This window comes from Haliotis rufescens, unplaced genomic scaffold (genome assembly GCF_023055435.1).
Source record: "Haliotis rufescens isolate VD_foot unplaced genomic scaffold, xgHalRufe1.0.p SCAF_15, whole genome shotgun sequence".
Classification (NCBI taxonomy): domain Eukaryota; kingdom Metazoa; phylum Mollusca; class Gastropoda; order Lepetellida; family Haliotidae; genus Haliotis; species Haliotis rufescens.
This window is the reverse complement of record NW_025963835.1, coordinates 20,933,832-21,078,010: the sequence shown is the minus strand read 5'-3', so window position 1 is coordinate 21,078,010 and position 144,179 is coordinate 20,933,832. Positions and strand designations below refer to the sequence as shown.

General features: G+C 39.9%; 5 protein-coding genes across 11 annotated transcripts in view; 2 read left to right on the top strand and 3 right to left on the bottom strand.

The window, feature by feature from the left end:
- Positions 1-12,467: 12,467 nt before the first annotated feature.
- Positions 12,468-13,373, bottom strand: LOC125379943 (proline-rich protein HaeIII subfamily 1-like). Its single transcript, XM_048395847.1, has one exon. It carries the CDS (start codon positions 13,371-13,373, stop codon positions 12,468-12,470), a length of 906 nt encoding a protein of 301 aa, XP_048251804.1.
- A 415-nt stretch (positions 13,374-13,788) lies between these two features.
- Positions 13,789-19,012, top strand: LOC124135265 (E3 ubiquitin-protein ligase TRIM71-like). Its single transcript, XM_046500533.2, has 3 exons — positions 13,789-14,956; positions 16,252-16,296; positions 16,988-19,012. Exons 1-3 carry the CDS (start codon positions 13,789-13,791, stop codon positions 17,626-17,628), a joined length of 1,854 nt encoding a protein of 617 aa, XP_046356489.2. The 3' UTR covers positions 17,629-19,012.
- A 7,784-nt stretch (positions 19,013-26,796) lies between these two features.
- Positions 26,797-123,365, top strand: LOC124135183 (TNF receptor-associated factor 4-like). 7 transcript variants are annotated; one of them, XM_048396290.1, is made up of 7 exons: positions 26,797-27,863; positions 112,777-112,828; positions 113,797-113,901; positions 115,588-115,752; positions 116,425-116,586; positions 117,470-117,625; positions 118,762-123,365. In XM_048396290.1, the coding sequence occupies exons 1-7, from the start codon at positions 27,667-27,669 to the stop codon at positions 119,389-119,391; spliced, it is 1,467 nt and encodes a 488-aa protein (XP_048252247.1). In that variant the 5' UTR covers positions 26,797-27,666; the 3' UTR covers positions 119,392-123,365. The 7 variants fall into 7 exon arrangements, with proteins under 7 accessions (XP_048252247.1, XP_046356374.1, XP_048252253.1 ...); XM_046500418.2 differs by having other exon boundaries at positions 26,806-27,863; positions 118,777-123,365; XM_048396296.1 differs by lacking the exon at positions 26,797-27,863 and adding an exon at positions 75,171-75,565.
- A 10,749-nt stretch (positions 123,366-134,114) lies between these two features.
- On the bottom strand, positions 134,115-140,470 carry LOC124135264 (procathepsin L-like). Its single transcript, XM_046500532.2, has 5 exons — positions 140,012-140,470; positions 139,554-139,731; positions 138,180-138,376; positions 136,250-136,481; positions 134,115-134,650 (listed from the first exon to the last, which is right to left on the bottom strand). The coding sequence occupies exons 1-5, from the start codon at positions 140,246-140,248 to the stop codon at positions 134,562-134,564; spliced, it is 933 nt and encodes a 310-aa protein (XP_046356488.1). The 5' UTR covers positions 140,249-140,470; the 3' UTR covers positions 134,115-134,561.
- Positions 140,471-142,638: 2,168 nt separating this feature from the next.
- The window catches only part of LOC124135263 (procathepsin L-like), a 4,409-nt gene continuing 2,868 nt past the window's right edge, over positions 142,639-144,179 (bottom strand). Inside the window, exons 4-5 of the mRNA XM_046500531.2 lie at positions 143,742-143,973; positions 142,639-143,010 (exon numbers count right to left, since the gene is read on the bottom strand). Of these exons, the coding sequence (XP_046356487.1) occupies positions 142,922-143,010; positions 143,742-143,973 (321 nt within the window). The 3' untranslated portion in view covers positions 142,639-142,921. The remainder of the gene's footprint in view (positions 143,011-143,741; positions 143,974-144,179) is intronic.

Genomic DNA, 144,179 nt, shown 5'->3' with positions numbered 1-144,179 from the left:
AAATATTATATCTGTGAATGTACACGTCTGAGTTGCACGGATGTTGAGATACTGGTGTGTGAACATCAGACGCCTCCAATACAGGGATGTGCCGCCCTCAACAGAGTTGGTCATTCAGGTGCCCGCCTCCGATGTAGAAAATCCAACATAATTTCTCAATAAAGTGGTCATGGAACTATGTAGAAAGGTGCATATTGTGCTCAAAGTTAGCGAATATAAGTTCGACGTGCAATAAACTCATTAAGGTCTTACTCTTTTTATTTTTATTTGAAATGTGAATAAAGATTTAAATTTTAATGTTTTAAAAAAATTCTTACTCTTTTGCCCTATGTGGCACTCAGGGAAAGTTGGAAGCATATCAGTTTCAAAGCTCAGGGGACATATTAGGGGGTGCAGTGTTGTGTCCACGCCCCAGCACGGGCCTGCCAGAAACTTCTGTCCAACATTTGACCCGTTTATTATCCCTTCCGAGTTCGTTACAGGTATGGTGTCCGCCCGTCAGACATTGGTGACAAGGATAGTTCGTTACAGGTATGGTGTCCGCCCGTCAAACATTGGTGACAAGGATAGTTCGTTACAGGTATGGTGTCCGCCCGTCAGACATTCGGGACAAGGATAGTTCGTTACAGGTATGGTCTCCGCCCTTCAGACATTGGGGACAAGGCTAGTTCGTTACTGGTATGGTTTCCGCCCGTCAGACATTGGGGACAAGGCGAGTTCCTTATAGGTATGGTCTCCGCCCGTCAGACATTGGGGACAAGGATAGTTCGTTACAGGTATGGTGTCCGCCCGTCAGACATTGGGGACAAGGCGAGTTCGTTACAGGTATGGTGTCCGCCCGTCAGACATTGGGGACAAGGCGAGTTCGTTACACGTATGGTGTCCGCCCGTCAGACATTGGGGACAAGGCGAGTTCGTTACAGGTATGGTGTCCGCCCGTCAGACATTGGGGACAAGGATACTTCGTTACAGGTATGGTCTCCGCCCTTCAGACATTTGGGACAAGGCGAGTTCGTTACAGGTATTGTGTCCGCCCGTCAGACATTTGGGACAAGGCGAGTTCGTTACAGGTATGGTGTCCGCCCGTCAGACATTGGTGACAAGGATACTTCGTTACACGTATGGTGTCCGCCCGCCAGACATTGGGGACAAGGCTAGTTCGTTACACGTATTGTCTCCGCCCTTCAGACATTGGGGACAAGGCTAGTTCGTTACAGGTATTGTCTCCGCCCGTCAGACATTGGGGACAAGGATAGTTCGTTACAGGTATGGTGTCCGCCCGTCAGACATTGGGGACAAGGATAGTTCGTTACACGTATGGTTTCCGCCCGTCAGACATTGGGGACAAGGCGAGTTCATTACTGGTATGGTCTCCGCCCTTCAGACATTGGGGACAAGGCGATTTCGTTACAGGTGTGGTGTCCGCCCTTCAGACATTGGGGACAAGGATAGTTCGTTACAGGCATGGTGTCCGCCCGTCAGACATTCGGGACAAGGATAGTTCGTTACAGGTATGGTCTCCGCCCTTCAGACATTGGGGACAAGGCGAGTTCGTTACACGTATGGTGTCCGCCCGTCAGACATTGGGGACAAGGCGAGTTCGTTACAGGTATAGTGTCCGCCCGTCAGACATTCGGGACAAGGCTAGTTCGTTACAGGTATGGTGTCCGCCCGTCAGACATTGGGGACAAGGCGAGTTCGTTACAGGTATTGTGTCCGCCCGTCAGACATTGGGGACAAGGATAGTTCGTTACAGGTATGGTGTCCGCCCGTCAGACATTGGGGACAAGGATACTTCGTTACAGGTATGGTCTCCGCCCTTCAGACATTGGGGACAAGGCGAGTTCGTTACAGGTATGGTGTCCGCCCCTCAGACATTGGGGACAAGGCTAGTTCGTTACACGTATGGTGTCCGCCCGTCAGACATTGGGGACAAGGCTAGTTCGTTACACGTATTGTCACCGCCCTTCAGACATTTGGGACAAGGCTAGTTCGTTACAGGTATGGTGTCCGCCCGTCAGACATTGGGGACAAGGCTAGTTCGTTACAGGTATGGTCTCCGCCCTTCAGACATTGGGGACAAGGCGAGTTCGTTACAGGTATGGTGTCCGCCCGTCAGACATTGGGGACAAGGATAGTTCGTTACAGGAATGGTGTCCGCCCGTCAGACATTGGGGACAAGGCGAGTTCGTTACAGGTATGGTGTCCGCCCGTCAGACATTGGGGACAAGGCGAGTTCGTTACAGGTATGGTCTCCGCCCGTCAGACATTGGGGACAAGGATAGTTCGTTACAGGTATGGTGTCCGCCCGTCAGACATTGGGGACAAGGCGAGTTCGTTACAGGGGGGGGGGGGGGGGTGGGGGGGGAAGAGATATTTTCACGAGACACATGGAATATCCTATTTATTATATACTTTTTGTGTATCGCTAAACAAAGATCTGAGAGTCTGAGAGCCCAGTCGTCTAAAGCGCCGCAATTCGCTGTGCAGAGTTGCGTCCCTTGGGCACGCCAGAAACCTATGGTTGTGGGTTCGAATCCCGGTTCGCCCCGATTATGTTTCTAGGTTTGTCAGCACCATACCCGTGCTCGTTGGTTTCACCGAGGTGGTAAACGTCTGAGACCTGCATCACTTCGGGCTTTTCTCCCACATTAAGCTGACACGCCGCGATATAACTGGAATAATATTGAAAGCGGCGTTAAACCCAACTCACTCACTTACTCATAATATATGGGGCGGTCGGGTAGCCTAGTGGTTAAAGCGTTCGCTCGTCACGCCGAAGACCCGGGTTCGATTTCCGACATGGGTACAATGTGTGAAGCCCATTTTTGGTGTCCACCCCCGTGATATTGCTGGAATATTGCTAAAAGCGGCGTAAAACCATACTCACTCACTCATAATATATAATTAGATGAGCCGTCCTCACTTCTTTTCCTGTTTAGACTTGATGATATCGCAGTTTTTTTTATCAGACCTATATGCAGATACACTTTGGATGGGTATAGATGACTGTTATTTTAAGTTTGTCAGCACTATCTTACAGAGGTATGTACGGAAGCATTTTAGGGCCATTTGTTTTTTCCCGGGTTTTTTCGATACTATCTTGAAATTTCAAGATACTAAGTTGAAATTTCAAGAAACTGGCGCACTGGCGGGAATGGCGCACACTACAACCAGTGTTGTTAGAGTTTCTCGAACCGCCATAGATGGCATCTCGAATAGAACCATATGGATGACTGTTATTTTAAGTTTGTCAGCACTATACAAGTGCTTGCGTCCTCTCGCCCTTGCCTCTCTCAAGAAGCTGACGCAACAAGATATGACTGGAAAACAATTCTCAGTGTGGTCTTTGATTGGCATTTACAAGTTGGAAGAACACAAAAACATGACACTTTTTCACCTAATGAAGGAGCCAGAAGTAGCTCTGAAACGTCAAACGAAACAAAGAATAAAAGAAGTTGTTATCCATACAAAGTGTCATGTATTCATATGCTCAGTGACTTTAAACACAAAACCCACACATGCACCCTTTGCCTATGTCTGTTTTGATTACCTCGCAGTTTGTTTCTGAGCTCAGTCGTATTGTTTCTCCTTTTTATAATTAAATTCTAACAATATTTCTACTCATGTTGCAAATCCCAGGGTCTTCTTCTGAAATGAGATTCCACACCACTGCTTAAGTCATGTAGAGAGTGTCTAGTTTCATGTAGAAACTCCCGACTTTTGTCACAAAGAAAATCAATAAAATCTGTATTAATTTCTATTTTTCACGTATATCAACTCCTGAACAAAAGAAATTATTCACCCATGTATGAGTGAATGAGTGAGTTGGGTTTAACGCCGCTTTTAACAGTATTCCAGTCATATCGCGGCCTGTCATGGTAAACTGCGGCATGGTATCTCAGTGGGAAATCACTATAAATCGGCTTCAGTCCGGTCTAGTACAAGATGTAATACACACACGTACATGCACGTCGCTATATAAGTGCAATAATCTTGGACGCGACGTTAAACCCCATTTCACCTCACCTCACACATTCATTATGAAAAAGTGGAGCTATACATTTTACTTACATTTGCAGATATTGATAAAGGAATTGACACAACAATGACATTGTATCGCCCTTTACAGTTCTGTAACAGATGGTGCTATTTATGATAACGAACTCACCACATCAGAATATCTTTATTAATTTTAAATCTCCTTACTGCACTGTACTGTATCATATTCATACACTCGGTCCTTTGCGTCCTGCCTACATCGGGGCAGTCAGGTAGCCAAGTGGATAAAGCGTTCGCTCGTCACGCCGAAGGCCCGGGTTCGATTCCGGACATGGGTACACTGTGTGAAGCCCATTTTTGGTGTCCCCCTGCTGTGATATTGCTGGAAAAAAGCGGCGTAAAACCACTCACTCACTCACTCTTACCTACATCAATTACATGTCGTATATGAGGCAAATGAGATATAAATATAGTTGTTTTTTAAATAACTCCATCTAGGAAGGGGACACTAAGGATACTTGTAAGTATCTTTTTCATTTTAATCACTGAAATTCATCTTAAAGACTACTTTCAACTACTACACCGATTTTCAGTGATCCATTCATAATTATAATTTTCACCGCGAGTTCGCCTTATTTAGAATCTGTTTCGGAGACTGGTTATTCTCGCATTTTTAAAATCTGTTTCGGAATTGAATTGAATGAAAAAATGACAAGTGAACGAGTGGGAAGGGGGTCGCCTTAATTTATCACAACTAATTTGGGGGGGGGGGGGGGGGGGGGGGGGGGGCCATGAAAGATTGACACGGTTCTATGGTTCTATTTCTTTGTCGGGGCATCAAAATATGATAAAGTCCGAAGACCAATCTCACAGCCTCCCCCACCCCCCCCACCCCCCCCACCCCACCCCCACCCGTGTAGTAAATATCTAATCCCTAAATATATATGTTTTACCATGGAAGATAAGAGCTCCTGTAAAATAAAAATATGAAGATTCAGTTAAATGCGATTTCCACGAAGAAAATAGTTCCTATGCAACACGCCATGTCCTGAAACCAACACACATTTAAAACGCAACCTAGATGGGATATCACAGCTCACTCAGCGTCCTGTTCGTGGTAGCAGAAGCCCGCTGTGGGGCGAAAGCTTTCACGTCAAATGAAGGCCCGTGGCGCCCAAATGGCCATTGGAAAGGGTTACCTTGCTTGGACGAAAATATCCTGCCTTCCATTTTCCAATTTTCTCCTGGGGTGTGGAGAGTGTCTCTTCCATTATAACATTATCCGTCCTCATACTAGTAATGGAGGGACCACTCCCCTAACAACTTATGTCACGAGGATGGGGAGTACCAGATGTCGGCAAGCGTTTAGTTCACCTCACAGGCGCCGTCGGAGATGTTGCGAAGGGGGCAGTTGATGGGGCCGCTGAGGAGCGGACATCAGACTTACGCTTAGTCTCTAAAAATGAATAATTTTGCTATAAACAAAACACACCATTTAAATTGAAAAGGAGCCCCAGTGAGGTGGAAAATTCAGACCCTGAATCAAGACTTGCTTCATTTAGGGTAAGGTGAGGTGAGGGGAAATTGGGTTTAACGTCGCGTCCAAGATTATTGCGCTTATATAGGGACGTGCATGTACGTGTATGTGTGTGTGTGTGTAGCTGCTTGTACTAGTCCGGACTGATGCCGATTTATAGTGCTAGCACACTGGGATATCATGCCGCAGTTTAACATGGATACCCCACTCAGCCGACCAGTCCTTGTTTTAGCCCCTTAATGCCGAGCTCCAGACAGGGTTACAACAAGTACCATCTTTGAACGTCTTTTGGTGTGACGCGGCCGGGTATCGAACCCCGGACCTTCCGCTCTCCGGACGGACGCTCTACCACTAGACCACGGAGGCGGTCATTACAGTAAGGGAGGGGAAAGCGGAAATCATATGGTTGAGGGAGTGTGAGACAGACTAAGTGGGCATATGCTGTGTCTTTTGTTGAGATACAGATATCTGTAATAAAGATGGTGGTCGTGCCGATAAACCAGGCGCTGGAGCCATGCATCAGCTGCAGATGATCCACCAAGCTTCGTTGTACCCATCTTCCCGAGGCAAGGGCGTTAACTGACTGTAAAAGTCCACTTTCTACCCTTGACGAACTTGGCTGGAATTTCGGAGTTATGTAATGGCTGGACCAAAGAGTATCTATAGTAGTCTATCTGTATAGTCTCCCTGTCTGCAACGAGTCAGTGCAAAGTCCAATCAAAATAGCGCAACGAAATTGACATCCGGTTCGTAAACTGCAGTGCAGATTTCTGTCTGTTGCAAGATTTACAAAGCATGTGTACCGTCAACTGGGCGTTGGCAGATACTTTCCACATGTTTTCATGTTTTTAATCAGGGAACCCAAGCAATTTGATGCACTTCGCAGGGTAAGACCCGTTTTATTACAATATAGAACTTGAAAATGGATCAGATCGTCTTGATGGAGCGCCGCCATTTTGTTTGAATGAGTGAATGAGTTCGGTTTTACACCGCTGTTAGCAATATTCCAGCGATATCACGGCAGGGGACGCCAGAAATGGGCTTCACACATTGTACCCATGTCGGGAATCGAGCCCGGGTCTTGGGCGAACGCTTTAACCACTAGGCTACCCGACCGCCCTTATTTTGTTTGAAGCAGATGCAAGTAATATGACAGGTGGAATCTGATTGGTCAGTAGGAGGGACGTAGAAGGGACATAATAGCCACTGGTGGCGCCACGATCGAGCCATGAAATTCCAGCCTCGTTCGGCAAGGGAACCTGGACTTTTATAGTCAGTTAACTCCCTCGGGAAGATGCGTGGCACTGTTTCATGACGAGATCTTGGCACTACGACTGTTTATGGTATATATATTTGAGATACGACAGTCGTTATGCTACGGTTGCTTTGTAAAAACCATGGGTTGCTAAACCAGGACGACCAATAATTGTTGATTAGTACAGGCTCCGTCCTTAAAGCAACGGAAATAACGATCGTCTTAGCGCTAAGATTGCTTTGTGGGACAGGGCCCTTCCATTACATAGCGGCGACTTCCCTGTACAGTAGAGTTTCTATAGAGTCCATGCTGTTCTACGGGCAAGGGCCCGGGTTCGATTCCCCACATGGGTATAACTTGTGGAGGCCAGGTCTGGTGTCCCCCGCCGTGATAGTGCTGGAATATGTCTAAAAGCGGTGTAAAACCATAGTTTCTCACTTAAGGGAGCTGATGTAACACTAGTATTGTTCCCGTAAGGACGGCATAACGAATGGTTTATCCGTGGGTAGGTATCAACGAACGAAAGGTCATATAGTAGTGTTACAGAGATGTGACTTCGTAGCTTTCATCTGCTATGCGTGATTATTTTAAAACAATGTAATATAATATATTCGTACCACAAGCATGTGGGGTTTAACAAGCTCGTACCACAAGCATTTGGGGTAAAATATGCTCACGCAAAAAAAACATTTGGGGTTAAACATGCTCACACAAAAAGCATTTGGGGTTTAACATGCTGGCACTACAGGCATTGGGGGTTAAACATGCTCTCACTACAAGCATTTGGGGTTTAACATGCTGGCACTACAATCATTTGGGGTTTAACATGCTAGCACTACACGCATTTGGGCTTTAACATGCTGGCACTACAAGCATTTGGAGTTTAATATACTGGCACTATAAGCATGTGGGGTTTAACATGCTCTCACTACAAGCATTTGGGGTTTAACAAACTCGTACCACAGGCATTTGGGGTTTAACAGGCTGACACTACACGCATTTGGAGTTTAACATGCTCGCACTACAAGCATTTTCGGTTTATCAAACTCGTACCACAGGCATTTAGGCTTTCACATGCTGGCACTACAAGCATTTGGAGTTTAATATGCTCTCACTACAAGCATTTGGGGTTTAATAAACTCGTACCACAGGCATTTGGGGTTTAACAGACTGGCACTATAAGCATTTGAAGTTTAACATGCTGGCACTACAAGCATTTGGGGTTTAACATGCTCACACCACAAGCATTTGGAGTTTAACATGCTCACACCACAAGCATTTGGGGTTTAATAAACTCGTACCATGGCATTTGGAGTTTACTATGCTGGTACCACACGAATCCGAGGTTGAACATGGCCTTACCACAAGCATTTGGAGTTTAACATGCCCGTACAACAGACCATTGGGGTTTAACATGCATACACCACAAGCATTTGGAGTTTAACATGCCCGTGCAACAGGCATTTGGGGTTTAACATGCTGGCACTACAAGCATTTGGGGTTTAACATGCTGGCACTACAAGCATTTGGAGTTTAACATGCCCGTACAACAGACATTTGGGGTTTAACATGCTCACACCACAAGCATTTGGAGTTAAACATGCCCGTACAACATACATTTGGGGTTTAACATGCTGGCACCACAAGCATTTGGAGTTTAACATGCCCGTGCAACAGACATTTGGGGTTTAACATGCTGGCACTACAAGCATTTGGGGTTTAACATGCTGGCACTACAAGCATTTGGAGTTTAACATGCCCGTACAACAGACATTTGGGGTTTAACATGCTCACACCACAAGCATTTGGAGTTAAACATGCCCGTACAACATACATTTGGGGTTTAACATGCTGGCACCACAAGCATTTGGAGTTTAACATGCCCGTGCAACAGACATTTGGGGTTCAACATGCTGACACTATAAGCATTTGGGGTTTAACATGCTGGCACTATAAGCATTTGGGGTTTAACATGCTTGCACTATAAGCATTTGGGGTTTAACATGCTGGCACTATAAGCATTTGGGGTTTAACATGCTGGCACTACAATCATTTGGGGTTTAACATGCTCTCACTACAAGCATTTGGGGTTTAACAAACTCGTACCACAGGCATTTGGGGTTTAACATGCTGGCACTACAAGCATTTGGAGTTTAACATGCCCGTACAACAGACATTTGGGGTTTAACATGCTTACACCACAAGCATTTGGAGTTTAACATGCCCGTACAACAGACATTTGGGGTTTAACATGCCCGTACAACAGACATTTGGGGTTTAATATGCCCGTACAACAGACAATTGGGGTTTAACATGCTCACACCATAAGCATTTAGAGTTTAACATGCTGGTACCACAAGCTTTTCGTGTTTAACATGTTCGCACCACAAGCTTTTCGTGTTTTACATGTTCGCACCACAAGCATTTGGGGTTTAACATGAGTTGGAGACATGGTAAGACAGTCACTGTGTTAGAGCAAGCGATATGTGAGGCATCATCCTTTTGGAACATCATACTTCTCCCCTCTCTCCTCATACTGAACGCGCCGCGAGAATTCCGGGGTAGAACTTGACCCTAGCGCCCTATACTTGTAGTACGCGCAATGACATGGATCAGGTGATGAGACTCGGTAACTTGGAACTATTTCTTTGAACCCGACTGTGGGACGTTGCTCCTCAGAGTATCAGTGATTGTCTGCCTGGTCCAACTCTATTATCTACAGGCTGTCGTAATATAGCTGAAATATTGGTGACTGAAAAACAAACAAACACATTTACGGCGTTTAACAACAAACACAAACAAATAAACATGCCAAACGTTGTCAACGAGGTCGTGAGTTTCAGAAGCGCACGTAAAATACGCATAGCATTGTCAGTCGGTGTTACCGTGTCGACAGCTGATGTGTCGACCGACATGCGCGTTTCCCAGCATGATGCTTGTGAACTCACGAGGTTACACGAGACTGACTGGTTAACGTCGTCATCTGTGTGTGAGTGAGTGAGTGAGTGAGTGGTGGGGGTGGCGAGAGAGAGAGAGAGAGAGAGAGAGAGAGAGAGAGAGAGAGAGAGAGAGAGAGAGAGAGAGAGAGAGAGAGAGAGAGAGAGAGAGAGAATAGGATGGTCCTTAACAGAGTGTAGTAGGGGCCATGACAGAATAACGGGCCGGGAGGGGGTGGGGGGTGGGGGTGGAGGTGGTGGAGATACACAGAGAGAAAGGGAGAGAGAGTGAATGAGAGAGGGAGAAAGAGAGGTGAGACAGAGAGAATGAGAGAGGGAGAGAGAGGGAGAGAATGAGAGATAGGTAGGGAGAGTGGGACAAAGAGAGGAGAAAGGGAGAGAGAGAGAGAGAAAGAGAGGGAGGGAGAATCGGATGGTCCTTAACATATTATAGTAGGGGCCATGTCAGATTAACTTCGTCATATGAAAGAGTCGGGTGGTCTTTAACTTCTTTTGAGTAGTATATGTGCCAGACATAGATACTCCAGTTGGTAAATACTTACATCGATTACGTCACATAAATAGGAACCATGTAGCAGAACGGGTTCGACATGAGAACAGTACAGTGTATGAAACCAATTCTCGGCCTCTACTTTTATTATATTGCTTGGGGACACGGATGTGATATAATATAACTGGAATATTGTCAAAAGCGCCATGAAACCAAACTCATTCACTCACTATTTTGCTGGAATAATGCTGAAAGCGTCGTAAAAATAATACTCACTTATCAACAGCTCTCACATCTGATGTCAAAATCTTTCATGTAAAACTGTTCCAATCTCTGATGTCAAACAGATCACACCTCTGATGTCAAACAAATCTCACCTCTGATGTCCTCAAATACCCACATGCGCTTTGTACACAAACATACATCACACACAAACATACATCACACACACACACACACACACACACACACACACACACACACACACACACACACACACACACACACACACACACATCGCTCAATTCATTCACCTCTCCGGATATCCCTTCAGTACAGTCCCTGTCACAACACAGCTTCTCTATAGCATCACCTGGGGCGAACGGGTAGCCTAGTGGTTACAGCGTTCGAAGACCCGAGTTCGATTCCCGACATGGGTACAATGTGTGAAGCCCATTTCTGGTGTCCCCCGCCGTGATATTGCTGGAGTATTTCTTAAAGCGGCGTAAAACCATACTCACTCACTTACTCACTATAGCATCACCAGCCCACAGTACCTACAGACCGACTCCGTGGTATGTAACTACTAGAAGTGGTATAAACCATCTAAATAATTCTAAGTGTCGCATGCAACTATGTAATCGACAAACAGTTAATAAAGCAAAGCCAGCTGCACTATTTGTGTTGTTTAGTTTAACTCTAAGTGTGCCAAGGCAATGCCACGGAGTCGACGTCCGCCATAGTAGCTAAATACAACAGCGTGCAAGTGCAATAACCTTGAACGTAGGGGGCACGGGTGGCCCAATCGTCTAAGGCGCCGCGATTCGTTGTGCAGAGTTGTGTCCCTTGGCTATGATTGTGGTTCGAATCCCGGTTCGCCCCGATTATGTTTCTAGGTTTGTCAGCATACGGGTTTCACCGAAGTGGTAAACGTCTGAGACCTGCATCACTTCGGGCTTCCCTCCCTCATTAAGCTGACACGCCGTGATATAACTGGAATGCTGTTAAAAGCGGCGTTAAACCCAACTCTCTCACTCACTCACTTGAACGTAACATTAAACACCGTTTAACCTCACCTAACAGTACCCAAGTACCCTGACATCACAAAGCCCAGGAGGATAGACAACTAAATAGTTAATAATGACACTTTGCAGATGAAAAGTGTATTGATCGTGACTGGACACTTAACGATGCCGGAATCCCGCCTACCGCACAGGTGGCTACACTCGGTTGAACGTGCCACAGGTCACGGCGTGGGTGCGTCTGATGGCGTACCCGTTAGTCGGAGACATTGTATACCTATCTAGTCAAATATGGATGGTTCGATTTTAATCTGCGGTGAAGCGGTTCGTGTCACGTTTACGGGAACAGGTGTCGCAAACCACAAGCCATTACTGCTTTGAATATTTGAAGAACTGCATCGGTGAAGTCAGATCAAGATAGGTATTTGTGTGCATAAATACTGTTATTGTAGTACCCGATACCTCTGCTGTATGTAAATATTGTACACAAATATCAGGAATAAAGGATAGAATGCCAAATGTTGCATCATTTATTTACGGGATTTTATGGAGAGAAAAATCAAATGTCCCCGAAAATTCTGGGGAAAAAAAAGAAATTGCCTGCCACAAAAATCACATTGTTGCAAGATGTCTTACTTAAAATAATTCAGGCTCATAGTCTTAAATAAAAAGAACATGTCTGGTTTTGCAGCTGTAGCTAAACAAATATCTCATCTCGATACCAAATCCCAGGTCAAATTATCAATAAAATGAAACTAAAACAGTTCTAGTCTGATAAGTTCAGAAATGTATATACACATGCTGCAATAAGTGCGTTAAACAGCCTTGAACAGTTATATCGCGGCGTGTCAGCTTACAAAATGTGTGAGGAAAGCCGGAATTGATGCAGGTCTTAGACATTTACCACTTTGGTGAAACCAACGAGCACGGGCATGGTGCTGACAAACCCAGAAACATAGGGCGGATCTGGGACTCGAACCCACGATCACGCGTACGGGTTTCTGGTACAGCGAATTGTGGCGCCTTGGACTGGTCCATTTGTGTCCTCCATTTGTAATGGAGCGCCTTGGACTGGTCCATTTGTGTCCTCCATTTGTAATGGAGCGCCTTGGACTGGTCCACTTGTGTCCTCCATTTGTAATGGAGCGCCTTGGACTGGTCCATTTGTGTCCTTCATTTGTAATGGAGCGCCTTGGACTGGTCCATTTGTGTCCTCCATTTGTAATGGGGCGCCTTGGACTGGTCCATTTGTGTCCTCCATTTGTAATGGAGCGCCTTGGACTGGTCCATTTGTGTCCTCCATTTGTAATGGGGCGCCTTGGACTGGTCCATTTGTGTCCTCTATTTGTAATGGAGCGCCCTGGACTGGTCCATTTGTGTCCTCCATTTGTAATGGAGCGCCCTGGACTGGTCCATTTGTGTCCTCCATTTGTAATGGAGCGCCTTGGACTGGTCCATTTGTGTCCTCCATTTGTAATGGAGCGCCTTGGACTGGTCCATTTGTGTCCTCCATTTGTAATGGAGCGCCCTGGACTGGTCCATTTGTGTCCTCCATTTGTAATGGAGCGCCTTGGACTGGTCCATTTGTGTCCTCCATTTGTAATGGGGCGCTTTGGACTGGTCCATTTGTGTCCTCCATTTGTAATGGAGCGCCCTGGACTGGTCCATTTGTGTCCTCCATTTGTAATGGAGCGCCTTGGACTGGTCCATTTGTGTCCTCCATTTGTAATGGGGCGCTTTGGACTGGTCCATTTGTGTCCTCCATTTGTAATGGAGCGCCTTGGACTGGTCCATTTGTGTCCTCCATTTGTAATGGGGCGCCTTGGACTGGTCCATTTGTGTCCTCCATTTGTAATGGAGCGCCCTGGACTGGTCCATTTGTGTCCTCCATTTGTAATGGAAATGGTACATGACACTATTAACGTCACGTGACTACAGCTGAGCACAGCCTCACTCTTGGTCATTATATTCAGCGTTCTGCTTCAGAAAGTATTCTACTGCCTTTACGCTCATCCTAACACTTTATCCCAAGGGACCAACAGAAATAAAACAGTCTGCTATTCATTCCCACTAATCCATGTACGTGCACTTTATATTTAATTAATTAAGAAGTATTTGTGATGACATCCAATGTGTATCATATTACTTTATACATTAAAGAAGCTAAACTGCATTTTCAACATTGATGACATCAATTGAAGGCCCATTGTTCGACTAAGTTGCGGGTATCAAATATCTGCTTTGTCGTTGAACGTTGGTCTCGTACAGTATACTCAGAAACATATGTCTGTGGTACACACAAGACCATGACGGACGTCTTAAACTCGTTGACACTCAGAAGTATTCTAATCAAGTGCCCTGTATGTTTCCGGCTGTTTGGCGAGTCCAGGGTTCCACATCGCCTGACGTGCTGTCTCCAGTCTGTGTGCGGACTGTGTCTCCTGGACAACTACGCTGAAAGGACGTTGCAGTGTCCCGTGTGCCGTCAACGACATCATCTACCCCACGGCGTGACCTCCCTACCCCCGGATACTCTCATACACAAGCTCATGGAGCAAGAGAAGATCAGGACCGGAAGTCGTCTGCCGTGCATGGACTGCCCTGACAACCAGTACGCCGTGTTCAGGTGTGAGGAATGTTGTGTGTGTCTGTGCAAGGAATGTCATAGCGCCCATGCCAGAAATAAATATTTCCTCAAACACAAGGTTATGACGTTAGAGGAGCTGAAAGGAAGCACTCTGGACGGATTCCGGGTCCGACATGAATGCAGTGAGCATCATCTCTCCCAAAACTTCTTCTGTAAGACCTGCGACGTAGTCATCTGTGTGTCCTGTACTGTTGAAGATCACGACAAAGAAAAAGGACACACCGTAGTCCCTGTAGCGGACGCTCATAAAGACAAGGCCCTGGTCACAGAAGAAAATATGACTCAGCTTGAGGACAAGGCTTGGAGTCTGGAGAAGAAAGTTGGAATGTTGGAGAAAACTGCTGACAGAATCGTCACGGCTAGACAAGAAGCAAGGCGGGAGATCTTGACCACATTTGATAAACTATTCGAAGAGCTGAAACTGCGGAGAGCTGTGATTCTTTCCGATGTCGAAGATAAGTCAAACGCGAATCTGGTGCTGACTGAAGACGCTTTGGAATCGAATAGGATACTTCTGAACCGGGTCACGTTATCTTCACAGAACATTAAACAACTCAGAGGACAAGCCGACAAGACGGAGGACCTGCAGCTGATGGCGTCCTCGGTCGCCTCGCTCACCGCCGTGTTGGAAGAGACGCCACTTGACGTCGACTTTGCAAGTTCGGGTGTTAGCTTTGTACCGGCCAACTCAAGCCACCTGACTTCTACTATCCAGATGACAGGGCTTGTGAGATCGGTTGTCTTTTCCCCTACAAAGAAGCCCAGGCATGTGCAGGAGGCAGACATGTATAATGCCATCTCACTGACACCAGTGGAGATACCACAAGGTAGGTGATACATGGAGTGGGAAAACACTAGAGTTGAGTTGAGTTTAGTTTAAGGTGAGGTGAGGTGAAATGGTGTTTAACGTCGCGTCCAAGATTATTGAACTTATAGAGCGACTGCATGTACGTGTGTGTGTTTGTGTCGCTGTTTGTACTAGTCCTGACTGATGCCGATTTATAGTCCTAGCTCACTGAGATACCATGCCGCAGTTTAACATGAATACCCCACTCAGACACAGAATACTGACTCCGAACCGACCAGTCCGTGTTTAGCCCCTTAATGCCGAGCGCCAGACAGGGTAATAACAAGTACCATCTTTTAACGTTTTTTGGTATGACACGGCCGGGGATCGAACCCCGGACCTTCCGCTCTCCGGGCGGACGCTCTACCACTAGACCACGGAGGCGGTCAGTTTAGTTTAAGGCCGCTTTGAACAGTTATGTGGGAGGAAAGCCCCATGTAATGCAGGTCTTAGTGGTTAAACCTGTTTGAATTAGTGTCATTTAATGTGCGTAAGTAAACAAGCGACTGGGCCTGCAAGAAGGGCACAGTTGACATGTTTTATAAACCCATGAGGATTGTGATGGTGCTGCAAATCTGAGATTCAAGCCACGATCATTTGTTTTGGGGATTTGATAAGGGACGCAACTCTACACACGAGCCTGGCCACCTGGACTTCATTTTTATACATAGAAGATCATCTCCATGGACATGTGGTGAAGACCGCCTATGTGGTCAAGTGGTAGAGTGGTAGAGTGGGTTCGATCCCCGGCCGCGTCATTCCAAAAGACGTTAAAAAATGGTACTTGTTGTTAACCTGGCTGGCGTTGGGCATAAAGGGGCTAAAATAAAGACCGGTCGGCTCGGAGTCAATATATTGTGTCTGAGTGAGGTATTCATGTCAAACTGCGGTATGATATCTCAGTGGGCTTGCACTACAAAATCGGCATTAGTCCGGACTAGTAGACGCAGCCACACTCCAACGTGCATGCACGTCGCTATATAAGTGCAACAATTTTGAATGCGATGTTAAACCCCATTTCACCTTCACCCTCACATGTGGGGAACGTTAACAGTACGAGATTCATCATATATTACTTGCTGGCCATAATGTACACCTGTCCATTCTAAGTTTCATCGCGAAACGCTCCAGCCGAAAGAAACATCACAGAAAACCTTATTTTATCCAGAAATTGACAAGGTTGTGAAACTTGCCTGAAATAGCATTTACATATATGAGTTGTATCAATTTTTATCCAATAGATTTATTGTATGAAGTGTATTGTTTGTTTTCCAGTCAGCTTCGAGGATGCATACATCGGGGGGAAAGCAGGAGTCTTCTGTGAGTATTCGATCCAGAAGCTGTAATCACATTGTTACCTACTCGCTAAAGATTTACCTACATAGACAGCTGATGTCGGTAAATTAACCATGTGCCCTCGTTCTGTCACCGTGTGCACTATATATATATCCCGTATCAGCGATTGGCTCATATATACATAGAAACTGCCCGGAAAAGGAAAGTATACACCCATGTATGAAGGTAGCAAAATATAAAACAAAATAGAAATGGTTATTCGATGGCGATGTATATATATTTCAAGCGGTATCATAGTTGTGTTTTGGACCTTAAGTGTGCAGTGTTCCGGCAACTGTTTTCAGCCTAGTTTGTTTGTTTGTTTGTTTGTTTTTTAACGCCGCACTCAGCAATATTCCAGCTGTATGACGGCGGGCTGTAAATAATCGAGTCTTGACCAGACAATCCAGTGATTTACAACATGAGCATCGATCCACGCAATTGGGATCGATGACATGCATCAACCAAGGCAGCGAGCCTGACTACCTGATCCCTTTAGTCGACTCTAACGACAAGCATAGTAACGTTGTGATAACGTCAGTAACTTTTCCATCAAATCCAATTTTCAAATGTATGCTTTCTTATGCCCGTCAGTTAATTTATTATTGTTCAACGTGGTTTTGAAGTCAGTCACTGTCTAACTTTACCAGTGATTATAAACTCAATGTCTGCGCAGCCCCGTTTTTGGAGTGGGATCCAACCACGGCAAGCAGTGACGTCACGGTATCTGGAACCATGGTTACTAACGTCCTACCAGAACCCCCTCTCCGAGACACCGGAAGTCGTCTTAAGGCGCGTCGACACGTGATGACCTCTAAACCTGTGACCCTTGAACCCTGCCAGTGCGCGCTGTACCAGCTGAAGGTGAGATTCTCCATCACTGAGGCTCCGAAGGAGAATAGTATGATATTTGAGACTGCTCTGACTAGTACCCCTGTCGATGCCGACTGGTTCAAATCAAATGGACTGAGCGTCTGCGTAGTAGCATGCGAAAACCACGAGGATCAACTCTGTCTCAAGGTCATCTATGACGGCAAAATTCTAACAGATGAGCCCCTCCTCGAAAACGAGGCTGGGGAATCACGTGATCTTCAGCTATGTGTCGTACTGGACAACGACAAGAAGAAAATGCATATGGTCGATGTCGCTGACGCCAGGATAGTGCGGTCTATTACTGATCTGGACCTGGACAAGCCGATGTGGGTCATGATGGCGCTGGCGTCCCCACAGTGGTCGGACGTCAGAGGTCAACTCATGTCAGGCCATAACGCCAGACTGACGCCTGACGTCACCAACCTTCTGTCCTCCCTGTGTTGAAGTACACCGGGGTAGGGCAAGTCCTTCACGTTCATGAGCCCTGAACATGGATCATTACGTTCACTCTCCACTATCAGTGTTGCAGTATGTAGTGAGTGAGTGAGCATGGTTTTACGCCGCTTTTAGCAATATTTCAGCAATATTGTACACATTGTACCCGTATCGGGAATCGAACCCGGGTCGTCGACGTGACGAGCGAACGCTTTACCCACTAGGCTTACCGACCGCCCCTTTGTAGTATGTAGATATGTAGAGTAGACACATATAGTATCTATACGGCAATTTTCGACCTTATGAAAGTTTAAAGTAGTCCAATTTATACACATTTTTGGGCATAAATGAGGATTAAACTCCACTAAAAAGTACAGTATAAAAAATTATTAATTTCAAAACTTTGAAACCACAGATTAATCCCACCAGACCCCTTGATATGCAGTATTTACAAAAATACTCAAAAGATACTCAGTATTTTTGTACAAATGTATTCGTCAAATATTGTTAAAAACGCAACAGTGCACGAAATTGAAAAATACGTTCAAGGAACAAATTTCTCCTGTAGATAGATTATTTATGACAGCATACTTTTCAGATGCACTGCTGATACAAAACCAATATGGTTGCAATACAAAAATGTATATTTTGGTCCCACAAATGATAGATAATGTATCATAATTATGTAGTCAGCACTACATGTAGCCTTTCCGACACAGACACAGAGACGATGGACCATGGAATTGCTGCAAAGTTAATCAGGTCTGGACTGGTCACATGCCAGCGCTCAAATGAGAGTAAATATCATCAGACAACTAATACCAATGTTATGAATATCAAAATAGACAAAAAACGATCATTTGTAATCTCCTGGTTATCATTTTCCAAAATGATACCTGTCGAGCACTATAATGTACACCCCCTTCTTTGGTGGTGGCTAAACATGAAACAAACAAGAATGGTAATTCGAAGGTGATGTAATTTATACGGGTGTCATAGTTGTGTTTTGGCCCTTCCGCGACTACAGTAAACTATGGTTATAACGAACACGCTTATGACGAAAATGTACTTTTTTGTTCCGACTATTTGCTGTAGTTATGCTGTATATATGCATATAACGAACCGTGGCTACAACGAACTAAAATTAGTGGTCCCTTTGAGTTCGTTACAACCGTAGTTTACTGTATGTTCAGCCTTATAACGTTTTGATATGGTTTATCATTTATGGTCAATTCCTATTTTCAATTTCTTTCAGATCTCCCTTAAAGAACTTATACAATATTATTTCATCTCCAAATGTTTAACCCTTATAAGCTGCAATCTAGAAGTGTAGGCTTCCATGTTTTGTTCTCTATCGGTAATTGTAAATTAATTCATCTAACACTTATACATAGTAAAGCATGTTAGTTTGAGTGTTGTTGTTGTTGTTGTTGTTGTTGTTGTTGTTGTTGTTGTTGTTGTTGTAACAAGTATTTGAACCTCTGAAGAAGTATAACCTATTTGCAGTGTCAAGACACACTGGTTCATCATGTGTTCGAATCCCTGATGTTGATATATACTATCGGAAAAATGCTGTGCTTCATACAAAGTGGCGTAAATGTTATTTTATTGAAACTAACAACACAATATGCCGTCATTCGTCTGATCAATGTTTCACTTCATTGACAAATCCCAATAGCAAGTCATGAGTGTTGCCCTGGCACAGATGCGTCTCCATATATAGAGACAATATTGTGTTTCGATGAACGCTTCGGCAACTTCGGCAACAGTCTGGCAACTTCGTTTTGCGCCATTTCCGGTTGAAGCATACCCACATCTCGTACACCTTAACTTTTTAGCTAGCCGTGTCATTGTTGACGGTTAAACAAAAGTGTTTTTATGAGCACCTGAAAGCTAAACAATCAGCTGTTCACTTTTTTTAAAAACACGTGTGTGAATATCATGCTCCCAACAAACACGCAATCATCGAAATTGTGCGCCGTGCGTGAACATGCACGTGTTAATTGTGAAACATGACCTTACAGTCGAAATGTCTTCATGAATATGTTACTTTTCCCGTTAGTGTATTAAGCATTGCCTCAATATGAAGACAGTAGCACATTATTCTGTCACGCGTTCAGGGTAGGTTCTTTTACTAGTGCTTCGTTTATATGTACTGCATGATGAAGCGCACGTAAAAGGTCCATACATTGCTATATTGGGCATTTGCCTGTCCTGCTGGAGTGAGTGAGTGAATATGGTTTTACCGAAGGCCCGGGTTTGATTTCCGGGTACGTGAGTACAATGCACTCACTCACTCACTCACTGAAAATAAAACGACAGACAACGGCCCCTGTAAAAGCGATCACTAAATGCACCCCTTTTCTTAATTGTTGTATCCGCGCTTGGATATGATAGACTTCAGTCAACTAAAAGAAATTCATAGCAATAGATTTTTCTTTGTGTTTCTATTTTCTGTGCCCTATCAAACCGCTGGTTAATTTTAATTATTACTTCAGACGACACAGGCCAGTCTTTTGGGCATTAGATACAGGACACCACCTCAAAGTACTGATCCGGAGTGAGGAACTACTTTCTTACTGATATCTCTCTACGCCTGATGCATGTGCTTAAATATGATGGTGAGATCTTAAATCAGTAGGGGACGGAGTAGACTTGCACAAGTCTCTAAGACAATGATTCCTAATTCCTCGTTCCTAGATTACATAAATAATAAGAACAAGTTGTCAGCCCGGAGAACGGAAGGTTCGTGGTTCGATTCCCGGCCGCGTCATACCAAAAGACGTTAAAAGATGGTACTTATTGTTACCCTGTCTGGCGCTCGGCACTAAGGGGCTAAAACAAGGACTGGTGGGCTCGGAGTCAGTATACTGTGTCTGTGTGGAGTATTCATGTTAACCTGCGGCATGGTATCTTAGTGGGTTGTGCACTATAAAATCGGCAACAGACCGGATAAGCAAAGCTAGTACAAGCAAACACACACACACGCACGCACGCACGCACGCACACACGTTGACTGGATAAACGGGTGGTGGTCGTACCAGTGGAGAATTCCCGTGAAGATCCGGGTCAGAATAGGTCTTCAGCAACCTTGATGTAAGAGACGACCAACGGGATCGGGTGGTCAGGATCGCTGACTTGATTGATCGTAGATCGATGCTCACGATGTCAATCACTGGATTGTCTGGTCCAGATTCGATTATTTTCAGACCGCCGTCAAACACTTGGAATGTTGTTGACTGGCGTTTAACAACTTCACACTATCCAGCTGTGAGTGCGAATGTTGCACTACGGCGGCTGGTATATATATATATATATATAAATATATCAGTTGGTGGCTGAGAGAACAAAGATCTGCGTCATAACGACACGATGACACACAATCTGTCAGGTGACAGGTCTTGTGCCAAACATGAGGTACTGGGGGACCTATTCTGACACGGAATCCCCACGGGAGAATTTAACTGTGTCTACTCTGTGGGTGTGGCATCAAGACATTTAGGTGTTATTTTCTGGCGTGTCTTCACTAAAGAAATGAATTGGCAGTAAGGAACCATTACAAGAGGGAATAATGTTTTTTAAGCCACAGTACAAACATTCAAGGTTTTTGGGAGGTAATGGTGATAATCTTTATGTATACGTGCTGTTTTACATGGGGTCACCTATATTAGCAGATAAGACAAAACATATGCTCGCTTCCTCGTCGACGTGCCACAGTTGAAGCAGTGACCCCCTCTTCCTTCATCCATCGCACACAGAATTCGAAAATAGCCAACAAACTGTAAGCAATTGCAGATTATCTTTCCCGAGCGAATATTGGTTTGTTTGTTGTTTAACGCCACACTGAGCAATTTCCTAGCTATATGACGGCGGTCTGTAAATAATCGAGTCTGGACCAGACAATCCAGTGATTGACATCATGAGTATCAATCCTCGCAATTGGGATCGATGACATGCTTCAACCGATCCCGTTAGTCGCCTTTTACGACAACCATAGTCGCCTTTTACAGCAAGCATGAGTTGCTGAAGACCTATTCGATCCCGGATCTTCACGGTTCCCATGTGGTCAGTGAGGGCAGGGATGGCCTGTGAGTTGCGTCCATTCTACAAGGGAACCACGAGTTTATAAAAGGAACACAAATCTCAAGGACTAGAAGGTCTAGAAGGCACTAATTTAGAGAAATGTCCCAACATTTGTGCGCGCCATTACTAATTACTGTTAACGTGCTGCTGTTCTGTTTCTAGGGCGCCGCGATTCGCTGTGCAGAGTTGCGTCCCTTAGGCACATCATAAACCTATGACAGTGGGTTCGAATCCTGGTTCGCCCCGATTACGTTTCTAGGTGCTCGTGGGTTTTACCAAAGTGGTAAACGTCTGAGACCTGCATCACTGCAGGCGTTCCTCCCACATTAAGCTGACACGCCATGATATAACTGGAATACTGTATAAAGCGGCGTTAAACACAACTCACTCTTTCCCCCTAGCCCTTGTCTTCCAGACCCTAGAGAATAAATAATTATTACAAAATGAGTCCAACTCAAGTCTAGAATGATTGGGCAAGTCTAGACTGCCTCAGCTCTCGAAATTAAGCATTGTTCTGGGCTCCATTTGGATTTTTATTTTATTTTGTAGATACAGTAAAGTACGTTTATAACGAACACGCTTATAACGAACTGACGGATATAACGAACTGATTTTTTTGTCCCGACTATTTGCTATAGTTATGCTGTATATATGCGTATAACGAACTACGGTTATAACAAACTAAAGTTAGTGGTCCCTTCGAGTTCGTTATAACCGTAGTTTACTGTATATATGTTTTTAAATAAGAGAACTTTATTTCTGGGATTAAATGTTAGTCTCCCTGCCGCAGGGCGGCTTCACGTACCAGCTGTGTCAAATGTCATGGGAATGTATACCAACAGACCTGCTCGATGGCCACCCACAGCCCCACCCCCTACGCCATCGTGATGGGGGTGTCCCGGGGACGGTGCTGCACGTTCGTGGAGTGTTGGTGGCTTAAACCTTAACATGGTCCCCCGACACCCATCAGCCAAGATCAAAGCGTTCTGCTTGAACCATCGGGGCCTACTTGCACAAACCGACGTTAGTGCGTATCGTAAGACTGCTGTGTGTCTCTGTTGAAGTGTTGGAGTATCACAAAGTCTTAGCACTAAGATTGCTTTGCGCAGATGGGCCCCGATCCACAGTTTGTAGACTTGTGTCCAGCGTGATGGAGGTCTTGAGCTTCTTAAGGTGCTATTGGGTTAGGCTATGATAAATTAATGGTTAGATTTTCATCCTTGTCCACCTCATTACTAAATATCAGAGTGAGTGAGTGAGTATGCCAGGTTCAGCAAATAGCCAGCAATATCACGGCGTGGGACACCAGAAAAGGTCTTCACACATTGTACCATGTTGGAAATCGAACCCAGGTCTTCTCCGTGACGAGCGTACGTCTCAACCACTAGGGGGGTGGTCAGATAGCCTAGTGGTTAAAGCGTTCGCTCGACATGCCAAAGACCCGGGTTCGATTTCCGACATGGGGACAATGTTTGAAGCCCATCGCTGGTGTCCCCCGCCGTGATATTGCTGGAATATTTTTAAAGCGGCGTAAAACCATACTCACTCACTCAACCACACACCTGAAACACACGCGCGCGCACGCACGCACGCACGCACACACAGCATAGGGTCGTAATAAAAGCTTTTTGTGTTCCCTTTGAGAGCTTTAACACTTGAAAAACACCACACACGTTGTCTAACCGAACACTAATTCTTCACATAATCATATCAGTTGATATATAACATACATGGATACCATGAAAAGTATGTCTCACGTGTTGTAAAACATTGAATGAAACTCTGAGACAAGTAAATAATGCACGGTGTCCTTGAGTATTCAACGCAAACGATAACAGTGAAGAAAGTGTTTTAGTCGAACATAAAATATTACAAAACTGGTATTTCTAGTTTGTTCAGTGATTATTATTCAATATTAACCAACTTGTGTCGCGTGATTTTGTGTTTAATGGAAAATAATTTTAAAAAACGGGTTCTAATATGTTTGTTGACGGACTACAGGTGAGTTGTGCGTCGCTGTCTGTGAGTGTCGAGTGTCGAGTGTCGAGTGTAGTATGGCATCTTTTCAGGGGCTACTGATGACACCACCGTGGCGCACTTCACATGTGTGTATGTTGATGAACGCCGCACTCAGCAATATTACAGTTGTATGCATGCAGGCGGTCAGCGTACATAATCGAGTCTGGACCAGACAATCCTGTGATTGACACAATGAGCATCGATCTACGTTATTGGGATACAATGACAAGCATCAACCAAGTCAGCGAGCCTGACCACCCGATCCCGTTAGTTGCCTCTAACGATAAGCATGGGTTGCTGCTGAAAATTCTACCCGGATATTCACGGAGGTTCTCCACATGTACGACCACCAGCTGTTAATGCTCCGTTCGGCGTTTGTCGGCAGATTATCTTGAATGCATACTGTATAATCGCTTTATCAAAACTGAACATGGTGGGTAGATAATAAATAATTGTTAAATCATAAGTAGATTATTACATAAGTATTAAATGATTTTTGTAATTTATTTATGTGACCTAAGATCCCTCAAAGCAAACTGTAGGTAACAAAGACGGGAATTAAGGTTTTATTCCTAGATGAATGTTTACCTGTTGTGGCGCTTAACCCGCGACTTGTTGCCTCATTGTGAGCTGACTGACTGATCAGCTGAGCCTGAACCGTATGGTCGGAACACGTCCTCACAAAACAGTTTAACTGTTGATATCGTTTGTTTGTTTGTTGTTTAACGCCGCACTCAGCAATACCCCAGCTATATTATGATGGCGGTCTGCAAATAAGAATTTGTACATACATTGTACAATAAGAATTTGTACATAGCATCTGTTTAACACACGTCTGGACCATCCTTTAAAATATTTTGTTTGTTTGTTGTCTAACCCTGTACTCCAGGGTACATGACAGCAATATTCCAGCTACATGACAGCGGTTTGAAAACAGTTGAGTCTGGACCAGACAATCCAGTGAATTACATCATGAGCATCGATCTCCACAAGTGAGATACGATGACATGCATCAAACAAGTCAGCGAGCCTGACCACCCGATTCCCATTAAGCCTTTTACGGCAAGCATGGGTTGCTGAAGACCAATTGTATAACCCGGATCTTCACGGGTCTTACCTGTTAATAAAATCAGGTTCGTCTTCACACTGATAAGACGCATTTTCAATTTACAGACATAAAGGCTTTCGGTATCATTGACCATTATTTGGATAAATAATTACGGTAATATTTCCAAATCTCGATGATTAAATCTGACTAACACGATCGCCGATAGACAAAGGCGACGCCATGTTTGTTTGTAAACACTGGAAGTAGTACCTACTTGACCTAGTTAATTTGCATATTTATCGGTAAATGACTCAACGAATACCATCTTTATCCGTTGTCGTTATCCTGCATGTCAAGAATTCTACCATTGTACAAACCTATTTATCTGAGATATTTTAACCCAGCTCCTTTCCCAGGTGGCTATTTCCATGGTATTATGATTTCACTGACTGAATGTTGTTTTACGCTAGAGTCAGAAACTCAGTTGTATGGCAACAGCTTGCAATGTAATCGAGCCCGGGACAGGAAAGAACGGTGACAGCATGATCACCGATCAATGCTATCTGGGTACGATAACACAGCTAGATTTGGTTGGTTGGTTTGTCAGCAATATTCCAGCTATATGACGGCGGTCTGTAAATAATCGATTCTGGACCAGACAATCCAGTGATTGATATCATCAGCATCGATCCACGCAATTGGGATCGATGACATGCATCAACCAAGTCAGCGAGCCTGACCACCCGATCCCGTTAGTCGCCTTTTACGACAAGCATGGGTTGCTGGAGACCTGTTCTACCCCGGAATATTCACGGGTGTCACAGCGTTAGAAATTGGCACTAGTCCTGTAGTCCTTGCCAAACTGCCCAATAGTGAAAGTATCATAAGGACTAGTAGAAATTTGCCATTTTTATGTGTGTTTTTTTTATGTGTTATCATTATAAGGACTAGTGGACTAAACTGTTAGTTTCTATCGCTGTAACACACAAGCAATTACACAAGTACCAACCGACCCATGAAGATTCGGGTTAGAAATGGTCTCCATATTCAGAAACCCATGCTTGTCGTAAAAAGCGACTGACGGGATCGGGTGGTCAGGCTTCCTGACTTGTTTGGTGCATACCATCGTATCCCAAATGCGTAAACCGATGTTCATATTGCCAATCACTGGATTGTCTGCTCCAGACTCGATTATTTATAGACCGCCGAAATATTTACGGCGTTAAACAACCAAGTACCAAGCACCCAAGCGGAGGTAGCCGTATCTCTGTGCTGCCCCATATAAACGATTGATATTGACTAGTGAGACGCTCCTTAATTTCTTTTTTTATGTCGCTTGTCACAAATCAATACCAAAATCGATTATAGGGAACCGCACCCAGATACGGTTACTGCTACTACAACCACCCGATTGTCGAGTGCGGCGTTAAACAACAAACAAACAAACAAACAAACAAACAAAATCAACCACCCAAGGTCCGTGGGGGATTAAGGGTTAGAATTGGACCCCACCAATCTGTATGTCATGGACGTAAGAGGCGACTTAATGGATCGGTGACTGAGTTGAGTTGAGTTGACGTTGCTCATGATATCAGTCACCTGTTTGTTTGACCCATCTATTATGTAGAGACTGCTATCATATAGGTTATTACCTAACCACCCAATCATTAGTTAAGTTTTTATTAACACAAGCAATGGATGCTTGTCAATGCTTGTGAATGCTATTCTGCCTCTGATCAACACTTGATGTCTTTATGCTACAGGTTTTTGTCCTGAAATAGATAAAGATGACTGTAAACATGTCAATAAAAAGTTCATTGTCCTATTTAGAAACGATAAAAAGGCTCAGGTATGAGATCGTGCCAGGCTTCCTTTCTCCAAACTTCTTGACGTTGTTTTTGTGACAACGCATACACACTCCTCACGTGAAGTCATTATCCAACATTCCGTCTTGTACATGCAGAACAGATTATCCTTTCTCCAGGTAACGCTATTCACTCCAACTCACGTTTGTATTTTTTCCTGCGGTTAATGATTACTAAAGCAAGATGCGGTACGTGCTGAGCGGAGATCGGCGTACGCGGTGAACGACATTGAACTTATCTCTTGAGCTCATTGAAACTATACTCTCAACTCTACGCACGCTGCATAGTCGCATAACTGCTTTCGAGGTGGGCGGGTGGCGAATTCGAAGGTGTGTGTGTATACATAGATCTGTGACTATAGTTACTGATTGTAATACAACGGTGTTGTATGTTTTTCGGTATGTCTTTCCTTGTAGATAGTTAACTTGTAATCGTGTCCAGCGTGTGTTTTCTGTCACGATCGGTTTGATAAATGCCCGAGGTTTAATCAAGGAAATGTTCACGTGACGAGGAAATAGTACAACGGGACCTGTGCGCGGTGAAAGTCAGCGAAGAAAACAGTCCACGACAATCACTAGGGTCTGATTCATGCAGCTTTGCGGAAGACAGGATGGGTCTTTTGAAGTAACAGAATCGGGGATAATTTGAAGAGGTGGGTGATACCTGTCCCGACGATTATGATCGAATCGTCAGTCGTGTGACGGACGGCATGGCGATTTAAGGGACTTCTATGGCGTTGCTATGTCCAAAACGTTAATTGCAACCCAAGCTTATATTCTAATTGTAAAGGAAGTGCTGTTATAATCTTCCATGGACTTTACGGTCCAGTGCACGCGCCGATGTTTGTCACGTGATACAATCTTACAACCGCCGTTCATAAACTCGTCTGCTCAATCAATACGCAGACGATATCCAAGCCAGCTGTGATCCACGCGGTGTAGCAGACGACAAATATACAATGTCATATTCAGTGGATATTAGCCCGTTTTGATGTCGGTCGACAGCGATTAGTGGCAAGTGAATTTCTTTTACATGAAACGTGTGAGCTGTTGTTGGACTGCCCCCCAGCGTGGATACTGTCAAGCGATGACTGGGTTTACTGAGATGTTTGCTGACAAATTACACAGACGATGCTTCTGTCCACTGTGTCGTCTGCCCATGAGAGACCCAGTCTTCATTAGCTCCTGTGGACACCGATTTTGTGATGTTTGCCTTCAAAGCTTTATAAGGTAAGTCACGCTCATTTATTGAACCAGCCAGTTCCCCAGTAACCTGTGACACAGATAAAGTGTGTTCAACCTAGTGATAGCACTGCTGTATACAGCTGTGTGCAGTAGAATTTGTTCACAGATGACAGGCCGCATTGGTTCACTGTTTCACTTACAGTTACCAATTATAACACCAAGTACGAGCTGTTAAAACTAATATGGTTGATTTGATTTGAGTTCTGTCCAGAAACATCCAACTCTTTCCAGGATATATTGGTCATGTTATAACTACTTTATACCATGACTAGGGATAGGTAATGTTTACATGTTGGCAACTCTGTAGATATACTCTTTAGTTTGTGGGTAAATATTGTTCTCCATACCACAAGAACTATGAACCACTCAGTAGTTTTCTGCTTATTCAGCACTTTCGATGCCAGAATACTATCCATGCCAATGGAGGTTATGCTTTGTTTTGTTTGTTTGTTTGTTGTTTAATGCTGCACTCAGCAATATTCCAGCTATATGACGGCGGTCTGTAAATGATTGATTCTGGACCAGACAATCCAGTGATTGACATCATGAGCATAAATCCAGGCAAATGGGATACGATGACATGCATCAACTAAGTCAGCGAGCCTGACCACCCGATCCTGTTAGTCGCCTCTTACGACAAGCATAGTTGCCTGCATTGTAAATATTAACTATGCTATACTGTTAAAGAACATAATAAATAAAAAATTATTATTATCTCAATCTGTGACTTCAGTCCTCAGCCTGAGCCAAGTTTCTGTCTGTCTTATCTAACTGATCATCCTAATAATAATCCATATTCTTAGACAGAATTACACTTCAAATGCAGTGCTCAGATTGAAAATGTTTAAGTCACAAATTCATAAGGAGTCTGTTTGGTTTGTTCCATGCCCAAAATAAAACCTGGCCATCAGATATACAGGTAGCTGTATGCGGAATAAAACGCATGCACTCTCACTCTGTCATAATCTAGATGTAGTTACACAGGAATTGATCTGGGATGTTAAACAAAATGTTAAAAAAACATCAGCCAAATTTGAAACATATTAGAGTACTTAATTTCGTAAAATTTGAAAGCGTAATGCATACTATTAAGACTCTTTTCTCTTCATCATTCTTTCATCATCACCTCCTGAAACATCTCTTTGCAAAGCTGCTAAGACATCATTATGAATATTATATCCTTTTTAGATTCCAATTTTGGAATTATTACCATCATTTAGTGTAGGCCTGGTGCTGAATGTTGCCTATCAGAGCACAAAGATGTGCCAAAGTATATCTGTCCAGTGCCTCAACTTCAGAACTCATAGTTTTGATAACTGGAACTACCCTACCCATTATTTCATTTGTTAAATGTCCTGAGGTGGTTGTGGTAGATAAAACAATGGAGTAAGCCTACACACTTGCTAACAACCTGACCATGTTGTAGGTAGGAACAGCAGTCATTTGTTATTCCACAGTCCGAATGTCATAATCAATAATTGATAAATATGCATTAATTCAAGGTGTTGATATCCAACATTGGCTGATTACAATCCAGTATTGATGGAATACTCTATTGGATTAAGCCCATTTATAGTGATTGATTTGGCTATGATCATTAAAGGGTGTGCCCTGTATTATTCTTATCATTAAGCGACAGTTGTGTGGTTATAACAGGGATATTCAGCAAGTTCGACACAGGTGGATGACAAACAATGACACAGTTGCCAATACAGCATGTCACCATGTGTCACCATGTGGCGCCCAGCTGAATTAAAGGTGTAAGGTCATTTCTTTCAGTTTACAGTTTAATATCAGTTACATGTAGTCTTGATAACGCCATTGCATGGATTTAACTGTAACGAATTATTAGTCTCTGTAAATATACATTTTTGATAGAAACAAGAAATTCCATTGAAATTGAAAAGGAGGCCCATTGAGATGGGTGATTACAGTGGAAAATCTAGTGTCAAATACTTACCTCTACTCAGTGTGAAAGCATAACCATTAAACTATCATTAAAAGCTGTAACTTAAAGGTCTGACCGTCATGATAATTGTAGCTGTGACCAGATTCCCTGGGGGGCAAGGGAGCACTCCTGTGAGGTGAGCAGTTCATCCCCTACCCTCAGGCCCTGCCTAGACTGATGCTTCGTCCCCGAAAATATACAACTCCATTTGAATTGAAAAGGAGACTTGTGAAATGGGAGATTACTGTGGAAAATCTAGTTTCCTTGATTTAGAGATGCGGTGTTATAATAAGGGCTCGGTGGAAGGGAAAATAATATGGTCCAGGGATCCATTAAATCACTTGTTCAAGACAAGCATTTTTCCTCTAACTTTGCAACACATCAAGGTGGCCCAGTTATCTAAGTATCTGCAATTGCTCTGCTGAGTTGCATCCCTTAGGTATGCCAGGATCTGAAGTTGTGTGTTTGATTATCAGATTTGCCCTAATTATGATCATTGGGCCGTAAGCACAATGCTTTTGCTGATTGGTTTTATCAAAGTCATTAATGTCTCCGCCCTGCATCAGTTTTGGCTTTGCTCTAATATTCATCTGACAAGCTGCAATAACATAGTACCCGCCCATGGGGATTCCGAATTATAGAGGGGCGGTCGGGTAGCCTAGTGGTTAAAGTGTTCGCTAGTCACGCCGAAGACCCAGGTTTGATTCCCGACAAGGGTACAATGAGTGAAGCCCATTTCTGGTGTCCCCCGCCGTGATATTGCTGGAATATTGCTAAAAACGGCGTAAAACCATACTCACTCACTCCGGATTATAGATGATCCCTACCAACCTGTGCTGGTTGTAACAGGCAGCTCAATGGATCGGGTGGTCAGACTTGGTCACTTGGTTGATGACATGTTATCACAGCGTTCCCGTTGACCGGTAATTACCATATTTTTTAACGGTAAAATTAGGCTTGGACCGGTAATTCATGTGACTGCCAGTCCCTGTGGACTGCCAAATAAAGTACCTTATAAATCTTTGTTGTTGAACAAAACATCGGTGATATTCAATTAAGTACATTTTTCGAACAAAGTCAGCTTGTCTGTTACCATCAGGGTTTCCACTTGTCTATTTCTAGGTTAAATATCCAAGTTTGTGTGAAAGACGTAAACAATGTAAGTTACTTCAGAGATGACAGCTTTGCACTGAACATGATGTTGAAAGAATTAAAACCAAATAATTTTCATACATTATTTTATATGGTGAAAAATTTGGGACTGGCAAAAATTAGCGGGGACTGATAATTTTTAGAGTCGCCAGTCCACCAGGACTGCCAGTTTCAAAAGCCAGTGGGAACACTCCATCATACCCAGATGGTTCATGTGCTTGCTCATAATATCAATCACTGGATTGTCTAGTCCAGACTGGATTACATACAGATTGCCTTCATATAGCTAGAATATTGTTAAGTGTTGACTTTAACAATAACACAGACAGACACAATACAATGGAAGTACTTTTCAGCATGTTCACAATAGCATTATAACCCAAACCTCACCCACCCACTCACTCACTTGAACTTGCAGTGCAATAAATGGCTCATGGGTAAAAGATGTACATGGTTAATAAATATCACTCTTTGTTATTCTTGCATGCTGGTTCGACTGAAACAGTCTATTATAATGCATATCCTGGTTATGTGAAAAATGTGCAACCTTGCAAAAATCATGTCTTCAACACATCACTTAATCCCTAGCACTATTTGGTCTTTAACGATTCAATAACTCTGTTCCCATTACCAGCTTAGGGTACCCTCCCCAACCCTTGACATGGCCCCCTTCCCCACCAAAACAATAGTGAGAATGTTTAGTGACAATGGCAGTTAGTCAAGCTAGGTGAATGACAGAGCATTATCTGTTGAGGACATGGGGCAGGGATCAGCTGGTTCTATATATACCACAGCTAGGCTGTATTGTATATATACTGCTGATGTAAGGCTTTCTCTTGTAATGTTGAATGATATTATTGCACTAAGTTTAGTGTTGTATAACATATGTAGTATGAATTGTTTAAAGTCACTATTGCATCAAAAGCTGTTTCTATTTATAACTGAATGTAATATGGGCTTATTGCCAGCAGTGTTTGTACACTGTGGGTTCGAATCCCGGACGGGACTCAACCCAAAAAAGTATGAGAATCTGTACTTTACTAAGAAAGTGTTATCCCAAATAAAACATTTGTTACATAATGTTTGTACAGTAATTAAGCAGGGTCCAGGGGTCTTTGAGGTTTTCTGGTGACAGAATTCTAATCTAGGAAGCTCCTAAATGTTTTATTCTTAACATCAGCATGATCAGCAGTACAACAAAAGAAAACTTACATTATGTCCGCAAACAATGATTTTGCTGTTAACATTGAACTTTACAGTTTTGAAATTTGAAGTTAAACTGATTGATTTACTGACAACCCAACACAGAGCAAAAATGTGTTATAATATGGCGTTTGTAAGAAATTGTGACAAATGTTCACGAAAGAATGTGGGTTGTATACAGGAAACAAAGGGGAGTAAATATCAACTTGCTAAACTTGATCTGTAGTCCTGATCCACATTTAAACATTGCTGTCATGGAAACTTGCTCACAGACATCCAATCCAATCTTAAATGCCTATGTCAATGTCATGACAGTGGTCCTATTTAGAATGTTATTGTTGCTTCCAGTCACTTGGACTTTTATAAATGTTTGGGGGAGTGATTTGGCACTTTAAAGAGGAGTATAAGTGTGAACTTGTGTATCACATTGGTTTTAACCCTGTTGTGACCTCTCAGTTTAATCTCTGCCACTTACCATACAGAACCAATATTTGATAAGTGTTTAGAAGTAGTGCACATAGGAACCAGGCTTATGCCAATGTCAGTGTCTTCATTGTGGATAGGCAAACAAACTTTGGGAGTTCTTATTCCTTAAGGGTTGTGAGATGGCCTAGTGGTTAAAGCATTCGTGACCCGGGTAGAAATATAGGTCTTCAGGAACCCATACTTGCCGTGAAAGGCAACTAAGGCGACTAACAGGATCGGGTGGTCAGGCTCACTGACTTGGTTGATGCATGTCATCGATCCCAATTGCGTGGATTGATGCTCATGATGTCAATCACTGGATTGTCTGACTCAGACTCGATTATTTACAGACCGCCGTCATATAGCTGGAATATATTGATGAGTGCGGCATTAAACAAAAAAAACAACCAAAAACTAAAGCATTCGCTCGTCACACTGTAGACCCGTGTTCAATGGGTACAGTGCGTGAGCCCATTTTTGGTGTCCTTTCACTCTGATATTGGTGGAAAATTGCTAGAAGCAGCGTAAAACTATACTGATTCCTACTGCTGAAGACTGCCTCTGTGGTCTGTCCGAGCATCTGTCTGGAGAGTGGAAGGTTGGTTGTTCGGTCCCCAATCGTGTCATACTTGAAGACATTAAAATCTGGTACTTGTTGTTACCCTGCCTAGCGTTTAAAGGGGATTAACGCATTAAGGTGATAAAACAAGGACTGGTCACCCCAGTGTCAGTATATTGTGTCTGAGTGGGGTACCCATGTTAAACTGAAACATGGTATCACCATAAAACTGACATAAGTCCGAACTAGTACAAGCAGCCACACACAAGTTCATGCATGTCACTATATATGTGCAATAAACCCGTATTCACCTCCCCTCTCACTCCTTGATTATTGATATTGGTGAAGTATGAACACTTATTGAACCCTTACATTCTGAACGAGCCAATCTCACAGTAGTTGTGCACATATTCTTTACATCACCCATGCAATCCTAACTCTTGTGAAAGATCATAGGTATGAATGATTCCTCTTAAAAAGACTTGAATTTAAGTAATCTTTAATTTAATCATAAACTGTAGATATCTCTTTAATGTTGTAACATGTGAGGATGGAGTGTGAATTATGTATACTGTCTTCAGACTTTGTGTGTATTCTTTATGATTTTTGTATGAACATTATTCTCTCTGATCATGCTGATAAAGTTAAAAAGTATAAAAGTATAAAATTCAAAATCAGGATACGCCTTAAGTATTTTATAGTTTGTATTCTACATTTGCTAATAAATTGTGCATTGGTATTTATTTTGAAAAATAAATAATGCTGTTTCCTGTGGATGCAGTAAGCTGGGTAACGCAACTTGTTTCCTCCAGAAGGATGTAGAGCCATTAAGCTTATGGCATTCTTGCATTTGACATCAAACATGACCCGTAACTGATCGGAGTAGATTATTTTTCACAAAAGCAGGCAATATTTTTCCAATTGACATAGTTTGTTGCCAGGTGAATTCACATGTAAACAGACAGGTGAGTCATCAGTTGAAAGTAGTGCATGATGAGGTCGTTAACACAGGTAGAGGGGAAACCCAACCTCCCTGACCATTGTAGGAGGACTGCCCTGCTGAGTCCACACAATACACAGATTAAGCAGCACATAAAGTTACTGTTATATTGCTGATGTCTCTGGGCTATAATTGCCAGTTTTACCCTTCAGGCCATGTGGATATTGACAATAACACATGTTTGAGCTGTTTAAGTGCTGATGGATATGTATCAGCATTATTTCACAGTGTAAATAACAAGAAAGGAACCTAACAAGAGGATAATGGGATCGAGGTGGAACACTTTAATATAGATCTACTTACAAACTATTCCAACTATGTACAAATAGCCACAAAATAAACAACTCTACTTCATTTTTAGATTGGAATAGCTATTGACTGTGAGTAAATATTTGGAAAATGTGTTATTTATGTTAAGTTTCCAAGACAGCGATTACTAAATAGGAATATTTGGCAGTTATGATAGATAATGTTTTTTTATTACTTGTGTGTTGTTTCTTTAATGTTTTGTGTCAGATTTAGGGCTTGACACCCCACTGTAAATCACATGTAGTTTGGCAGTCAAACTGATGCGGGATCTTCAGAAGGTGTGCTGTTTGTTGTTAATTATGGGGCCAAACATCCAGATGGAACAGCATTGGTCATTGCTAATTTGTTTTGACTTAGGGTGGGTTTAAGTAACGTCATGAATCACCCAGGTTCTCTTCATTCAACTCACGAAGTGTCGACACAGGAGTTGAGATGTATGGTCGTCTAGTTGTTGGTCAGTGAGGTGACCGTCACCTTTGTGTGGTAGGCAAATATGGAGAAGGAAGACGTCAGGTATAGTTGTCACTACTCATCATTAGCTGTAGAAGTGAGGCGAAATGGGTTTAAACGTTGTTTTCAAGATTATTGCACTTAAAAAGCGACGTGTATGCATGTGTGTATGTGTTGTGTTTGTATGTGCACGTGCGTGCGTGCTTGTGCGTTTGTGGGTGTGTGCGTGCGTGCATGTGTCCAAACTAATGCTGGTTTTATAGTGCTAGCCCATTGAGATACCATGTCACAGTTTAACATGGCTACCCCACTCACAGTATTGTGACTCTGAGCCAACCAGTCCTTGTTTTATTCCCATGATGCTGAGTGCCAGGCAGGGAAAGAACAACTACCATCTTTTAAAGTCTGTTGGTATGACATGGCCGGGGGGGATCAAACCACTCACCTTCCAAACTCCAGGCAGATGTTTTATCAACTAAACCATGGAGGCGGTCCTTTAGATGCAGAAATGATGGTATGAACTTCGCAATTCTATTTTTTAGAATTTGTGTCTGGAATATGCTCTATGTTTTTTTATTTTATGTATGATATGCATACTTTTGAAATGGATCCTGTCTTGGCACAAGTTCAAATGAAGTTTTTGGTTGTACTATTTTTCATAATTGTACATCACAAAATACTACAAAAAACTTTCACATGCATGCATGCACGCACGCACAGAGAGTTTTTTCTCTTTCTGCCCACACGTGGGTTCATCCAGACAGGTGTGTTCACTATTCTGTTTCAGTTGAAGCATTACGTGAAACACTAAGTATATATTAATGGCTTCTACCTGTATGCGATAAGCAGCAGCCACTAAAAGAAGCACAAAGTAGGAAAGATATGATTTACAAAAAACAGCTAACACAAGACGGCAATATGCCAGAAGGGTTGTGTGTTCCATAGCAACGTCTCTGTTGTATGCTTTAGAAGCTGTTGTGCGTTGTTTTCGATGTCTTTATCATGTTTACCATTATTTAACACTAGGTTAATGTACCTCTTGTGACCTTTAACCTGCTGGCAAAGGTCAAGGTTGATTAGGGTCTACAAATGCCCCATGGTATTTCAGTTATCTAACAGCGTAAATACTGATGGGTGTCCCAGCCTGATGTAAGGTTACGTAAATCAGTAGGTTTTGTTCTTTAACATTTCAGTGGAGGGTAGTCATTAAGACAGAAATATGTTCCCTTAGTTCTGAGACCATGGACCGGATGGAGCAGAGACCATATATATATATATCGGCATGTGGTATTACTCAGCTTAGATCATGTAGATGATTTGTCCAATGCCAAGAATATATTTTTTCTCTCATGCAACAAATATTTCATGATTAGAATTAAATCAATTACACAAATAATGATAGATGAGAGAGCTGTTGAAATTGATATGAATATTTTTAATGAATCACTGGCACAATGACCCTCTCAAGTCGAGAATTCACGAACTCAAAATGTTTGATGTAAAATTCATTGACTGCTACTCAGTCCAGTTTGCATGTACCCCTGTGTGTATATTTATGTATGTCTGGAAGCATGGTAAGACCAAACAAATAAATACTTCTCACATCATTCACCTGTATCACTTCAAGTATGCACATGAGGATGTATGCATGGTTGTTTGTTTGTTTGACACCGCACTCAGCAATATTCCAGCTAATTGACGGCGGTCTCTAAACAATCGAGTCTGGACCTGACAATCCAGTGATTGACATCATGAGCATCGATCCACGCGATTGGGATGCGATGACATGCATCAACTAAGTCAGTGAAAGAAATTTTCTTATTACAACCATCTTTGAATGATGGTGATTGTAATTTCAGATTTTGCCATAGTTGGTTGGTTTGTTGCTTAATGTTGCACTCAGCAATATTCCAGCTATATGACGGCTGTCTGTAAACAACCTAGTCTGGACCTGACAATCCAGTGATTGATATCATGAGCATCAATCCATGCAATTAGGATCGATGACATCCATCTGACCACCCGATCCCGTTAGTCGCCTCTTACGACAAGCATAGTTGCCGTTTGCAGCAAGCATGGTTTGCTGAAGACCTATTCTACCCCAGATCTTCATGGGTCTTTTACCATAGTAATGCTGACAAAATATATGCTGTTGTAAAAACACCTTAATGGTATCACGTTTGATTGAGCTGAGCAGATTTTAAGGTAAACATGGTAAAGAGCATGTTATTGATATTGTAAATATTATCTAAATCCTGTGTATTTTGATATCTTTAAGCCTCACTTTAATTAATTCAAGCTTCTTGTTTTCTCAAATTCTTGTCGTTGCCAGACTGGTTGGTATATTTGGAACTAGATTCAAGTTTAATATAAAAAAAATATTGAAAAACAGTGACAAACTGTCTGTTATTTACTCAATTTTTTATGCAAAAATAGTGTTCCAGATGATTGCATGATTGAGGCTTTTTGTACAGAGTTTAAGTTTGTTTTCATGTGTGTGTAAGTGCTGTTGGTTTATGGTTGTAAACAAACGTTTTGTGATTGTTGTAAAAACAGAGGGGATCTCCACACCAGCACGATGCGTTGAAACAGGAAGATAAAGTTCCGTGATCGGGGCAATGTGATGATTTCAGCAGACGTAAAAACTGTACCCCAGTGCATTGGGTAACAGAATGTTGAAGTGCTTAGATGCAGATCTATTCTGGGATTTGTCTGGGAAGTGATGGGAACTAGGATCCTGACAGCGAGGATGATACTGACATGCAATGACATGCTAGTGAATAGGGACATGTGTGCATGCATGTGTGAGCATGTCTGTATGTGCGTGCATGTGAGCACGTCTGTATGTGCGTGGGTGTGTGAGTGCATGTAGAAGCGCAGCTCTCTGTGCGTGTGTGCGTGCGTACAATTATTCTTACAATTTGAATCAATAGGCATAAAAAAAATCCATGATGATTCAGGTTAGAACTCTTCAGCAACACTGGTGCTTGTAAGAGGCGACTATGCTTGTTGTAAGAGGCGACTATGCTTGTCGTAAGTGGCGACTATGCTTGTCGTAAGAGGCGACTTACAGGATCGGGTGTTCAGGTTGCTGACTTGGTTGATCCATGTCATCATATCCAAACTGCATGGATCAATGCTCATGATGTCAATCACTGAATTGTCTGGTCCAGATGAAACTACTTACAGACTGCTGTCATATAGCTGGAACAAATTGCTGAGTGCAGCATTAAACAACAAAGAAACAAAATATTGAAAACATAATAACAGGTCTGAAAATAACAGGTCATGATTCAGTTCTGCAAATTTTGAAAAATAAATTTAATCATACTATTGTTTTCACCTTCCTTGTTAATTTGCCAGGGGGGAGGAGGTTTAAATAGATATTGCCTGAGCTAATTGAAATAACAGTTTTAACAAAATAAAAAACAGAAAAATGTTCAAAATAGCATTTATTCAATCAGCAGAATTTTTAATTTAATTATTCTTCAAGATTAACATGATTAAGTGAATGCTTGTCCAAATAACAATTGCTCCTTAAGCTGGCATGTGAGTTGATCCACCTTGATCTTTAATACCCTGATAATCCAAGAGTCCAATAACAGATCGTGACTTTACGGAGGAACTCGAGGTGTAGTCAATTGTGAAGTAACGTGGGAATACGAAGGAGTAATCTCATTACCAGCGGAAGGAAAGGTCATGCTTTAGAGAGTGATGTAAGTCATAGATGTTTTCACTTTGGTGAAACCCTCAAAAACGAGGGTAACACGTGCACCAAGGATCAATGTGAGGATATATATGGGATTAGGACCCACAATCAGCAGAGCCTTGTTGACAGAGAGAACATGCTTGAATCTCAGAAAGTAGGCATGCACAGTCTCGTTATCAGTGTTCAGACAGAATTCAGTTCAAATCCATTGTCATACAAAATATTTCCTATTGGTTTCTTTACAGTGTTCGACCCGTAAAGATTCCGAGGTAGAACAGGTCTTCAGCAACCCATACTTGATGGAAAAGGCGACTATGCTTGTCATAAAAGGCGACTAACAGGATCGGGTGGTTAGGCTAGCTGACTTGGATTGATACAGGTCATCTATCCCAATTGCATGGATCGATGCTCAGGATGTCAATCACTGGATTGGATGGTCCAGACTTGATTATTTTACAGACCGCCATCATATAGCTGGAATATTGCTGAGTGTGGCGTTAAACAACAAACAAACAAAAATACTTTACAGTGTTCAATGCAACTTCACAAACAGAAGATACACTAAACTATGGTTATAACGAACTGAAATGGACCTCTAATTTTAGCTTGTTATAACTGTAGTTCATTGGAAGCATAAATACAACATCTATACAACAAATGTCCGGGACCAAACATTAAGTTTGTAATATCAGTCAGTTCGTTGTAAACCTGTTCGTTATAAACATATGTTACTGTATGTGAAATGTGTCCATGATATTCAGAACATCGGTTGCAATCAGATAAGGAAACATATTCGTTCAGTTTAAATGTTACTGAATCTATAATGACACTGTAAATGGTTGTTATTCTGTCACATACATGATGCAACTTATGAAGTATCTTAATAAGGTAACAAAGATAATAATTTATCATTATATATCTGCCAGTGTCATTGTGACCTGTGTATCATTTCTAGTAGTATTTCAACAACTTTTATACTACAGTTGTATTACTTAATACATGTACCTAGTTTGAAAACATGACACCTCCCATAACATATCTAAAAGTCGCTGTGAAAATCTGGATTAGAACTGTCTTCAGCAGCCAATGCTTGTCAAGTCCTGCGCCATGACCGTGGAATATATTTATTTTATGAAAAAATAATAATCTAGAAATGCATACAAAAGCAAGTCTAGACAGCTCAAGCTAACTCTATTCTGAAATCAGCATAGGGAAATTTTTTTAATTTTTAGAGTCAAGAAGGATATTGTGTAATATAAGATTTCAGAGACCAAATGTTAGTCTAATGCTTGTCGTAAAGGGCGACTAAGGGGATCGGGTAGTCAGGCTCACTGACTTGGTTGATGCATGTCCTTTTATCCCAATGGCATAGATTGATGCTCATGATGTCAAAGGGATTGTCTGGTCCAGATTATTTCCTGTTCACCATCATATAGCTGGAATATTGTTGGGTACGACATTAAATAAAGAAAGAAAGAAACAACCAAACAACCTGATGGATTAATATTATAAGTCAACATGGCTAAACACATATGGAGTTGTAGCTAATAGTAAAACTATGTACTGCATTTAGAAACCTTCTTATTTAATTTGTTTGTTGGAATGATTCAAGATCTCATGACCTTTAGGATATACAATCATTTTTTTATGAAGTCAGCTTCAAGGTTTAAAATGTCAGCTTCAAGGTTTAAAATGTCAGCTTGTGGCAGTAAATACCGACAGCATCTATCTTGACCTGATCAAGACTTTATTGCTTTTGTGAATATATCTAGAAGTCATGTTCATGAATGATTAATTGTAGTTCATATTTAACCTTGTGAATGCTTGATGTATGACTTGTGTTGAAGCATTAGTACCTGTGATGAACATACCCCCAGGCAGATGCTAGACACTTCTGTAAACATTTACTGGTACAAAGGAAAACATTTTTACGATCACTGCAGCCTATTATCATTGTGTCTGTCAACTATGTATAGATGATAATACCCAACGTGTTCAGTCATGTTAGACAGGTACCCTTACAAGTACATTACAATACGTTTCTGTACAAATGTAGAGTTTTCAGAAAATACAATAATAATTGTAGAAATGGACAGATGACTAGTGAAGTATTTCTTAAAGATATTACAATAAACCATGTGTATGCTTATAACAAAACTGATAGATATAACATTCTGTTTTTTTTTGTCTTGGGCATTTGCTGAGTATATGCTGTATATATATGCGTATAATGAACTACGGTTATAACGAACTAAAATTAGTTGAGTTGTTTACTGTACCACTGAAATAATTGAAAGGCAACCGTATGCTATAAGTTTTGTTGACCAAATATCACATTTTGCCCATAACCTAGATGAACGCTACATTATTTTGGTAAAAACAAGCAACAAGATTGAAATTGAAAAGGGGCTGTATTGGAATGGGAGATTCTGAACCTGTGGAACATCTAGACTTGCTTCTATCTATCTATCTATCTATCTATCTATCTATCTATCGCAATACAGTAAGGACTTGCTTCATTTAGATCTATCTATCTAATCTATCTATCTATCTATCTATCTATCTATCACAATACAGTAAGGACTTGCTTCATTTAGATCTGTCTGTCTGTCTGTCTATCTATCTATCTATCTATCTATCTATCTATCTATCTATCACAATACCGTAAGGACTTGCTTCATTTAGATCTATCTATCTATCTATCGCAATACAGTAAGGACTTGCTTCATTTAGATCTGTCTGTCTGTCTGTCTGTCTATACAGTGAGGGCTGGGTGGAAGGGAAAATGATATGGTTCAGGGATGTCAGGGACTGTGAGACAGACCACCCCATAGTCAATAAACTCACCTGTAGCACACACAGCTATCTGTAGGATACCTTTGAAATATTAATGTACTCTACTGGATCAAATGTCAGTGTGTCAGTGGACAAGATATTTTCAACATGGCTCACTCATCTTAATTAAGAATGTTTAATTTGTGAGGATGCTGGCAGGTTTCTGTGTTCACTGCTTCATTCATGAATCGACATATTGTTGGTCAGTCTATCACCAATAGGATGTGGTGCAGTAGACTAACATCTAGTCTCTGAAATGAACATATCGTACAGAAAAAACAGTTGTTCAGTTATCTTCATAAGAATATATTAAAAGGGAGCCCAGTGACTCTCTTCATTTTCAGATACTGCAGTAATCTAGACTTGCCAAACATTATAGACTTGCATGGGCTATATTTGATATATATTTGTATCAGGGTCTGTAAGACAGACTAGGAACTAAGCTAAGAAACAGGCTAGACATAAAGTCATCTCAGATAAGGTATCATGTTTCTAAACAAGAAGTGGTTTAATTCCTATTTTATAAGAGGTTGAATATTTGCTTACGGCTAAAGTAATAGTGAGCAGCCTCCAATGTTCTGAAGACGATAATATCAGTGCATTGTAACCTCCTTGTGTAAACTCATAGAACTGTTTGATGTCATCACTGAAAGGTGCTGCATGTACAAGGTGCTGCATGTACAAGGTGCAGGAAATACAGAAATATGCATGTTTTGATCCAAATTAATTCCTGTTTATGTTAAGAATACATATATTCGGAAAGGTTTAACACTCTCAATGCAGACCAACAACCATTTTGAAAGCTGACCTTATATTATTTCATAAACGACCTTTGTATAAGTCTGTGGAAGAGTTGGAAGGTCATGAAAACAGGAAAGTTTTTCAGGTGAATGAAGGGGAAAGAAATAGCACTGACACTTTGTTGCAAATGTAAAAAAAATTATCCATTAAAATGTCAAATGTTCATTCCTTTGTATGGTTGTCATAAACAATGTCATCAGTCTTGAAGAAGCATAAACTCGTCAACTCACAAACAAAGCCATTCATTTTTTCTTCAAAAGTCATGGTTGGTAGATGACAGACTATGTAGTGCATGGACTAAGACAGGGGCCTGAGCTGTCTATCAAACAGTCCCTTAACCATTATATTTCCCCTACAATCCAGCCTGTACCATGCATACTGTAATGCTATAGCCCTAAGTCAAGCAAGTCTAGATTTGCTACAGTTTCAGGCTGAAACTCCCATCTCACTGGAGCTCTTTTTCAATATAAATGAGGCTGCTTCTTTCTATCAAAAGTATATATTTTCGGAGACTAAGTGTAAGTCTAGGGCCTGAGGGTAGAGGATGAACTGCTCACCTCACAGGAGTGCTGCCTTGCCCCCCAGGGGATCTGGTCACAGCTACAATTATCATGATGGTCAGACCTTTAAGTTACAGCTTTTAATGATAGTTTAATGGTTATGCTTTCACACTGAGTAGAGGTCAGTATTTGAAACTGACCGAAGGAATAATGTTGGTATGAACTTTCAATAATTTGACTTTCACATTAAGAGGTTCTTGAAGGGCTAATTGGCTGGATTGATGTCCATGTTCTTCATCTTTGAAGAGATGTTTCAAATACGAATGTATATAAGTGATAACAGTTATGCTTGACCAAAGTTTCTGGTTAACAACTGTATAAATAGGGGAATTTTTTTATCAGGGTTTAAAATTGGTTCATTTTATAGGACATTGACAGATTGCTGTCCAAAATTTTCTAATAATATTTTCCAGATTTGTAATGTTATAGAAATATTGTTGATTAATACATGGAAACGTTCTAATGGCACTTGTCTCCAAGAGAATCATCACTGCATATTATTTTGATTGTACTGTTGAATAGTTGTCACAAGTATCATGACCTTGATATATAATCATGTTTGATAAAGTGCATGTATTTATATGCGTGTATTCAATTCCATTTCATGAAAACTAATTCTGGTGAGTTTTTCTGAAATTGGTCTTGACTCTGATTGACATTACATGCACAGCTAAGCAGACACCCAAGATGCAATCTTCAAAACACTTGAATGCACAGAACCATACAAACTCAGCTTTTCTCAGCTAATAGTTATATGATTCAAATTCTTACATTCCCAGCATGTGTTTTGGGAAGTGGCCAGCAAACATGATTTATCCTGATTTTTCTAATAGTAAATTACACCTCCATGCTTATATATCACTCAGGCTGGAAGTGCATCCCCACTCATCCATGTAACTACTAATGTTGGTTAATACCAGTACAAGCTTGATCAGGTTTGTTGCAATGGCAGTTACTGGGGTGTATTAGCATTACAGTTGAACTTAATTAGCTTAGTTTGAATAAAACCTCAATTCATCACCGGTAATGAGTTAGGGTTCAGTTATCACAGGGTACCTGCCTGGTGATTATAGCTTGTATATCAGTCTAGATTTCTTAAGTTAAACAACAGTTTGTTGTACAATATAATGGGGTCTGTATTTGATATTATTTTTCTCATGTTTTGAGTTAATGACTAATGTGATGTCATATTTAATATGTTAATATGGGTTGATATGTTTAAAAGATTTACATGATTTAATTTGGGAATTATCTAGGTGTGATTTTACATGAGCAGTTATGTGAAAATCTCTTGATTTTTATCTTTGTTGCCACTCTGATATGGCCCAGGGCAGTCCCTTGTCAATTTCAGATTTATTGAGAAATATCTGTCCCCATTAAGAGCTTACAGATAACAACTTGCTATGACAACATGATTGAGCACTCTGCACAAAGTACCTGTTTTGAGTTTGGAGAAGATGGTTGTACTTAAAGCAAAGCAAATATTTATTGTGAAGGAAAAAGTTGAACTTGCGACACATGATCATATGAGGTTGGATATTTTTTTTCACTGAAATTAGATGTGAGGTGAGGTGAAATTGGGTTTAACGTCGCGTCCAAGATTATTACTGAAATTAGAGATATATTGATTTATTCTTATTCACATATTGTGGGGTTTACTCGTGTATTGCAAAAGGTGAAGGTGAAAAGAGTTGTGTTGACTTCAACATGTTCAAAGCAAAGTACATTTTATTTTTGCCTCCATTCCTTGGAACTACCCGGACCCGTGGTTAGTCATGTGATTTATTGTTTAATAGCAAAAATTATCTAGAACTTCCACGGTTGCACTATAAGCAAATGATAAGTGACTAATGGTCGCATTTCTTTCTGACTATGCATGCATTCCTTCTGACTTTATATGTTTGAATAGAGATAAAACTTCAGTTTATTTGAGTATGTAAATACATTTTGCCAGGGCTACGGTCAAACTATTCCTTAAATTGGACATTTGTACGTATCGCTTGAGACCATCAGCGGGTACTCGGGTAGGGTCGGGTAATAGTGGGGTGGGTATCCGGGTACCCCAGCCCTAGTATGTAGGCCTCTGATTGGCATGGACAGCCTGCCACTGACCTATATGTACAATGTTTATATACATACAGCCATATGAGTTGTTCAAACAATAAGCATATTGCTGTCTCAGCCTGTTTAACTTACACAGCTGAGAGGCAACAGCTGACCATTAATCCATCTTTGTCTAATGGTGGGATAACGGGGTCAAGATATAAAGATGATTAATTCAACAATGTAATGCAAGTCTGTTTTTTCTTGGGAAGAATAAACAAAGTAGGAAACATATTCCTAAAGTATCACAATGTTGTGCTGATACACCATTACCTATGTATATCAAGTTTGTTTGTGGTTGGTCTGTGCCTGTCTGAAGACACAATTACTAACATTGTTGTAATGGGATATGTTTGAGGAGGGTGTTATGTTAATTTAACCACCTGTGGTATAAACAGATAATCATCAAGATAACAGTGATATGTTTGTTGGGATTAAGGGATTATAAATACAATCTTTTCAGAATATAAGGATCAGTAATTCCTGAAAATGTTTTTGAATTGATAGATAATTGCCTTAGTTTGAATATCAACTTGATCAGCGATAAAGAAGTCAATTCATCATGGTTCCTTTAGAATGCCACATGATTGCTTCTTTTAGGTGGCTGGGCAATTGTGTCTTTAGTCTCCATGGGGATTGTGATCCAGAATAGGCCTCCACTAAATCAAAAGAGCTGCATGACTAACATGGTGCCTGAGTGGTCAGAATGTGTGGTCTGATTGTGTGTCATAGTGCCATGAAATTGTGGGTTGTTGCTCATGCAATCAACCACTAGATTACAGAGATTACCCTACAAGCATGTCTGTATCATACTGGTTTTATGTAACGAGTGTCACAATTCTTGTATTTCTTGACCGAGAGTGAGGGTAATACATAAATTCTTACACGTGTTTTGTCAAATCAGTACGACACACATGTGAGTGTAATATTTTCTTTATTACCCATTATATTTTAATTGTTTTGAGCAAACCCCGACAAAATATGCCCTGATCACCACCGCTGTCCAAGAAAACAACAATTTGTCGAATGATATCAACAATCTTCAGCTATGTCATCGTTTCTAGTTTAACGTCATTCCGTCCATGCATCACAATGCGAATTGAATGAAGTCACCAATGCCATCCGGATGACGGAAGTGATATTTGCACTAGTGTTCATTCGATTCTTATGAACTCGGTTATTTCTAACCCTGTGGGTAATAATGGCTGTTATGTCATCATGCTGACTGGTGTAAAACAGCAACATAAAATAGTAGTGAGTGAGTGAGTGAGTATGCTTTTACACTGCTTTTAGTAATAATCCGGCAATATCACGGTGGGGGACACCAGAAATGGGCTAAATAGTACTAAATGAGTTATGGTCTTATTGAGTTAAGGAGGAATATGCATCTTCCAAACGAGCGATCACAATTAGGTTCAGACAAACTGTTTTGCGAATTTGTATGACATGGAGAACTGTGCTAATTCATGCAGGGTAGAGCTGATCTAAAAGACGTTGAAGTATCATCGACAGCCTAAGGTATATAGAATCAGATTATCTTGGTATTTAATTGCTAGATGATACCATTGTGGGCAATGTAAGCAAACATGGACAGACACTAATCAGAGTATCATGGTGCCAACAAGTGGCACTTGTGGATCACAACTCGGTGATGCTGTAAATCAGATGTATAATTAACCTACATATGTATGCTTATTTCGGAAACCTTTGTTTGGGCCTCTCAACAGCAGAACTGATAGTTCAGTCTCTGTGCCGATATTTACATATTGACATAGGGTATATCATGTATATGGAATGGCATTCTCTGTACATATATTGCTATATTTCATTGATTTGTTGTCTAAAGTTACATTAAGGGTAAACTGAAATTGGACATTGGCTATAGGTCTAGTATCATGTTATGCACTATATTAATTACTGTGCCTGAATTAGATTGTTATTGGACATGTGCTTGGTCAAGTGTCATGTCATGCTCTATATTCCCTAGCTGAATTATACAGTTGTTGTGATGGAGAGTAACATCCGAACATAACACATCAGTTTTATAGCTATCCTGAAAGTCTTGTGCATCCCATGGTATGAAGCTACATGTGAGTTATTACACGACCCATGAAGATCCGGGGTAGAATAGGTCTTCAGCAACCCATGCTTGTCGTAAGAGGGGACTAACAGGATCGGGTGGTCAGATTCGCTGACTTGGTTCATGCATGTCATTGTATCCAAATTACGTGGATCAATGCTCATGATATCAATCACTGGATTGTCTGGCCGAGACTTGATTATTTAAAGACCGCTGCATATAGTTGGAATATTTGTGTGTGCGGCGTTAAACAACAAACAAACTACATATTTTCCACTACTGTTACAACCATATAGTTTTATCAGTACCATACTTGAAATATTTTTGAAACTGAAACACGACAAATCAATCATCTTGTGGAAACTCAAGACTGATGTGAACCTCTGTCTTTCAGGGCAAGGGGAGAGAACTGTCTTCAACAATCAATGGATAAATTGTTGCCATTTAAATAGGGATGGGTATTGGAAGTTTAAAGTGTATCAGAATATTGTGCAATGCACTAGGCCGTATTGCAGTACGTATCACGATATATTGTATAATTCTTAACTTTTAATTCAGAAGCAATCTGATACATTAAGGTATGAACTGAAGTTTATAAATGGAACAAAACAAGATGCTGGTACAACATAATGTTTACTCATTCAATAGAAACGCCATCATCTTGGCTCCTAGTGGCCCAGTCATTTATGTCGCAGCAATACGCTATGCAGCGGTGCTTCCCTTGGGCGCACCGGAAAGCTTATATCCTGGGTTTGAATCACGGTTTGCCCCAATTATGTTTCTAGGTTTGTCAGCACCATAACCGTGTTCATGGGTTTTACCAAACTGGTAAATGTCTAAGACCTGTATCACTTCGGGATTTCCTCACACACGTTGTAAGCTGAAAAGCTGTGATATAACTGTTCAAAGCTGTTCAACTCACTTAATTACAGCATGTGTATATACATTTCTGAACATATCAGAGTACACCAGTTTTAGTTAGTTTCATTTTATTTAATTATCATTAAATATAAAAAAAATTTTTTATGAATGTTAGGATCTTCTGACACAAACATTATGAGGAACCGTTGGATTGATAATAGGATTCCCCTGATCTTACCTCCAACCAATGTGTAATTACTGTTGATCTTTAATCTTTCCCACAAAGTCGGCTTTCATAGATTATTTTGTGGAGGTTATCTTGATGTTGCATAATTGTTCTTTGAATTCACTTGACAAAGTTATTTCACTTCCCCTCAAGGAAATAATGAGCTAACCTGCACATGAAATTATCCTCCTATCAGTTAATATACCGGTAACAAACAAAGATGTAAGGGATTGTTCTTGATAATAGGCATTGTGATGTAAATCTCTTTGTTTTGTGCCATCACACAATGCAGCCTCTAGTTATTCATGGTAAGCCATACACGTTCGTGTTACAAAAGCACCAGTGTTTTAATTTTTTTAAAGGTACAGCTAGGCTACCACAGCACTTTTACTATGTTGACGCATGTTCTTAAATCTGTTGCAAGTTTATGTATTTTTACTTAACTTGTAATTAACCAAACTTGTATGTGATTAATTTGTAATCTTTGTGCTAATCAACTCAAATAAGAGTGAGTGAGTATGGTTTATGTAGATCTTGGTCCTGTACCTTGGCAAGACATGACTTGCATATAATATAATAAACTGGACATTTTGCTATTTATTCTGTATTTTATAGTGAGTGAGTGAGTATTGTTTTAATGTGCTATTAGCAATATTCTGGCGTGGGACACCAGAAATGGGCTTCACACCTTGTACCCATGTGGGGAATCAAACCCGTGACAAACGAATGCTTTAACCTCTAGGCTACCCCTACGCCCCATGTATTTTACATCAGTAGTCATCTCATGATATAGTGTATATGATTCCTTGCTATCAAAATGCAAGAATACTTTTATCTTAAAATTTGTGATATAAGTCAATCATTCTTGATATTTTGAATCAAAAGTATTTTTTGATATCCTAAAATCAAATGCATAATGTTGATACATGTAATTCATTTCATGATATCTCGAAACTATTAATGATCCAAAAATTCATTAGTGATATCTAATACACACACAGCATTACACAGTGTTTTAAACCCCTCATGTTCCAATATTTTAAGGCAGAAAATATATTTAAAGGTGTTGTTATTATATGTTATTTAAATCTTCAGAAGTCTGATAAGATGGTCAGAATTGTTCACGTATATAGCTGCACAGGCCAGATTATTTTTAATATCATTTTGTGGTCGAAAATTTCAGTTTGGTAGGTCGGGGAAAAAATAATCCAGTTTAAAATATTTGTTTAGATTCCCCTAACAATTAATAATAATTCTGTTGTGTTTTGAATTTTTGAAGATACATTATAGCTTTTAATTATAGTATTTTATGTGATTGATTTATTTTGATAGCAACAGTGAATCAGGATGCATTTTTAACATTTATACATATTTCTGGTATTTGGAAAAAAATACAATGCTATTATTTTTTTTTAAATTTCACATTTCAATTTGGGGGATTTGGAGGATTTGTAAACCAAGTTTTACAAAATGTCTGGCATCATCACAGTGTGCACCTGACTTGGACTCACTGGAAGTAAGAAATTGCCATGTTGGGTTAAGAGTTTGTTGGCAATCAGTGGGCTGTAAGAGGACACATGCATTATTAAACATAATGAGGGTGTATGGGACTTGCGGTCACTGTTGACACAAGAGTGGTACTGACAGGGCCTTTGGGAGATGGGACTGACTCCTTTGAGGGAACCGCATTATCTGATTGTTGACCCTGTTAATATGATACTGGGGTCATTAAGGGGGACTGGGGAAGGCAAAATCTGATTGAAATCTTGTAAGTTTAAGTGGGATTTTTCTCAAAACTAATCTGTCTTGTAATGTGGATCACAGATTTTTAGGTTTCAAAGATAAGTGCCCTTGACAAGCAAATTGGGAAGTTGTTATTTTGTACAAAATTAGGATTTTTTAAAATTTCTTCTTTTGAGAGATATATTAACATAGTATCATTATATTTCCTTCAATTAATTAACAATTATAGCCTTTTCATCGTTTTCACGTTTATTGGTCCTGTTTTCAGTGTAATACAAGACACCTTGACCAAGCTGTCACAATAGTTATAACAATATTGATGTAAAATGGGATGTTTATTTTTGTGAATTTTGGATTTGGGGATGAATATCAGCAGTTCCAGATAAATTCCAAGGATGCAGGAAATTTTATTATTTTGCTCCATGTTTGATATAAAATGAATTAAAATGATGAAACTACACTTGTGGTTTGATAGTTTGAAAGATGTTTGTACATCCTTGATAGGTGCAATAGTCCATGTTATCTTTAACTTAAACAGACCATAGATGAGACCTCGGGACATATTAATCGATTTTAAAAAATAATTTGTTTATCTTTCTGGAGCATTTAAATGGTTTTGCATAACAATTTTTCATACAAATAAAATATTGCGCCTGAATTGTATTGGAATAATCTCTATGACAATCGATGGTTGATGTATTCTTTGTTAACTTATTAAATTCAGTGAGTACTTTTTGTATGAGACCTGGTGGTGGAGCATCTACCTGGAGATCCAGCCCAAGGTCAGAACAGTGTCATACCAAAAGTCGTTACTTGTTGCTACCCTGCCTGGCACTGATTAAGGGGCTAAAACAAGGACTGGTTGACTTGGAGTCAGTATACTGTGTCTGAGTAGGGTAGTCATATTAAACTGGGGCATGGTATCTCAGTGGGCTACGTACCGGTACTATTAAATTGGCATTCGTCAGGACTAGTACATTTTTGCACCACACGCATGAATGCACGCACACACACACACACACACACACACACACACACACACACACACACACACACACACACACACACACACACACACACACACACTGTAACATGATTAAGGTAAACCAATATAATGATGTATGATTACAGACAAACCCTAATAGTTATCATGTGGCTATATAAGAACAATAATCTTGAACGCGTTGTTAAACTCCTTTTCACCTCACTTCACAAGTCAATATCAAATCATTTAGAGGGAGCAGCACAGAGATACAGCTAGCCTGTCTCACAGTCCCTGAACCACATTATTTTCCCTTCCGCCAAGCACTTTCTGTAATGCAAAAGCCCTAAATGAAGCAAGTCTAGATTTGCCTCGGGTCCATCTCACATCTCACTGGGGCTCATTTTTAGTTTAAATGGAGTTATTTGTTTCTGTAAAAATTATATATTTTCATAGACTACCGCATTCGACGTAATAAGCGCCCCGCTCTAATAAGCGCCCACGGCGACATTTGCTAAGATATTGGCTAGTGAACAATCCCAATTAGCACCCCTTCCGATTGATCAATGTACACAAGTTCTATTTATTCGCGTATAATACGCACTCGTGTGTTATATGCAGCCTTAATTATGGGCATTTAATTCTGGAAAAATATATTTGTCGTACATAAACATTTCAGGCTGTCAGCATAAACCACGAAATTTATCTTTCAACTCTGTTTTTTTTCACCAAAATAACATTCTAATAAGAGCCCCCTATTTCTAATTTTGAGAGCGCCTTGGGCGCTTATTACATCGAATACGGTAAGTGTTAGTCTGAGATAGGTTACAACAGCTATGAAGAATTCATGTTTGTTGGTTTTAGCATGCATGTTTAGAGATGGTACAAAGAGTGATCAATCTTCAATTTCACTGATTTTGTTATTTTTTGTCCTTATTGTGAACATTGCCAGATTCAGGATGAAATAGTGAAAGGAATCTCTGTAATCTTTTGCATCAGCAACGTTTTTATGAAAGCACATCCTCTTTCAAGTGTGTTCATCAAAGTTCACCTCTAAAACATCTGCTGAGCATTTACCTAGCCTGCTGCCTACAGAGCATTGATATGCAAATCACTCTCAGCTAAACAAACAGGTCAAAGCGTGGCACAGTTTTGCATTGTTATACACTTTACCACAGTATTGGCACATTGATCCTAATACAATAAATTGATACAAAACACAGCAACAGCTGGTACCGTAATATTAATATGCATAATTGTTTGCAACATCTTGCTTTATTGAATTTTGTGTTGGGTGTTTTGTCAAGGTTCTGTTTTGCTTTCAAGGCTTTCCGGCCCATGAGCTTCGGATGTAAATATTGCGTTGCTTGTTCCTCCTTCCCTTGGGGGTTCAGGGTTGGAGGATCTGACAATCATTTCTGAATTGTATGTCAAATACTTTCCCCCAAAAATATGAAATGAGCACAATTTCACTTTGTTAATATATATATGCTTCTGACCCAGAATATATGCAACAATTCATTATGAATATTTTCATAACACACACTGCAGCTGCATAAAGCATGTTTTTCTCGGCCTTGATGCCTATATGATATAGATTATCATCTCATCTCGGAAATGAAAATATTTTACAGAAGAAATGTTTGTTAATCATTTAAAAAAATATAATGAATCATTTCGGAAACTACAGTAATCTAGACTTGCCAACTACATGTATTATAGACTTGCATGGGCTGTATTGGATATATTTGTTTCAGGGTTTGTATGACAGTAATCTAGACTTGCCAACTATTATAGACTTGCATGGGCTCTATTGGATATATTTGTTTCAGGGTCTGTATGACAGACTAACTATATGAGCTGCACTTGCTCTATCGTTAAGGAATTGGCTGAATTTGGGAAGGTTTGTTGTGTATCTGTCAATAAATCTGTAAGGACTAGTGTGTTATGTATGAGTTTCTTCCACTGCTTAATGTCAATGAGTTACGAAGTTGGTTTGTATTACATTGATATTCCATCTTATCTAGGTCATCATATATATAAAACATCAATGCCCGAGAAGAATCAGTCTCGGTCTCGATTATCTGAGGAAACAGGTTTCATAGGAGGGCTTTTTTCATCAGTGAAATTCTCCTCATTCTTGTCATTATTAATGTCAAGATCTTATACACATACTCACACTAACACAGACAGGCTTCTCTTTTATACTTGTGTATGCTATACTTTTTATACTAAACTGTTTGTTTAAGAGATGGCAATTTCTGATGAATACTTTATCAAAAAGTGGAGACCTTAACTACGACTAAAAGCCACATTACACCTCTAACTGTTACTGTATTAGTGTCTAAGTGAAATTGCAGATATTCCCACCAAACCTAATTGTGGTTTATGAATAGCCCTGTGCATGATTGGGAGCATTCATTGAGCAGCAGGTCAGTCCTAATGATGTGTGATGGCTTTGATCACTGTAGTGTTGAACATGGACCAGACAGCCCCCGGGGTGGGGGAGAGCTGCTCCTGGGGTGGGGTTTTGTCTGAGGTGCGGCTGGTCACTTTAGAGTCCTAACTGACCACTGGGCTCATCAAACATTCCCTGTACTTTTAATACAGGCAGACTGTAACTATGGGCAACTGGCCACAATAAAACAATTTCAGGACCTGGGGTGTTGCAATGAATGGTCCTTAGGGGTTCTGCTTGTTGATGGGATGCTGGCAAGGGTAAGTTTCTGTCAAGTGTGTTGGCAATTAGTGTGTGGGTGCTGAAATGGTAATATGCCACTTTGATGTTTCACTTGAAGTATTTCCACAAGGTTTAATGATTTCACCTCTGTTAAGTTCTTAAGTTCACAGCTTCCCATTACAATTCGATCTTTGACAACTGCAAGATTTAAGACACTGCTTTATTTGCTAGGATGTGAACATTAGCAAGATCTTGCTTCTTTGGAGTTATTTATTGCTATAATGAATTAACTAAATAATAGGTAAACCAAACCTGGGACCAGGTAATATATTTAGTAAATCTGTGTGTTTAGCCTATGTGGTCAAATTGGGGTGCTGTTGCAACAAATCTGTCTTCATCTTATTTCATTTCTTTATCCAGAATCTGATTACATTGGCATATATCTCATAATCATATAATTGTGTTCTTGTCTATAAACCTAGGAATGTAGTATCATATATTTACTACAACTGTTGTGACTTATCAATAACTATTGTTACTTATCAATACAGTATCTACATTAAGTTTTCACTGCTAGCCACCCCATGATATATAAATGTTTAAATACGGTGATTGAAAATAATATGTATATCTCTATGTAATGTACATTATGTATATCTACCTCTCATGTTTATAGTTATATTTATTCCCATATGTAGATAGTTTGTACCCTGCCCTATGTGGGTGTTCTGTACAATAAACATTGATTCTTGATATACCCTAGTTGTTAACAATTATGATCTATTTCATACCCATCGCTGGTAAACATATCTTCCATGCCCCAATGTTTAATGTCATAGATGTTATGTCATATACTCATGGTGTTAGTTATTACGATCCATTCCATATCCTGTCATAAAGATATTATTATTACTTATTGATAATATTAGGGAAGTCATTTGGAGGAAATTTTAACCTAAATAATATGTCACTAAAGGCTCCTTAATATGGAGCAGAATAGGCATGTATGATGCCATTTATCATCATTCTCATGAATAATGGTCTGTAATGTCTTTGAAGGGATAATTCCAAATGTCTGTGAAGCCATACTGTATGGTAATGGACTCCCTGGCCCTCCCATTATCTGCAGAGAGCATAATCAGGACCATATTCCTCACTGAAATAGGAAACTGTCAGACACGTTAGACAAATACTTGTGTTATTTCATAGAAGATGTTATGGTCAGTGCTATGTTATTATTCTAAACACCACCCAGACAAACAGATGGGAAGATACAAAGTAGCCTGTGATGCTGGTAGACACTGGGTGCATGATGAACACTCAATTAGTGTGGAAGAACAGTGGACAGATGGATCGAAATCAACTTATGAGGAGAAGGTACCGCATCTGACCAGTAGATAAGCCAAATTTTGAGGACCAGAAACAAGATTCTGTAGAAAGGGGTCAGCTTATGTAAATTTCTCTGTTGGTAAAAGTAAAACTACATTGTATCGCTTCAGGTGAATGAACAACGGTAGAATAACATAAAAAAAATAACAGTTGCTGAAACAAATGTGGCATTAAATATTGTTTCAAATCCCTGTGTAATACTAGTACATTGGAACGCCAGTAACATTAAAATTATGCACTCCTTGTTTCAATACTGTTTTTTTGCACACATTTTTTTGTACCGGTACATATATGGCATTTAACGTTACATATTGTTTCAAAGCGATATCAAGCACCAGTATATTGGCGCCCTAGTAACATTGCCCCTAGCTCCCCTTGTATTGATACCGTTTTTGGCTGCATACATACCTTGATGGTTACAGTGTGAGGACACCATTCACAACATGAGTCCTGAAAACCTGACATTGAATGATCCAAATTTGGTACGCTTCAGTGAGTGGAATTAACATTGGTTTGAGAACTTGTTTTAGAGAAGGTCATATTTTACCATTCATTTCAGTTTAGTTTCATATGAAGTTCACATGCCTTTCACATTTTGACATGACCTCGTGATGTGATCATAGTACATGTTTTATCACTAATTTGATGAATCTGTACAGCTCTAGGGAATGTTTAAAGAACTGATCTGAAGAACTTTAATTTTTATGTCAACCTAGGCAGAAGAATAGCTACTTTAACCTTTGTTGACGAACTGCCTTCAATATGCTTTTTGCATATATTGTTTTGTTTGTTTGTTTGTTTGTTTAACGCTGCAATCAGCAATATTCCAACTATATGACGGCGGTCTGTAAATAATCAAGTCAGGACCAGACAATCCTGTGATTGACATCATGAGCATCGATCCGCGCAATTGGGATCGATGACATGCATCAACCAAGTCAGTGAGCCTGACCACCGGATTCAGTTAGTCGCCTTTTACGACAAGCATGGGTTCCTGAAGACCTATTCTACCCTGAAATCTTCACGGGTCTTTTTTGCATGTATGGGGATATAAATGTGACAACCAGTGTGCACAGATCCGTGTTAGGATTCGTCTTCAGCAGCCCATGCTTGTCATAAGAGGTGACCCAACGGGATTGGGTGGTCAGGCTTGCTGTCTTGGTTGATGCATGTCATCATATCCCAATTGTGTATATCGATGCTCATGATGTCATTCACTGGATTGTCTGGTCCAGACTCAACTGTTATCAAACCGCAGTCATGTAGCTGGAATATTGCTGAGTACAGGGTTAGACAACAAACAAACAAAATATTTTAAAGGATTGTCCAGATGTGTATTAAACAGATGCTATGTACAAATTCCTTATGATATCTCACTTTGGTTACAAATAGGAATACTGCTAAATGCATTGAAGTTGTTTGGTTTTTTTCTGAAATGCACTCTGCATCTATTTCTGACAGATTATTGCCACTGTGGGCAATCCCACATAGCAGAATGTTAATGAACTGTATCTTGCTAGCTCCTAGCATCCAACACATTCACAAAATCAACAGATTTCCAAACAAACTTGATGTGGTGTTTGTTGTGGTTAGCAGTATGGTGCACTGAGGAGCAGAGTTTGGTATGTTGATGTTCCCAAGGCGCTGTCAGTGGTGTAGTGTACCACTGTTCACACATCTCACTGTCATACAGACCTAAATTGACATTTAGTCCTGGAAATTGTTTTGTTTTTTAAATATATACCTCCAAAATACCCCCACCCCACCCCCCATTAAATCCAAAAGGAGCCCAGGACAACCCTTAATTTCAGGCTGAGGCAATCTAGACTTGCCAAATCAATCTAGACTTGACTCTTTTAATTTATGCTCTATTTCTCTGGGTGACAGACTAATACAGACTCTGAAACAAATATATCCAACACAGCCCATGCAAATCTATGATATTTGGCAAGTCTAGATTACTGCTGTTTCTGAAAATGAAAAAAGTCTCTTGGCTCTTTTTATTTTATTTTAATATAATTTAAGACCTGTTTTTTCTGTAAAATATGTTTATTTCAGAAACTAGATGTTAGTCTAGCTTCTCAAGCTGTAGTTCTGACTCCTATCTTTGTAAGTGGGATTTTCCCCAAAACCTAATTTGTCTTGTAAGGTGGATCATGGATTTTTTGGGGGTTAATTTTTACTGACATTTGCTGAAGATTTATAGCTGAACATCTGCCTCTGACAGGTTTCACATAATCCCAGGGTATATGGGAAATGTAAAGGTCATTTTGCTCCATGTTTGATCTAAGAATGAATTAAAGTGATGAAATAGATTTGTGGTTTGATCTGTAGCGTGGAGTGTACATGTACTTTCTTCTGCTGGCCATGACCAGCATTGCAGAGAACAAGCAGGGAAGTAACTACCGGTCTGTGGCCGTTGACTTCGCACTGGATCACAGTAGTCATTATACTGACAGTCAGGATGTTTGAAAAAACAGTGACTTGTTATGATTGTTGTAGTGCTAATATTGTTTTATGCTTACAGACACAGGAGGTAGTAAATCATGGTTGCAGGTCTCCAGCAGAACATTGTGGACACCTGGTGTCATCCCTGTCATACACCGTAGTTTGTAGGGTTGTGCATTCATTGCTTCCTCATTTGTTTCCGGGACAACACACACACACCCCCCATTGTGAACACCTGGTGTCATCCCTGTCATACACCGTAGTTTGTAGGGTTGTGCATTCATTGCTTCCTGGACAACACCCCCCTCCCCCCTACACCAGGAAGTCCAGGGCAGAGCAAGTGCCCTGTACCACGTGCTTACATTTACTCACTCACATAAGAAACACTTCGGAAAAACCCTACGACACTGATATTAATTAACAGTAAAGTTCAGTGGGGTTATTAAAATAAGCAGCATTAGTAGAGGTCTTTGAAAGGCATTTAGAAGTGATACACATAAGGAAGAGAATATGATGAAGGAGTAAGCATATACTCCGCAACGTTATGTTCCTCATAATAAAGTATTAGTAGAGTGTAGTGTAATCTGTCTTCCAGATCCTAGAGAATAAATTTAAAAAAAATAATTCAACTAAGTACAGAATGATTTGGCAAGTCTAGATTGTTCAGCTCTGTAATTGAGTATTGTTCTGGTCTCCATTTGGATATTATTTTATGTTTGCAGATATATGTTTTTTTAAAATAAGAGAACTTTTTTCATGGACTAGATGTTAGTCTATGTGTAGTGGTGTTTGTAATGTTCAAGTTATATCCTGTGAAATCTGAGTGTAAAAGATTCTTAAAACAGATTTGATACAATCTGTGCAATGGTTTGTAGAAGTTCATACTCTTTTGGATGTAGATTTTATCACTACTTGGTCTAGTTCATTGGTATGTTAATTTCCTTCACTGAGAATGATCATAGGGTTGGAACTGAGTAGAAATATATAAAAATGGAGACTTAAACTGTTGAAAACTTTTGGAAATATACTACTCAAAAGAAGTTAAGGATCACCCGATTCTTTCATATTGGTAATGTTAATCTGTCATGGCATGAGAGATTAACTATTGTAATATGAAAGAATCAGGTGATCCATAACTTCTTTTGAGTAGAATATATTGTAGCTAAATATTACAACCTTTCATAGTTTATTTCCAGTGTAGGATCATATTGACTGATGGATGTCAAAGTATGATAGTTGTAGGTGTGTGTACAAGAAAGACATTGTACAAAGTTGTAGAAGGAAACACATTCTTTTAGAAGACAAGATTATCATTGAGAAGGAAGTGGTGACAGTACTTGTACAGGACAATCAGGAGGGTTTGATTACAACTGTTATTGCGCCCCCAGATGTGTGATACAGGATGATAGTGTCCTCACTCGATAGGGGCATTATCTTGGCATATCACTTCCTCTCAATGGGGAATATTGGGCTCATTTGACAGCCAGTGATGACAGGATAGGTATCAAATTCTCATTTCCAATTTTACATGTTGGAGTTTAGAGTGAGAACCAGACTATGTCCTTGTATGCTGGAGTGCAAAAATATTGTTGTCAGCTAGGGTTCGATTCAGCTTCCATCTTTATCAGAAGTACTCCATGGATCAGAACATGTGACCAGTATTATATATCCCTGCCTGTCATAAAGCCAGCCAATGAGGATTCAGTGGTCACACCATGCTGATTGTATGTCATTGAGCCCTCAGGTTTAGGGCCAGTGCTTACATTTTCCACTGGTTTTCCTGCTCTAGACTTGATTATTTAAAGGCGACAATGGTTCAGCTGGGGTACTGCTGACTATGGCAAAAAACACCATTCACTCACTTAATCTGATGTGTGATGACAAGGAACGACAGATACAGTATTTTACTAAATATTTTCACAGAACTGAATACAGTAATTAAATTGTCCTCTTTTATTTCATGCTATTTCAATTTTATTAAATTCACAGAAAGAGTGAGTGAGTATGGTTTTACGCCGCTTTTAGCAATATTCCAGCAATGTCACAGCGGGGGACACCAGAAATGGGCTTCACACATTGTACCAATGTCGGGAATCGAACCCAGGTCTTCGGCGTGACGAGCGAACGCTTTAACCACTGGGCTACCCGACCGCCCCTTCACGGAAAGAAAAAATATATTGAAACTACCTTGTTTATCATTTCTTATAATGATAGGTTCATATCTTGGCTGCTGGTATTGTATAAAAATGCAATATACTGGTAATCTAATCATGATATGAATGATACCGGGTAGATATTGGTAGTTTTCACAATTTGATTTCAGTGTACATGTATTGATAGATGGTATATATCAACAATGCACTTACATTTTCTGAGCCAGGATGGTGACAGCTGTATTTGGAATGACCTTGAGAAATCATATTTCATCTGGCAGGCATATTATATTTATGTTTCCTTGGTATATCTATAGTGCCTCTTCCTGTGTTTCTGATAAGGTGAAAAGTGTGATTATAAATGGTGATGTCCTCTGCTGGGTTGTGTTTGTTGATGTTGGGGATGATTTGTGAGGACTTGAGAATAAACATTGGGGTCCACAGATAAAATAATCTGTCAGATGGTTTACATCCTCCTTTGTGTTTGCTACCTAATATCTTCAAAAAGTTCCAGATGGTTTTGAAAGAACTTCAATTTCAAAATATATTTAGTCATGGTCTGTAAGGAACTCAGCTTGTCTGTATGTTCGACTGGCATGTCTACACTCCATTGTATTTAATCAATTAAATTGTGCTTAATAGGTTATGGCAACAATTTGATTGTTTGTAACATTGATTATTAGCATACTGTAATTGCCATAAAAAGTGACTCAGATGTTTAGAAATTGAGAAAGGGGGTGCTTACTAAAACAAGTTAATTTATTTTAGTGAGTATGGTTTTACACCGCTTTTAGCAATATTCCAGCAATATCACAGCGGGGGGACACCACAAATGGATTTATTTTAGAGATCAAGTGGTAGTGAACAAGGCATCTTAGTAAGGGATGCTCAAATGATTATTTATAGATAGATCAGTCTAGAAGTTGATCAGGAGGGCTAATTGAAGCAGGGTGCTTAATACAGTGAATACGGTAGCTGTAGATACTATTGGTGTACTTACACAGTGGTGCATAGCAGTATGGGGCTACCAGTATGATTCAATCAAACATATCACACTTAGATTAATGTAAAGAAGAAGTGAAATGTGTGTATCAGATTATGTTTGTAAGTCTACAAGAGAAGCATGGACTCAGTAGTTAGTTTGAAATATATGTACATTAAGCTTGTGATAAAGGGAGATCCTGGGACCATTCAGTAAAGTAATTTAATTACACCCTAAATCTATCATTTTAAGCACCAACATCCTTCATTTCCAAACATCTCTAGAAAAATGATTCTGTAGCCTGTACAGAATAAATGAAGGACATTTATGATATTTCTCTCTTAATATACATCAAGGGGCGGTCAGGTAGCCTAGTGGTTAAAGTGTTTGCTCGTCACGCCGAAGACCCGGGTTCGATTCCCGACATGGGTACAATGTGTGAAGCCCATTTCCTGTGTTCCCGCCGTCATATTGCTGGAATATTGCTAAAAGTGGTGTAAACCCATACTCACTCACTCACTCACTTAATATACCGTATTCGACGTAGTTAGCGCCCCGCTCTAATAAGCACCCACGGCGATATTTGCTAATATATTGGCTAGTGAACAATCCCAATTGGCACCCCTTCCGATTGATCAATGTACACAAGACTTATTTTTTCGCGAATAATACGCACTCGTGTGTTATATGCACCCTTAATTATGGGCAATTAAATTCTGGAAAAATATATCTGTCGTACATAAACATTTCAGGCTGTCAGCATAAACCACGAAATTTATCTCTCAACTCTGTTTTTTTCCACCAAAATAATATTCTAATAGGAGCCCCCTATTTCTAATTTTGAGAGCGCCCTGGGCGCTTATTACGTCGAATACGGTTCATTAAATTCATATGATAAGAAGAAGAAGAACTGTTGGATAATTTAGAGATGCCCTTGATAGACAGTAAAAACTTCATGATTATTAATGCAAGTGTTAAGCATAAGGATTTTTAAATCTTGCAATAGAAGAGATTGAAATTGTAGCCTGTCCTTTTAGGTTGTTTACTGGTCTTAGACTCAACCAAGATGATTTTGTCCACTTCCCTGTATATCAAGAAGAATAATGAATTGTTATTGCACAAAAACTCCCACTTGGGACCTAGTACAAAATAGAGTATTTATATGGTGTAGAGATGAGAACATGATATATATACATGACATTAATGCATGAAAATGTGATGGAAATGGAAAAACAGGTGATAGAACCCTTTCCAAATGTATCATTTTTACAAGTTTTAAAGTTATTGGCAACGTTTGTCGGTATATATTTGGAAGATAAAGATATATGATTATGATTTTTTGTACAGATATCCAATTTGGGCTCCTATGTTGGTCTTAGCTGAATATGTATTGACTGGTGTTTGAACCCAGAATCTTGTACTTCAAGGCAAAGTTTAATTGCAAATGGCCGTGGTCTGATTAGTAAAGACCGATGTCAGATAGGAGGAGTCTTGGGCAGCCTGTGTCAAGATAAGATAGGGAGAATTAGCATGGGGACCGGGTGTTCACAGCTCCTGGTGTAAGGGAGGATAAGAAAATCTATGGGGGATTTGGGGATCTCCAGGGCTTAGTTCATTTCCCCTTCGGTTCTGTGAGGTTCTTCACATCAAAGGTAAACGGTTTAACTTTTGTTGAAGTGTCTTGCTAGTGTGGGTAGGAATCAGGTGTTATGACAGGAAGGCTTTAACCATGATCTATACTTAATGGAGACCACATTTCCTGATGTATGTTATCACCAATGTTGATGAAGCTGCTGTCATATCTCTGTATCACTATGGTTGATGTACCAAAATGGTGGGTATGATGAGTACAAAAGTGGGACTTTATGCATGTGTGAACACATAAATGATATTAAATATTGTTCCTCTTTCTGTAGATTTTTAGTAGTTACTTATAGTATTACTTATAGTATTACTTATATTATACATGTACCATATATATTCAAAGCTTTTTGTGTGTTTCTGTCTGTCTGTCTGCCTGGATGGATAGATGGATGGATGGATGGATGGATTATAAACAAACTTGACATACCTATTCGCAGACACTTACACTATGATTGTACATTGTGCTATTTCTTTATGTGTGCAACTTGCTATCATTACTGGGCTGTTATCATGTACATATGTATGTAGTTTATACTATAGTTATCTCGATGGAACGTTTGTACAATAAAATATCTGTCTGTCTAGCTTGGTGGCTGTTGTCCATGTCTATCTGTCTGTCTGTCCATCACTGTTTCTCTGTCTATCTGCCCATCACTGTCTGTCTGTCTATCTGTCTGCCCATCACTGTCTGTCTGTCTATCTGTCTGTCAATCACTGTCTGTCTGTCTATCTATCTGTCTGTCCATCACTGTCTGTCTGTCCATCACTGTCTGTCTGTTCATCACTGTCTGTCTGTTCATCACTGTCTGTCTGTCTATCTGTCTGTCTGTCCATCACTGTCTGTCTGTCTATCTCTGTCTGTATCAACCATGCCTGCTACAGTGTTGTTTGTGTTGCAAGAGACAAAGTGTTTTAAATTTGACCCTGGTATATGCTTCCTACCTGCCAGACCATATTTCTCAAGGTGTCTAAATACCTGCAACATAAGTACTACCTATTTGGCCTGATTATATGGATACTGAACACATAAATTCCTGAGGGGAAGTTATTGATTAGGACACATGCAATGCATCTTTCAGCATGAATAATGTAACCAGTATTATAAGGTCAACATGTTTTATTATTTGAGTCATGGAATATTGCATAGTCGAGTGTTTTTTTAATGTGGGGAAAACATGAGAAATATATCAGAATTTATGTGTTTCTATTCATTTGATAAGTATTTATTTTCAAAAATAAATGCCAGGTGTGTCACTGTCAGGTCATTGGACATGTTGAAACAGTGTCTAGTTGAGGGACACGAGACTGGGATAAGAAAGAGTACTGTTTTCATTTCATCATGATTTGTCCAAGTCAATAAACAATGTTTGACAGTTGATGTTTCAATGCTAATCTAGAGGCAGCCGGGTAGCCAAGAGGTTAAAGCATTGGCTCACTGTAACTAAGGTCTGGGTTCAATTCCTCATATGGGCAAATGTGTAAATCCCGTTTTTAGAGTCCCTGGCTGTGTTATTGCTGAAATAGTGCTAATTCAACTCACTCAATGCCTCACTCACTCTTTCACTCACTCTCTCACTCGACCATCTATGTGGTCTAGTGGATAGAGCATCTGCCCTGACAGAGCGGAAGGTTGGTGGTTCGATCCCCTGGCCACATCATACCAATAGATGTTAAAAGATACTTCTTGTTACCCTGCCTGGCATTCTGCATTAAGGGGATAAAACTAGGACTGGTTAACTCGGAGTCATTAAACTGTGTCAGGCCATTTCACCATCACTCACTCACTCACTCACACTCACTCATCACAATTCTGTTGCAATGCCTTTTGTTTCTTTGTCTTCAAATTGCTTCTTTGTATGATACATGGGTCAATTTAAAACAGAAATAATTTACAGTTACGTATTCCTGTGATTAAGCTTGCTCCAAGTAATGAGAAAAGGTTACGCCAGAATCAGTAAGGCCATGCTTTATTAATTAATGTTTCACGGTTTTATTCCAGCTGAAAGTCATTTTGCCAGGGAGTTAAAACTGCAGGTGGCCTCTTGAATCACTAATAGTGATGTAGACACAGAATTTATATTTTGTATTGTATAAGAGGGTCTATGTTACTAGCAGGACACATAATAAATTAAGTATTTGCTCAGTAGGGGCGGCAGGCCCTTGAAACGAAAAATGAAAAATATATGGCCTTACAGAATTTGTTTTTATTATCATATGCACCAATTTCGCGAATGTTATCAAAGAGTCAGCTGGAGGAAGGTGCATTATGGGTTATCAGTGTCGCTACCAAGTCAATTAACTTCTCCTGTGTTTTATCTGGACAAGAGGCAGAACACTATGGACCTATGGTGGTATCACTGCTTGAGATTTGTAAACTCAATTATTGAGGAAGCACTTGATAAGCTGAACTTGACACTATCACAGCACAAGACCAGGAGTGGGTGCAAAGTGAGACCTTATCTGAAGGGGAAGATACAGTCATTTGTCAATGAATAGACAAAAGATAATGACAATTTTCCATAAATGTCCATCAGGGTTATCTCAGATTGGATACAGTTTCGCAGATAATAGGTGTTGATGTGTTTTCAATAACTGCAAGCTCACGTGCAGATGAGGATAATTCAAAGTTCATGTTAATTATGAAGTTCAGTAGATTATTATTGCACTCTGAACAACTTTTTGAGACATGTACATATTTTGTAGAAAATGCCCAAATCTGTAAACATTTTTGACCTTCATGCCTTGATTAGAGTACACAAAAAGTGTTTCGTGTCTGTCTGGCTGGCTGGCTGGCTGGCTGGCTGGCTGTATGTCTGTCTGTCTGTCTGTCTGGCTGGCTGGCTGGCTGTATGTATGTCTGGCTGGCTGTATGTCTGGCTGGCTGTATGTCTGGCTGGCTGTATGTCTGGCTGGCTGTATGTATGTCTGGCTGGCTGTATGTCTGGCTGGCTGTATGTCTGGCTGGCTGGCTGTATGTATGTCTGTCTGTATGTCTGTCTGTCTGTCTGTCTGGCTGGCTGTATGTCTGGCTGGCTGTATGTATGTCTGTCTGGCTGTATGTCTGGCTGGCTGTATGTATGTCTGGCTGGCTGTATGTATGTCTGTCTGGCTGTATGTCTGGCTGGCTGTATGTATGTCTGTCTGGCTGGCTGGCTGGCTGGCTGTATGTCTGGCTGGCTGGCTGGCTGTATGTCTGTCTGGCTGGCTGGCTGGCTGTATGTCTGGCTGGCTGGCTGGCTGGCTGTATGTATGTCTGTCTGGCTGGCTGGCTGGCTGTATGTCTGGCTGGCTGGCTGGCTGGCTGTATGTATGTCTGTCTGGCTGGCTGGCTGTATGTCTGGCTGGCTGGCTGGCTGGCTGGCTGTATGTCTGTCTGTCTGTCTGGCTGTATGTGTGTATGTCTGTCTGGCTGGCTGTATGTATGTCTGGCTGGCTGTCTGTCTGGCTGTATGTGTGTATGTCTGTCTGTCTGTCTGTCTGTCTGGCTGGCTGTATGTCTGGCTGGCTGGCTGGCTGGCTGTATGTATGTATGTCTGGCTGGCTGGCTGGCTGGCTGGCTGTATGTATGTATGTCTGTCTGGCTGGCTGGCTGGCTGTATGTATGTCTGGCTGGCTGGCTGGCTGTATGTCTGGCTGGCTGTATGTATGTCTGTCTGTCTGGCTGGCTGGCTGTATGTCTGTCTGGCTGGCTGGCTGGCTGGCTGTATGTTTGTATGTATGTCTGGCTGGCTGTATGTTTGTATGTATGGCTGGCTGGCTGGCTGGCTGGCTGTATGTATGTCTGGCTGGCTGGCTGGCTGGCTGTATTGCAGCTGTATGTCTGGCTGTCTGTATTACAGCTGTATGTCTGGCTGTCTGTATTGCAGCTGTATGTCTGGCTGTCTGTATTGCAGCTGTATGTCTGGCTGGCTGGCTGTATGTATGGCTGGCTGTCTGTATTGCAGCTGTATGTCTGGCTGTCTGTATTGCAGCTGTATGTCTGGCTGTCTGTATTGCAGCTGTATGTCTGGCTGGCTGGCTGGCTGTATGTCTTGCTGTCTGTATTGCAGCTGTATGTCTGGCTGTCTGTATTGCAGCTGTATGTCTGGCTGTCTGTATTGCAGCTGTATGTCTGTCTGCTGTCTGTATTGCAGCTGTATGTATGGCTGTCTGTATTGCAGCTGTATGTCTGGCTGTCTGTATTGCAGCTGTATGTCTGGCTGGCTGTCTGTTGGGTGAAGAAAGTGACTGTTGACTACTGCTGTTACATCACCAGCATGTAAATAATCAAATCTGGACTAGGGAAATCATTTCTTCCTGATCTGCTCTCACGACATACATGAGACACTGGGTACATTTTCTTGTGTGGTATCCTGACAGTGTTGAGTCCTTGTGTATTGAGAACTATGCTTTATTCTGGGAGTTTGCTGATGACATATGCTGTTTCATGTTGTTAACTGACAATATTTGTGAATGTAGCTATACACATTGTCAACATAATGTAAACGGTTATCACCCATTAATATTGCTTCACTAAAAATACAACAGATTGCATGTATGTCATGTGGACAATGTCTTAAAGTCTAATGTAAGCCATATATTGTAGGTTAAAGACCTTCATATCAAAGATATGTGTTTATATATTCGGTCAAGTTTATGTCATACAGATGTGAAATATCCCACATGTGCTTTGAATTTTATCTCTATTATTAGTCACCTTTGCCTAAAATAGTTCACCTTTTACCCGGCAGTAAAACGATTAAACCGTCCTACAATCTATCCACACATCAAAGAGGAAGGACAATATTCAGGCATCATTTATTTAATAGTCCTATAACTGAGGTGGATTATTGCCTGTTATTACATAGTTCAGGCATGCATACAGTCGGCCCATCTCCACATTCCCAATGTGATAAATGTTTTATTGATGGGATTGTACATCTGTTGGACTGTGAGGTGCCTAAGTGTTGGGACCATGTGCTCAGTGTGGGGTGTGGAGGTGGGCTTCTATGCCTGAACAAACTGGGATAAGCCTGGTGAATCCTATGGTGTATATGGGATGTTATCTTCAACTAGGATCATCATTATGTGCAGTGGTCTGAATGTGGGGATAAATGATATATTACATGCAACAAGTATTCCATGGTTGTTTGCTTAAACAAGCATCAAAACCTGTTCGGTTCCTTGTAATGTCTTTCATATACAGAACAAAAGTAGTTAGGGATCATGATATTTTGGGAGATTATTTTATCATGTTTATGAAATGGTATGAAAAAGAATGCCCCAAAATATTCATGGTTCATAACTTGTTTTGTTCAGTTTATATAAAAGCGACAAAAACCCTTCAGTAGACTAACATCTAGTCTCTGAAATGAACATTTCATACAAAAAAAAAACAGTTGTTAAATTATCTTAATAAAAATATTATAAAAAAGAGCCCAGAGACTTTCTTCATTTTCAGATATACAGATACTGCAGTAAATCTAGACTTGCCAAACATTATAGACTTGCATGGGCTCTATTTGATATATTTGTATCAGGGTCTGTTAGGCAAAGTAATCTTTCAGTTCCTTGTATGATTGGCTGACAGTGACAATGTATTATATTAATATTATCGTCAGTGGTAGAAACTAACATTATTAGTCCACTTGAGTCCATATAATGGTAACATATTGCAAATTCCTTAAAAATGGCATATTTCTACAAGTCCTTTTAATACCTTAACTCTTGGGCAGTTTGGCAACTACTTCAGGACCCAGTGCCAATTTCTAGCACTGATTGTGCTTGTGACTGAAATATTTCATGGATGTATTCTTTCCTGTAATGTGATGTATGAATTAGAATTGAAGAATTGTAGAAAAAACACAAATTGTTGTATCTGTCAGGCATCAGTAAGACATTAAATACCAGCAAGAATAACATATTTCAAATACATGTTCCTGAATGAAAACATCAAATCTTGTGCTTGTAGAACTATATTTTCTAAAGCCAACCTCTTTGATATAAAGGATTTTTTTCAGTCATTTCAGTAAATAGAACCTAACATTTAGTTTGTGTTAATGCCAATTTTATTTTCAGGGGCATTCAACAGTGTCCTACTTTAATAAGCCTGAAATCCCAATGCTAAAGAAAAAAAGTTTAGTTTCCGTTAATGATGTGTTGATATTTTATCTGAAATTAAGTAATATTTTGCATGAACTTCATATTGTCTTTGCTGTATTTCCCCATGAATTCATTTTTTTGGTTAGCTCGTCATATAACTGTGAGGCAGGATGTTCTTACCCTTTTTGCCAACACCTTGTGTCATCTCTGACTTTCACTGATCCATTCATATAATGTTCACCGCTATTTTGCCTTTTGCACCCAATGGATTTGTTTTGGCAGATAATCAAGGCTGGTTTTTCTCTGGCTTTGAGGGGCGGTCGGGTAGCCTTGTGGTTAAAAGCGTTCGCTCGTCACACCGAAGACCGGGGTTCGATTCCCGACATGGGTACAATGTGTGAAGCCCATTTCTGGTGCCCTTAGCCGTTATATTGCTGGAAAATTGCTAAACGTGGCGTAAAACCATAGTCACTCACTCACTCACTCTGGCGTTGACGTTTTATATTTACGTGGCATTTTTCGGGAAGAAGTATGTATTGAGATAATGATAATGATGATAATAGTACAATCTGCTGTGATAGATATTTCATGAAGTGCAAAGCGTGTACCATTGTTTCATGACCCCATGATGGGGACGAGATAATGTCCCTTATTTATTAATTTACAAAGTTCTTTCAGACCATTTCCTCTGACAGTGTAGGAAGCAAATGACTATTGTGTAGCTACAAACTTGGATTGGATCGATATGTATCATTTGTATCACGGTGTGTTGACGTCAGTCATGCACGTCGAGGTAACCAAGTGTCAGAATCTGCCACTGATCAACCACGGGGCGTTGTGTCCCTTGCTCTTTGTCCTGATTTCATTGTCAGCAGATCGATCGGCCAGTCACGACATAGATACTCCTTTAATTATACACTTTCAACATGTTCAGATACAGGCTTGTTCTTGTGACATATAATCATGATTGATCTTGTACAGGTGTCGAAACAACCTTGGATTCGTTCTTTTGTTTCTGCCTTCCCAAAATACAAAACCATCTGAGCTGTATTGGAAATATGCCATTGGTTTGAGTCATTTAGGTTTTCTTTTTATCTGAGAGTGATATACCAGTGATATGGTATGTAAATGTTACAGTTTTAACAGTTGCGATGCTACTTGGAAAAATTGTATTTTTGTGAATTTTCTTTGTAAAGCTACTTGTTAACCCTAAACATGCTAAAGAAGCTGCCGAACAAGCAGAAATATTTGTTGTACAGCATTCTGATCATGTGTAAATTTTCCTTACATTATTTAGTAGAATAACATTGTTTGAATGGGTTTCATGCATGCATGACATGAATGTTTCCCACGAAAGATATTGTATGTAATGAACATATATATGAAAATATTTGTTTTTACAAAGGTAGCTTTCATACATGAAACATGTGACAGCAATGTTTCCCAGGTAACACGTTCACCAATCGATCCTACAAGGAATGGTGTCGTAATTGTTGTTGCATTATTTCATTGGGATAGTTGTGGTATATGCTACTATGGTTTTTCAATCACAATATTTTCATGAGAGAAACAGAATATTTGTGTCCCGTTGGAATTGTTCCGTCTTGTGGCTTGACATGATAATGACATCTAAGACAAGAACTAAATATTCTATTTATGTAAATTTATAAAAAAATTATGAAACCAACAAAAAACCTTCTTCAACTGTTCGATGTAAAATATTTCCACTGAATCATGATAAATATCCTGGACCTCTCCAAAATGCCAATACCAGAGTATAATCTGATTATATTCCGACACTGATTCCATAGGTGCATAGAAATTGAAAATTATATGAATGGGTCCCTGAACATCAGTGATGACACCTGGTATTCGTGTAGAGGCCATAAAATTTCCGAGTCCCATGATGGGATTCGAACCATGGACCTTCTGATCCGAGGTCGGAAGCCTTGTCCACATGACCAAAGAGGTAAACCCTGTCAACAAGCTGACAAGGTAAGGATGTCATCTGTGGGATGACTCCACGCCCTGCTACATTCGCGAAAAGGGTAAGCATATCCTGCTCTACCGGTAGCACCCACTAATACTTTTATAAACAAAGCGAGTGATTATTTGTCGCTTAAACAAGCATTACTATTTCCATGTGATAGCGGCCTGCAAAGAATCGAGTCTCAACCAGACAATCCAGTGATTTGGCAAGCGACATAGCCTTCTCCATCTGTTCTATCTTGTGAAGAATATATACCTTCCCACAGAATGTCTCTTGCACCTGATTGTGATTTGATTGGACACCTATTATTATTTAGTGTCATATGAAGCTATATGGAAGCTATATGAAATTGAATGGCTCTTGGAATGGAGATATGTACAACTGATAATTGAGAATGCTAGATAGACAAACACTTAGTCAATAAAAACATGTCTTTAAAATATTTTTGCAAGAACCTTTCCTCTTCTGCTATATGGAATCAAGCAAACTAGACTTGCCGAGGCTTTTAGTAAAAAAAAAAATGCCTAAAAAATATAAATTCCAGTCATGGTGCAGGACTAAATGCTAGAAAACATGTTACATACTCTCCTAAGTGATTATGTCTGTTGCCTAATGACACTATGGTGCCATCATTTAACATGTGTAGTTGTTATTTCTTGTTTCCCTTGTGAAAACAACATTGATATTCAATAAAAATCTCCTTATTCTCTCCTAAGAAAGTTTTGTTGTGTGAACACATGAAGCTGAATTAAGACAGTTGGTGACACTTCTAGTAGATCGGAGTGGAATGTCAGACACAAATGAGTTAGTGACACGTCTAGCAGATTGGTGTTGTATGTCAGACAGGAGTGTCGGACTATGTCATATAAACAAAACAAACAACAGGCATTGTTATTGATAATATTCATGTACTTAGTGTCTAGCCCAAGCATGCTCTCTCACATATCAACATGGAGATCTGATATCCAGTGGAACTCACCTCCAGATTGTCCCCACAGCTAGGTCTGACATATAGCCACCCCCCATTCATGGAAGCATGAAGTGTCAGTTTTCAGAACCCCAACATCATCATAGAACTTGGTAGGACCGTTAACACATAATATGTCCGTCTCTTTGACTGAAGAGTTCCTATTGTAAGGGTGGATAACTCCTCTGATATCGGATGTCACAGTTCAGAAGTCACGAGTTTGATGTTTCTACTTGACGGGACAGGTAGAAGTCTGTATAAGGCAGGTGAGATAGTCCGGGATTAGATCCATCAGGGAGAAAGAGGTATCGGAACAGATTGATAGCAGATTAGATTATTTGAAGGATTAGATGAGGGTAAGTGTCAAAAGTAGATAGATGGATATAGTCCTGAGTACTATTGGTATCAAACGGTTAACATATTTATTGCACATTGTTTGTCATGTGTGTAAATTACTGGTAACTTCATAACATATGAGGGGGCACGGGGGTCCCAGTCGTCAAAGTCGCTGCGATTCGCTGTGCAGAGTTGCCTCCCTTGGGCACGCCAGAAACCTATGATTGTGGGTTCGAATCACCATTTGCCCCGATTATGTTTCTAGGTTTGTCAGCACCATACCCGTGCTCGTGGGTTTCACCGAAGTGGTAAACGTCTGAGACCTACATCACTTTGGGCTTTCCTCCCACATTAAGCTAACACGCTGCAATATAACTGGAATACTGTTAAAAGTGGCGTTAAACCCAACTCACTCACTCACTCATAACATATGATTGCTCTTTATGAAGTCCAGGAGAAGTCGTTATAATTGTTTTGTGTCCATGTGAGACACGTCACAGAGACCCTTGCCCTATGCACAGCACCCATCATGTACAGCCACCCATCGTGAGTGTTTTCAGTGTCCTTTCTTGTGCAATCTAAAACTAAAATACAAACTTTCAAATTTATAAAAATGGATGTTTCCAGTTTCTGATTTAAGATTAGTGCAACTCACTTAATCCAGAATTTTGTTCTAGGCCTGTTGACATAGCCCCCTTTGGATATGGTAGTTTCAGTAATCCTGCTAAAGAGTCTGTGTGTATCAGTTTCACTCGAACACTCTGAGTTCTTGACAATGTATTACGTTAGTCCGCGACATGACTATGGACTATCTGCATGGACAGCATCTGTTGAACCTGTAGGCTGGAGGTCCAAATGGCTTTTTGTCATGTCAGCACTTTCCTGTTCTTTGTGAAACACCTGATAGACATCAAGATCGGTTAATTGCACTATCTATCTATCTATCTATCTATCTATCAAAAAAGCGCAAAATACAATCAAGAGAATATATTCATATTTGTGTTTTTAAAAAAAATGTAAATACATTGGACATTCCACTTGAATTGCAAGTATTTTCATTTTTAAATAACCCGTATATATCTTGTTTTGTTTTGGGTCAGTGATGAGTGACGAATATCTGCCCTAATTTGGAGCAAGGGTTTAGAATTTTGGACAAGTGTCACTTAACAACTAATGGAGTTCTTTTTCAGTTGTACTAAGCATGCTTAATGTAGGTTTAGTCTGTTTTATGTTGTGATGTTCAGGTGATTGATCATTTTCGATGTTTTTTATGTTGAGTGCTGTATTAAGAAGCATGAATGAAATAACATAAAATGGCAGGTGGAGCATACTGCTGTCATTATTGGTTATCTTTCATAAATGCATTATTCACACTTTGCCTTTCTGTTCAGCTAAGTATTTGCTTAATGTGTTATGTACTGAAGCCTTTGTTTAAGGGTCAATTGGAAATGACATTACGTGGTTAAAGTTTCCACTACCTTCAATTAATGTTAGTGAGTTGAGGCGTAATGGGGAACGCTGTGTTCAAGATTATTGACTTATATAGCAATACGTAATTAATGGACATAAGTAGCATACATTTTGTACAAACTTGATAGCATATGGTTTTCAGAAGTCTTATTGTGTTTTTATAGAAAGCTGCACCATATGGTTACTAAACGTAGCCAAGGCTAATGGTTTTATTTCAGATCCATAAGGCCTTCAACAAAACTACTGTATTCGACGTAATAAGCGCCCAGGGCGCTTTCAAAATTTTTTTAGAAATAGGGGGCTCTTATTAGAATATTATTTTGTCGAAAAAAAACCTGAGTTTCCGTGGTTTATGCTGATAGCCTGAAATGTTTATATAAGACAGATATATTTTTCCAGAATTTAAATGCCCATAATTAAGGGTGCATATAACACACAAGTGCGTATTATACGCGAATAAATGAGTCTTGTGTACATTGATCAATCTGAAGGGTGCTAATTGGGATTGTGCACGAGCCAATATATTAGCAAATATCGCCGTGGGCGCTTATCAGAGCGGGGTGCTTATTACGTCGAATACGGTATGTCTGTTTGTGACAATAAAAAATAGAAGGTTGGGGAGGAACACAGGGATTATTTTTTCTCTCCTCACCCATATGACTCCTATCAAATTCATAAATGACCATCATATTTGGTGCATTTATATGTATACTAGGGCTGTTATGATTCACTCGTATAAATAAATAAATAAATAAATAAATAAATAAATAAATAAATAAATAAATAAATAAATAAATAAATAAATAAATAAATAAATAAATAAATAAATAAATAAATAAATAAATAAATAAATAAATAAATAAGGCTTGTGAATATATATTTTTAGTCAAACCCATTTTGCCAGGTTTACAGGTTGCCCTAAAGTAATCCCATTTTTGCATCATACTTATGATGACAGCTTTGTACATGGCATTTAACAGGCATCTAAAACTGGGCACAATTGTCCATGATAACATAAGACATCAGTAAGGAGGCAGGTTGGTAAGAGTAATGGGGCAGATCAAACCTGCGTAACATGGCACAGTTGAGATTATATATGCTACTCCACAAATCACGCCTACAACTGTCTGGCATATCACCTGCAGTTATCTCACCTGCAGAGAGATGAGGACAGTGGTCATAAACCCTCTCTTTCCACCTCACCACAAAGCGGGGATATTTAGGGTTGCAACAATCGTTGGATCCCACAAAAGGGTGCACCAGGGCGTGTTTGGTTTACCACCTTTGATCATAGACTGTTAACTTGTTAAAAGGTAGATATGTGGTAGTAATGTACTCATGAACAGCCCTGTAAATAACACTCAACTAGGATAGTTTACGACAAATGTCATTTTATAGATATGAACAGTCATAAGTTGGAGGGGCATGGTGCATGACCCTGTTTGTACATATGTCAATCTACTGCTCACCATTGTGGGGCTGTTTTATTTGAGTGGCAAGTGTTTGTATGATTTTACACACAGGATATTGACGTTACCTTACAAGTGTATGGTGACTCGAGTGTGGGATGAAAAGGTAAGGTCACATGACATTTTGTCCTAATTGTGATGTTATAGGGTAGTCGTGATTCACGAGGTAATGATGCATACAGTACTGTACACCTGACGATACACTACACCTACCAATGTATCAATTTGGGGACCCGTGAAGATCCGGGGTAGAATAGGTCTTCAGCATTCCATGCTTGCCACCAAAGGCCACTATGCTTAATTGTGTAAGAGGTGACTAACAGGATTGGGTGGTCAGGCTCGCTGAATTGGTATCCCAATTTTGTGGATCGATGCTCATGATGTCAATCACTGGATTATGTGGCCCAGACACGATTTTTTACAGACCTCGTCATATAGCTGAAATATTGCTGAGTATGGCGTTAAACAACAAATAAAGAAAAAAAAACAAAAACAAATAAAATCAATTTGTGACTTAATTCTGTATTGATTTTTTATAACTTTATGCATTTCTGGTGTCCCCTGCCATGATATTGCTGGAATATTGCTAAAAGCGGCATAAAACCATACTCACTCACTCACTCATATTAAACAATTTATTTACAAACTGTATTCAATAGAGTACTCAAATTATTTTTTGTTGTTAGTTTATGACTGATAATAGACCACATGTGCAGAGTTGTTACTAAACATTACAGGGACAGTTTATAGGTAATATTACACACAGGACGTGATGGTGGAAATATCTGCCCTGACATGATTAATATCCTTGTGTCGTACTACCAGACAGGCCTGGAGGCAGGGAACTGGTTTAACAGGAGTTGTACAGGCTGTTGATGCCAGGCCATTGGTGGAAACACAGGAAAAAGCAGTCAGCTGGTGGACAGTGGTTGTTATCACTACTTATGCCTGTGTGATATTACTCAATAACACACAGCTTGTTCTGCATGTGGATTGTATACTGAATAATTGTAATGTGATTGGGACAGTGTGAATTAAGAAGACAGGCAGAAGGTTCAGGGATCACACACAGGGGTTTAAGATATGCAGATTGTAGGTACTGTATATGTGTATTATCTCTACCTGCCTCTTGAAAAAATTTAAAATACTGACATTTTTAATCTATAATAGTTTGAACTGATGAAATGTTATGACTTATTTCACCTACTTGGATCTCATTCCATTGAAAGGTAATTAATGGCTATGTATGAATGGATGGATGGATGGATAGAAAAAGTTATCTTGACATAGATGTTTGCTACAGATGTCAGTATATCACCGATTGCACTCGCTATGTCTTATGTTGTGTCAGATTATTTAATTACTCCAGTACAGCTGTGTTTTACATTATAAAACTGACAAACATCTGCTAAAACAGTTATTAGTACTCCAGATTTTGATAAATGAGTTTTCCATTTGGGTCAGTTCACACCAAAATTGAAACATCACTCCGGTTGCCACACACCTTGAACATGGGTGGCACTTGACTTGTCATATATTTGTTGCCTAGATACATACTGATAATCCTGACAACAATACAAAGACAGTTTGTCACAACATTTCTGAGAGCAGTCCAGTTGATGAGTCAACCTGATGATGAACATGGTTGATGAATATTATATCTGCTGTAGATCAAAGGAAATGAGACTTATTTTTGGTACAGATGCTTATACATAGACTTTGGTACTAAAAATATTACGGACATATTGTAAAAAAATGTCATCTAGGGTCACTGACTTCCCCATACTTAAATTTTCATTTGAAGTTCTAAAAATCGATTCTTTTCACTCACTTTAGCAACATTTGTTTAGTCCAAAATGTGAAAGTGTAGGAGGAAGATAATGCTAGCTGTTAACCATTTGAACATTTCTGAAATGTTCATACAAATATATCAATCCTACCCCTCCCCACCCAAGTGGATTGAAAAGGGCCCTTAATTTCCATCCTTCCTCTTTCTAGCTTACAGTCAAGAGACTTGTCGTCAGACTACACTTCAAACCCAGGACAGTATGAAACACAAAACTCAAAACTGAAGCCATAACTTGGGTGACATACTTGTTCCCAGTAATTTGATCAGGCAACTTCACATGTGTGTTTATGTTTACACGGCCACAAAGATTTCAATTTCCTGTTCCTTTCCACTTCCCATCAATATTTAAGGTGTCTTGTTACACACATGGAAACTATCAGTGGTCATGTTATTCCACTATGGCCATATGAGAAATCATTTTCAAAATTTCTCAGGTACAGGTATTATTCTTCAGACATCATTCTTGAAAAATATATGAATTTTGAGAAACGTTATTGTCTTCATTGTGTCACTATGGATTAGATTGAGAGAATCAAGAATAAAAAAAATAATTTTATATTGTTCAGAACACCCTCGTGGGACATGGTACAAAGTATCTACTTATGGGAATAAATATGACTATATACATGAGAGGTACATAATGTATATATATATACAGATATCACGTATCATTTTCATTCATAGTGAATAAACATTTATATATATCATGAGGTGGCTGGCAGCATAAACTTTAATACTGTAGATACTGTATTGATAAATCAAGTGTAGAGACTGTATTCATAAGTCACAATAGTTGTAGTAAAGATTTACCATGATGTCTAAACTTTGTCTACAAGACCATATTTTGCTTTTTCAGGGCAGGGGTTCAGGAAACTTGCTAAGATTTTATTATCATTTTGGCTGTTAAATAGATCTAGTGTTTGAAGAAGTAACTGTCTTTCGTAACGATAATTCGTTTTTTGAGAGATGTTTTGAGAATGCATTACAAATTAAATAAGATGTTTAGAGTCAAACTGAGATTGTTTACCATTAGATGACAGAATGTCTTTTCCAATGTCAATCAATCAATCAATCAATCAATCAATCTTTCTTCACACGCTTAAGAGGCCACCTGGCCTTAATTACATACATGTATGACAGAGGTGTTGTGCACAATTTTAACTATTATTTCCAAATTTGGTTCTATGTTACAGTGCGTGGGATATATACATGGAAATGTTTTGGTTAATTTATGTATCTGGGGGCACTGGTAGCCCAGTCGTCTTAGACGACTTGCTGTGCAGAGTTGCATGCCTTGGGCATGCCAGAAACCTATGATTGTGGATTCGAATCCCGGTTCGCCCCGATTATGCTTCTAGGATTGTCAGCACCATACCTCTGTCAACGATTGGTAAACGTCTCAGACCTGCATCACTTCGGGCTTTCCTCCCACATTAAGCTGATACGCCGTGATATAACTGTAATACTGTTAAAAGCGGCATTAAACCCAACTCACTCACTATCAATGTATTTCGACTGTTACCAGAAGTCGAAATTGCACAACTTTTCTAATAAATTGAGGTTAAAGGGAGGGTAATCAATGATACCAATGTGGGTCAGAGGTAAAAATAAGACCATTAACAAGTGTAGAAGGTTACAATATTTGTTTGATTTGCTCTCTGCATTGTTGTATTTTCTGTTAGACCCTTGTAGCTGCCCTAGATACAGAGGAAATGATGAGTTACAAGTTTGAAAGGAGAAAGGGAGTGTGTTATTTTTTCATTTTGTAGGAGTGCCTCCTTTGTCAAACAGTAGTTGTGGCCCCCACAGGAAATAGAAACTTGGATTGGAGTATCAGATGATATATGAGAAAATAAAGAGCTTCGAGTGTGAGATTAACTGATCATATCGGTTACCCTAACTGGTCATTCTGAGTTAAACTGGATGTCTTCGTCAGTAAACACAAATGTTCAATATCCTCTAAAATATATTTGCTTTAACTGTTGGAGTTCAAATTATAAGATTACTACTGATCACCATCCCTGCCCACTTCCAGTGAGATAACGTTCACCTGACAACTTAATCACATAACAGTTTATTGTAGAGGAAATTAGGCACTGTCGGATCAGCCAAGTTTGATCCATTGATTTACCTGTTCACATGAGTCAGATGCTGTGTGTGGTAAATGTGAAATACGTCGATAGACCAGCACACAGATGGTGGGTAGCAAGGTGAAGGATCGACAAAGGTGAAGGTCGAAGGTGTTTAAACATGTTAAATGATGAAGAGGGTACAGATTTACAGGTACGTGTTCAACATTAGAAAATTGAAGTACATGAATGGGAGACCGATTTGGTTCCTGTTTATTCAGATGGTTTATTTTTTGTTTGTAAAATGGGTGATGTATTTCAATAAGATGTAAAGGATCAGATGTATATTGATTCACATTTCTCTGGGATGGACACACCTTGAAGTATATGTTTATTAACCCTACGGTGAATAAAGCATTTTTATTTCACAAGGTGACCTATAAAGGTATGTTAGAATTTACAAGTATACTACACAAGAAAGTTAAAGAACACCCAATTCATGCCATGACAGATTAACTCTAGTAATTTGACAGAATCTGATGTCCTTAACTTCTTCTGAGTAGTATATTTTAAGGCAATTGAATTATTTCTCTTATAAATCCCTGGTGAACATCGCTGGAGCTAGTTAATTTGCTGCATAATAAATGACAAATATCCTGGGGATATTGAGTGTGTTTTTAGTTGTTGTGCTATAAATAATGTATTGTGTGGTGATGCTGGATGAAATGTAAGCACACTGCATCTGTCGGCGATGATTGATAACCAGCTTTCCCCTCAGTAATGATGGCTTGTTCAGTGTCCAAGCCATAAGACCAACATACAGTCATTGAAAGATGGTTATGCAACAACTTACTTAAACATCATTCTACAAGGTAACCTATGAGTATTAAAGGACACCTACAGATCAGAATGTGATGAGAATATAATGGGGTGATTGTTTTTATAATATATGTTACTATTAAATATATACTGTGGAGAATATACTATAACAGAGACTATAAATCCCATCATAGGGTAATCAGTATTATAGTTCTTACTACTTCCTCCCACGAGTGTTCCTTAGAAAATTCAAATTTTCGATTGTACTAGCAAGACAATGAAAATAATAACATATAACCCCAATCAGCTATAATATTGATTCATTATTTTCCTGACGATATTGCTAGGTAACCATGAACAATCATGATCAGCCGTATACAGCACAACTAATTACAATCTATGTGACACTGCAGCTGACATTTTCTCAATTAAAGGATGTTCTTTTGGCTGCTATTCCCCAGACAACTTTCACTACTAATAATGCACACTTCTGAGAAATTACAACATATAATCTCACTTGCAGGCCATTGATTGCTTAAGAAACAACTGAATCATGAAATAGGTTATTTCATAGGTTAACAATGGATTCACGAGGCATGGTAGAGCTGCACGTTTAGTTATTTGTCTAATCAATCCAAGCATGGATGTTTACATTTCTTCTTATGAGTCTTATCAGAACTGTTGCGTTGCATGCATCATGCGCCATTATTCAAAGCCAGAAAGAAAAATTGAGCGAAACATAGCTTCGCGATTACTAATAACACCGTTTGAAAGAGATCGATATCCTATTGAATGGTGATTGATTCAGCCACCTGAAGAAGGTGTAATCAATTTCGCTGACCCATATTCCCTTTCATGGTTAATTGCTGGTAATATGATATCCATGCTTAGTCAGACTGTGCACTCAGTGGAGGCGTTTGATTGGTGTCGTTCATTAGCTGCAATAGTCCATCACAATGAGGTATTTTTATCCATACTTTTTTCTTTCCCCCTCCATGTGTATTGGAAAACTTTTTATCATTCCTGAATTGGTTGGAGTGGAAACTGATTGTTTTGTTGACTGATAAGATTGCTAGTTACAATTAATGATTGATGAAAGTTTACAAATTGATTTAAACACGATGAACTCTTTTAAATGGTCTTTGTATTGATTTCCTTGTATGTGGGGGAACTGCTTGTGATGTTTAAATGACAGTTTTATGTTTAGTTCTAAAACAGAATAAGATAGTTTGCCAATTTCATTATTAAAAAGCTCAATACTTCACACCAGGAATACATATTTTTACAGCAAGTTTCAGCATATTCATTCTGTTGAACAGACTGACATTTCAAAGTTTCAAGTTGCCAGTAGGACAGCCTTCATTACTGTTCCTGATGAATATTTCTTGACGATTATCCAGTAGACCAGCGAAGTTGTCGAACCCTGATCTTAATGTTGTGATCGGCTTCTGGAATATCAACAGTGCGTGTGTTTGATATTGTTTAACACGGCACTCAGCAAAATTCCAACTGTATGACCGAGGTCTGTAAATAATCAAGTCTGGACCAGACAATCCAGTGGTTGACATCATGAGCATTGATCCATGCAATTGGGGTATGATGACGTGCATCAACCAAGTCAGCGAGCCTGACCACCTGATCCTGTTAGTCGCCTCTTACGACAAGCATGGCTGACTTTTTCGGCAAGCATTGGTTGCTGAAGACCTAGTCTACCCCGTGTTATTTAGTTGACAATTTCGGACAGAGAACTAAATTTTATTAGCAACAAATCTTTGCAACAATCATATATCTGACAGCGGTTAAAGTGGAGATGATGTAAGACCTCAGTGCCGATGTTAATTCTGCAGAGAACAAAAGGATGTCTTGAGGCAGAATAGCTAGATGGTGCAAGTTTGTGGTATCAAGTTTTTGTCAATTTATTTTTTACGGAATGTTTTTTGTCACCTATTCATCAAAGATACAGGTGAAGAAGTTTGTTTGATGTAAATATCAAAATAACCTCTTATTCGTTCAGTCAACTCTTTGATCTGACACAATCCAGGAATAGTCATGAAACCTGCCTATACCTGCATGTAAATGTGAATCGTTTGAGATTAGAGTATAAACATATGCCTGATAAGTGTATTTTTGACATTGTCATCGATGTACAGATGGATTGTAAACACACCCTGGTATTGTGGCCTCTAATGTGTTGACAGGAATCTTACCAGGGTGTGTACTTCCTCCCAGCACTCATACCTGATCATACCTTCCTGGTCTGACATGATCGATGGAGCAATCTGGGGTGGACAGGAATGTACACATACTGGAAGGAGTGCAAATATTGTGCCCAAATGCAAGGACATGTGGTCATTAAGGGTGTAGCGATATCTTCTATCTGGCCATGTGGTTATTAAAGGTATAATGATATGATGTGTGTGATACGATTCACATCGCAATTCAAGGGAGTCCCCACAAATATATATTATGGCCAAATACAAGACCATGTCAAAATTAAAGGTATAATGATATGATGTGTGTGATACGAATCATATATCGCAATACAATGTCATGGCAAGATAGAGGACCATGTGTTCCTTAAAGATATATCAGTGTGGTGTGCGTGATACAAGGCATATGACAATAATAGAATTTATACATACACAAAAAATTTAATATGTGACACATGGTAATTCCACTTTTCACTTTGAAAACATCAGTATTGCTTTTTGAGAGCCATGTTTTGTTTTAATCTTCCAATGTAGTAGTCTCAATGTCATCCATCTTAGATGCAGATTTGTGTTCAGACTCAAACAATCTTAGAGTATTCATTGTGGACTTTTCAACTAAAGGGATCGTATTCCTTGTATTGAAATGCAGTCTTTGCTAACTGGACAATAATACTTGAGGGTTCCTTTATCAAATTATTTGTATTAACCCTGATATAGAACGTTATTTTGGGGACAATGTTTGTCTAACATTAGAAACAGACCGCAGAATTTGAAAAATGTTTGACTTTAAGAAAATCAAGCATGTCCAAAGAGTGGAATCCCATTCCCTGCCTGTCAGGCTCCTGCAACAACAGCCTGAAGAAGGGAGGTATGTGGAGGCAGGACTTGCTTCAGCATGTGGACATGTAACTGTGTTACATCAGCTGTCTGTGTGTTGAGGGGGGTGCTGGGGGAGTTGGGGTATGGCAAGGTGTGCTGTTGGTCAGGCTACACAAATAACCATGCACAGGGCCAGGTAGTCTTTCACCATGACCGTGGAATATATTTATGTTATGAAAAAATAATAATCTAGAAATGCATACAAAAGCAAGTCTAGCCAGCTCAAGCTAGCTCTATTCCTCTATTCTGAATACAGCATAGGGATTTTTTTTATATTTTTAGAATCAAGAAGGATATTGTGTGATATAACATTTCAGAGCCTAAATGTTAGTCTAAGGGCCAGGGAAGTGTCAAGTTCAATACATTACAGAGATCATTTTTAAATTTTTCATTAAATGTTTTGTGTTTAATATGTGTATATTTGTGTTTAAAATGACCCCAAGTACATGTTTTAAATCATGTAACTCACAATGACATAATGTTTTGGGAATAATAATTCACCCTAAGTTTGAGAATACAATGGCAGGTGTGGGCTGCAGCCAAACATTTGCTTGTTTAGATCTCCATGGTTATTACCGACAACCCACAACAGGCTACCATTTACCTGTACCTGGAATGTTGGGTTCATTTAGCATGTTCAGATATATCTGATTTTAAGTTACTTTTTTCACATTATATAGCAATATTAGAATCTGAAGAGGTTTCCTGTAGATTCTTCTAGTTTCCAATACAGACCCTGAAAAAAACATCATAATGAACCCATGCAAGTCTATATTAGTGTGGCAAGTCTAGATTTCATCAGTATCTGAAAATGAAGAGATTGTCACCCTTCTTTTCATTATATTTTTTTTATAAGCCTAGATTTCATCAGAAAATGAAGAGATTGTCATCCTTCTTTTCATTATATTTTATAATACAATTTACAAATTAAGATAGTTTTCTTTTCAGATACTTATTGTTAGTCCATGTTCCTTGATATAAATGAATATTGTTTTAGCCAACACCTATAGTCAGACAGTCATATAGATTTAACATCCGCTTTGGATCCAGTTAATTTTGTGGATGACCAATACAAAGACGGTATGTGGTCTGTGGCCAATAATATTGAGGCCTTTAGTGTTTAATATCTTTGCCAGGTAATACATGAGTTTATGGCAGCTCACAAGACCTTAGTAAGTACTAAATACCACATATCACCTATTACCACTATACAATAGAAAGGGGGACTGATACGTAATTAGTATATTTAGGGGGCGGGACCTCATCCTACTTGATTGACAAGTCAGTGCTCAGTTAAGTTTGTCCCATTCATGACATAATGAGCCCTGTTTGTATGAAGGCACATCTCCCTGCCAGATAATTAGCCAGCTATGGATCTAAGCCAACAATCAGGTGTCACTGGACAATCCAACTAGGGGGTCACAATGACCCTCAGGGATCCTTCACAGTCTATATCATTATCAGGCAGTAATAATGATGTAATTACATCTAAATAAACATGGCTATCGGACCTAATGTCAAACATGCCAGTTTTAAACAGCTTGCTTGAATTCAACTTTCGCTATTTCCCTTGTTGGGGCAGTGTTGTGTGTTAGAGGGGGAACTATGTCGCCCCCAGGGAGGTGATAACAAGTGACAAGGAAGACAATAAGACGGGGTGTGTTTCATCCACCACACACTGTTTCTTTGGGTATAGGTATGCCCCGAGTGTGAAATTGGATCCCCAAGAAGAGCTTATTAGATCATCCATCCATCCATCCATCCATCCATCCATCCATATTTCTCATTACAACAATGGAATTATGTTCTCCTTGATTCCTTGTTCAAATGTTTTATTTCTTGTGTATCGCCGCACTCAGCTATTTTCCAGCTTTATTATGGCATGTAAACAATCTATGACTGATGTAATACACTTGCATTTGACCCAACTCACACAACAATGAGGAAGATAATTTATGGATGTCAACTTCTCTATTATGAGGAACACAACGTTTCGGAGTATATGCTTACTCCTTCATCAGGTGATCTTCAACAATCTTCCGAATTAATAGAAAAGATATTGTAACTGTCTACCATTATATTTTTTAATCATGCCATTTGCTTTGATGATGATGATGATGATGATGATGATGATGTCGAAGATGACAATGACGATGATGCACTTCAAGCACTTCCGATGGATCGGGTTCGCACTCGGGGTAAAAAAGGGTAAATCCTGGTATGCACACAAACACGTCCACACACCCGTAACATGATTTAGGTAAACCAATATAATGAAGTATGAACTAAGCTTGTAGATAGTTGTCATATCCATGTGCCACGAGGCCAGCGGTATGTCGCTTGGCACTGGATTATTCCCGATCAACTGCCTCTGTTGACTCATAATTTAATGAGTCGAGAGCAGGAATGATCAGGCTCTGTGTTTACCTAATGAGGGGTAAAGTACCCTCGTGTAAGTCCACCAAGAATCTGAGTGTCAGACAGCAAATTGGAGACTTGGAACATGTTGGGTCCATTTCTTTATCCCCATTGAGTGACAATTATTCAATATTTACTCCATTCCAAAAAGATTAGGGATTAAACTCTTGTCATAGGTGTCAAACAATTGTGATTTCTGTAAGGTGATTAGCTGAATCAGGGACAAATGCTGTAAGGTCATGACCCGTGACCCTCTCTAGGGACACTATAAGGACAGCGCAGGTGTGCGGAGCTTGTCAGTCTTTGGAATACACTGTTATAAGAAGTATTTTATCTGTGACATCAAGTATTTGGGGTTGATTTGGTGATTTTGTTTGTAGTCATGATGGCATTCATCTGTCAAAGGTATGTTTGAGTCATGTTTAACTAACTTTTGTTAGTTAGTTAGTTACCTAACGGTGGTGGGTAATGCTTCATGATAAGATTATTATTATAATTTTAATTATTGTTATTCTTCTTCTTATTATTATTAATGCACAAGAATCCATTCACCACGTGTTCGCTCATGGTGCCACAATATTATTACCTCAGGATGAGTGGGCATTCAGATTTCAGATGCCTGTGAGGCACCAGAGGGTTAGCAGTCACATACCATGTCATCCTACGGGGTACCCATTTACTGCTGCGTGAACAGAGGCATAACCTCAAATGTATAAAAACACAATGCGTAAATATCCAATGAAGCTTTTTCAGCATGCATACAATGGAGCTAATTTTCGAAACACAATTATGAGCTAATTTTCTTTCCAAGTCAAGCCTTTAGTTAGTAACCTTATATACATCTAAAACATAAAAAAAAAAATTCAATATCAAAATGTTAGCTCATTTTGGGGAAAAAACAATAAAGTGATGAATAGATGAGTGAAAAAATATTGGTTACCCAAAGAAAAATGTAATAACCCAATTAAAATAGAGACCTTCTAGTAAAATCTCAAGTGATTAAAAAGTTATCTGGAGCTCTGCAACCAATAAAGTGCTGGGGACATGCTAAAACATGTAGCCCTACCTACAGTGGGCATAAATACCACGACTGGTATTTTAGATTTAGACTTCTTATTTTGAAATTTAAATTTTCTTCGTTCATATTAAACTGCTGATGGTTTGCCTCTGCAGTTAATAACCGTATTCGACATAAGAGCCCAGGGAACTCTCAAAATTAGAAATAGGGGACTCTTATTGGAATATTATTTTGGTGAAAAACAACAGACTTGAAAGATTGTAAATTTCGTGGTTTATGCTGACAGGCTGAAATGTTTTTGTATAAGACAGATATATTTTTCCAGAATTTAATTTTCCATAATTACGGATGCATATAACACACGTATTATACAAGAATAAATAAGTCTTGTGTACATTGATCAATCGGAAGCGGTTCTAATTGGGATTGTTCACTAGCCAATATATTAGCAAATATCGCCGTGGGCGCTTATTAGAGCGGCGCGCTTATTATGTCGAATACAGTATCTACTTTCTTAAAGTCTTGTTAACTTCTGGGGGCCATTGGAAATAGCTAGTGTATCTGTAGAGACAAGTGGCGCCCTGCTGTTGGACCATGTTGTAGAGATTCTACATGTCTTCATTAATATATGAGGTTAACATGGCTATTGGAGTTTGAGTTTTTGAGGTTCTATGTCTCGAAGTATGCTCAGCCAAGTTCAGACATCTAAGATATGTGGCATTAAGAGGAATGCTATATCAATTTAATAAAAATGGTTCGTACAGTTTAGATAGTATGCATAATGATGATGCATATTTAAATACCAGGAGATCTTTGACAAGGTAGATAAGAAACATTAAAATTTAATATTTCCTTTCATTTTTTTGCTGGTCTATTAGACTGGCATGAAATCGGTATGACACACGGGAACTTCTAAGTCCGATACATGACTTGCCCAATTTCTAACTTCATATATTTTGTAATAGGAGCTCCTGTTCCAAAAATAGAATGTTGATACATTTTTTTTATATAAGAGCAACAAATCCCCCTGGCACTGATGGTAGTTTGATACTTGTTACAATTACCCAGTGATGATCATAGCAGACAAATGCACCCATGACACCACAGTTAGGGAGGTGGCTTTGTTTACTGAAACACTTTTGATTCTCACGATGATGTGTTTATGGAACTCCTATCTTTGTGTAATATGAAGAACATTGTGTGGTGTGTCCTTTTCCAACAAATCAACTCGATTCAGCATTTTGTTCAAATGCACTGGTTATCTCAAACAAAGAGACTTATTTCCAGAAATTATTAAATAATGATATCTGCAATAGAGATTTCTGGAAACAAGTCGGGTAAATGGTAAATATTTTCATTGAAATATTTTTTAATGGATAATTATGAAACGACGATGTGATTTTCTTTCTGCGGAGGAAGTATATCTCAAAACTAAGACATAATTTATCAAACATTTAGCACTAGATAATGACATGCTTCAGTTTTGCCTTACATTTCCAACTCTGTAATTGCCTAGTATTAGTGTGGTATTTAAATATTTAGTTTGAGCTGTTTTGTTTTATGGAGAGAGGCATAAAGTTTAATGGAGGTAGTTTGTATATCTCAAAACTAAGAAGTGATTTATCAAATATTTAGTTGCTAGATAATGACTTAATGTTTGTGTAATGGTTAGTGTACCTTCATGGCAGAATGATTTGAATCATGTTGAAAAAACAACCCACCAGAAATAAGCACTTCAGCAGCAATTTTCTCTATTTCCTTTGCTCATTGATGATATCTTCTTGTCTTGTTTGCATCATCTAGTTTTGTCAGGATGTAATCAAATGCTAAGTAAAAGTAGAACCTGAATTGTTTTTCTGTTTCCATGGAAACAGTCAAATTAAATGTTATTGTCGGCAGACATCTTGTGTCCTCCCAGTGATTGGACTAGAACAGTGTAATAGCTGATGGTACATGTTCCCCAGATAATTATGATGATCAGGAAATATTGATCATTTGATTAAGGGTTGATTGAAAAATATTACGAGATTACAAATATATATATATATCACTTTTGTAAAGTTGTGCCATATCATGAAGAATTTATATGAAGTCATCAGATCATGGATTAAAGAAAAGATCCTGTTTGCCTTTTGCTAATACACACAATATAATATGCGAGTGTGTAATGCTAGATTCATTGTTCATGAAATCACGATCTGTTGCTATGGTCACAGTGCTCTCTTACAATCATTTATTCATTCTTCAAACAAGCCAAAAAAAAGCGATTAATTTGTTAGATGTCCTGCTAGGAGTACCTGTGTCTCAAATGTCCATATATCATGAAACCCTGCATTGCATGAAGCCCCGTACGTTTTGTATCAGGCACTGTGTAGCATGAAGGCACCATAAGGCATTGCAGCAGCAGCCAGCACCAGTCTAGCCTGAGCTGTAGGTGATAACGCAGCTCTCAGACACACTGTCGCAGTCGGTGTAGGTGTGTGTGAGCCTCAGGCATAGACTGCTCAGAATCAGTACCATCTATATACAGCACTGGTACCCCCCAGGAACAGGGAGAGGTTAAAACCCTCTAGAAGTGTCAACCTTCTTTGAGGCTCTGTGTGGAATTTACCAGAATTACCTGTTTCTGAAAGAAAGTGACTATATCATTTTGAAATCTGTGTCACTATAGTTACCTTGGATCCATATTAATGAGAACTGGATATGAATCTGTCTGAAGCATCTGTTGCTTTTTGATTTCCAAAGCTGAAGGTTGTGTTGGGTGTGAAATATCACTGAAGGAAGAATTCTGGTGAGTAATTTATTAACCGAGTCTCTCAAGTATTACGGGTGAATTATTTATCATTAACAAGATAGGTACTACAAGTGTATGATAACTGCTTTATAGCATGCCAGGCTTGTAGCACACACTTTACATGGGAATATAACCTAGCTGGCATTGTATGACTGATAGGTGCTTGCTGTGGAGAATAGTCATGAATATTTCAACTTTCTCTCCTATCTTTATACAACAATGACTCCTTATTTTTTGTGCGAAGTTCGTCAGTGGGAAATAAATTGCTCCTTTATGTTAGGTAGAATTATAAAATGAAGACGACACATTTGAAATGAATTATGAATTTTGACTTATTTCTTGTCACTTCCGACCTTGTAATGTATTTCCTGTTGTCTGAATGTACATATTCCCACGCCCCCTCCAGTTTGCCATCACATTTGGAACAGTTTATGGGCAATAACACAGAGGTGGGAAAGCAACAATTACCTGAAAAAGTAAGTTCACTGAATCTGTTTAAAAATAGACAACAGAACACTTTGAACACTTTGAAAAGTGTAGCTGTGTGTTACATTGCATCTGAACTTTAAGGACATGTATTGCAGTAAATATTTTATCATCCAAAACTGGCTCCCACAGGAGATATCGCTTGGGTGAGATCAAGCGATATCTATACTGTAGATATCGCTGCAATGAAATTGCATCACAATGCTTTGCAGACCATTGTGACGTCATTGGTTACCATGACGTCACAATCAAATGACATCACTAATGGCTCTGCTACTAAAGCTGTTAGTAGTGCTTTTTACACTTAAGACACTGCTTATAACTTTCTACAAACTGAAAAAGTTGTAAGAATGATGTTGGATGATAAATAAAATCTCACCCTCGTGTCTTTTGATATCAAATATATCAACACTTGTTGATAAAAGTGGAAAAATCCTCGGCAAGCCTCGGAGTTTTCCCACTTTTATCAACTCGTGTTGATATATTTGATATAAAAAAACACTCGGGTGAGATTCTCTATATCCCATCTTATCAGTTGCTATTTACATGCAAGTTTATGGCCCTATTTACAAATTATTATTCCCACCATTACAGTCATTACAATTGTCATCAGTCAAATTCCTCCATGTGGTAATCCCTACTAAGTGCTACCCCAACAATATGTTAATTACAAGCACCTGTAGTATTTACACATTGCAACTTGACCCTGTGAGTGGGTGCATGTAATCAGCCCTAATGAATGGAAGGTGTGAATACGTTAATCATTGGTTATGTGAAAGCCTATAATGTGTTGAAAGGAAATAGTCTATAACTAGAGGAAGATGCACATGGCTGGTTGTATAACACAACATGGGGACACTTGTGATGTATGGAACACGTGAGAGGGAACTTCCCACATGCCTGTCGAATTGCCATTGCAGAAGGGGATTTCCAAAGCATTATACAGGTCCCATATACAATAACCTCACATTGTCATCAGACTATTGTAGAGAGGTGAGTTTACTTAAGTAGACTATCTTCTGATGCTCCTTTGTAGCAGATGTTGGGATTAGTTGTATTTTTGAGAATTTTATGATACAGCTAGTCAACAATTAGTATTGAAATAATGCTTTATTAGATATTCGTTCATAAAGGTGCTATGAACAGGGTTTGTATATGTCATTAAACCCTGAAAAGTAATGGAATTATGTTTTTAGTTTTCTGGGCCTGTAATATTTTAGGAAAATAGAAAATTGTTTTAAAGTCATAGAAAATTAATATTTTATACCAGTATTCTTTTCTGGTGATATATCAGTGAAAAGACTCAGATTTTCCATGTGTTTCTGAGTTAACACCACCCAAAGTGTGTTATTGTGTTGAGACTCTTATTGATATGAAATCATAGAAAACTGGCATAATGCCTTTTGCAAAGACATGGAAAAGTCAGGAAATATGTTGGTCATAGTGTATGAACCCTACACAGTTCCACAGAGAGGAGGCTGGCATATTGTAGCCTGTCTCCATGAATCAGGCCAGATTGCATTATTATCAGGGAAAGAAAGATAAGAAAAGAAACCGCTAATTCCTTTGATAGAACAACAGACCAAGTTGTCATCAGCATGTCTTGATAGCAAGCTATCTGGTTAGTTGGGTGCCCAACACATTAAAGTCATTTTGAGAAGCTGACAGTGAAAGTAAGATGTATGTAAAGAAAACCTACTTGTCATGGAAGCAGCTAATATGTAGGAGTGTGTGTGGATGTACTGCTGGCAGGCTGGCTGTGGGACTACTTCACAAACAGGCAAGGAGGGGATTGATGTCTACATTAGACATATTGAGGTTTAGAAGGGCTTGAGTTCATGGGTTTTAGTGGAAAGTGCTTATTTGTGGGTTTTGTGAGTAAAGTGCTTGGAATCTGTGAGATCTATTAACAGCACGGCTCTCTCTTATGCTCCTCAATTTAGTTAAAGAAACCTCCATGTGTAAAACAGGTGAATAGTAGCAAAAATGAATGCTTCCAAAAGGTGTTTCTAGTGTCTGCCATTTTCTGATCCTTGTGTATGAAATGTGTTTAAGTAATTAAGGAGTCTTTGAAATTTATTGAAACTTCTGAATAGGTTGTTCAAGATCTGAACATGTTGTATGCATGTTGTGTTCAGTCACCATTCCATCCCTCGTCTGCCATGTCATGAATAGTGAGGACATTGTTAGATATTCTCTCTGGCAGACTTCTAAGCATATTTAAGATTTCTCACTCAATTCTCATCTACTTCGCAGCTCTGGGAAAAGAGATAATAGGGTTCTTTATTGACTGACATATGGTCTATGAAATCTTTTATTACACAATTCACTTCTCCCCTCTCTCCCTTAAAACGTGGTGGCACGTGGTCCTGTGCACAGCGCACAGTTCACTAATCAGGTAAAGTTAAGCAACGTCGATCTCGGAGAGTAGTTGGATAGGTGACCACGTTGAGCTTGACTCCTGAGAGTTTCTAGGGCTTTGGTCCTGCCCCACACTGAAGCACATGTAACACACGTGGTGTCTCCTTAGGCAAGTGACTTTGTTCGAAATGTGCCTCTGTTCACCCAGCAGTAAGTGGGTACCCGGTAGGATGAGATGGTAATGTGGCTGTTAACCTTCTAGCGCCTCACAGGCAGCTTGGGTTGTATACTCCCCAGGGAGCTGAGAATGAAAATCGAGTGCTCACTGATCCATTAACCGGGGTAATAATAGTGTAGCGCTATGAGCATCCACTTGGTGAATGGAATCTGGCGCATTATAAATGCACTTATCATAAAACAGTTTTCATTTTGCTGATGATGATTATATAGAGCTTGCAAACTTACTTCTTCTTTTTTATCTAGGTTGGTTTTGCTTACCTAAATTACATATGTAAGTAACATAGTCATGGTGCAGGACTAGGTTCCTTAACACTCAAGAGTTCCTTTTGAGAATTTATTTTTAGTCAACTTTACACATAACCTTATTTTGGTTACTATATTTTCTTGAGTATAATGCACACACTCCTTAGAGGATTCAGTATTTTGTAAAAACATTTTTCCAAATATTATGTGCAGAAATCTTTTTACACTGTACCCCTTTAGCGAATTCCGGTAAATGTATAAGAAACTTGGTCAATACAAATTTGAGAAAATTTGAGAAATCTTTAGCAAAAAAGTGTGCACTATACTCAAAAAGATTCGGTATATATGTATCCATTTGTTTTGAAGCAGGGTCAGAAAGTTTTATAGCTAGTCAATATAACTTGCTTGTGTTGACTGATATTGTTCAGGATGGCCCAAGATGACAATCTGTCTTTCTCCTCCCCCCCCCCCCCCCCCCCCCCGGCGGTACATAATACAATCAGTGCCAAGCAGTGAAACGTTTGAGATAGCATCAAACCGAATTGTGCTTGTACCTATGAATTTTAGGCATCCCAGATAGGATACCAGAGCTGTTGCACATTATTTCAAGGTTGGCGACACTGAATGCTATGTGTAGACCATTACAGCAGCTGTCAGTTCCTTCACTGGCTACGTTTGGCCCACTGAACGCTACAGACAGAACTGTCTGGTGCTGACTGAGAGACAAGTTGACATAACATTATCTCCTGATGTTTCTGATGGTCAGATAAGTTCTTGAAGAAGATTGCTGCATCTTTAATGACGGTAGCATGTTGGAGAAGAGCAACATAGCTGATCAGTTAAGCCAGATGTTTGGAGAATATTTGCGTTGTAGCTCTGAATTGTAAGAACACTTGGGCAAATTGGCTGTCCCAACAAGTCCACTGCACCCCCCTTCCCCCCTAACGCACACACATCCCCTCTTAGGAATGATGCAAGTGTATTATCATGAGGATTTTGTTTGTTTTGATAGAGGTTCATGTCAGTTTTGAGTTTCCAAAAGATGATTGATTTGTCGTGTTTCAGTTTCAAACATATTTCAAGTATGGTACTGATAAAACTATATGGTTGTAACAGTAGTCGAAAATATGTAGTTTGTTGTTTAACGCTGCACTCAGCAATATTCCAGCTATATGACGGCTGTCTTTAAATAATCAAATCTGGACCAGACAAGCCGGTGAATGACATCATGAGCATCGATCCACGCAATTGGGGTACGATGATATGCATCAACCAAGTGAGCGAGCCTGACCACTCAATCCCGTTTGTCGCCTCTTATGACAAGCATTGGTTGCTGAAGACCTATTCTAACCTGGATCTTCACGGGTTGTTTAGGAATATGAAATTTAGTGTTTTAGTGATTACTTTTGCCTTTTACACCAAGGATACAACTTTTGAACTGGTATGACCATCAGGCTTGTGACAGTGTATGGTAGACATCAGAACAGATGCTTCAAGTGCCATTCCACATATCAATGGCAAGAATATGTCTGTTTCCTGCAATCAATTATTTACCTTGAGACTTGTCTAGATAGGATCCTATATTGATTGTTATTTCCAAACCCTGAAGTTTATCCCATCTTAGGCTTAACAAAATAAAAGAATTGGTTTTCAGGCAATGACTTTTGAAAATGTTGTGCGAGTGGGCGGAGTTTTTTCTTTTCTTTGCTTGTTGAAACTAGCATGTAACCAAATAAACAGCTGTGAACCATTAACCTGGGAAAGGGCCTCCCTACATAATAAAGCATACAAACTCCTATTGCTGCCGTGACCATAACACGAGATGCGCAGTAAAGCAGTGCGCATGTAGAGGGAAGTGACTGTATGCTATATTGGATCGCATTTTTAAGTATTAGGATTAATGTATTTTTTGGAAAAAGGAAATAAAAAAATGAATGGTGCAATGGACTTTATGATGATGCTGGCGGTGCCTGAGAACCAAGACTATTGTTGTTTAACCTTAGAAACAGGTATTCACCAATTATATTTTTACATTAACAAAACAAAGCAAATTGAATCATGACAAGGAACAAGGAAGAGGCTGTTGTGTCTATTGAACCTGAACAGGAGGAAAGATTAGTACAGGTTCTGTCCAGTTTTATATCGTGATCTCACTTGTATACCCGAAGAAGGCTTTCCTGTTTATACCGATAGTGATACTGAGCTGAGCAATTAACAAGGTGTGTTTGTCAAGAAGGCAGATACTCAGGTGAGGGAAAGTTAAACAGTTACGACAGGTATGGACATAATAATTGCACTGCTGAGTAACATAATGAACCCGGCCATCATCACTGGGTATATTTTGAGGGACAAGAATGGACATCAAATGTTGTATTCATTTGAGGTACATAAGCCCTTAAACTCTACAAATATATTATTTTGATAAAAACAGGCATCTTCATTGGAATTGAAAAGGAACCCAAGTGAGATGGGAGATTCAGAACCTGTGGAAAATTTACGCTTCATTTAAGTTTATAGCATTACAGTAAGGGCTTTGCCGAAGGAAAAATATAACATTAGTTCAGGGACTGTGCGACAGACTACCTTTCGGGGAATTGAACATTTTTAGCATGTCAAGAGAATGCTTTAACTAAGCGGGCATACCGCCCCGTTTCATTGAGAAAGGGTGAAGGTAAATAGTGTCTTTATGTCAGGTGTTAAATATTTGTGAGTGTAGGTCAGTTACAGTTCTTCACCTTCATCACTATTGAAGGTGTTGAGAAAGGGGGAGGTGAACAAAGCCATCAGTTAACTTGTTAATGTTGCAGTGCGCTGATGGATCGAGGGGCGGTCGGGTAGCCTTGTGGTTAAAGCGTTCGCTCATCACGCCGAAGACCCAGGTTCGATTCCCGACATGGGTACAATGTGTGAAGCCCATTTCTGGTGTCCCCCGCCCTGATATTGCTGGAATATTGCTAAAAGCAGCGTTAAACCTCACTCACTCACTCGATGGATCGAGAGTGGTGTAGCCAGCAATATATTTACTTCATGTATCAAATTTAGTCAATCCGCTTATTTGGAGATCAGGTTATATTGAACTGTTGACAGGCATGTTACAACATTGATATCACTCATGCTGTTAAAATACTATAGTGATGCTCAATCATGATTTGATAAGTGATGCCTTAACACTGGAGACCGCCTCCGTGGTCTTGTGGTAGAGCGTCCGCCCGGAGAGCGGAAGGTCCAGGGTTCGATCCCGGGCCGCGTCATACAAAAAGACGTTAAAAGATTGTACTTGTTGTTACCCTGTCTGGCGCTCGGCATTAAGGGGCTAAAACAAGGACTGGTCGGCTCGGAGTCAGTATACTGTGTCTGAGTGGGGTATTCATGTTAAACTGCGGCATGGTATCTCAGTGAGCTAGCACTATAAATCGGCATCAGTCCGGACTAGTACAAGCAGCCACACACACACATACACGTGCATGCACGTCGCTATATAAGTGCAATAATCTTGGACGCGAGGTTAAACCCAATTTCACCTCACCTCACCTTAACACTGGATGAAAGTTCAATGCTTGTATAACTGATGTGATCTGCTCAAATTCACTGATAAACCCTTACTCTTCTACCCCATGAAGATCCGGGTCTTCAGCAACCCAAGTTTGTTGTAAGAGGCGACTAAGGGGATTGAGTGGTCAGGCTTGCTGACTTGGTTGATACATGTCACGGTATCCCAATTGCATAAATCATGCTCATAATGACAATCACTGGATTGTTTGATCCAGACTGAGATATTATTGACTGCCCTCTTATAGCTGGAATATTATAGACTAACATCTAGTCTCTGAAAGGAACATATCGTACATAAAAAAACAGTTGTTCAGTTATCTTAATAAAAATATAATAAAAAGGAGCCCAGTGACTCTCTTCATTTTCAGAGACCCTGATACTGCAGTGATCTAGACTTGCCAAACATTATAGACTTGCATGAGCTGTATTTGATATATATTTGTATCAGGGTCTGTAAGACAGACTAGGAATATTACTGAGTGTGGTCAAACAACAAACAAACTTTACACTCTTTAATATAAACTACATATTTTGTAACCCATCACTTAACCTTTTAGAAAATAATGCCAATCTAAGTCGTTAATGTGTAACACCAGTTAAACAGAACCATGCATCTTTTAGACCCTAAACATGTAGTATGACTACACAGAGCATTTAACATGTTTAATGGAGGGGACTGGACTGTGTTACTTATCTCGACAGAGGCCCACATGGTAATGACAGACTCCTGCATCCAGCAGATGAAAGGAGGCCTGGCCTGTCTCACGTCTCGTAAAAAAGATGGATTCACATGTGCATTGCCGTAATGAAACCCATGCCTGTGACTTGACAGCACATGGTCAGGATGGTGTTGAACTGGTCATAGAATCAGGCTTGTGACACAACCGTAGCATACACCTGTATTTATTGGGGGTCAAATAGCTTTGCTCCAAGGTGGTACTGAAAGATAAGTCCATGGATGTGTAGTAACATTCTTTCCTCCTAATAGGCAAGTCTAGATATTTGTACTATCTAAGGACTGCAGTCTCTTATAGGGACAGCTTCTTCTTTTTATTTACATAATCTAGATATTATGATTTAAACTAATAACTATTGCCTAAGAGACTTTTGCAAGTCAAGGGGTCAAAAGTCTGGCAAATTGACAGTTTGATTCAAGTAGACCCTTATATATTGGCTGAATTAAGTGTCACAGTGAACATCAGCCTAACAGGCACCTGCTTACCTAGACTGACATTTAGTTCAAGAAATCTTCAAGTTATCTTAATTAAAATACAAAAATAAAGTCTAAATGGAGCCCAGAATAATCCCTTATATCCTAGAATTGAGGCAATCTAGCCAAATCATTCTAGAATTGGGTTGGACTCATTTTTTAATAAATTCTTTAGGGTCTGGCAGACAGACACCTGATTACCCTATTTACAGGGAGTGAGTGAGTGAGTAAGTATGGTTTTACGCCGCTGTTAGCAATATTCCAGCAATATCACAGTAGGGGACACCAGAAATGGGCTTCACACATTGTACCCATGTCGGGAATCGAACCCGGGTCTTCGGCGTGACGAGCGAACGCTTTAACAACTAGGCTACCCGACAGCCTCTCTAATTACAAGGAACCTGTGTCTGAAATTCATACTACCTCCATCTAACCTTGAGTTTGAAGGCTGCAGCATCCTGTGGAGCAGGCTCCCTTTATGCTAACTTAGGGATACCATTAATATCATGTGGTAAACAGATACAGCCTCAAGGTTGTAATATCATTAATAATGCATACTATTCAGCTGTTGTATTTCAAAGTAGATGTTCTAGATTATCAATATTACAATATTTTCATCTATTGCGCCCAACAGCTAAGGTTGTTTATTGCTGGTGCTTCAGTAATATTCCATCAGGTGAGAGATACTATCACTTTGGCTGTATACAACCTGAATGTATACAAATGACCCAGGTGATTATGAATGCTACAGGTGTTGGTGCATCTTTGCTTATCACAGGTCACAATGTCCCCCCAAGGGAGACAGACCATCAGATGGTTTCTGTGCCAGAGTTGTTTAATAATTGAATTTTACTGGAAACTAGGCTGGGACGAGTCCAAATTTACTACCCGGGTACCCACACCCCTATTACCTGACCCTACCTGGGTACCCGCTGTTGGTGTCAAGAGATAGGTACAATGTCCAATTTGGAATAGTTTGACAGTAGCCCTGACAGAATGTATTTAGATACACGTATAAAACGATGTGGTCATGCATACACTGAAGTTGACTGAAGTTTTAGCTTTGTTCAAACATACATAAGTCAGAAGAAACGTGTTCATAGTCAAGAAGAAATGCGAACATTAGAGACTTAAAATTGTCATGTAACCATGTAGTTATATAGTGAATTTTTGTCATGAAACAATATATCACGTGACTAACCAGGGGTCCGGGTAGTCCTTTGGGCACCTGGGTCCTACTCAGTACCCACTCAACCCGAGTACCCGAGTTACCCATCCCAGCCCTACTGGAAACCATAGAAACTTGTCATAATTCATATTAATAGTTGCAGCTTGAATCTAAAACAGCAGGGTCAGGACATAGAATTCATAATGTTCTTGGGTGTTGTCAGATTTGAAACATATGTCACCTGACATCTGCAAACTAACTTTAGAATTTCATATGAGGAAGTCAATACATTATAATTATTTTTTTTATTTATAGTCTGTCATCTGATCAGATTATTAATTCAAGTGTCATATTTTCGGAATATTAGAGGTAATATATATTCCTTTATTTGATAAAAACTATCTAAATTCTATAAATTGATCCAAACTACACATTTACTTGAGTACTTCAGTTACTCGTCTATTCTGGTTAAAGGACAATATCTGGTTTGGGTTGTCAACAATGTTTTTACTAGTGTTTCACAAAGAGGGGTATTTGATGTGGGGGAAGCAGCTCTTGACCCTAAAAGCATGGTTAGTAGGTCCATGTGGCAGTGTTTACACACATGGAGGAGATAGGCAGGGTTCACTTCTGGGTCCCTGTAGCTTTAGGCAGTACACGGACAGATTGCAGGTAAAACATGGTAAACATGCTGGTGGCGGCATGAACAGAAGGGTAATATTTGGGTACAAGTAGTCGTGGATTTCCCATTAAATTCAACATTGAATGCTGGCTGTCGTACTGTAGGTGTAGTTGTGATTTATGTCGATGATGCAGTTTGGAATTTATTGTAGTGATGCTTTAAGTTTGTTTTGTGTTTTTGTTGTTTAATGCCGCACTCAGCAATATTCCAGCTATAGGATGACAGTCTGTAAAATAATCACGTCTAGACCAGACAGTCCAGTGATTGACATCATGAGCATCAATCTATGCAACTGGGATACAATGACATGCATCAACCAAGTCAGCGAGTCTGACCACCTGATCCCGTTAATTGCCTCTTACGACAAGCATAGTCACATTTTACAGCAAGCATGGGTTGTTGAAACCTATTCTACCCTGGGCCTTCACGGGTCTGCTTAAGTGTAAAGATATGTATGTGTATATATTTGTGGAGTTTTGCCTTACATTCTAGACCATTGTGGATGCATGAATAATATCTCATTAAAGTTTTATTGTATGAGAAGGAGAAATAGAAGTTATTGTAAAAGCAACCTCACAATGCAGGTACAAAGTGTCTTCAAACATCTACAAGATGACATTGTACATGAAAAGAGGTGTGTAAACATTATGTAATATAGAGTATATGAAGTAACAAACAACATTGAAGTAAATGATAATGTATACAGGAAGGAGGGTAGGATTGCCGTTTGTTAAACATTTGAGATATAGTTTTGGAGATGATAGGAGCAGATTTGGCATTACGATTAACTATAATCTTTACATTGTCTTCTGGACGGTTGTTACTTTTGAGGGAAGGTTTTGTATTTTGATTAAAAAATATGTTTTAAAATAAAAACTCTTTTTATTGAAGTAAGAATTGCCATGACCATTCTTTTGAATACGTAAAACTACTACTAAGTATAACCAACAGGAATCCATCTGTTACTCTGGTTAGCAATTGCATGTAAACAGATTTTAAAAAAGTGAGCCAACGGCATCATTTCTAAATAATGAGCTCTTTCCAAAAAACGTAGAGCTGCCGCATAAACATTTTTTTACCCTCACTTCTCATTTCAAAGTTCATCTAAATAGTTAATGATAGCTCACAACTGGCATATGGCTTGAGTTTTCTAGAGGGGTGAAACTAGATAAATTGGGGCTCAGTGGATCCTCGCTGAGCGGGCTCCAGGTATCTCGTATCTCCGACTGCCAGAGGGCAGCCAGTCTGACAGCTCCACATGATCACTTCATATTTCTGCAGAGAAAACTGTAGAAAAAAAGGATGTAAAAATGTAATTTTAGGTTTTTAGTGCTTTCAGTACTGACTGGATCATTAAGCATCTGGTTGGTTGTTTTGTAGTGTTTGTTTAGAAAAGAAACATTTTGTTTGTGGATGTAAGTGCTTCATGGTGATGAATGTGATGAGAAAGATTGTTGTATGGATGGTCCCAGACCTATAACTGCTTCCTGTTTTTTTATTGCTTAATGCTGAATCAGCAATATTCCAGACTGGACCAAACAAACCAGTGATTGATATAAGCAATGATCCTTGCTGTCAGGGTACACTGATACGCTATTAACCAGGGCACCAAGTCTGATCCACATCATACGACCACCATCGTTCCTGAGTATCATATCTTACCTGAAATCGCTATGAAGGTAAACTATATTACTAACTTGATTCTCAGGGTATCCTCAGGTGAGTCATGCCACTGTTCTGAGATGTCATTCTCTACAAAAACCTGACAGGTATCTTCCTTGTATGTTACACAGGTGTTCATGTAGTACAGGTACCCTGGTGTGTCAGTGGGGTATTCTTTTGTTACATGCAGGTATCCTTGTATGACATCATAAAGATACATGGATTCTGGGTATGCCATGCACTGATGCCAGATATACCATCCCGGCATGTCTCCTGGCTATACCATGCATTGATGCCAGATATACCATGCATTGATGCCAGTTATACCATGCATTGATGCCAGATATACCATGCATTGATGCCAGTTAGACCATGCATTGATGCCAGTTATACCATGCATTTATGCCAGGTACACCATGCATTGATGCCAGACATACCATGCATTGATTCCAGATATACCATGCATTTATGCCAGATATACCATGCATTTATGCCAGATATACCATGCATTTATGCCAGATATACCATGCATTGATGCCAGTAATACCATGCATTGATGTCAGATACACCATGCATTGATGCCAGATATACCATGCATTGATGCCAGATATGCCATGCATTGATGCCAGTTATACCATGCATTGATGCCAGGTACACCATGCATTGATGCCAGATATACCATGCATCTATGCCAGATATACCATGCATTGATGCCAGATATACCATGCATTGATGCCAGTTATACCATGCATTGATGCCAGATATACCATGCATTGATGCCAGATATACCATGCATTGATGCCAGATATACCATCCCGACATGTCTCCTGGGTATGCCATCCAGGATCACAGATATCTGATATGACGTGAAAATGATTGAATTCCTGATATCCATCCGTGGGTCCAGGTAGGATGTCATTATCAACAGTAACAAATGTAAGTGTTACATCTCTACTTGTGCACTATTCAGTGAAGCAGTCTTTTGAAATATTACCCAACCATAATTCAACACTGGCCAACCACATGACAGCTGTTATTCCTTTGTAGCAACAGTAGGCAGATGGCTGGTGGGTGTGCTCAGATCAAGGTTACCCAGGTCCTATACATTCAAGCAACCCTGGTAGTAACACATTGTAATATGATAGGGTTTGCTGCTCACCCAACCCAGAATCACTTCTAAAGCTATTGTTTGAGTACAGGAAAATATGTGATCAGTGATCTGAAATACTTTTGTTATGAATTTTGATAAGAATTTCAGTTGAGGCATGGTATATCTGTCAGTGTTATTTGGTGCATGTTCAGCATTTAGTTACCTAGATGAAATAAGGATCTTATCAAATGTAAATGAAATGAAGAAATTTTGTTTTACATTTGTTTTTCTTCGTAGATGTTAGCTTCAAATAGCTTTCTGTAACAGTAAATATGAGTGAGTGATTTGGGTTTTACGTCACTTTACACAGTATTCCAGCAGTATCATGGCAGGGGACACCCGACACCTGGTTTCACACATTGTAACCATGTGGAGAATTGAACCTGGATCTCCGGCGTGACGGGCAAACGCTTTCACCACTAGGCTACCCCAACACCCCCAGTAAACATGAACTTCATCTTGTTTGGATAACCTGGAACATCAATAATTTTGCTGGAGACAAATGTCATTTGGACATTCTTTTATGATTTTAATAAATTTCTAATGGTTTTTAACTATTCCATCACCCAAATTGAAAAATATCTTCCAGACATTTTGGATAACAAGTAGTCAGATTCCAAGAAAATGAACCAATCTAAAAACCCTGAATATTTTACTTCATTTTGTTTCATTTTTTGTAAGGGCTTTGTATATTACCACATTCTCCATGTTGAGTTCACAACATAGCAAATTGCATTGACTGTCGTGTGCACTCAAGTACAACACACAGACCACTCTAGGGGATGCAGTATGTTGAGAAACACCACACAGCTTCTAAATAGCCTTCTTGATAACAAGTAGTGTATTGTGAGGCAAGCCCAATCATGTGAATATCTACAGGTAGTAGTATTGATTTCAGCTGAATGTTGAGAATGGACAATTCTTTTCCTTATCACCGGATACATTAGACATCTAAAAAAAACACTTGAAGAAGCAAATGTGTAGATTTTTCATTGATTGCATTGATATCAGTACTTTGATCTCTAACTGATACACATTTCTGGCTATCTTTATTTATACTTGTCAAATGCATTAAATATGTATTTAGATGTATGCTATATATTTACCACTGAAGAATCTTTAAGAGTAGAAAGCTATTTTCATCAACATATTGATAATGTGTACTTTTGTCCACTTGTAATTCAGTCATTAGTTCAGGAACCGTGTTCTCAACAAGGCCGCGCATGTTGTGAGACAACTGTGGAATTATAGGTAGTGAGTGTGCATATTGAACAGTGCTGGTAAGTTGTCATGGTAACACTTTATTATTGAATCGCGTTACGGTCATAAATAACTAGATCATGTTGCAATGTCAACTTTTGTCCCAGATAAAAGTTTCAGGCTGACAGAAAATCAATCAGCATTGTGGATTATGGGTGTGCCCGGTAAAAAGATTCATTACAAACAATAATACAGTCATTGATGATTACAAAAGTAACTCTTACATTGTTCTACTCAAGGTATATACATGATGAATAGGAAATCTGTGTTCAGAACATGACTCGTCAGCTGGAACTTGTGTATTCTATTTTAGAATATTATCGACTTAATAGGCTGAATTTTTTTTTACATTAACTCTGACTAACAAAGTTATGATAAAGTATTGGTTGTTTTTATTGTTATTATTTTTTATTGTTGATGTCGAATATAATCAGTTTTGGGCATGAGACATATGCAAATTTGATACACTTTTTACTGTTTCCAGTAATAAATCAGTTTGTTTTCTATTTTTATTTCGTTTATGACAGTGATGGGAGGAAAATTTAATTAAAATCACATTGTTCATTGGTTTCATAGTTTAGCTCTATGTGTTATTTATTGAAATGGGCAGGTGAAATAGTAATGCTTGCAAATAAATTAGAAGTTAATTATTTGTGGGACGTTTTACTACTGGTCACAAATGAGCTCTCAGTAGGAAAGGGTTAGGTATGGGGGCGCTATTGTTACAGACAGCTGTAGGGGGATAGTATTCCTTGACCCTCATTAAAACATGACCTTTCAGCAGTTAAAAAGTCGCCAGGAGCAATAATAAGAGCGGCACGTGTCCTCGGTCAGAGTGTGGAAAAACAACAAAAGGGTGGCTTGTGTGTGGAAACTCTACCTAGAGCTGCTGCCCTCTCAGCTTTGTTGTGAGAGCCCTCGTAAATGAGGGGATCCTGTGTAAACAAGCATTGGGTTCGAAAGTGACCAGGCAGGGTTCAGCCATCTCTCTGGAGATAGCCTAGGACTGGCCATCTGAAGTAGTTCAACAATGCAATTGTATTGTGATATCATCAAAACCTCACTACCATGACAGCAAGAGGATCACAATCTACTAAATGCATCTCAAAGATGTAAATACACCCCTTTTGATTTCAACAGACCTTGTCGCCATTACCTCAATCCTCTCCTGCTCATTGTGGCTTTGAAATTGTAAACACCTAATACGATGCCCCATCTTGTTTCCCATCAACCTCATTTGCAACGACAACAAAGAATATTCAGATAAAATCCCGTTTGAACGTGTGGAGCCTGATGGTAAAGATGTTTTTCACGGTGGACACTGACGGAGGTGTTTTGTTCCGTGGCCTGCTTGTCTGGTAGCAGTGCATAAGCAGATGTAGAGGGGGCATTAAACAGGGGGGCAGATGGCCTTACCTGGCGGCCTTACCTGATGCCTCGTTTACATACAGGTGGAGTGTAATGGGGAAAATACCGCAACATAAACCAATTAATCATTTAAATGCTGGTTCCGCCGTGATTTATAATTTGAATACACCATCTGCAGGTTTAATTTCATAATTTGTAGAGATGAAAAAGACACTCGTATTGTGGAATTTGGAGAGAAGTTAATAGAATTTTTTAGACCTGAACATCAGCTGGATTTATGAACCAAATTGCAGCATTATCTCAAGATAATGATTACCCTGAAATGTTATAGCTTCACATCAAGAATAGAACATATAGTTTTTAACATGTGAAACCGATTTAATGAGAGACATGTTTCTCTTCTTATTGAATCAAGGAAAATGAATCCTTGTACTAGGAGGACATGATTTGTTAATGTTTTCTGGATAACATATCATTATGCTGGAGAAAAACTTGATATGTGATCTTGAAACATGGCTGATACGAGTTCAATGAGGTTGCTCTGTATTAAATGTGTATCAGTTTACTGATGAAAAGACAATCACTTTGATAAGCATGGCACTTGACTCATCTTTATCAATGATTGATATGGAAATATGTTTTAGCTTGTTAATGGTTAATATGAAATGTAAGCTTTTGCAGTATTATATACCCATGTGCATCAAGACATTTAATGAAAAAAGATGTTTCCAATTTTATTTCTTTGCATTGGGAAAAACCCCATCAAAAACTGTGTGTCACAGCTGTGAATTTTTGGGGAAAGTGTGCACTATACTCAGGAAAAAATGGTAATTTACCTGATACCATTAATGCAATTTGTATGCACTTTTGAGTGTAATCAAAATGTAAGTAAACTGGCTTACAAACTGATGTTTACTGGCTCAGAAAGTGCAAACAAATTGATCCTATGGACAACAGCTGGTTTAGGAAGTGCAACTATAAACCATTTTGATCAGAACATTGTAACACAATCCTTCAGTTCGTTGGCAAGTTGATGTTGGCTGCAGAGCTATATCTATGTAATCCAAGTGTTATATTGCCTGACTGGAGGATATTGCCTAGGGCAGGTGGGTTATGCTACAGAATACATCCTGGTGCCAGATTTCGGTGTTAAAACACAGGTTGTATTTCATGTGTTGAATGTTAACTTATAACTCATGTATATGTTGCTCACAACAAAGGCATTTTAATATATTTATAATGTCATTAACACATGAATGCATGTCAGGATTCTCATGTGAAATGGTAATGATTATTAGTTAAGTACCATATGTTTGTTTCAGTGAAGGTAACCGGTATTCATTTTAATATTCATCCTATTTAAAACACCCCAATTAAGGTGAATTTCTAATACACTTATCAATACTGCATGACAGTTCATGATTTCCCACAACTTTAAGTGTTTAAAGATTGTGCATTAGTTATGCACAATTAAACTTCAGGTATTGCAATATTTAAAATATTTATACAGATCTGGTAAAATTTCAGCTTTTCATTTAGAATCATTAAGCACCTGTTTTTATTACATGGTCTGACGATTTTCCTTGTTATATGATTTTCTGGTTTTGAATGTAAACAGTATTTTCAGTCCTCTCCATAGTATTAATGATGATTTCATGTTTAAATAGTATAAATATTTCATAAGAAAAACTTTATAAAATGGCTAATGTTACTATTCTAGGGGGCCAATGCATTAGCTGTATTTATTCTCCCAGTATGAAAGCTTTCTGTGGTGCTGAGTGCTTCTTTGTTTTGGTGAAACTTATTAATATGTTCATTTTTCCTACCTTAACCCCTTGTGAGATAGAAGTGTGTGAGGGTGGTGGGCGCGTGGCGGGGAGTGTGCCCCTGCTGCCTGGTAACAATACCTTGCCACCTTTGTCTCTTGACTCAAGGGGTTGTTGTATGGCCAAGAGGGGGAAACTTCAAACATAAATCTTTTATATCCCTTGGGACGGCACTGGGGTTGTGGTCTTGTTGATCATGCGTGAAACTCTCCATTTGACATGGATCAAAGATGAGAAGTGGAGGTTGTCAGATGGGAGGGGTTTGTTGATAGGGGGAGGGAGGGGAATAAGGGCCATATTATCCCCAGTGTGAGCATGTGGCAGATGTTGAGGGGTTACCCAGACTAGCTGCCTGCTTCAAGTTCAGAGCATTCCAATCTTTTAGATGAGGAATGTTTCAGGTTTGTGTTTGTTTAAAGAACACTGGGGTATAAAACTGACAGGTGGAAATGCTGTCAACCAATCAGAACGAAGCAGTCACTGTATCACATGAAGCATAACATCTGTTGCAGCGACACACCACATCACTTACTCTAGGGGGCTCAGTCAGTGAGGGAGCTCTTGAAGACTCAGGTGACAGGACATGCACTGATATAGAACTGAAACTCAAAATAACAGTCACATGTTAAGGATTACATTATTTTCTGTTATATGAGAAAGAGTGTTACTCTGTTGCCAAGTTGGTTCAGTGTACCACACCTGTGTGATAATTCTTATATCACCCTACTGGTGGAACTGGAGCTTGGATAATACTGCCCAGCATTATGTTGTCCATCCACACACCAGGGAGCAGAGACAATATCTGGTATGTATTCATTAGACCCCACTGGAGCATATATGGCTTGTATCATCAGTCACCAACTAGTGAATAACTAGCCTATAACGCTTGATAATGATGTTACTACCCATCTGGCCCCTCCTCCAAGCCAGCTGATGATATCTTCATGCTGAGAGTGCTATCCAGACCCTCATTTGATAGCTGTACATACTGTGATAGAGTTTATTTTGTTACTTGGAAGTACTGCTAGCTGTTCAAATTTTGATATAAATAAAAACATTATCACAGTAAGGATATCTGATTTTCAAAATGAAAATTATTATGGTAAGAGGTTATTATGGGCAAGTGCACACAGTATGGCTGTTTCAGTGTTTTTGCAGAGGAACAGTGTGTAACGTTCAGCCAAAAAAAAAACATTCTGTAATTTCTTGAACAGTTTGTCATTGAGTAGGAAAATAAATATTTGAAACATTAGACCATCCAGCTGTTTTTTCAGATCATGATATTTGATTCACGATATTTTGAAACCAATCTTAGATTATTTTGTGTTATAACTCATCTATTATAGTAATATAATTAATCTTAAGTGTCGGTACTTATTGTTAATGTATTACCTTACATTGTACATCATTTGAAGAATAAACATTTATCAAAAGGCGTGCATACATTTGAAGAAGTTGCCATGCTTGATGTGTACATCAATATGGAAGTACCTTAATATCTTTTCAATTTTTATTGGCTATAGAAATTTGAGATTGGATTGTACAGGATATTACAACTTCACTTATTAAAGGCTAATTATTGTCCCATATGAATGATACTGTCAGATGTCACCATCCCAAATTAACTTACAAATACTTGCAAACCCTCCTATAACAATGGCACACCGAGGCAGGGTCATTACCCAGTTCCTGTGTTTTGTTGCTTCTGTCTCCGTCTCCCACCTCGCAGTGTACAGGGCTGCACTGACAACACGTGTGGAGAATACAAGGGTAAGTGTGGCAGACACAGGGCTAATCCAGGGTGAGAGGGGCGTACAGCAAGGTTGTGACCTGGGGCCATATCTATTGACTCCCTGTATTGAATGGTGCCATTGGATAGGGAATCTCAGCCCCTCAGGGCTGTCCTGGAGACTTGTGTAGGGACAAGTACATATGAGGAGTAATATTAGTACTTAGCACTGTAGGAGGACACTTGAAGGTTTGAAATTTCTTAATATTTTTAGAGTTTACTTCACGGTACATTTGAACTTGGTATTTTATGATTCTGTAATGTTATTACTTTTCTCACACACTGCTAATTTGCAAGGCTTACGGTGAGAGGTTATCAAATATGATAAACAGCTGATTCCGTTATTCCTTAATTCATTGATAGTTCATCATAGCTGCTTTGAAAACAAATAATTCTGTTGCATCCATTTTCTTAACAGCTATATTGCAACCATTTTCTTATCAACGATGTGGCAACTATTGCCTTATCTATTATAGTGATAGTGAGAAATTTGGTCGGAAGATCGGAGGGGAAGATCATTGTAAGGTTTATTTTAATCATCTTAAAGTTTGATGTGGACCTGTAGATTATAAAATAAAATAACATGTTAGCCTAGTTTGGGTCCTTATGAACAAAATGTAATGATTTAATATTGGAAAAAAATAAATTTTAGTCACATAAAAAGTCCCTTGGATTATTTTTATAGTCAAGGCGATCTTTACCCTCAGTGGTATGAAAAAGACTTGTCATTCTGATTTTTTTCTTCTTACATTTCTATTTTTAAGATCAGCAGATCCGTAACCATGCAAACAAGATGTAAGGCATTATGGAACCTAAGGATTCTTTCACTTTATATTTAAACACATAAGGGCAAAATATCCATCGTCTATTGACATGTCCACTGTGCTGCCTGACAAGTATTGAGAGCCATGTCGGCCCCTGCTTCCTGTACATTGTACTGCCTGTCTCAAGCACCTGTCTGTGACACAATACTCAGTCTGCCGGCCCCTGATACCTGGACACTGGACCCGCACGTCCACTCACCTACAAGTACAGGAAATTACTGTCTGCACAACATACCCAATACCACAAAATCAGACAGACACCAGAAGGGAGGAAATAACTCCCTCCAGTCAAACATGACTTTTCTGAATAGGTTGCATTTGTGGGTGTCCTGACAACTAAGACGAGGACACATTCAACATGATGAAGTGCAGTGTAGCGTTATCACAGTTCCTGATACACATAACCCGGTATTGATCTTGAAGAACGGGATTATTGTATCCAATTGCAGGCAGCTGATGTGGCTTTAATGCCTAGTTAATGCCAGTGGTACAGATTACTTTAGATAGTCTCTTGTGAAGCTATTTGAAATTTCCTGTATAGGAACCAAATCAATAATTTGTGTATGATGTAACAGCACTCTGTGTTATAGACAGTTAACCAGGTGGAGTTGCTGGTATCTGATGCTTTGTTAGATGCATAGGGTAGCTGTTAATATGAAGTATTCTGTGTCAAACACTTTTGATCTGCTTGCCAAACAGGTGTTTTCGCATTACTTTCAGGACTAGTATTTATAAACTGATCTTACTAGGACAGAGGAACATTTACTAGAATCAGGCTTCAGACTAGTGTGTCAGCACCATACCCGTGCTTGTGGGTTTCACCGAAGTGGTAAATGTCTGAGACCTGCATCACTTCGGGCTTTCCACCCACATTAAGCTGACACGTACGCCGTGATATAACCTGAATAATGTTAAAAGCGGCGTTAAACCCAACTCACTCACTCACTGCTGGACAATTGCTTACTGCAGCTTTAATAAAGAGATGTTTATTGAATAATAATAGAAGTTTCCTGAGAGTGGCCTATTGCAGAAGGCAGTATACAGTCTGTGACTTGAGCCACTAGTTCATGGCATGAGTCAAGTGAAATGTTTTTCAGTCCAGTAATCTTTACTAATGTAGTCCATACATTAACACAAGGATTGACTGAAATGATGTCAGGAGACAGGTTCAGACTTCAGGTTTTATAACTAGAATAATGTTAAAAGCAGCGTTAAACCCAACTTATTAAGGGCTTGTTCTTCCGTAGCAGTTGAGTCAATTCCACAAAGAACATTGTCTCAAGAAGACTTGATAACCAGGGGGTATTGAGTCATGTTTGTATAGGACAATTTGATAGGCAGTGTTAGATACTGAAGCATTTGCTCTTTATGCTGAAGATCCAGGCTTGATTCCCAGGGCTACAATGTGCAGTGATTTATTTGGGATTTCGAACTATGTGCCCTTGTGACCCAAATTGGGGGAAAATACATGATAATTGTTGAAAACTGGAATTCTGAGTAATTGGGAAAATTTAAATTTAAATTGAGAATTTTTGCTGTCATTTGCTGCAAACTAGGGATCGAATATCGGCCTCCGTGCAGGTCCAGATATATCATTTATCATATGAAGTGGATTCTTGGTTCCCTGTGCGGTGATATTGCTGGAATATCGCTGGATAATGTATTAAACCATACTGTTTCTTCTCTATGGACAGAGCTATGGCTGTTATGTTTTGTATGTAAAGAAAAATCACTTCCTTTGCTATGGGCAAAATATGTGCCTACTTTGTAAAAGGTTTTGAATTACTTGCATAGCTTTCATAGTAGGTACTACATTGTTTTCCCCAAGGGGTAGGTTTTGATCTGACCATGACAACAGTTACCACCTTGACAGAGAAAACAGCCTGTATCATATGGACGCCATCACCCCTTGCTGCACTGGTCAGTCCTTCAGGAGAGTGTCAGGGCTTGCCTTCCTAGGGAAGGACACATGTCTACTTCAGACCTTACACACCAACTGATGGACACAGGGAAACTAGTGTGTCAACTCATTGCTAGAGTTGTGCAGTATTACCGGTGTATTATGATTTGAAATAATAATGAATAATGTATCACAATATGTTTAAAAATACTGATATATTGTGTTTTTCAAAATCCTACATATTACATCTTGTTAGCAAAGTTTACTTAAGTTGACAAGTTAAACTGAAATTAAGAAATTTGCAGCTGATTCCAGTGTTTGATAAAGCAAAACTATTCAAGGCTAGCTTCCTGTATATAATGTGTGTATCACACATGCATTGTGACCATAGCAACATCCAATGAATTGGCAAATGACTACAAAGTTGTAAAAAATGTGGGTTATTTTTATTTAGGTTCATAAGAAATTACAGATGAAAGAACATGTGCAATATATTGTGGTACATCAGTATAAAGGCATTGTGTATTCATATTGTGGTACATATCGCAATACATGAATCATTATTGCAATAAATTGCAATAGAAAGTCAATACCCATCACTACAGATAACAAGACATTTGCTGTTTGCTTCCCTTTGTTTTTAATAGCTGTCAGTTTGCATTTTAATAGTTATTGTCAACAATTGTCATGGTGTTATTGCCGTCTATGCAAAGGATGAATATCAGGAATTGCTGCACCACACCTATTGATTGATTGTGCGTCAGATCACAGTTGTCTTAATATACAATGGCTGTATCAGTCATCTACAATATTGTTTTCATTTAAAAAATGTGACCAAGGTTTATGGTTTATATGAAAGGTCAACTGTACAAACTCTTTGAGTCTACTCATATACTCACAGACAATCTTGGATGTATAGGATGCATAAACCAGCTTATTTACAGCTTACATCTATCAGACTTTCTTGCAGTGTGACCTTGAGTTGTATTTGTGGCATGAAAGTTTAGTACAGCATTGCGAAAAGAATTATTAGATAAACATGTTGTGATTTCAATGTTGAGTTATTACTGGTAAATTTTACATGGTGTTTCAAACACAGGTGGTTAATGTGATTTGAAACTTCTCACTGACCAATCAGAACTGACTATTTCCCAAAGTCATGGTAGGATGATAGTTTACATGTATCCATGGTATCAGTTCCTCAAGTAACTCACAGGTTTCTTAGTCATCCTATAGTTATCAATAGGTGTGTCCTAGCAATATTGATGTTGTTATCATATCGTCTCAATGTGGCCAGGTTGTATATTCTGTTATCACCCTATCTCCTAGCTGAGACATCAGATAGGTATTCCATACCATGAGATACTGCCTCATAGCACCATGTTATCAACTGGAAGTCTGTGTCATCATCCCTATCACCACAACAAAGTTGCAAGTGTCTTTGACATGTTTTATAAAAAGGCCTGATTGCTTTAGGCTATACATATTGTATAGAGAGCTGTCCATTGTGTATGATGTAAGAATGTAGGTACTCTAATCAAACAATTCAATAATCTAATGAATATTTGATTAGTGGTCTTCCTATCTTAGAGGATTACATGCCCTGAGGATCTCACTGAAGCTGAATTATTGATGAATCTTGATCCTTTCTCAGTTTTGAGATCATGTGGGAATTCCAAATAGCAACGGAAAGTGTGGCTCTTTGATAATTGATGAAGCGGTGAACTTGGAGGATGTAATATAAGTGTTGAAGATGGGTATCCAGGGAATATACTGTGACCGTGTAGACTGAAGTTCTTGCAGTTGCTCCAATAACTGTTTGATGGAAATGTTGTTGGTGGAGATTTGTGTTGTGGTGTTTCCAAATTTATTGGATGAAGAAGGTTGTTCTCACATTATCAAGTTGACAAGTGAATGTGACTTTTAGTTTACAATATTTCTGTCTTTCTGAAGAGAGCTACACCTTGAGTTTGTGAAACATACTTCTTTTGATGACTGCAATATACAAAAGAAAAATGGGGTTGTCTACTCTTTTGAATTATCCAGTCATTTTAAGGATGGACATAATTTCACTATGGTATACTTTTGTTGAAGCCAGGGACCAATGAAGATCCAGGGTAGAATAGGTCTTCCACAACCCATGCTTTCCTTAAAAGGTGACTATGCTTGTCACAAGAGGCGACTAACAGGATCGGGTGGTCAGTCTTGCTGACTTGGTTGATGCATGTCATCATATCCCAATTGCGTGGATGGATGGTCATGATGTCAATCACTGGATTGTCTGGTCCAGTCCCAGTTATTTACAGACCGCCTCCATACAGCTGGAATATTGCTGAGTGCAGCGTTAAACAGTTAAAAAGTTGAAGCCAGGCAAAATAATTGATGTTGGAAGCAGTGTTTGAATCGCGCATTGATTGATTAGAAGACTGGTGTTTGTTTGGGTGTAGCCAGGCTAGTATGGGGAGTTATACCACAGCTGTGCAGCCAACATGTACAATGTATTGAAACTGTTTCTTTCTGTTGCAGTGCTGGTAACATCAAGTGCCCTGATGACGACACAACTATAGATTATGCAAAGGTAAATATTTACACATTATATAAGCCTGCAGTATTGCCAAGACGACTAGAAATGTGTTTGGCACAACATTGGAACATTTTGTTGATATTTAGTGGGGTATTTGGTGCAGTTGTAGTTTAGTTTAATATTCCTGAAGTAAAAGTACAGTAAACTACGGTTATAACGAACTCAAAGGGGCAACTAATTTTAGTTCATTACAATCGTAGTTCGTTATAAGTATACATACAGCATATATACAGCAAATGGCCAGGACAAAAAAATAAGTTTGTTATATCTGTCAGTTTGTTAGCATGTTCGTTATCAACATAGTTATCTGTACTGATTATATACTGTTTTTTTCTCATCCTTTCAAATAATGGTGTACTGCAGTTTGATAGTCATTGAATCTTTAGCATGTGCAAGACATGATGAATCACTGTACAAGGATGGATGTATAAATGTTTGATATAATTGTTTCTCAGAACTTTAATCATGGATAAAAAAATAATTTATATGTAATTTGCCATTACTGAGATACCTGGGGTATTCCAGGTAAACTAGATCTCCTGTATCCAATGGTATCCAGATCTATGAATGAGTGAGTGAATATGGTTTTACGCCGCTTTTAGCAATATTCCAGCAATATCACGGCGCGGGACACCAGGAATGGGCTTCACACATTGTACCCATGTCGGGAATCGAACCCGGGTCTTCGGCGTGACGAGCGAACGCTTTAACCACTAGGCTACCCGACCGCCCCACAGATCTATGAAACTGATGGTGGTATTAATATAACCATGTTGTTCTTGTTTACCAAGCCAGGTGTTTTCTGAAAATAAGTATGTTAAAAACAGTAGTAACGTTGATCCTTTCCTACAGCAAACAAAGACCCTCTTACTACCTCATAGTTTGAAGAATCGTCATTGGTTGCTTGGGTGACTGTAGGTGGTGGTTGTTGTCTCCCTGCACGACAGTATTTGGTGTTGCAGATCTACCCCGACCAGGAGCTGCAGTCAGAGATCATGAACACACACATCCGATGTCGCCACCACAAGGAGGGCTGTCGCTGGGTGGACAAGTTGCAGAACCTTCAGGTACATAGTCCCTACAGGTGGAGCAGGATGGTGTGTTGGTGGGGGGGGGGGGGGGGGGGGGTGGGTGGAGGTCCATGGGCCCTACAGATAGAGCAGGATAGTGTGTTGGTATGGGGGGGGGGTGGTGGAGGTCCATGGGCCCTACAGATAGAGCAGGATGAGGTAGGGTGGGTGTGTGGTGGAGGGGTGCAGTGTACATGGCCCCTACAGATGGAACAAGATGGTGTGTGTGTGTTTGGGGGGAGGGGGCAGATACATAGCACCAACATATACAGTGAAACCCTGTTCATCCAGACAAACATGTTACCTGTGAAATCTTCCGTTATTGTGACAAATAAATCATGAGTGTGTCTGTCTTATTAAATGTAGACATTCCCACTAATGTCCGGTGGGCAGGGTTTCTGGATAAACAGGGTCCCGAATTACAAGGGTCCACTGTAGGCCTACCTAGAAGGGAGATGGTCATAGATTAATCCTGCTTAGTTTTGATGTTAGCATCATAGAGTCACTGTGCAAACCACATCCCTCCAAATGTCATTCTCTTTGTGGTTGACTGTTGACATTGTCTCTTAATGTTTAAACTAAACACTTCATCACCTTAAAGACTCAAACTGGCAGTTAGTCAATGGTTGCCATTAGCAACATGAAGCTCCCATCACCAGACTGTCTGATGTAGGCGTTGTTTTTTGTGAGCTTTTGTCAAAGCTGCTTAACACACATGAGGCCTCAGTTCATCTCTGTGTAGAAAACAATGATGCTGTCTTTCCATGTGTATTAATGTCATGATAAATCATGATTCTTGTAGCTCAACTTGTCTATTGCACAACACGCAACCTTTATAAGCAGGTTTGACAATAATGGTTCCTCTTAACGGTTTCTTATAATTATTAACAAAATTTAGATTGCTGATAGTGGCGGTAAACAACTACTAAACAAACTACCAATCCCATATAATCTGCACCAACAAAAGCTAGATATGTACTGTAGGGATATCAGGTTAGAATAGGCCCTCATTTAACTGGTCGTAAGAGGCAACCAAACTGATTTCCCTTCATCATCACTTGTTTGTCTGGTCCAGACATGTTCATGTACTGGCTGCCGTGATGTTGCTGGACAATTGCTTACTGCAGCTTTAATGAAGAGATGTTTATTGAATAATAATAGAAGTTTCCTGAGAGTGGCCTATTGCAGAAGGCAGTATACAGTCTGTGACTTGAGCCACTAGTCCGTGGCATGAGTCAAGTGAAATGTTTTTCAGTCCAGTAATCTTTACTAATGTAGTCCATACATTAACACAAGGATTGACTGAAATGATGTCAGGAGACAGGTTCAGGCTTCAGGTTTTTGGCCCAGACTTCATACTATCGGGGTTCACTATACCACTATATTGTTTGTTTGTTTGTTTGCGATATTACAGCTATATGACGGCAGTCTGTAAATAACTGGGTCTGGCCTGGACAATCCAGTGATTGATATCATGAGCACGGATCCATGCAATTGGGATACGATGAGATGCATCAACCAAGTCAGCCGGCCTGACCAACCAATCCTGTTAGTTGCCTCTTACAACAAGCATAGTCACCTTTTACAAGCATGGGTTGTTGAAGACCTATTCTACCCCGAGTCTTCTCTGTTGTGACACATGAGACCTTCCACATTCACTTACTCACTCACTCACTGTTTCAGGCTCATCTCCACAACTGCCGCTATGACGCTGTGCCGTGCCCCAACAGGTGCCCTGCCAAGCTGTCCCGGGTGTGCCTGGAGGACCACATGGAGTTCACCTGCCCCAAACGGCACGTCACCTGCGACTTCTGCGGTCAGATCTTCGCAGGGGAATACTTCGAGATGGTGAGTTGAGAACAGCTGCCAGTACAATCAGCAGTTGGGAAACTGAAATTTCTTTTTCAGAATTGTGGTTACTTTCTACAATAAACAAGATCTACATTGTGGAAACGGTCAAATAACCTTGTTTAACTGCAAAATTACCTCCTAAGAAGAAATGCCCTTCTGTAATGATAAATGAAGCTGAATGTTTGCTCAGGGGTAGATTGGACGATATGTATAAGATGCCTACATCAAACGGGAATATTGGGTTTATTTCAGTTTTTTTTAAATGTTTTTTTTTTAAATATAATAAAAAGTCACCTCCACAAAATGATATTTAACAAACAAATAACTGATTTGCCTTCATAGATATGTAAAGGATTGCCAATATTCATTGTTTGACCCACTGCATAACAATACCAACTAACTTGGAGAATGCGTCTTCACATCATGATGAGTGGTTACAGTGTTAGTTTCCTTGTGGGGCGGTCGGGTAGCCTAGTAGTTAAAGCGTTCGCTCGTCACGCCGAAGACCCGGGTTCGATTCCCGACATGGGTACAATGTGTGAAGCCCATTTCTGGTGTCTCCCGCCGTGATATTGCTGGAATATTGCTAAAAGCGGCGTAAAATCAAACTCACTCACTCAGTTACCTTGTGTTTTAATTAGTCACAACAGCATGTCTCTTTGTTTGTAGACCCACTCAGGAAACTGTCCGAAGGAAGTGACCTTTTGTGAAAACAAGTGTGGTGCTAAGTTAGAGAGACGCTTTCTGAACAACCACATGAAGAACGAGTGCCACAAGCGAACTGTTCACTGCAAGTTCTGTCAGCGGGAATTTGTGCAGGAGACATTACAGGTATGTTGACAAACATCTGTACCAAGATTAGGTGGAAAACACAGACCTGTACTTGATTAGCCAAGTAAAACACACACCTGTATCTGATTAGCCAAGGAACATGCACACACCTGCACCTGATTTGAGAAGTATTCAGTTTTAGCCTGGCCTGTCAGCTTTATGTGTGAGGAAAGCCAGAAGTGATGCAGATTTCAGACTTTTACCACTTTGGTGAATCCCACCAGTATGGTGCCTACAAACCTAAAAACACTAGCAGGGCCAACCATGGTTCGAACCCACCATCATAGTTTTCTTGCGTGCCTAAGGGATGCAACTCTGCATGGGAATGAAAGAATTAATGAGTAGGATCATGATCTACGAGTGTAGGTTGTTGGCATTCATTTCAGTGATACAGATTATTGAATAAAACAACATGACTGAAAATCTACAAGTTTTGAGGCCGAGTATTCAATCAATGAACCTTCATACTATTCTAACCCATGAAGGTCCTGGTTAGACTTGGTCTTCAGCAACTTATGCTTGTCGTAAGAGGTGACTATGCATGTCGTAATAGGTGACTATGCTTGTTTTCAGAACCAACTATGCTTGTCGTAAGAGGTGACTATGCATGTCATAATAGGTGACTATGCTTGTTTTAAGAACCGACTATGCTTGTCGTAAGAGGCGACTAACTTGGTTGATGCGTGTAATCATATCCCAATTGTGTAGATCGATCCTCATGATGTCAATCACTGTATTGTCTGCTGTCATATAGCTGAAATATAGCTGACTGCAGCATTAAACAAAAGTAGACAAATCATACTATTCTATACTGAAAATGGGTCAGTTTGCCAAATCCTTCTCCTGATGTGTGTTGACATGAGTTATCTTTCCTTGGCCACAGACCCATCAGTACCAGTGCCCACGGTATCCAGTGCCCTGCCCCAACCGATGTGATCCAACTAAAATACCTCGGGAGGAGATGGATGTCCATGTACAGGAGATATGTCCCTCAGCAACGGTGCCATGTGCCTTCAAAGACGCAGGCTGCAAGTTCAAGGTATGACAACATTCTTACTGGTTTAGGGAACTGCTTGTCCTGCCCTGCTTATCATACTTATATCTGGTCTGCTTGCACCAAGCAATCTTAGTTCTATGACTTTTGTAAGCCTGTGTTAAAGTATGGGCAATATGATTGTCATGGTGCTAAGATCGCTTTGTAAAAGTTCACCTTGCTCTTTAGAATATAATCCTTAGCTCTTTATTCCTATTATCTTCTGAATTTAAGAACTGCATGTAACTTGAATTTAAAACAATCAACTAAAACATTTATTTTATATCAATTTATTATTCATTCAACTGTTGAATTCAATGTTTATTGCAACCATTGATATTTTATTCTTTAAACATTTGAATTTAAAGTAACTGCTTGAACAATTATTTCAATAATTTATCATCCTTAAAACTGAATTTTCACCTTTATCTCAATTTAAATTAAATTAAATTACATATCTAATAATCCAACATGTATCCAGTTTTCTGCCAATCTCATTAAAATCAGATCTTGGTTCTCACTACTGCTAAACAAAGATCTGAGGACATCCCATTACGGGTCATGTCAGAATGACCTTTTGCGAACAATGACTGACCAATAAAATGACCAATAAGAAGTCGATATAAGCCAATCAGAAAACAGCTTTCAAGAGCAATACGGCACTAGTTTCAAACTGGGAACTACACTTACAAATATTTTGACAAGCCTCTCGATTCAAAATTTGAAAAGTGAACAAAAGAACATGCTGGAATGTCTAATAGATTGCCAAGATTAGATTGTATAGCAGTACCTCGCATGGGCAGTGCAAAGTTTCATCCATTCAAATGTTTATCCCATTGAAGCGACAGATAGATGATGTTTTTGATGGATTAAATCGTAAGCCCATAACTGTCTTTCGGAGTACCCCGTGTTAAACTTTTCGAGGTTGCATGATTCCGACTGTCACTTTCCTGATCTCGTAAGCGACGCTCTGATTTGTCAGCTGAAAGACCTGTAATGGACTGTCCTCAGATCTTTGGTTAGCATTAGTGGGAACTAAGATCTGATTTTAATGAGTTGGTTTTCTGCAATCCCTTCACTATTTCTGCTTATTGCTGCATGTGTGTAGTGAACCCTATCTAACGAGCAAGCCTCATTTTCAGTGTGTTTCCTTGCAGTGCCCACGGTTCAGCATGGACCGCCATCTTGAAGACTCCATGAAGATTCATCTCCAGTTCATGTGTGACCTTGTCAAGAGGCAGCAAGGTCAGATCTCGCAACTCTGCAATGCTCTCCACGCAGTGACGCAAGTAACAGACGGGACGTTCATGTGGAAGATCAGCAACTACAAAGCCAAATACATTGAAGCCATTTACAAGAACGGGAAGGAGATTGTCAGCCAACCCTTCTACACATCTCGCTACGGCTACAAGGCAGCGCTGTCTGTGTTCCTGAATGGGAACGGCGCTGGTGAAGGCAAATATTTGTCGGTGTATATCAAACTCCTGCCTGGAGAGTATGACAATGTACTGGACTGGCCGTTTTTGTTACCGGTGTCATTCACAATTTTCGACCAATGCAGTGACCCAGATATGAGAGTGAACATAACGGAGAGCTTCGTGCCTGATCCCACGTGGAAGCACTTCCAGAAACCCAGCAAAGACATTGAATCTCTAGGATTTGGCTACCCCAAGTTCGTGTCACATGAGATATTGAAATCCAGGGATTATATCAAAGACGACTCCATCATTGTGAAAGTCTGTGTGGACAACAAGAGGTTCATCTTGCCTTGAGCAGGACACCATAGTCAAACTGTGCCATCATTAACATATTTATTACATGTGACTTTTATCATAACACTCAGTGCTGGGACATATAAGTCGTATTTGTTTGTTCACAACTGTGTATAACATGGATATTCAAAAACATTTGTTCCACCGGGGACATACACATTATCAGTTGTATGCAGCCCTTGAATGGATTCAGATCAAATGGAAACTAGGTTGCGTCTCACAAATGTTTTCTCAGTCAAGTATATTTCAAATACTGAAAAATATTTGAATTTCTTGTAAAAACATCTTGCCCAACTTGCACAAAGTGATCTTAGTGCTAAAAATAAGTGAAATTTAAACATAGATCAACAAAAGCAATAACATGGCTTTGAGATACATGCATTTGTCAGGACTCACAATTTTTATTGTGGGAATTTCTGAGGAAGAGAATATATGGATGTCAACTTCTTTATTAGGAGGAACATCGTAATAAAGAAGTTGACATCCGTATATATTCTCTTCCTTATGTGTATCACTTCTAAATGCCTTTCAAAGACCTATGAATTTCTGCTTCTAATTTTCCTCATTCAATGCTATAAACTACAAAACAGTAGTAAATTTGGCAATTGATCATCAAAACAATCTGATGTCTGAGGTATCCATTATGGGGGAGGGAACTGACTCAAAATATTTAATCAGTGTGTTATAAAAGAAATGGATGTTATTTATGGTGTGTCCATGCTCCCCACCCTTCTACTACAAAAAATGATTTATTCATACAAGAACTGGCATTAATATCCAAGTCAAATATTTGACATATTTAATGACATTTTTCTTTAATTTCAGTATTCTTGCCAGTGATCAATTAGCAAAGAATTCAGGCTAACAGGCCAGTGATAATATTATTACCCAGTATATTTGTCACGACATTTTGTTGTCATTAATCAACATTTGATGTTTGTTGTGATAGCTAATGTTTGTTTGAGACAGACACAAGTTTTATTAGTCAGTTTAGTTATCAATGTTAACATACTGAGTATGAAAATATTTATTTAAAAATTAATGTTGAGGGGAAAGGATTTTCTCCTTATGAAGCAATATTAGCATTCAGTAGACAGATAAATTATGTATAATAAAGTATGTTCCAGTTCTTTTCAACACATTTAATGATCAGTTCCTGTGTTAAGAGTTACAAGATTTCCATCTCGTGCCCATCAGTGTTGGATTAAGAACGTCAAGGGGTCCTTGTCATTTTTTGGAGTCGCTAGATTAAAGTATACCTCAGAGATCCCATAACATACAAACTTTTCGAACACTGCTTACCCATTTTAGTTTAACCTTTATTCTGGCAGATGTTCTTTGTGCCAAGTTAACAATAATTGCCTAAACATTTTGTAAATAACAAAATAAGTACAAGTTACAAGAGTAAGAAACTTCTCCAGTGTATGAAGGGACTTGTAATGTTGATGTGATATAGCCTTCTGATCATGCTGAGGCTGTGTGTGTTTCTAGTCATCTCATGGACACAGTGCTGCTCAGTGTGTGTGTTGGGTTGGGGGTACATAAGCTTACAAAGCTCACGTTTTTTACCCAAGGATGATATCTTTCAGTACAGCAGGTTCCATCCTAATGGATCATGTCATATTTTGATGAATTTTGCGACAACCGTTTTCCATTCTTCTCTAACTAGATGGTGATAAGGTGATCTAGCTGATGGGTTTGCTTATGCCATCAACCACTTGTTGTCTGGTCCAGACCTGATTGTTTTGTGGGATGATAAAACTATCATATTGCTCACTACATGAAAACCCATTCACCCACTTATCCCTCGTTTGGACATATTTCTGTAGATCTGTTGCTGTTAGTTATACCTTCTTTGCCTCTGCAAAATCTAACCACTTCACTGGTAATGACCCATGTGGAAGTATGCAGGTGCTTGTTCCTGCTACAGACAAGCTGCTTTTATAGCATCTAATTCACAGCTAACAGGGAATACGGCTTCAACATAGTCACAGCTAGCAGGGAATACCGCTTTCCTAGCAACTTAGTCACAGCTAGCAGGGAATATAGGATAGACAAGTAGCAGGGAATAGTTCCGTAGACAGTCAGATACCAGAATGATTGGTGATCCTTCATAGTGAGAGCAGTAGTTTTGGATCTACTGGTGAAAGTATGCCCAATGCTGCTTGATAATTTGGTATGTTTGAAGAGGCTTGATACAATCCCATTATGTGCAATATTGCCTTTGCATAACATAAAAAACATAAAAACACTATCACAAGGCTCATCGATCTCTACCTTACTTCCAATAACCTCAACACACTGACATTATTAGGCTAATAATTGTAGTTGGTTCTCCGGCACTGATGATTTAGCCGAAACACATGAAAGCATTTTATTTCGGGTTTTAGACAAAAATAAATACAAGTAAATGTCAGACATTTTTACACTAAACTACATGCTCACTCCGTCAATATCACTGGGGGAGAAACAGATGTTTTAATGTTTTATGTCTGTGTGTCATTTCGGAAGAAGGTCAATATCAAATATTCGTACGTCCATGGCATAATTATTTCATCAACATAATTATCTCAATTTGTATTGTACAACATAATTGTTTGAATTGATTTTCTATTTGTTTTACATGCATTTATTTATGTATGTTTACAGGGAATATGCCTTTTATTGTGTTACAACATACTGCATATATTTCTGTACTGTTGTCGTATATGTTTGATATATAGAGGGGTTCTCCAGACTGAGGGGTCAGTGTTGATAATGATAGAAGAATATTTTTTACTTTAAACACACTGATCTTAGTACAGTTCTAATTGTTCAAATACCATAATATTTCATTCTATTCTGATTTAAGTTGTTAGATGAAGACAATTTAAAAAGAGAAAGTACTTAACAAAGATGTGGATATTATTTTCTTTTACTCAGTTGTTGGATTAACTAAAACAGATAATGATTTAGTGTATATTTGATGTGGCATGACGGAAACAGTGGAAGCTATGAGAAAGTAATGATTGGATGTTTGTCTCCTCTAACCTCACCTAGGGGCGGTCGGGTAGCCTAGTGGTTAAAGCGTTCGCTCGTCACGCCGAAGACCCGGGTTCGATTCCCGACATGGGTACAATGTGTGAAGCCCATTTATGGTGACCCCCGCCGTGATATTGCTGGACTATTGCTAAAAGCGGCGTAAAACCATGCTCACTCACTCACTCTAACCTCACCTACCCAACACCCTGCCTCACATCATTCAATGTTCTCATGTACCTAAAGACAAAAGGTCTGGGTAAGTCTGGGTCTTCAGCAACTCTTGATTGTCATAAGAGGCGACTAATTTGGATCTGGTTGTCAGACTCAGTGACTTGGATGGTGCATGTCATCGATCCCAATTGAGTGGATCGATGCTTCTGATGTCAATCTCTGGATTGTCTGGTCCAGACTCGATTATTTACAGACCGTCGTCATATAGCTGGAATATTGCTGAGTGTGGCGTTAAACAACAAACAAACCACATAGCATAAGATGCCTCTGCCTCACATTTTATAAAAGAAATGAATGAAAATCTAATCAATAATTTATTGTACCCAAAAGGATAAGATAGGATATGATAGGTCTCTTCATGTGATATCTAGTTCCACTACTGACTCTCAACAATAAGTCATTTCTCATCACCAACAACATAGCCTAGTCCACAGTTTACATAACAGCATCAAATACAAGGCCAAAAATAGGTGAAGTATATGAGTTGTAGAAGTGTCACGAGGGGTGTATGTAGTTTAAAGCGTACCACATTAGGTTTTATACCAGGAGCCAGAGGATTTATTGTCACACTCAGAAATGTGCAGCCTGTTTTTTTCGTGGCGGGGTATAAGGGATTTATTTCCCTCCCAGGCAGGATACATAGAATTTTAGAGGTAAGATAATGCTTTGTATTATAGTGAAGATTATGGCAAAGTGATTAAAAATTGGCCTTGTGTCAATTTTTTTTAAAATCAATTTTTATGAGAAATCATTTACTCTTCCTGTTTTGTCTTTGATGCCGTTTTTGTGTCTGGAACTTTACAATATGATCAAGGTTGATAGAGTACACATGTGTAACATTGTTAAAGTAATTGTTTTATTCAGCCATGATACTCACATTGAGTACAATGTAAGACAGGCCACAACATTAATAACACGTTTACCATCATCGTTGCCTTTTGTGGAAAAATGCTTCTATGTTAAGCCATACACATTACCTCCCTGCCTCAATATTCACAAGAACAGACTAACTTTGTGAACCTTTAACATCTTTATTTTTACAATGCTTTGCTATTATAAGTACAGTATTTGATGAACACATCTGCCATGAGAGATTTGTCTGTTTTGACTTATTTCAGGAGGAATGTTAGTTGTTGTCATTACCGGTATCTTCACTTTGACCAAAATCTTAGTAAATAAGTGTTGCATATTAATGCTTAATAAACAGTTTTGTGTATTTTGAAGGAAATATTAGGAAGATATGGATACAACTATACAATGTGGAGATTGGAGTGTGTATATTGGTTATGCTTACAGAAGTTTTAATATGCTTAAATGCATAATAGCTGAATAACAATGCAACATGTATTTGGACATTTAATTTTCACACACAATGATGTTATGACTGTTTGAAGACATTGTTAAACAGAAATGTCAACTACAAAAAGATATTATTGTACAGATTGTTATGTGTGTTGCCATGGTTACTGTACTGCCAGAAGTCATGTGTATATTAATTGTGTAAATAAACTACACAGTATCATAAGATTTTGTTTGTGTTTACTCGGAGGTGTTCCTCAACTGAATCTAGATATGTGTATTTCTGTAACTGGATTTACCAGTTATCCTTTCAATGGACCCGGGGGGCGGTCGGGTAGCCTAGTGGTTAAAGCGTTCGCTCGTCACGCCGATTCGATTCCCGACATGGGTACAATGTGTGAAGCCCATTTCTGGTGTCCCCCCGCCGTGATATTGCTGGAATATTGCTAAAAGCGGCGTAAAATCAAACTCACTCACTCACTCACTCATTGGACCCGGTCACTGATGACCTGATGACAATGACCTGAGGCATGGATTGCATCATTGATGGAGATGAACTGATGTTGAAACAAACGATGAAGGCTGTTCCTGTTCACAGTGATACAATCAAGGTACTTATCAGGATAAAGTGATTTCAATACACATGATGAAGATTTCTCTGAAATTGATTATATGATAGTAACAAAGTAGTTTCTATGAAATGAGACCATATTAATAAAACAATAAAGCTATTCCCTGAATTGAGATGCTATTAACATAAATGACTAAGGTTATTACCTGAATTGAGATCATAGTAACATGAATGACGAAGGGTATTCACCGAAATGAGCCGTTATTAACATGAATGACGAAGGGTATTCACGGAAATGAGCCGTTATTAACATGAATGATGAAGGGTATTCCCCGAAATGAGCCGTTATTAATACGAATGACGAAGGGTATTCACTGAAATGAGCCGTTATTAACATGAATGACGAAGGGTATTCACGGAAATGAGCCGTTATTAACATGAATGATGAAGGGTATTCCCCGAAATGAGCCGTTATTAATACGAATGACGAAGGGTATTCACTGAAATGAGCCGTTATAAATACGAATGACGAAGGGTATTCACCGAAATGAGCCGTTATTAACATGAATGACGAAGGGTATTCCCCGAAATGATCCGTTATTAACATGAATGATGACGGTTATACCCTGGGTTGAGATTATAATAACATAAATGATGAAAGTTATTCAATAAAATGAGAAGAGTTCAATAAAACTGACGGCTATTCAATGAAATGCGAACAGTTTAACCAAACCGACGGCTATTCCATTTAACAAGCACATTTTAACAAAACTGACGGTTATTTCATGAAATGAAAACATTTAAATAAACAATGACAGCTATTCCATGAAATGAGGACATTTTACTAAAACAATGAAAGCTATGCCACAAAATGAGAACATATTAATAAAAACGAGAAAAGGCTTTTTCTTGAAATGAAACTATATTAATTAAACGATGAAACTATTCCTGGAAATGAGAACATTTGGGCGTAACAAAATAGCGGTGAAAATGATATGAATGGATCACTGAAAATCAGTGATGACACCAGGTGTTCGCGAAATGGTAAGCATGTCCTGCCGTATGTGTAGCACACGCCACTCACACAATTTGCATGACAAAGAGCAGAGCAGAACTCCTACTATGCGACGGCGGCCTGTACATAAGTCAGACAATCAAGTGATCGATGAACCAGAAAAAGTTACACGTCCACACAGGAATAAATATCTGCGACTTTCACCGTGTTCAAATGCGGTAAAGAATTCTGATACTTCTATGGACACTGTTACTGCATAAAATAGGCTCCAATACATTCTAGCTTCAACGTCACGGTTTATTCGTAAACAGTCGGCAAACCAGTGATTGATACTGTGAGCAGCGAACCAGTCCACTCGGGTGAGATGAGGCGCCATCTACCATGTCACTGAGCCTGACCACCAATCTATTCAGTCACCTCTTGCGACTAGCATATGTTGCTGAGGACCAATTCTAACCCGCCATTCCAACGTGTTTCAACATGCTGTTTCACAGAAATTGTTGACAATACAGTTTGGGAATTGGTAATAATTTTACTTCGGATAAAATTGGCAAACGTCTATAGCATGTAATTGTTTGTAGAGATAACCTCATTTCGCACAATTCGATGGTACACATACGTCATCCGACCATGTAAAATCGTGGACAATTAACATGATTAAATAATGTAAAAAAAAAAATACGTAAAAAAATTAAAAATAAATAATTAAAAAAATATATTAAAAAAAATATTTAAAAAAATACGACATCCGCCAGCTGGGCTCAAGTATTGCAAATGACTGCTCATGTGTAAATGGTTTCTCATTAGCTCAATGGTATCAGTGAAATAGCTGTGACAGTAAAGGGATTTAAGTAGACATTTTAACATTACGTGATGTACTGCAGTATATCTGCTGCACAGAATCAAACAATGTAATAAACAACGTCACCACCAGAGTGAGTGAGTAAGTATTCTTTTACGCCGCTTTTGGCAATATTCCCGCAATGTCACGGCGGGGGACACCAGAAATGGGCTTCATACATTGTACCCATGTGGGGAATCGAACCCGGGTCCTCGGCGTGAAGCACGAGCGCTTTAACCACTACTCTACCCCATCGCCCTTCTACACCAGAAAATTAACCAGTCTCCGGAACATATTCCACTGGGCGTAAAAGGTGAAATATCGATGAAATACCGTCACAGAGTCCCACTAGAGTTACCTCCCATGCATACCCTTAAATTTCATTTTCAGTTGTCAGTATGATTAAAATTTAAATCATTTCTAATAAAAGCGGCAACACCCTTTCCATATTCTTCAGAATTCTCTGCGAAAAGCAGATTCGATCGCACGATTCCGACTATGTATTGAGCATGTCTTTCTGAATCACCGTCAAACAGTGATGAAACCAGGTGTTCTCGAAAAAGGTGAGCGTATCCTGCCCCATCGGTGGCACTCGTCACAACCACACCCAAAGCTGAAAATTCACGGAAACATATGATACAAGTGAAAATAGGGAATTGCATGTAAAAATAGCCACTTTTGCATGCACCATGTATAAATTCGAAAGACACCAGGCATGTGACATGCAGAAGAACATACAATACAATATTTTCACAACCTTTCACCTTCACTCGTCCCGTGTTCTTATTGTTATTGCATTTTACCATGAAGCAGAACTTATGTTTGTGATCGCAGCCAAATGTACTCACATAAATCTGTATAATCATGTAGTATGACGATCAATAATGCATGCTCTATTTTGCTGTATTGTAATACTTGTCACTTCAACCATTAATGTGTACTCTTCCAATATTGGAGGAAATAAAGAATGTCTGTCTGTCATGCCTGGGCAATGCATGAAATTTCGTAATGACAGAAGCACGAATGACTGAGCAACTTACATTTTTATCATGTCATCCATGTTAGTCAGATCAGATTTTAATTTTCTCTGAAACAGCTTGTTGAATCGAATGGAGATTCCAGGTTGGACAAAATATTTTTGGCTCTATTATTTTAATGAAAAAAAGCGCTTTTCCTTCCATTTTTAAGGAGCATGATACAAAAAGCAGACTCTGTTGGAAAGTAGCATGATGTGACACCAATCATCTTCCCGAGGCAAGGGTGTTATCTGACTATAAAAGTCCAGTTTCCACCCTTGCCGAACTAGGCTTGAATTCCGGAGTTTGGCTGGACTAACGAGTCTATGCATAGTCCAATCAAAATTGATTATCGATCAGATCGTCTTGACTGGGCGCCGCCATTTGTTTGAAGCAATTGCAAGTGATGTGAGAGGTGGAATCTGATTGGTCAATAGGAGGGACATAGAAGGGATATAACTCGTTATAACCACTAGTGGCGCTACGATCGAGCCTGGAAATTCCAGCCTATTTGGGCAAGGGTGGAAACTAGACTTTTATAGTCAATTAACTCCCTTGCCTCGGGAAGATGGGCACCAATAGGAGAAATTGGAAGCAATATTTACACAAATATAAGCATGACAGCTACAATCAAGTAGATGCGGTAGCACTGGCACCAAGCAGGTCTGCTTATTAGATACAGAACCCGCGAAGATCCGGGTTAGAATTGGTCTTCAACAACCCATGCTTGTCGTAAGAGGCGACTAACGGGATCGGGTGGTCAGTCTCGCACACTTGGTTGATACATTTCATCCAAATTGCGTACATTGATTCACTGGATTATCTAGTTCAGACTTAATTATTTATAGACCACCCTCATATAGCTTGAATATTGCTGAGTGCAGCGTTAAACAACAAACAAAAAAACAAAAATGATATTCGATATAGTAACACCAGAAACGGAGAGTCACCACGCGCTGATACCAAGCTCTGTCACCCAGGAGTAACACCTGCTCCAGGAGGACAATACCCGTGAAGATTCCGTGGTAGAATAGGTCTTCAGCAATCCCATGCTTGCCGTAAAAGGCGACTAACGGGATCGGGTGGTCAGGCTCGCTGACTTGGTTGATGCATGTCATCGGTCCTAATTGCGTGGATCGATGCTCATGATGTCAAACACTGGATTGTCTGGTCCAGACTCGATTATTTACAGACCGCCGACATATAGCTGGAATATTGCTGAGTGCGGCGTTAAACAACCAACCAACCAACCAACCAACCAGGAGGACAAGACACCGGGATAGACGTTCCCACGTGTCAGCGGGGAGCTGTCCAGAATGGACACCCAGTTCAACCAGTGGATCATTGCCAGCCCACATCTGTGACAGTGAAAACAGAGCCGTTGGAAGACTATCCGATCGAGGCGTTGCAAAGAAACGTGGAAGAGTATTCTGGACCTAATGAAGCATTCCGAGCCATCAAGGAGGACGCTGGTGATGGAGACGTTCATGGTGGTGGCGCAGCAATTTGTAGTGATGGCGGTAAGGTGAAATGGGCTTTAGCGTCGCGTGCACGATTATTGCATTCATATAGCGACGTGTTGTAGTGATGGAGCAGACAGATGTATTGCTAGGGGCTACATGGTAACTGTTCCTGTAAGAAATGTCAGTGGAGTTTCTTGGAGGATACGCATTTCTCCCAAACATGCTAAACGATGTGTGTATTTCTATACAGCTGATAGCATGACATGATACTGATTTGGTTGGTTGGTTTGTTGTTTTACGCCGCACTCAGCAATATTCCATCTGGACCAGACAATCCAGTGATTGATATCGTGCGCATCGATCCACGCAATTGATATACAATGACGTGCATCAACCAAGTCAGCGAGCCTGACCACCCGATCCCGTTAGTCGCCTTTTACGACAAGCATAGTCGCCTCTTACGGCAAGAATTGGTTGCTGAAGACCTATTCTACCCCGGATCTTCACCGGTCGATACTGATTTGGAGCATTATCATCTTGATCGGTCTAAGCTAGCAAATCGTCAAAGTAGAGATTGTGTTGGACAGAAAACAAGTGGTAAAAATTCAAAATATCTTTGCTGCATAAAGTCAGGCAAGAACGAGAATCCACCAAATCACAAATCAAAGGAAAATTATTATTTTTTAAAAGGAGAAATCTGCTTGAGAGGGACTTGCATCAATTCGCGCTTTTCCGCCACATTAAGCTGACACGCCGTGATATTACTGGAATAATGTTAAAAGCGGCGTTAAACCCAACTCACTCATTACCTGGTACGGTGGCCCATAAGGGACATGGCATCTGTTTTTCCATATTTTGATATTTCACTTACTTTTATCGTAACCTTTTGCTAATTAACACGATTTGTCTTACAAATATGTGATAAATCATGTGTAAAGAAGATATTGAATAGCTGAAAAGTGAAACGAAAATGTCAAAAACTAAAATGAAAATGTCAAAAACAAAAACGAAAAAGTCAAAAACTAAAATGAAAATACAGAAAACTATTTCCACCGCGGTGGAAATAGTTTTCTGTATTTTCATTTTAGTTTTTGACATTTTCGTTTCACTTTTCAGCGATTCAATATCTTCTTTATACATGATTAATCACACATTTGTATGACAAATCGTGTTAATTTGCAAAAGGTTACGGTAACAGTAAGTGAAATATCAAAATATTGAAAAACAGACTCCATGTCCCTTATGGGCCACCGTAACCTAGAGTAAATATTTTATGAACGCTTCACTTGATGGAATGATTGACAGCGGGTAGAAGTCAATTGCTTCTTCAATTTCTTCTGATGACAATGGGTTCTATTTTTGTTTGAAATATATTTTCCAGTTTGAAAAATACCACTCAATATTTAAATTAATACATTAAAGGATAGTTGTTGTTGTTTAATACTTGATAAGTAAATGAATCTTTTGCTGAGGGCATAATACGGTCAACTACACGTTGTATGTACAACATCCAAACATGACATTATATTTTGTGAATTCCAGCTCCATATTTAGATTGTTATTGATAACCGTTTCAACCTGTAACCAGAAGCCCCTCACTTGTTTACATTCATAATAAATATGTGATAAATCTCATTAGATCCACAGCATATAGAATGTACAAATATCATCATCAACTAAGTTTATCAGAAGTTATTCTTTCTTTCTGCAGATTATCCTATACAGTAAGAAAAACATCTTTCCAAGTAATTGGATGATGAAATATGCTATTCCAGCATTCTAATACTTTAATACCTATATCACTCTTCATTACTTTGTCACGATCCTGGAACCCTTTATAATCTGAGAGAATACCAGAAATACCCATTGTTGAATTATTCATAATGACACGAGACGGGGAGTATTAATATATAAGAAAATAATATAAAAGATTCTTCTAGCACAGAGAATTTTTTCAAAATGTTAAAAAAGAACTTTTCTGGTAAGGAAAACTGATACCAATGAAGCAGATCCCTCAAGTTTGGTTGGTGACCAAAGAATGGCTATGACCGAAGACGACCTGACTGATATGTATGTGAAGTTGACACACTAGATATAGGACAAGTGGCAACAAGCTACCAAACCACGCTGCGCCAGATAGAGTATGACTACTAAGCAGATGGCCATACAAATCACTGCTGAAACCAGCGCCTCAAACACATGCCTGTACATTTCCTGCGAGAACAAAGCAAGTCTACACTTTCCTGTCCATCATCCTCACATGCTGTTCAAGCACGTGCTTACACTTTGAAAAACCCCAAAGAAAAACAAAAATAAATATTTTTTTTAAAATTTGGTGTAGTGTTTTTCTTTCAGTTATTTATAGTTTCAAAATGTCACGATCTTTGGTTAACTTAAAGCTCATCCGGCTTCTAGTGTGAACATTGTCGTTGACTGGTATACGTGGTTGGGTATTGTCAAGGTAGTTGTGTTTGTTTGTTGTTGCTTTAGTTCCTGAAGATATCATAATGAGAAACTGTTCTACACTTAGAATATTTGTTGTTTAACGCCGCACTCAGCAATATTCCAGCTGTATGATTGCGGTCTTTAAATAATCGAGTCTGGACCAGACAATCCAGTGACTGACATCATGACCATCGATCCATGCAATTGGGATACGATGACATGGATCAACCAAGTCAGCGAGCCCGTTAGTCGCCTCTTACAAGCATAGTCGCCTTGTATGGAAAGCATGGGTTGCTTAAGACCTATTCTACCCCGGATACCGTTAGTTGCCTCTTACATAAACATAGTCACCTTTTACGGCAAGCATGGGTTGCTGTAGACCTCTTCTACCTCGGATCTTCACGAGTTTCAGGACATGGCATTGTCATTTGAGGTTTTTACATCTTCGACAAATCTCTAGTGACATCATCCTAATGTTTTTTCAGGACCTTGTTCTCGTAGAATAACCTCTCTGCCGTGACTTTCACAGAATATCCCCCTGTCCCAGTGGGACAATTCCTCTGTCCCTTATATCTTTTTTGCATTTGAGTGAGTGAGTTGGGTTTAACGCCGCTTTTAACAGTATTCTAGTTATATCACGGCGTATCAGCTTAATGTGGGAGGAAAGCCCGAAGTGATGCAGGTCTCAGACGTTTACCACTTCGGTGAAACCCACGAGCACGGGTATGGTGCTGACAAACCTAGAAACATAATCGGGGCGAACCGGGATTCGAACCCACAATCATATGTTTCTGGGGTGCCCAAGGGACGCAACTCTGCACAGCGAATCGCGGCGCCTTAGACGACTGGGCCACCCGTGCCCCCATTTTGCATTTGAACACAATCCATATAACAAATATAATTCTGACACAAGCAACTATTCGGAACGATGTAAAATCGACTGCTACTTATATTTCAGTGGATTCGAACCTGGGAACTTCGTACTCGTTGCCCTGGGAGTGAAACTCTTGGCTACAGAGGTGCTGAAAGGCCACAATAAGAATCTCTATAAGTACACGTACGCCCGCAAGAGATATTTTACGTCCGTTTCCTAAGGCCCATGTAACGTGTGAAGGAAACACAAAAGCTGTCCTTGGGGGTCGGTTAAATCCTCGGGGTCGTTGATGAAAGGGTGTTCAATATTACCCGTGACTGACTTCAGTTGTCTGCATGCTGCACGTGGTCATTTTCTCGCCCGATGTCATCGAATTCGTTTTATATCGCGACAACGCTATTGTGGAAGGAAAGTCTCAGACGTTTACCACTTTGGTGAAATCCACGAGAACGGTCGGGTGGTGCCAAACCTAGAATCAGAACTGAACCCACGACCCGTTAATCCTGGCTGCTCACACAATAGCAAGGTTCATTATCTACCGCCAAGTTTACGAATGTGAATTTATCTATCATATTTATGTTAAAACCCCATACTCGAACGTCAAACAGAATTTCCAGTTTATTCCAGACCAAAATTAATCCGCACTGCCTATTACAAGACACGGATAATTGAATCTTTGACCCCGACATCTCTGTGTGACGTCACTTCCGGAACCAGGTCGGACAGAGGTGGAAGGTGGCCAATCGTCTTAACGCATCAATTAAAGACAAAAAACGATAACTAAAGTTGTGTTACCATAACTACAGGCAAACACGCGATATGTTCAATAAGAATGTATTGTACTTCAGGTCATCACAACGTCTGTTTTCTGCGCCTGCGCACGCAGACAGATTTGGGCACTTACCTGAATTAAGGAGGCGTAAGAGCGCCCGTACCTCAAAGACGCTCCATCTTCCTAATGGCGGAGAAACATGCGGCAGGAGTGACGACAAGTAGGTGCCAGTATTTACCTGTGTGCATCTTCTTGTGTATGTCACCTTTTTCGTTTTACATTTTCCATTTTTCTCTGTGTTTGTGTGTGCATTGTTATATGATTTGGTTGGTTGGTTTTGTTATTTAACGCCGCACTCAGCAATATTCCAGCTATATGACGGTGGTCTGTAAATAATCTAGTCTGGACCGGACAATCCAGTGATTAATATCTTGAGCATCGATCCACGCAATTGGGATCGATGACATCATCCAAGTTAGTTGTAGAAGGCGACTATGCTTGCCGTAAAAGGCGACTATGCTTGTCGTAAGAGGCGACTAACGGGATCGGGTGGTCAGGCTCGCTGACATGGTTGATGCATGTCATCGATCCCAATTGCGCGGATCGATGCTCATGATGTCAATCACTGGAATGTTTGGTCCAGACTCGATTATTTTACAGACCGCCGTCATATAGATGCGCGATTCCTTCCCATGATGTATTTACATGGATTTTTCACACGACCTTCTCTAACTGACGCTTACGTTTTAATGAGTCATGTGATTGGCTGATGCTACCACTAGAGCAGGATGTGCGTTCCCATTTGGCGAACACCTGGTGTCATCACTCCTTTTCAGTGTTCCGCCGGGGTCATATAATTTTCTTGACTATTTTGCTTTTCATCCTATTGAATTTTGAGAGTGATTAGTCTCTGGCGTTGCCGTTTTGCATTCAAAACATTTAACACAAACAGTCTTGTCAGTCAACGTTTACTTACATACATACATTTGTGCACTTGAAGATCTGGGGTAGAATAGGTCTTCAGCAACCCATGCTTGCCGTAAAAGGCGACCATGCTTGTCGTAAGAGGCGACTAACGGGATCGGGTGGTCAGGTTCGCTGACTTGGTTGATGCATGTCAACGTATCCCAATTGCGTGGTTATTAATCACTGGATTGTCTGGTCCAAACTCGAAGATTTACAGACCGCCGTCATATAGATTGGATATTGCTGAGTGCTGCGTTAAACAACCAACCAACCAACCATTTGTGCACATGCATGATTGAGCCAGTTGGTAGTACGCCAAGAATGGGTCTCACACCTAGTATCCTTGGAGGTGACGGATCCCCTGTGAGACGAGTGAAAGCTTTACCCAGTAGGCTGCCCCCTCACCGTGTGTGTATTTGTATAATATACAGAAAGCAAAAGAAAGTGTACACGTACAAACGTTATCAAACGCTACAAGGCTGAAAAAAGTCGCTGAAACACTGCAAACTTTAAGTCCAAAAATAACTGTAATACCCGTATCAAATACACCCACATTGAACAACCATTTCCTGTTTGTTTCATTTTAACCACCATCAAAAAGTTTGCCAGAGCGGTAAACCAATATGGACACAGACACAGGGCTTCATCATCTCGTGTCAGTAGGGGTAACTCGCGTGGGATTCAATGCCGCACGTGTCTGCTCCCTTCTTCATGCGGACGTAGCCTTTATCGCCCCATTTAGGACCTGGAACAAGACAATGGATTAGATACAGTGGTGGGTTAGGAACATTGTGTCGTTATTAAACATGTACGTATCGACAAGACACATATTTTTAATGCCAACAAACTGAAAACGGTTAAGGACCACCCCATTTTTTCATATCACTATAGTAAATGGGGGCACGAGTAGCCAACTTGAGCCCGCCAGAAACCTATGGTTGTGGGTTCGAACCCCGGTTCGCCCCGATTATGTTTCTAGGTTTGTCAGCACCATACCCGTGCTCGTGGGTTTCACCGAAGTGGTAAACGTCTCAGACCTGCATCACTTCGGGCTTTCCTCCCACGTTAACGTTAAGCTGACACGCCGTGATATAGCTGAAATACTGTTAAAAAGGCGTTAAACCCAACTCATTCACTCACTCACTACTATACTAAATCTATAATGGCATCGTAATATGAAAGAATCGGGTGATCATTAACCTTTTCTTTGTAGTATGCTTCGTGTTTCCTTATAAGTGCAACAATCCTGATCACGACGTTAAACCACATTTCACCTCACCTCACCCATTACCTCACTGAGTATTTGGTATGCCCACTCACGCATTATATATTGCTGTGTATCAGGTATTTGACGCAGTAACTTTATATCGTCATACATGCATACCTGTGCAATCTAATGAAGAGGCTGTGAGGATGTTTCTTCTTTTGTGACGGGGCTTTCTTTTCAAAATTGTAAATTCTTTTCTACCCTGGTATTAACTTTCCAGATAATGTCAGGTGAGCTACAGGACCCGCGTCTTTACAGCGTCTCTAAATTTCATTTTGTCTTAATTTTTTTTAATTCCATGGATAACGCTAACATTTCAGTAGCGTAATGGCAAATAAATTAGGTTTACGAACTGTTAACTTTATTTCGTCTGTTTAATACATACTGGAAAAAGTCGACCAAAATACACGTGAGACTCAGGCTACTATTTCCCGTTGCCTAGTTATGGTAACATTGAAACAAACGGCAAACGGACCAACCAGTTATAGTTCTGTGTTGGTGACAGAATGTTGTTTTCAGTCACTGCTTCGAAACAAAGCACATTTGGACCGAAAGACTGTTTTCCCCAGCACAATTATTACATGTCATCCAGCATGTCCTGCGAATAATTTAAGTTTTGGTTAATACGTTTTTGTTAAAACCTAAGGACAGAATGTTTTCCAATTCTTTTCTGGAACAACATTTCTGTCACAGTTTACGGACGATTATTCCTACAACGAGTATATTCCGGTTTGTCGCTACTTTGCAACAAATCACCATCACTGAATTAATCCGTTTTGCTTGTTGTTTAACGCCGCACTCACCAATATTCTTGCTAAAAGACGGCGGGCTGTTAAAAGACAATTGTTATTGACATGATCTACGCAATTGGGATACGATGACATGCATCAACCAAGTCAGCGAGCCTGACCACCCGATCCCGTTAGTTGCCTCTTACGACAAGCACAGTCGCCTTTTACGGTTAGCAAGGATTGCTATTCTTCCCCGGATCTTCTCGGGTCCGTTTGTTGGCGATATTCCCAAGGAGAAGAGATGGATATAATAAGGTCACATTTACAGACAATGCACTGAACGTACCCCAGGTGTTCTTGCAAATCCAAAACTCCTGGCCATCTTCCTCCCCGTATCCCACCACTTGCATGGCGTGGTTTACTTTAGTATTGCTGCAGTCAGTGTCGTTGTAGATACCATTTTGGTACCGCCCGAACGAGGCTGCGCTGGCATCGATGAGTACCGCTAGGGGGCGCTTGAGCAGGACCTGCACCATTCGGTTTACATGGCCTGCTGGCACGGCTTTCCCTCCCCTGATCTTTAGAAAGTGTTGAACAATATTAAGCCATGGGAGGTAGAACTATTTACATAATTAATGGTGGATATGGACTACTACTACTACTACTACTACTACTACTACTTCTACTACTACTAATTGGCCCGTTGATAGCCTCAAACCTATCCAGGCCAACACACCTGATCGTGTCCTTTTTCATAAATCCAATGAAATCATTTATATTATTGAATTTTCTGTCCCTTTTGACACTAATGTGATTGACAAGATTCAGGAAAATGCAGACCTCGCTTTGGAAATGTCGCTTGCATCCAAAGAACCAAGTTGTCCGACACCCCATTCATTGTTCTCGGTGCCTTATGTTTCGTGCGTCCCAATCTGTTGACTGTCATTTTTGAGAGTACCCGGGTTTTAGAGCTGGGACGAGTCCAAATTTACTACCCGGGTACCCGCCCCCCTTTTACCCTACCCTACCCGGATACCCACTCTTGGTTTCAGGAAATGTCTCAAAATGTCCGATTGGGATATTTTTTAGCATAGCCTGGCAAAACGTATTTAGATACATGTATTAAACAATCTGGTCATGCATACACTGAAGTTGACTTAAGTTATATGTTTATTGAACCATATGAAAAGTCAGAAGGAATGGGTGCATAGTCAGAAAGAAAAGCGAACATTAATGACTTGTAGTGTAACCATAGAGTTCCAGATAATTTTAGTCATTAGACAATATATCACGTGACTAACCACGGGTCCGGGTAGTCCTGTGGGTACCCGGGTCCTACTCAGTACCCACCCGACCCGTGTACCCGAGTTGCCCGTCCCAGCCCTACCGGGTTTGCAACCCGGAATACAGCCTTTCTGACAATCTGGGTAATGCAGAAGGCTGCAGTGTTGGGGAGTCTTCACATTCTCCGAAAAGTTCTGGGTGGGTTTGACTAGGCAGCGCTTCCTGGGAGAAGTCCCATTCACTGTCTGGGCTGCGTGTAGAGGGGGCAAGGGCCCTGAGCTGATGATGAGCCTAACCAGCCTGACTGTGCCGGGATCACCCAAATCCACTTTGCTGCATTTTTATTTTAATCGGTACATAATAATGATGATGATGATGATGATGATGATGATGATGATGATAATTATCCCTAAGCATGCTCAAGGTACATGGCATATTATTTTCCTCGAAAAGAGGCCAATCAGAAAGAAAGACTACTTATGTATTTACCATGATGGACATGGCAGAAACCCTTGAAATCTCCAGTGATGAAACCTTCCAACTATTCTCAAACTTCTTTTCTAAACTGTATCCGTGAAGATCCGGTTTCGAATAGGTCTTCAGCAACCCATGCTTGTCGTAAAAGGCGACTATGCTTGTAGTAAAGGGCGACTAACGGGATCGGGTAGTCAGGCTCGATGATGGTTGATGCATATCATCGTATCATAATTGCATGTTCATGATGTCTATCACTGAATGTCTGGTCCAGACTCGATTATTTTCAGACCGCCATCAAAGAGCTGGAATATTGCACTAAATACGGATTAGTCCTTAAATTGAAGAAGCTTATGACTTTTTCCATTAGGATGGTCACCTTGTTTGTCGTGACTGAACTACCACCAGGCATATAATCGTTTTATTAACCTATTGGAAGTCGAATAAGACTGTTTGATGTCGACAATCGGAAAAAAAGTAATGGCGGTATAATTTGTCGTATTTGACCTTGACCTTACCTTCGCGACAGCTTGACATGTGTTGTTTTTACATTGCCCTGTAAACAGAGGGTACGACGTCGCGCCGCAGAGGCCGCCGAAGTTGTGTATGCAGTCAAAGATGTCATCTTTCACCAACGGACAACAATCTACAATCTCGTACGTGCTCAACCCCAGCAGATAACCATTCTTAATGGCCAGGAAGCTCTCGACACACCCTGTTCGGACAGAAACATTTGTACTGAGCTGCAAGTAAAAAGACAGTTATGTAAACGGTACTAAAAGCTAATCCAGTTGTTTCGATGTCAGTAATGGACGCCATGATACAATTGGAATACTGTTCCGCTCACTTGCCCTTGTTATGGCGGTCAGAGGATCTCAGGAAATAAGTTGCCCGGTAAAGATCAAATCTGCAGAAACTGGATCTACCTAAAACTTTGTCCATGACGATTGGTCAGTTTTTGTAATCCATATTTTAACATCGTGGATTCATCTGTTCATCAATGAAAATACCGTGGAAATATGTGCTTGGAAGAACGTATGACATTAATAGTCAAGACTGGGACTTCCTGGGCGGCCATGACATGGGAAGTAACCATCATGCTAAAACCTTAACTCCACCCGACACGTGAAGATCCGGGGTAGAATAGGTTTTCAGCAAAAGGCGACTAACGGGATCGAGCGATCTGGCTCTGTGATTTGGGTGATGTTGATGTCAATAACAGGATTGTCATTTTGTCATATTCAAACCTTGTTTTAAAGATTGCCATAAGTGCATAGGTGCGGCGAGGAAGCCGAGTGGTTAAAGTGTTCGCTCATCACACCGAAGGCCCGGGTTCGATTCCCTACCAGACTACAATGTGTGAAGCCAATTTCTGGCGTCCCCCGCCGTGATATTGCTGGAATATTGCTAAAAGCGGAAAAAACCCAACTCACAAATTGCATATTATGTCAGAGATATTGCCTCTTGTTTAAGAGCCTTCCTATTCTTAAATAGTTTATTTAATATATCAGTAATTTCTTGTTTTACGACGTATTCTTACCCAATAGAGGTATACTAATGAGTTTTATTTATTAATCAGTTTCTTCTTTTACTATGTATCTGCATCCAGCTGTTAAAATATGTCGAAGAGTTAGACGCAAATAAAAAATCGTTCCCGTGGCCCAGGTTTGCCGTTAAACTTTACTAATAATTGGGGCACGCAATTCGCTGTGCAGAGTTGCGTCCCTTGGGCACGCTCGAAACCTGTGGTCGTTATGTTTCTAGATTTGTCAGCACCACACCCATGCTCGTGGGTTTCACCAAAGCTGTAAACCTGCATAACTTCAGGCTTTCCTCATCGTTTTAGTGAACGGAAATCATGTCTAGAATAGTCAAATACCAAACACAGGTACCTGCAGCAACAATGGCGAAAGTATTGCCAAATGAATCAACGTTGGTAACAGGGGAGATAACTCCCTTGTTTCTCCAGTCAAATGACTTGGGACGAGTTGGTGATACGTCGTTGTCATGGTGGGTGTCCACTACGGGGGAGTGTGCAGTTGGGTTGAGGAGCTGACGTCGAGACTGCATCTGAGAACAGTGAGTGAGTGAGTGAGTGAGTGAGTGATACGGAATCGCGACGTCCACATCTAGTGCTATAACCATTGTATTCATGTGCATGAGTGGATGGGGCTTACTGTGAAATTGTGAATGCGGTCTTACATGGGGAGAAAAATAAATTATCATTTGAAATTATCAGTTGAAAAAGTGGAAGGAAAAAAATGTTCATATAAGTGTTCGGATCCTATGAATAACAGCAAAATTACACGTCCTGAATAGTGACGAAACATGTTAACATGGAAATCCCTACCCCGTCAGCGACCTGGTTCGTCTCCATTGACAAGCCGGCGTCCCCCCTCTTGTGAGCCTCTACCAGATCCAGGTTGACCTGCCACGCCCTCCTCCTCCCCGTCTCCTCCCCCTGGCTGCTGTACCTCCTCCCGTGCTTCATTTGCCACTCCTCCCATCTCTGCTGCAGGTTGCCCTGAGGCGCTCCGAGGGAGGAGGAAGTAAGGGCCAGTAGAAGAACTGCGCATGCTGCCTTCATGTTTGTTTGTTAAAGTGTTTGCGTTCTTGTGATCAGTGTAACTCTGTTGCGATCAACATTATCCTCAGACTATACGCAGGGCTATAACAGGCAGATAAAAGGATCATATCACGTGGCAGCGCGTGTCACGTGGCTAGTGTAACGGTATTCAGTCACTACTGAAGCAAGTGTCACGTGTTGTGGTTTAGACCTGCACGTTCACAATATGATAACACAGTCGGCCGATAATTTGTGTTTGTCTGTCGGAACTTCCACAAATCGGGTTGTCTACTAACCCATTGGACAACGATGACTTAGAAGGCGCATTCGTTGTCTCATCTCGCACGACAACGCCACTTCGTTGTCACGGGCTATCTGACAATGTCAATTCATTGTCACAGAAGACGCGCCAATATCCCTTCATTGTCTCAACACACAAAGATATGATTTCATTGTCGCAACATATACGACGATATCCCTTTGATGTCACATCACACGTGGCGAAATCCCGTCATTGTCACAGTAAACACATTCATATGCCTTCATTGTGTCCACAGCACACACGACGATATAACTTCTTTGTCACAGCACACGATATCAGTTAATTGTCACATTACACCCGACTATATCAGTTCATTGTCACAGCACACGCGACGATATCAGTTCATTGTCACAGCACACACGACGATATCAGTTCATTGTCACAGCACACGATATCAGTTCATTGTCACATTACACCCGACTATATCAGTTCATTGTCACAGCACACACGACGATATCAGTTCATTGTCACAGCACACACGACGATATCAGGTCATTGTCACAGCACACGCGACGATATCAGTTCATTGTCACAGCACACACGACGATATCAGTTCATTGTCACAGCACACACGACGATATCAGTTCATTGTCACAGCACACACGGCGATATCAGTTCAATGTCACAGCACACACGACGATATCAGTTCATTGTCACTGCACACACGACGTTAGCAGTTCATTGTCACAGCACACACGGCGATATCAGTTCATTGTCACAGCACACACGACGATATCAGTTCATTGTCACAGCACACACGACGATATCAGTTCATTGTCACAGCACACACGACGATATCAGTTCATTGTCACTGCACACGCGACGATATCAGTTCATTGTCACAGCACACACGACGATATCAGTTCTTTGTCACTGCACATACGACGATATCAGTTCATTTTCACAGCACACACGACGATATCAGTTCATTGTCACAGCACACACAGCGATATCAGGTCATTGTCACAGCACACACGGCGATATCAGTTCATTGTCACAGCACACGTGACGATATCAGTTTATCCCTGGCCGCGTCATACCAGAAGACGTTAAAAGATGGTTCTTGGTGGCTCGGCACTAAGGGGCCTGGTCGGCACTAAGGACTGGTCGGCTCGGAGTCAGTATTCTGTGTCTGAGTGGGATATTTATGTTAAACTACGGCATGGTATCTCACTGTGTTAGCACTATAAAATCGGCATTAGTCCGGACCACACGCACGCACACACACACACACACACACACACACACACAAACACACTTGTGCATGCACGTCGCTATATAAGTGTATTAATCTTGGACGTGACGTTAAACCCAATTTCACCTCACCTAACCTCACCTTCACATTTCTCAATAGCTTAAGTACATAAGAGCATGTGCATTGTATTCCAATGTCCCGGAAAGACACATTTTGCTGACTACTACGCTTTTTAATCACGGTTTCACTGTCTAAAGTCTGCTTAAGTTATTCCAGAAATTAAGCAGTTGATATTCAGAGAAATTTACACGTCACACGTCCTTGTCTAAATGACACTTACGTTATTAACTGTTGATACCGGTAGAGCATGGCACTCTTTCCTATTTCGGGAACAACTGCTTTCACTACCGATTTTCAGTGTTCCCATCATATAACACTTTTGCCTTTTACCCTAGGGAATCTGTTTCAACAGATATTCGAGAGGGATTATTCTCTGGCGTTGACGTTTTGAATTCAAAACATTTAACACAATTAGTCTGGTCACGCTGTTAACGTTTATTTACATACATACATTTGTGCACATGCATGATTGAGCCAGTTGGGAGTACCTCAAGAATGGGTCTCACACCGGTTCAAAGTTTACCCAGTAGGTCACCTCCTCCCAATGTGTGTATATGTATAATTAACTGCCGGGCAAAAGAAAGTAGATGCTTTAAAATTGAATTTGACCAAAGTTACAAACGTTATCAAAACAGTCGCCGAAACACTGCACACTTAAGGTCTAAAACACAACTATGATACCCACATCAAATACATCACCATCTTGTTTGTTACGGGGCGGTCGGGAAGCCTAGTGGTTAAAGCGTTCGATCGTCACGCCAAAGACCCGGGTTCGATTCCCGACATGGGTACAATGTGTGAAGCCCATTTCTGGTGTCCCCCGCCGTGATATTACTGGAATATTGCTAAAAGCGGCGTCAAACCATACTCACTCACTCACTTGTTTGTTACATTTTTAGCCACCCTCGAACATGGGTGTATACTCTCACTGGCGCGGCAGTTTAGTATCCAATAAGAGCAGTAAACGAATGTGGATGTGACTATCTGGACGTTTAAACAGGGTAAAACGGACCCACAGGTCTACATCAATATGACACCAGTTTGAGGACGTCTCGTGTTAGTAGGGGTAACTCGCATGGGATTCAATGCCGCAAGTATCTGCTCCCTTCTTCATGCGGACATAACCTTGGTCTCCCCATGTATTGCCTGGAACAAGACAGGATACAGTGATGATGCCACGGCAGCCATATTGAAAATGTCATTTTTATCTAATTAAGCAGTCATTTCTGCATATATTTTGTATTAAGCGTGCCCCTTCTTAGTCTTATGCGGCAAAACGCACCAGATATATTTGAGACGGCTTACAAAAGGCGAGACGAGTACTGGTAAAACAGCTGCTTGTTTAGATTATGAAAGAACAGTGCGATTTGATTGGTTGTCTGTTTATATCGTCGTGTCCTTCAAACCGGCTTCACAAGGAAACTAAGGCGGCGAATGGGTTCGGGTGTGTATAGTAATAGAATGGAGACTTAATATGTTGGATAATCGAGGTTGCTCTAGAATGTTTCATATTTCTTCTGGAACAACGTTTTTTCACAGTCAACGGCAGATGATACCCACTGAGAGTATATTCCAGCTTTTCGGGGGCGGTCGGGTAGCCTAGTAGTTAAAGCGTTCGCTCGTGACGCCGAGGACCCGGGTTCGATTCCCGACATGGGTACAATGTGTGAAGACTATTTCTGGTGTCCCCCGCCGTGATATTGCTGGAATATTGCTAAAAGCGGCGTAAAACCATACTCATTCACTCCAGTTTTTCGCTACGTTGCAACAAATAACCATGAACATCAGGATGCAATCACAGCGTTGATGTGTTTGTTGGTGATGTACCCAACATGGATATAATAAGGTCACATTTACAGACAATGCACTGAACGTACCCCAGGTATTCTTGCAAATCCAAAACTCCTGCCCATCTTCCTCCCCGTATCCCACCACTTGCATGGCGTGGCCTACTTCAGTCCTGCTGCAGTCAGTGTCGTTGTAGATACCATTTTGGTACCGCTCGAACGAGGCTGCGCTGCTATCGATGAGTACCGCTAGGGGGCGCTCGAGCAGGGCGTCCACCATTTGGTCCACTTGGCCTGCTGGCACGGCTTTCCCTCCCTGGATCTGTGTACCACAATGCCAACCATGGGAAGTAAGACTGAATACATACTTAATGGGGGATATGTATTTGATAAATCAAAATATAAATATAAAATCTAGACTTTAATGAGGCTGTCCCACACATTGTCAGCGGATGCCCAGCACAAACACAGTATCTTAAGCGACCTGATGGAGTGGCTCGATCCTTTTATTTTCTTCGCCATGCTTGT

Excerpts from the sequence above, each read along its gene's own strand:
- LOC125379943 (XM_048395847.1), bottom strand. The coding sequence starts at position 13,373 with ATGGAGGACACAAATGGACCAGTCCAGGGCGCTCCATTACAAATGGAG.
- LOC124135265 (XM_046500533.2), top strand. The coding sequence starts at position 13,789 with ATGACGGACGTCTTAAACTCGTTGACACTCAGAAGTATTCTAATCAAG. Across the intron at positions 14,957-16,251 it reads ACCAGTGGAGATACCACAAG|TCAGCTTCGAGGATGCATAC; the intron begins GTAGGTGATACA and ends TTTGTTTTCCAG. Across the intron at positions 16,297-16,987 it reads GGGGAAAGCAGGAGTCTTCT|CCCCGTTTTTGGAGTGGGAT; the intron begins GTGAGTATTCGA and ends ATGTCTGCGCAG.
- LOC124135183 (XM_048396290.1), top strand. The coding sequence starts at position 27,667 with ATGAAACGTGTGAGCTGTTGTTGGACTGCCCCCCAGCGTGGATACTGT. Across the intron at positions 112,829-113,796 it reads CAACTATAGATTATGCAAAG|ATCTACCCCGACCAGGAGCT; the intron begins GTAAATATTTAC and ends TTGGTGTTGCAG. Across the intron at positions 116,587-117,469 it reads TTGTGCAGGAGACATTACAG|ACCCATCAGTACCAGTGCCC; the intron begins GTATGTTGACAA and ends CCTTGGCCACAG.
- LOC124135264 (XM_046500532.2), bottom strand. The coding sequence starts at position 140,248 with ATGAAGGCAGCATGCGCAGTTCTTCTACTGGCCCTTACTTCCTCCTCC. Across the intron at positions 138,377-139,553 it reads TTTCGCCATTGTTGCTGCAG|GGTGTGTCGAGAGCTTCCTG; the intron begins GTACCTGTGTTT and ends CTGTCCGAACAG. Across the intron at positions 136,482-138,179 it reads CATGTCAAGCTGTCGCGAAG|ATCAGGGGAGGGAAAGCCGT; the intron begins GTAAGGTCAAGG and ends CACTTTCTAAAG.